This window comes from Crassostrea angulata, chromosome 7 (assembly GCF_025612915.1).
Source record: "Crassostrea angulata isolate pt1a10 chromosome 7, ASM2561291v2, whole genome shotgun sequence".
NCBI lineage: Eukaryota > Metazoa > Mollusca > Bivalvia > Ostreida > Ostreidae > Magallana > Magallana angulata.
In genome coordinates this window covers 37,937,960-38,059,855 of record NC_069117.1, presented here as the reverse complement: position 1 = coordinate 38,059,855, position 121,896 = coordinate 37,937,960, and the positions used below count along the sequence as shown (strand labels likewise).

General features: G+C 34.4%; 7 protein-coding genes and 1 pseudogene across 10 annotated transcripts; 6 read left to right on the top strand and 2 right to left on the bottom strand.

Annotated features, from left to right (window-relative positions):
* The first annotated feature begins 9,379 nt into the window (after window positions 1–9,379).
* On the top strand, window positions 9,380–11,625 carry LOC128155181 (uncharacterized). 2 transcript variants are annotated; one of them, XM_052816770.1, is made up of 2 exons: window positions 9,380–9,429; window positions 9,778–11,625. In XM_052816770.1, the coding sequence occupies exon 2, from the start codon at window positions 9,791–9,793 to the stop codon at window positions 11,453–11,455; it is 1,665 nt and encodes a 554-aa protein (XP_052672730.1). In that variant the 5' UTR covers window positions 9,380–9,429; window positions 9,778–9,790; the 3' UTR covers window positions 11,456–11,625. The 2 variants fall into 2 exon arrangements, with proteins under 2 accessions (XP_052672730.1, XP_052672729.1); XM_052816769.1 differs by having other exon boundaries at window positions 9,402–9,492.
* A 1,814-nt stretch (window positions 11,626–13,439) lies between these two features.
* On the bottom strand, window positions 13,440–16,389 carry LOC128155246 (ubiquitin-like modifier-activating enzyme 1). The gene is made up of 7 exons (XM_052816862.1): window positions 16,182–16,389; window positions 15,506–15,652; window positions 14,977–15,051; window positions 14,722–14,826; window positions 14,169–14,255; window positions 13,621–13,725; window positions 13,440–13,523 (listed from the first exon to the last, which is right to left on the bottom strand). Exons 1-7 carry the CDS (start codon window positions 16,368–16,370, stop codon window positions 13,458–13,460), a joined length of 774 nt encoding a protein of 257 aa, XP_052672822.1. The 5' UTR covers window positions 16,371–16,389; the 3' UTR covers window positions 13,440–13,457.
* A 304-nt stretch (window positions 16,390–16,693) lies between these two features.
* LOC128155244 (glutathione S-transferase C-terminal domain-containing protein-like) lies at window positions 16,694–29,425 on the bottom strand. Of its 3 annotated transcripts, XR_008239584.1 has the most exons (15): window positions 29,287–29,425; window positions 27,177–27,543; window positions 25,408–25,443; window positions 25,086–25,156; window positions 23,349–23,970; window positions 22,949–23,163; window positions 22,617–22,683; window positions 22,273–22,369; window positions 21,600–21,712; window positions 21,182–21,226; window positions 20,917–21,006; window positions 20,420–20,626; window positions 20,002–20,065; window positions 19,668–19,859; window positions 16,694–16,823 (listed from the first exon to the last, which is right to left on the bottom strand). XR_008239584.1 is itself a non-coding variant. In XM_052816860.1 (14 exons), the coding sequence occupies exons 2-14, from the start codon at window positions 27,534–27,536 to the stop codon at window positions 19,720–19,722; spliced, it is 2,127 nt and encodes a 708-aa protein (XP_052672820.1). In that variant the 5' UTR covers window positions 27,537–27,543; window positions 29,287–29,425; the 3' UTR covers window positions 19,588–19,719. The 3 variants fall into 3 exon arrangements, 2 of the variants coding, with proteins under 2 accessions (XP_052672820.1, XP_052672821.1); XM_052816860.1 differs by lacking the exon at window positions 16,694–16,823 and having other exon boundaries at window positions 19,588–19,859; XM_052816861.1 differs by lacking the exons at window positions 16,694–16,823; window positions 29,287–29,425 and adding an exon at window positions 29,114–29,263 and having other exon boundaries at window positions 19,588–19,859.
* A 202-nt stretch (window positions 29,426–29,627) lies between these two features.
* On the top strand, window positions 29,628–36,591 carry LOC128155261 (mothers against decapentaplegic homolog 5-like). The gene is made up of 6 exons (XM_052816883.1): window positions 29,628–29,792; window positions 30,186–30,618; window positions 30,760–30,957; window positions 32,065–32,199; window positions 33,561–33,782; window positions 33,928–36,591. Exons 2-6 carry the CDS (start codon window positions 30,204–30,206, stop codon window positions 34,326–34,328), a joined length of 1,371 nt encoding a protein of 456 aa, XP_052672843.1. The 5' UTR covers window positions 29,628–29,792; window positions 30,186–30,203; the 3' UTR covers window positions 34,329–36,591.
* A 2,211-nt stretch (window positions 36,592–38,802) lies between these two features.
* On the top strand, window positions 38,803–40,839 carry LOC128155260 (BTB/POZ domain-containing protein 6-B-like). The gene is made up of 2 exons (XM_052816882.1): window positions 38,803–39,125; window positions 39,380–40,839. The coding sequence occupies exons 1-2, from the start codon at window positions 38,803–38,805 to the stop codon at window positions 40,500–40,502; spliced, it is 1,446 nt and encodes a 481-aa protein (XP_052672842.1). The 3' UTR covers window positions 40,503–40,839.
* A 1,388-nt stretch (window positions 40,840–42,227) lies between these two features.
* LOC128191324 (uncharacterized) lies at window positions 42,228–43,735 on the top strand (annotated as a pseudogene).
* Window positions 43,736–56,391: 12,656 nt separating this feature from the next.
* LOC128191323 (heat shock 70 kDa protein 12A-like) lies at window positions 56,392–76,334 on the top strand. Its single transcript, XM_052863399.1, has 5 exons — window positions 56,392–56,455; window positions 64,451–64,739; window positions 66,686–66,907; window positions 67,002–67,146; window positions 75,709–76,334. Exons 2-5 carry the CDS (start codon window positions 64,458–64,460, stop codon window positions 76,332–76,334), a joined length of 1,275 nt encoding a protein of 424 aa, XP_052719359.1. The 5' UTR covers window positions 56,392–56,455; window positions 64,451–64,457.
* A 28,586-nt stretch (window positions 76,335–104,920) lies between these two features.
* LOC128156185 (heat shock 70 kDa protein 12A-like) lies at window positions 104,921–116,791 on the top strand. Its single transcript, XM_052818230.1, has 4 exons — window positions 104,921–105,217; window positions 115,136–115,354; window positions 115,484–115,634; window positions 115,719–116,791. The coding sequence occupies exons 1-4, from the start codon at window positions 105,197–105,199 to the stop codon at window positions 116,789–116,791; spliced, it is 1,464 nt and encodes a 487-aa protein (XP_052674190.1). The 5' UTR covers window positions 104,921–105,196.
* The last annotated feature ends 5,105 nt before the right edge of the window (window positions 116,792–121,896 follow it).

The following is a 121,896-nucleotide window of genomic DNA, read 5'->3' as shown; positions in this document are numbered from 1 at the left end:
CTGTGTATAAATGTTCAGATCCCAAACAGATGAACATTGCGCACAGTGTCTCCGCACGTCATGTACAAGAGGATCTTTGTTGTTTCAAGGAATGGAACAGACCGTAAAAAAAGTACAGAGCAAGATGTGGAGGGAACAGGTGTCAATCAAATTCAACTGATGTCCTTGTCAGCTGATTTAAGACTTCTATTCCAATCTAAATTAATCATCATTATTCGTAAAGAGAACTAGCTCTTTCAAAAAATATATGTGAATATGCTTGTATAGGGAATATTGTATGTGGAGATTCTACGGAATATAAGGCCAAAAAAAAAATATGTGTGTTTCCTATTTCATTAGATTTTAAAATAGGGTAGGTAGGTCGCCTTTTTTTTTTTTTTTTTTTTTTTTTTTTTTTATGAGCTTTTCAGTTTTCCCTTTTTCTAGCATATGCTTTTCCTATACATTAATACCGAGCGCAGCGAGAGGCGGGCGAAGCCCGCCTCGCGAAGCGAGGATTAATGGTAACACATATATATATAAGAAAATCAGTCAAAAATGAAAGTTGAATGAGGGGTACTAAGGCCAAAAAAAATTTCTTCTAGCCCTGGGCGCCGCCATCTTGGCAGCCATTTTGTTTTTCAAAAGTTAGTTCGATCATTGATTGATCGGTACTTATCGATGTCTGTTGCCCCTAAACTCGATTAAATAAGTTCCAGTGTTTCAATAGAAGGTAATTCGAATTAAAAGAAATTAAAAAGGAAACCAGATAATTTTCAATAGTGCTTCAATCAAGAAACACGACTTGTTCTATGTATGTCTTATCAAATTATCAGATGGAAAATAAAAACATTAACGTCAATGAACTGATCTTTTAGATACCGAATAAAGTATTTAATTTTATTTCAGCGGCATTCATAGGAATTAAATCAATGAACAATGAAAGAAGAAATAAAAAAAAGTTCGGAATAACGTAACTCTCTTCGGCTATTTCCGAAGACAAAACTTGAACGTTTTACGTCTAAAATATGACGTCATAATGTAGACTGAGCACGCGACGTTTAGTTAAACTTCGGCTAATGATTTGAATAGGCAACCAGGCGGATCCTACTGTTTGCGTTTCAAATAAATTTTATTCTACAAAAATCAAACTGCACTGTGTTAAATCTGCGCTCGGTCCAACGGTCACACCGTTTACATATTAAAATATATACAGGTGGAGCAATTGTGAATAGTGACAACTGTTACAGAATTAAAGCTTTCTTAAATCTAAGATTAATTTGGAATGTATACGAAGATTTTATTTTCATGTAAATATAGCAAATATAAATATGACAGCCACTATGTTCAACTGAGTATAATACTCATTACCACAAATATATTACATAGTAATTATTAGTTCTATTTTCCTGGTCAACTGACATAACAGTAGACATTAATATCGTAACTGTAGGTGTCGAATTCAGAAACAGAGGAAATTCTGGTTGATCAGACGAGAGCCTTAGAATTAAATCTTTTCAATAATTTAAATCAAAGGCCGGAACGGCCACAAAGGCGTCGAGCTGACATTTTCTTTTATATAGAATGATATCAATAATTTAAATTTCTGTACTAATATATATAGTCGTTTATCAAATAATATTAGAATAAAAAAGGAAATAAATAACGTTTTGTGCTGTTTCAAAAACAATGATCAGTATATTTCGTTATAAAATAGGTAGTGATGAGTTTATAATACAATAACTCATCATGGTTACAAAAATCGAAGAAATTTCAAAGTTGAAAAAAATTATTATTTTCTTTCTGCTTTAACAAGTCTTTGCACATTTCACAGGCTCATAATTTGAATACATTAACAGTGTGTCCCTAATTATAATAATAAAACATACTTTTATTTATTTCAATTCCCGTTTGAAACAAGATTACCTATGCTATGGTTGTTTACAAACAAATCCACAACACGTGCTATCTAAAATGCTCGACCAAACCAACTGCATTATCGTGTTTATTAATTGCAACAAAATCTATAGATAAGTTTATCGCTTACAATTATTTTGGAGACCATGCCCGATAACAAATACATTTACATATCAAATTTTATTTCTATCGGGCACAGTCTCCAATCAAAATGTAAGCGATAAACTTAAATAATATTTTAGTGAATGTTTACATTGCACCTTATTGTATTCATCCGCCATTTCTTGATTAAGCATATGTAATGAGTTGTCAATAATCAGGGAGGCAAAGTTGGTTTTTTTGTACACAATTTAGTTGAATAAAAGGAATACAAATCTTGTAATACGTTTAATACTTCAAGGAACTTATTTTTTATGCGCATTAAAAAGGCGGTGCAGTGCATGAATTTTTGGACGATTGCCAATCCAGACGGCCGAGCATTAGCTCGACGCCTTAAAAAAATGAATACATCATTAATGGTTTAAGACTAATTTTTAAAATTTCATTTGCATCTGAAATGCAGCATTTTAAAATCATATTCATATAATGTGAATGATTGTTAGGCCTATTCAAAGACTTACGATGTCTGCAGTCTCCACACCCAGAAATATAAAAAACAACTTTGCCTCTGCTTTTTTCATGTACATCTTATATTAATTTTTAACACATCACTGACCTAAAAAACTATTTATTGCATTGATAATTAAGCTAAAATAACCAAGGATAACTTTCATCCATGCTGTCAATCTGCACTTAGAAATCGATCTTTACTTGATAAGTGGTGTTTTCTATTGAATTATTACAAGCGTTTTTTAAACTCTGATTTGTAAAGACTCTATTGTTTAAACCAATTACGGTTGGTAATCTGGATTTGGAATAAAAAGTGTTAGGGTCGGCGCATAAAAAATAGGGTCGGTCGGGAAACCGGAAACACACATATTTATTTTTTTGGCCTAAAAGAACACATCATGGCACGTAACATTTTAAAAGTGGATAGAGGGGAAGGGGACATGATTATCCGGAATCTTTACAAGAAAAAAACCCACCCAAAAATCTTTTTTCCAAAATCTTAATCGGTGGAAGAGGAGGGGGTAGCGATGAGCGATAATTACCTTAAATTTCAATTTTAGAGATATAATTTTTTTAAGTTTACTATAACTTTCAATCGTGGAGGTGGAACATTCTTCCCCTGCCCCACCCCCCTTACCTCCGATACTATACGTGCCTGACATCTGACCATGCGCGGATCCAGAACATTTTTCGGAGAGGGGGTTGTCCAAGGTGTTGGATTGTTTTCCGATGAGCGTCTGAGGCTTTTCTTATATGTCCAGTGGCGGAGGAGAGCTTCTGGATCCGGGCATGTCCTCAATTGTTTCAATTATTTTTTAAAGTGTTGCTGTGAACCCTTTCTTACAGGTATTTATTAAAACAATAAGGATTATTTGAATATTTTAATTTTTTCGTCACTTCATGATTTCATGATTAAAAAAACATATATAGTGTAATGCTGTAGTAACTCCTGGAGTCAAAATTACGAAATGAATCCACTATTGATCATATATCAGTACATGTACAAATAAAATACACAATTTCAATTAGTTTAATTCACAGTTTGATGCAAAAAAAAAAAATGATTTTTGCTGCCAAGATTATTTTCCTTAATGTTAAATCCTGTTTCTTTTTTGCATCGAGTGTTTTATAGAGTAGCGGTCCTTTAAAAGGTATGTGAAACAATTAATTCTAGAATAGGTGGACGTCGCGTATAATTTTGAAACTGTCATTGAAATTTATTAGACTAACTGCTTTACACTGCGTGAATTATCTCTAAACGCTGTCGTATTCGAATAGATAAGAAAATAGACAAAATAGATTCGAGTTTAGTCAATATTATGATACAATTATATCATTTCAAATTAATTTGTAATATATATGAATGCAAAAAGTCAGTCTGCAAAATATAGTAATGGTGGTGGCAGTGGTGGTGCTTGTGTGCGGGGGGGGGGGGGGGGGGGGCTAAGGAATGGGAGAATGAAGGAGGGGGCGTTTTTCCTCAATTTTGACAGCAATGCATCGCCCTCTCGCTTATTTCACAACCATTATAAATAAAATGTGAATTGCCATAGGATCGATTTATACTCTGTCCCGGGTTTTTGCTTCCACCACTTTTTGCATGATATTTCAATAATAGAAAATACCTTTGTGCTCAAACTATGTTCATCCACTAATATAAAAAATGTCCAGATTATCTGTTTTGAAACGCCCCCTCTACCGCTTCAGGTTTCAATACACATCCCGAAATTGAAAGTCTACGGAGATTTTGCATTGCAACAGCCATTAATAAGCCCGGATGATAACGTTAAAAAATTGCGCGATGTATTCCGAGTGTATTCCGAATGGAGAAAAGATGAAAACATTCCCCATTATAAATCTCCGTAAGGAATCTGTTTTCGTTCCTGTGAATTTTTCTGAGTAGAAAGGGATAATTGTTGAATGAAGATTCAAGATATCTTGGATATATTCCCTTTTAACGATTTCAACTGTATTTCTTTCACAGGTATGTGTAATTTTATTAAAAATCATCAAAAAGCGATGGAAGCAATAACTTGGGACAAACTATAATTACTTTTTACACGTTAAAACCAAAATCATTTCAAAACTTTAAACCTCTCAAATCTTTTAAATTGAAACATGTGTCTATATTTAGAGACGTGTCTATTTTACTGGAACAGAAATTATACTTAAGAATAATGATCAACTGCTTTAAAATATTGCCATATAAACCAACCCAATGGTATCGATTCACGCTTAAAGGGCAAACATGGACTTATTTAGCGTTGAGTAGAGCTTATAGCGAGCGCCGCTCCCGTAGCGAGCTCCATAGACAACGTGTACGAACGGAGGAAATTCGAGTTGAAATCTGCACATTGTTCAAAGAAATTTTTATCAGGCCACGTGAAAAAGTTATACTATCCCAATGATCCTTTGCGGTGCATAGCAACATATGGTGGAACAGAAAGCGTTTCTAAGGAAAATTCTTACCTGCAAATCGCATACATCATTTTCATTTAACAATAAAAAATCCTTTTAAAAACATTAAAGTAAACAACACATATGCTTACGTAAAAAAAAACTGTACCTATCTGAACTTTTGCTGACACATGACGTCATTTCCTTCCCCGAATGTGTCCGACAATTTACGAAAAATGTCGAGCGCAAAAGTTAAGTATGGCGTCACAATGATCTTGGGCTATATAATTTCCAGAAATAAAAGAGGTGGATCAAGCATCTGTACTGGATGTAACGTGTAGAAAGTACTCAGTATCAATTTTAACGGTGACTCTTTGGCTGATTAGTTTTGATATTTTTTTGGCTCAGTAAATACACATGCAAGTTTCATGCTAAATTTACTGTCACATTGATCCAAACATATATGCATACGTTAGGTAGGTGACAAAAAATAATTAAAAAAGAAAAGTCCAATAATTATTAGATCTACGTGTAGCACGTCATTTTGTAATGAATAAATAAAAGAAAAAAAATTTAACTGTTAAAATATCTACATGTTTTTGTTATAGTTACATATGTGGTTAAACCTTTAAATAAAATTGGATAACACACACTAAAAAAAGGGTGAGGGCACAATGGGCACATGTCTACAACACTTATATAGCGTACAAAAATTAAAAAGATTAAAAACAAAATTGATGTCAGAGAGGAAAATAATTAAAACACAGATAACAACAAGGAACAAAATGAGGGATAACACAGACACACAAATTATTGTTTACTGATTTTAATGATCATTATTAATGCTCAGTGCATGGTAGCTTGTTTAAGTGTATAAGCCTAGGAAGGGACCATTGGAAAACAAGTTTGATAACTTTGGGTTCCTTGCGGCGGTAAAAGTTTTCAAACAAAGCCCACGTTTTTTGGTTAGGGCGAGCCCACGGGTTGCATTTAACAATGATGACAGATGTGTGGTTCCTTCTGCGCTCGCCCCAACGGTCACACCGTAAAACATATTAGCGAGCGCAGCGAGCTCCATAGACAACGTGTACGAACGGAGGAAATTCGAGTTGAAATCTGCACATTGTTCAAAGAAAATTTTGTGGACCCGCGTGAAAACGTTCTACAATCCCAGTGATCCTTTGCGGTGCATAGCAACATGGTGGAACAGGAAGCGTTTCTAAGGAAAATTCTTACCTCTAAATCGCATACATCATTTTCATTTAACAATAAAAATCCTTCTAAAAATATTAAAGTAAATAACACATAAGCCTACGTAAAAACCTGTACCTATCTACCTATCTGAACTTTTGCTGACATATGACGTCATTTCCTTCCCCGAATTTGTCCGACAATTTACGATAACTGTCGAGCGCAAAAGAAAGTTAACTATGACGTCACAAAGATCTCGCGTTTTAATTTCCCGCGATACATTTAGAGGCGGATCAAGCATCTGTCCTGGATGTAACACATAGGCGTCGGAACCGGGGGGGCTAGGGGGGCTTAGCCCCCCCCCCCCCCCCCCCCACACACTTTTTTTGCAAAGTTATGCCTAACCATTAGAAACATAGTATGATAGAGGGTTCAGCCCCCCCCCCCCCACTTTTTTTTTCGCAGGAAAGATTATCGTTCCTAATTTATCTTGAAAGATTGAGAAGTTAGATTCAGAAGCATACAAGCCCCCCCCCCCCCCCCCCCCCCCCCCCCCCGGATTAAGAAATTCATGATTTTGGAGGAAAAAAAATTGGGTAAGTAATTTTTTTTTTGGAAGTATAGGCATACTCCACCCCCACCCCCCCCCCACCCCCACGGATTAGGATTTCCATGATTTTGGGAATTACTTTTTTCTCAATACTTCTGAGGATTAGTCTAGCCCCCCCCCCCTTTCAATTTGCTTCCGACGCCTATGTAACATGTAGGAACTCCGAAGTACTCAGTATCAGTGTTAACGGTGACTCTTTGGCTGATTAGTTTTGTTTTGATGATTTATTTATTTTTTTGCTTAGTATAATTAATACACATGCAAGTTCCATGCTAAATTTATTGTCATATTTATCCAATTATATATATGCATACGTTAGGTAGGTGACAAAAAATTATTAAAAAAGAAAAGTCTTAATCATTATTAGATCTACGTGCAGCCACGTCATTTTGTAATGAATAAATCAAAAGAAAAGAAATAACTGTTAAAATATCTACATGTATTTGCATATGTGGTCAAACCTTTCAATAATATTGGATGTCACACACTAAAAAAGGGCACATGTCTACAACGCTTATATAGCGTACAAAAATTGAAAAGATTAAAAACAAAATTGATGTCACAGAGGAAAATAATTAAAACACAGATAACACAGACACACAATTCATTGATTTTAATGATCATTATTAAAAGGTAAAGGAATGATAAAACATAATTGTATTTACATAAAAAAAAACCAAACGGCTTTGTGTTTATCTAAATATTTAAATAATTCTGTTTAACATTTTATTAATGCTCAGTGGTAGTTTGTTTTTAACGAGGCCGGGTCTAATTTGTTCTGCCCTAGATTTTTGGACGAAATTTTTTACATGAATTTCTGCTGATATAATTATTATTTTAAGATTAAAAAATAAGACATTTACCATACCATTTGTTTAGGGGGTCATCTCAAAGTTTGTTAATCTTTAACATAGGACCCTATGGGATTTTGCTTGAAATGTATCAATTTTACATTTTTTTTAAACTTCTGCCCTAGGGATTCCTTTCCCTGCTCTACGTGTTTAAGTTATTGCTAAAAGACATCAAATGGTCAAATAAAAAAACCCGTTTACCTCCTGGTTTGTTCCAGGGGTCTTATCAAAGTTGATTTTTGTATGCCAAATTTCCCAGATTTGTCAAAGAATGGCTATTTTTTTTTTTGACAAAGGCGGAAAAGATGATCTATATAGTATAATTAAAACATTCAGACATATTTAAGTAATAAAAGAATATATAAGATCACATATTAAGGGTCGTTAATATAAAATACATGGTTACTGTTTTGAAATATATGAATTAAGCTATACTTAGGCGGGTTAAGAAAACGCAACAGAAGGCTAGGCTTGCTGAAACCACTTCAAACTTCGCTGAATATCTGCAGTTGAAACTATCACGCCATGGCGTCAACCAAGCAAAAAGATGACGTCACAATACAAATGAAACGCTGCGCGAAAGCGTGCGTACTCGTTCTGTACTCGGCCTCGTTAAGTGTATAAGTCTAGGAAGGGACCATTGGAATAAAAGTTTAATAACTTTAGGTTCCTTGCGGCGGTAAAAGTTTTCAAACAAAGCCCAAGTTTTTTGGTTAGGGCAAGTCCATAGGTTGCATTTAACAATGATGACAGATGTGTGGTTCCTTCTGCGCGCGCCCCAACGGTCACACCGTAAAACATGTACATACCATTCGTCAAAGTTAAACTAAACGTCGCGTGCTCAGTCAACATTATGACGTCATATTTCAGACGTAAAAGGTTCAAGTTTTGTCTTCGGAAATAGCCGAAGACAGTTACGCGATTCCGATTTTTTTTATTTCTTTTATTGTTCATCAATTTAATTCATATGAATGCCGCTGTAATAAAATTGCATACTTTGTTCAGTATCGAAAAGATCAGTTCCTTGACGTTAATGTTTTTATCATCCATCTGATAATTTGATAAGCCATACATAGAACAAGTCGTGTTTGTTGATTGAAGCACAATTAAAACTTTAATATATATATATATATATATATATATATATATATATATATATATATATATATATATATATATATATATATATATATATATATATATATATATATATATATATATATATATATATATATATATATATATACACACACACACACACACACCCACACACACTAAGATGGCGGGGGTCTCCCCCTTTTTTTTGCTTGTCAAGATTTTTTTGGATGAGTCTGTCCCACCCACTCCCTTTCAAAAACGATGCTAATATACGTGCCTGAAAATATAATATATGTATACATTGTATGCACATGTACTTTGATAAGATTGTCTTTTTATTTATAATTAAATAGTTTATGAACTAAAGAGAAGAAATCACCAACGGTTAATTCAATAAAAAAATTGGATAAAAATAACATAGCCCGCTTTAGAGGGGTACAGCTTGGTGTTTTTTTTTTATATACATATTACGTTACTTTAATATGATTGTCATAATATTTCGTGCATTATATATGACATATCGAACTAAATTATTAATTCACCTAAATAGTATTTCTACTTGTGTCTTATTCTTTACATGTTCTATATTTTTTAAAATTAAACTAAAGTTTAATTTTAGAAGAAGAAAAAAATAAATATATTTATACTCTCAAGGAAAAAAATATGCAGACTTCAGCCAGGCAGGCCAGGCAACGTCGAAAGCGAATGAACGGGGAGTAACTCTAGATTGTATTCTTTTTATAAAATTCTAATCAGGCTGGTCACGTTCAGAGCAAGGTAAGACATGTTTGGGGCACGCATACCAGACAGTTAAAGAAAATGTAATTTTTTGTAAACAAGGTTCGTATTCTTATCACTTGACTACAATTAAATTGCAAGCCATGGTGATTAAAACATATTATTCTAATTAGATCTGAAATTATGAATAGAAATATTAAAGTACTTTCGTTTTGAATCTAAATGTTCTGTATATTCAACTCCCTAAATTAGGTAATCTACATTCAAATAATGTTATATACAAAATCAGTTCTTCACTGTGACAGTGTCTAAGAATTTAGAAAACATAAAAATCCTTTTCTTTTATAACTGAACATAAAAAATATAAGTATTACATATTTTTTTTAGATATTGGACAACCATGGACACTCATTCCAGTGCCCAGGATGTACATCGATGTGACCTTTGTGAGACCGCCATCGTACACAGCTACTGTGACTTTTGTCATGTCAACCTCTGCACGCCATGTATAGGCAAACACATCTCAGATGGATACGACAAACATAAAATAGTCCTTTTTAAGGAACGAAGATCAACCCTCATTTATCCACCATGTGAAATACATCCACACAAGAATTGTGATCTTCAGTGTGAGGATTGCGGAAACATTTTTGTTTGTTCTTCTTGTACTGCATCTAAGCAGCACAAGGGACATAACTTTGTAGAAGTTACAGAAGTTTACAAGACAAAGAAAGGAGTTATTAAAAGAGACACAAAAGACTTGGAGAATCATATTTCCCCTAAGTATGAAGAAATTGCACTCGACTTGGAAAATCAGCTTGTCAGCCTGGATGGAGGATATGAGAAACTTACAACAACAATCTCTAAACAAGGAGAGCAGTGGCACAGAGAAATTGACATTGTCATCAACAAAATGAAAACTGAAATCAGCGAGATAAAAGAGAAACACAGAGACATTTTACAGAAACACTTGAACGAAATCAAACAGATACAGTTTCTCATAAAAGAAACATTACAGACCATAAGGAAAATCGAGAAATCCACTGAAGTATCTCCAACCATTGAATACAGCTCTAAGATCAGAGAATTCAGCAAGGTTCCACCCAAGGTTCAGGTATCACTGCCAACATTCATTCCAAAACCAATAGACCATGATAAGCTGTATAGTTTGTTTGGATATATCACCCCATTATCCACTGCTACAGAGGAAAATGTCTTGTCACTGAACCAACCAAACAATTTTGTCAGAGAACTACTGGATGAACCGGCACTTATTACCACAATACAGACTGGGTATGAAAAACTACGCTTTGTTATCTATATAAATGATGACAAGATTTGGACGAGTGGAGAGACCATTGATATCAAATGCTTCAACATTAAAGGTTCACTCCTCCAAACAATCAAAATAAAATCAGAAGAACGCCCTAATGCTATAGCTGTAAACAGTGATGGGGACATACTGTGCTGTGATGGGACAGAAGGGACAGTGAACTTAGTAAAGAATGGACAGACAGAAGAGTTGATCACATTAACAGAGTGGACGCCTAATCAGCTGTGTGCCACCTCTATTGGTGATCTCCTGGTTATCATGTACAGTGATGATGAAACTCAATCCAAAGTTGTCCGATACTCGGGATCTACAGAGAAACAAACCATTCAATTTGATGATGAAGGTAAACCTCTGTACTCAGGAAATGGTTATAGTAAATACATCACAGAGAACAGAAACCATGACATCTGTGTAGCTGACAGTATGGCTTGTGCAGTAGTAGTGGTTAATCAGGACGGGAAACTCAGATGGAGATACACCGGTCATCCCTCAGTTACCAAGAACGAAGTATTTAAACCTGTGGGTATAACTACAGACAGTCAGAGTCGTATTCTCACAGCAAACAGTCATAAACATTGTATCCACATTCTGGATCAGAATGGACAGTTTCTCCGTTACATTGATAACTGTGATCTGAAGAATCCTTGTGGTTTATGTATGGACAATAATGACAATCTCTTTGTGTGCGAGTTTTTCAAAGGCAATGTAAAGAAAATCAAATATCTAAAGTAGACATCATCAATTTAAAATCCTCAGTCCTTTTCAACTTTTCAAACAATATAGATAGGACTGTTAAAAAAATTCGAGATATCCGAGTATTCGAGATATCGAGGGTAATATAGTAAAAAAAAATAAGTGGTTTGGACTTACAAATAACAATAGAAATTGTCAAATTCAGATACGTAGCGTTTTTGAAAGTGGGGGGGGGGGCAGACTCGTCCCAAAAATCTAAACAAGCAAAAAAAAAAAAAAAAAGGGGGGGGGGGGAAATAAGTCTTTTGCAAATATAACTTCAATTTCACTCCTCATTTTCATATCAATTTTTTACATACTCCCAAAAAAGTGGGGGGGGGGGGGGGGCCCAACTCCATGATAATTCAATTTTTTATATGTAAATTTTAAAGAATTTGTTGGTGCGAGAAAAAGTGGGGGGGGGGGGGGGGGGGCCAGGCCCCCCTGATGCTACGTGCCTGAAATTTTCGGCACAATCAGTCCCTTCTTCAGGACCAAAATATAAATTACATGGGTACAAAACAAAGAAAACAAAATCTAAAGCTAGTACTAAACTACTTAAGAAACTATTAAAAAAGATGTTCTTTGAACACCTTCCTTATGTTTTTCCATATTCAATTTTGAACTCTCTTCAGGCTGCAATATTGGTCCAGAGTCATCGTTATTGAGCATTGAAGTTATTGAGAACAAATTTTAACATTTTTAAGACACACTCCTTATTTTCACTGTTTTGTACATATAATTATCTCCCTTTTAAAAATCCTTCCGTGCTTTATTTCAAAAATTTAGAATTCCCTTCCCGTGAAAATGCTTTGTACTATGTTTAGTAAAATTTGGCCCAGTGGTTCTAAAGAAGATGTCGAAAATGTGAAAAGTTTATAGATGGATGGACAGATAATAGGTGATCAGAAATTCTCATTTGAACTTTAAGTTTAATGTTGAAAACAAAGTCTTTCAAGAAAATGAACAACAACTTGTTAAACTTTTATGATTCTATTCATTTTTTTTTTTTTTTAAAGTTTCATTATGATAAAGACAGAATAAATTATTATGCACACTGCCAAACCTGTCTATGTATAGAGAATACAATTTAGTAAGACAATCAAATTATTGTTTGCTTTGTTTTCCTTTACACAAGTCCGCAAGTTAATATTACATCATTGAGAAATACAAATATACAACAGTCAAAAAGAAGAAAAATCTTTGTAATTATGTTCATTGCACTTCACTGACTGTGCATCAGTCATCCGTTTGTCCGACTGTTTGTTTGTTGATGAGTCTTCTTCTTGGAGACTCTTTTAACTACTTCTGATAATCTGCAATTCAATACATCATTTTGATAAAAATAAGAATGCATAAAAAATGTTCATATATGAGGTAAAAAGAAAGTAGATCTTTCTACCATTGCTTGAGATAATAATGCATGTCAATTGATTCTTCTGACACAAGCCGAGAACTGTAGTATAATGAATTGAATGTTTGTTAAAATAGTTCATTTTTCTAAACAAAATTTCTTAAAACTAGTGTTGATACAAGAACCCCCATCTACTCTGAGCTATAAACATCCAGTTTCACCGAAATCTCTACAATTTCATTATTTTTGTCTTAAGAATATTTGTGTCTAGTTGACATTCTGCCATGAATGTTTTTACTCTTCCAAGACCTGAATAATTCAGAACACAAAAACATGATTAACTTACGGTAGTCCCAGTCGCTCCTGTCGTTTGGCGGGGGGCATGAAGAATGAATACAACATGGACACACCCTATGATTACATGGTGATCTCCAGCTTGTATTCTTTCTACAAAGGTATACAGACATCATAATTATCAAGGTGACATCAAAGTGTCTCGCCCAGAGTCACAGAGTCCAATACTATCTATTGACAGCCAACAAAATGTTTAAAGAACACTTGTTTCTGGATATATGACAGACAATTATGGGTCCATACATTTATCTAATTAGTAATAACAGACTAGTTTACCTGGAAATAATCTAAAAATTACTGTAGCGTCATCTCTCCTTGAACTTCAAATCGGTCCCATAGTGTGAAGTAAGTGTCATAATACTAAAATAATAAAGTAAAAACATATACATACACATGTTTTGAGAAAGAGCACACAGAGGCGTATCACAGTTTTTAAAGTTCTGATTGAATTCATTACCTTGTTCTTGGGTGCTGCTATTGGTTCTGAGTAAGCAAAGAAGGGCAAAGCCAGATTTACAAATCCATTCTTGTAGCTTTCTAATGTATTATGTCCTTGTACAAGCTGTAAAAGAGAACTTTCATATTGTAAAAGTGGTAATAACCATACATCGAAAGACAAGTTTTACAACAAATGCATGCCGAAATATTTTTGATCAGGTGTGGATCCAGGATTTTTTCCAGGGGAGAGGGTGGATCTACTTTTTCCCCCAATAAAAGAAAATTTTACTGAATAAAATTTTTACATTTAACAAAATGCTCAAAAGTTTTTTAATACACAAGGGATGGGGGATCCAATGTTTATTTTTTTTATTTAGTCTCCCTCCAGATCTGAGCATGAATATCCTTGGATTGTATAGTGTTCCCTAGGAAAATGACACAAACCTTTCCCTTGCTAACGTAGCTCAAAAAAAATCATAATGAACATGCACATGAACAATTTATGCCATAAAACATAACCTGCACTCAAAGCACGAGTGGCTATTACCCCTCCATTACCAGACATACCTTGATGAGTTCTACAGCCACTAGGCCTGTGATGAGTGCTGTGGTGGTAGCAATGGCTGGGATGATCTTTCCAGCAATCAACTTGCTCTGAAACATTGAATGAAAAGAAAATTATTATAACGAAGCACCAGGGAAGGGCAATTTTGCTTCGCTATAAGCGTAAATCGTCATATCCGTCAAGTTAACAACATGTAATATAGTCGCGGGGCGTGAAAATCACTTCGCTGTAAGTGTCAATTCATTATAAGTGTGTTCGCTATAACTGTGTTTTTACTGTATTTGGGTTAAAATGACTGAAATAAATCTATTTCATAGAAACAATAGATCAAATCATTTTAAGCAATATCTTTTTTCTTTAAATTCCCAAAATACAGGCATGTTCATGTAAATGTGGGGAAAAAATAAAAATCCCTTACATGTATCTATCACAAGGAGTTTGCAACACACACAACAGATTTTGTCAACAAACCTAGGTTTCCTTGGTTTCTTTCCATTTCAGCATCAGTCACTTCAATATTATCCCTGACCTAGGTTTAAACTCGGGCACTTTTACCTTTGACACCATATCACAGATAGCCTTTGGATCCCGAACTTGTTTAAAGCCATACATTTGAGCCCTGAGATTAGCTACAGACATAACATAGTCCAAATGGGTGGTCTGCAATAAAGAGGACAAAATAAGACAAAGTAAGACTAAGATAACTTACACTTACTTACTTACTGCAGAGAATCGAATTGCAGGGTAAACATCACTGACAATTCAATTAAGATACAAAATAGTTAGAGGAAGATCACAGACTGAACTTACATTATTTACATCAGACTCCAGTGGATGCGGACATCTTTTTGAACCAGACCAAAATGGAGCTCCGGAACTTGTGACCTGATAAAAGAAAAATCAACCAAACACAAGTTATTCTACCTTTCTTTTATTTATGACAAAACTCTTAACACTATTCTATTATGTTTGTAGAGGATTTGATCATAAATAAAATAACCATACTAAACTTAATTTGATTATTTTAGCACCTAAAATTCACACAAAGCTTTCCTGTAATTAACAACAAGGTTAAACAAACGCTCTCTAATGCCATTTCCATATGACATATACATTATTTCCATTTTCTTAAGATGACAATTTCAGGAACTTTTCTGTCCCCTCCCATTCTTCAATTATACTAATTTTTCCTAAGTTTTATTATGAAGGATTGTTATGCAATTTGGTTTCCATCAGATTATAAGCTGACAATGGATTTTCATGAGTGTACATGTACATGCATAAAGACAATTCAATAAAAAGAAATAGCTGTGTATAAATCACTATCAACAACACGGACCTGATCAGGAGGGAAGTTGAACAGAAGCTGATGAATGTTGTTATTATCGTTCTCCTGGAACACATTCCTGGCAAAAGCCACGCAGTCCTGGAAACTGGTTGGTCTCTCATCAACGACAGCCTTCTTAGTTCCTTGTAGTGTCTCCACCTACATGTACACCAGGCAAACCAAACGTTAATCACACAAAAAATACTACTATATTTATTACAACATGGAGAAATTTCATTATGAATAGGGCGATTGATACCCTTTATGGAAGAGAAAAGGGCACACATTCTTCAATGTATCCCCATTTTCTGTTGAAAGAAAATGAGATTATTTGCATATTCATGCAACATTGGCTTGTGCACATGAAGATAATTTTAATGTTCAATGTACACTCACTCATTTAAAAAATAATAGTTTTATTACAAAGATAATGTAGTTCCAATGACATATAGGTGCTTCCTCAAGTTACAAAATAAAAAATAACCTTTTCAGTCTTATTTTTCCTAATTTTAGCACAACAAATGTTTTTTTTTCCTAAAAGAAAAAAATTAAAAATTAAAAATAAATCTGATTTTTGTTGGTTTTTCCTTTTATCAAGTTCTCTCAACCTTGAACTTAGCTCTCTACACACAATCCTTAGACTTCCAACAGAAACTTCACAGGTCTGGGGATCACAGGAATTCCCTACCTGTAGTGTGTGTTCGATGGCATTGGGGAAGTTCTTGAGGGTACAGATAGGAATGGATTTCCCGTGAGGGTCCTGTGAGGAGGAGTAAGACTCAGTCAGTTTGGGAATGACCACCTGTACGTTGCCCTTGGTGCCCAGGGTCCCCGATTCCAGCAGGGGCTTGTTGTAATACACACATCTCCTGTCCATGTACAATCATGGGCAACAAAACAAACCCATTGTTGATTATTATTCAAAACAACATACTATACTAAATTATGCAGTTTTTAGTACATGTTTATAAGCATTATGGTACTTTTTCATATATCACATGTACTGCTGATGCATGAATATTAAATCATCTGAATTTTTTTAAATTTTTATATCAAAAAACGGTGTTTGCTGAAATATTATAATACAAGGTGTTTGCTGAAATATTATAGTTCCATTTTACATACAATTTTGTTTAAAAGTATTTTAAAAACAAGTAACTCACTTGCATCCACATTGTCAAGGGCATTAAGCCACACCATCCAGCTTCTCAAAGAAATCGTCAGTGTAGACAATCTCTGTATCGGGTCCAACCCTGTTTTCCTGGGAGGTGATGTTTATGTAGGGATTCATATGTTTGGCAGCACAGGCTGCTGTTGAGGATTTAGGTTTCTAAAACAAAATTTAGTGGATATATAATGAGCAATCTAATAGTAATACATCTCCTATTGGTATGGGCCTCAGGGGATGACAAATCCGATAGCCGATGCCCGGGGCAAGTGGTTTTTCCGATCGGGCAAGTAAACAAGAGGCCCATGGGGCCACATTGCTCAACTGAGCAACAATGGCTTTATATGGGTGTTCAAAGGATATTGTGCCATATGCCCCCTGGGTAGAAAAACAAAAAAAGAATACCATAAAATAAACTGTATCCAAATTTTACACTTATTTTCCTACACTTAATCTACGACATTATACCCTTATGAAATACCATTTTTGCCAAAAAATAAGATCCTATGCAAGATTTAAAACTAAATTTTGGAAGGGCACACTCTTAACTTCCAGTTCCCTTTTAGTTCTGCCTCCTCATTTTATAAAACGATCAAATTATATTGGGAATATGCATATAGGTACATATTCATTTTCAACTACATTGTACTAGCTAGTTATTGTATTTTATTAAAAAAAATCCTATATGTGAAAGAGGAAAATTGTACCTTAAGGTGCTCCAATAAAAAAATTCAAAAATTTAATTGGTCTTCCACATTATAAACGATTGTTGTTTAGCAGGCGTGAACTTGTGCTACGTATTATAACCTTACTCACTTGATCGATAAATATAATCGAATAAAAAATGTTGTCATGTGATATGTTAAAGAGCTATTACAGTTGTACATGTATAATCAATGCATAGGCGTCGGAACTAGGTGTCTGAAAAATTGTGTCTGAAAAACCATCAAAGTTGGTGTAAATTCATCATATAAGGAAAGGGCCCCAAAGAGTTGTTATAGCATATCATCCTTTTAATTTTTCTGTACAAGTATTTAAAGTTTAGTGAGACATTTCTAGTAATAAATCAAAATTTCAGTGTCAATCGTAGGATTATAAGCAAGATACAGAACTTAAGAAGTTAATTACATTCAACTTCAGATTTTTAAACTTGGTATTTCCTATTCAGAATGAACAAAAGCATGGCCTCAGTTCTGTGAGCAAAGCTCTGTATCTTGCTTATAATTCGAAACTTGACACAGCTGAAAATGATTAGTAAAGAGAAAAAAATGTAAATAAACAATTAAAACAGAAGAAACATGCACTAAAACAAAGAAAGAGCATAATTTATTTTTCATAATATACATATACCTATATATTTCTAGCAGCCAAAACAATCTCTGTTTAGACTGAAAATGCAGAGCATCTTAACAAAACATGTTGCATTATAATCAACCATAACGTAGAAATCGTACCGAATTACCAATAAAAATTAATGTATAGTATTTATAATATAATATGTTAATTGTTGGTGCATCAGATTATACTAATTTTGCGCAGGTAAAATATTAACTTTCTGATTTACCGAAGTCTGTATTTGATTCGATACGTAAAAATTTGAAAATACAGGCAATATTTCTTCTCAAGTTAAAAAGCATAAACGAAATTCAAAACAACGTAAAACCACAGTCATGAGTGAAAAGGTCAACGCATCGAAAGATTGAATCTCAATTGACTTCACGAAATTGGCACAAATATATTTAGCATGTTTCAAGTATCCCTTCGCATGTAAACTGTTGCACAACAACCAAAATCATCTTTGTCAGTTTGACCCGTTTGCCATGCATCAACATTCTAACTTGGCTGCCTTTACACAATAAACTTTCGTTTTCGATATGGAATACCGAACCCAAAGTTATAAACTGATTGACAGCGATTATCTCTTTATTTTTATTTTCGTTAATTACTCAAAATTGAAACAGAGTTCGCCAATCATTTTTGGAATTTATCTTTTCCTTTCCATAAGGATTATTTATGCAAAATAACGTTGAATTTGACTCAATAGTTCTTGAGAAGAAGATTTTTTAAAATGCACCCCCTTTTTCTACAGTTTCGAGGTTTTCTCCGTTTTAAATAAAGATCAGTCTTTCATTTCTGCAATTTATAATCAACTTATTATAGGGATGCTTTGTGCCAAATTTGGTTGAAATTGGAGAAGTGGTTTTAGAGAAGAAGTTTAAAATGTGAAAAGTTTACAGACGGACGGACTGACAGACGGACAAAAGGTGATCAGAAAAGCTCACTTGAGCTTTCAGCTCAGGTGAGCTAAAAAAAAAAAACCAAAATGCCAACACTTTTGACAAAACTTGGCTCTTTGTGTAACTATTTGGTATAGCGGAAGCTTTTACTTTGACGCTGTTTGGTTTTTTGTTTACTTTTGAAGTTGTGCTATTTATAGTAACATTGGCGATTTGCCTGCCTATAGCCAGAACCCTGCTTTCAGCAGAGCCCGGCTAAAAACAGTGCATGAGCCTTGTTAACATGACAAAGAATTCTAAGCTCTGTATCTTGCTTATAACTCCACTGACTGACTGCCATTTTATTGATCATTTGAGATGCATTCCTAAAGTATTGTAAATAATAAAAACAGAAAAATAGAACTGGATCAAAATTGTGACCATGTTTTTTTCATAGAACTTTAAATAGTAAAATAAAGAAAAAAATATTGTTATTGTAAATGTTGCAAAACAACCCCAAGCTCCACAAACTCTCATCAATTCTCAACCTCAAAGGATATCCAGCAACATTCACAAAATGATAAACAGTTATTATATTGAATCTTTAACTATATATATATATATATATATATATATATATATATATATAGAAGGACTGAGATTTTATCCCAATTTGTTCTTGACCAAAGTCCCCTGAATTACAAAAACAATTTTTTTTATCAATGTCTTAACCTTAATTTTATTTGTTAAAAAATAATGTACACATAAACAATTTAAAAAAAAGTATAACTTGATGAGTGCTGAGTCTTAATCAACATCGTCCTCTCCTTTTTAATTGAATATCAGGAGTCTCTCTGGCCTATAATGAGGTTGTTTTTAGGTGTACACGACAGAGGTTTTAATGAGCATAGGGATGTTCTGTAACCATGCTCCCTGGCATACAGGCTTCTGTCCGTATCCACTAGATTCATGCAGTATTTCCCTGAAAGGAACAAAAGGTGCATGTGAATTATATGTAATTCATGTAAATAGAGTGTGCACACAGAATGAAAAGGTTGTCAATGAAACAAGCTGAATGTACACCAAAGTGTACTAGTATTTGTACATGTATGTTACATACAGACCTTGTTCTTCAAGGGCCATGTTAAATTCAGTTTGATCAGCAACATGTCCCAAAGTAAGAAATTCCTAGAAATACAAATATTTATACATAAAAAAATAAAAGGGCAAATTGTTTGATTCTGAGTACATCAGAGACAAATTGTCATTTTGCCTTGCAGGAGTCTGGTAGAGATACAAAATGTTACAAATGCTCACTATCAAACAGCGTAACCCTAAACTGGTGGTAGGCTAAGAATATATTTTTTTGAATAAACTTGAACTAATGCATCTACATCAAAACATTCCAATTATTACAGAACCAGTATTTAAATTCTAAACCTAAATTTGAGTTGACTTAAAAATCACTCCAATCTCTCATTCCTGTAAAATTACTAGTACATGAATAAAATTTTGCAATTGGATTTAAAATGCTGTTCCAACCTTGTACTCAATTCCAACATTTTTGAAATGTTGACTCCTGGGATATGTGATAAAATGGGTGTCCTGGATGCCTCCATAGCAACAGGGACAGATGACAAACTGAGCCTCATTTTCAATACATTGTTTGAGCACCATGTCTGTAGCCACCCCACAAGCATGGAGACACACTCCCAGGGTAAATTTCTCATGGAAATAGTCTTGATTGCACTAAAACAGAAAAACCAAAATAAAATGTCAAGTACATGTATTAAAATGATGATCAGCACTGCACAGACGATATACAGATGGTAGATACCAATGTCTTTATACCCTCACAAGGCAAGGCATAATACAATTTTTAGTAATATTCAAAAAATTTTATGAGCAATTTGGGCCATGAATTGAGAAAACCCACAAGATATGACAAAAAAGTAAAGAACTTAGGGGTAGATATTCATTATCATAAGAACATTAATCATTCACTCCATTAAACGGATAAACAAGTTGAATTACTTTACCTGGAATATTGTCACATTTTGAAGATTTAGATCCTCAATGCGACTTCTGGCTCGAAGAAGAGAATCTTCATTGTTCTCAACTAAATAGACCTGCACAAATAAGGACAAAAATTGACATCCTGCAATTTTTAATGTCCAGTGCAATTCATGTACAATGTGAGTAAAATACCATCTAATAATTAGATTTGATAACAATACATATATTCATTCATAACCCAACTATTCTAATTATACATGTATTCACATATTCGTTTGCATATCCGACCTTGCAATCTGGAAGTAGATAAGCAATCACAATTCCCAGGTGTCCCTAAAATTCAAAATATATTCTGCTTTATAATTGTTTTAATCTTGAATGAATCATGATAGTATTAATTTATCATTTTACATTAGCTATACATATAAAATGTATTGAACAAATTGTCTGCATATACAGTGTAAACTTGGTAAAACTTGTCAGTGTACAGTGAGATTCACTATAAAGCAGGATGGCATAATTATTATAACAAAAAGAGGGATCACCCTACCTATCCCTCGATTACAGAAGTCCACAATGACGTACAGGGCAGTTTATTTAAAACTTGGTACATGTGAAATATCAAATGTATTGAATATCAAATGTACTGAATATATTTTCTGCACAAATTATATAGTGTACAAGTGGAGCTTGTAGTCCTGCCTACCCCTCCACTACAGAAGTCAACGATGATGTCACCGGGCCGGTGGATTGCCAGCACTGCTGTGGCCAGATTCTCCAGCTGCTGACATTTTCTCTGATGGCGTTTCTTTGGGAGATCTACAAATGTATACAACTGTCCAAAAAAATGTTGTTCTTCAGAAGGTAAATATGTAAGAATGAAGAATATTTTTCTATTTATTTTGCCTGAATGTTTGTTGCTTTACAACATTTAAAGAGTCCATAAATTGAAGAATTTTTACTCCACAATTTGTTACATACAGGTCTTCGATTTTCATGCAGCTTTGAACTTTATTTAAACCAAAATGAGTTGTATTTTAGAATTTTATTATGCTGCAAAAACCTGTTATTATGCTAATTCTTTATGAAACTTAAACCACTATAATAAAAATAAGATTAAAATTTAACCTTAGATTTGTCAAAAGAAAGATTTCTCTTCTTAAGGATCATATAGTAAAGTAATTTTTGATCAGGACAGCAATAATGTAATTTTGCTTCAATCAGGGCCTATAAATACCTTTTCCCACAAAAATTGACTTTTGTGTCCTTTTAGTAGTTAAATTACAATTTCATTATATTATAAGAATTTCTGGCACTAAAATTGTAGCTCATATTTCTTTAAGAGTATATGTTAACAGTAATATCTAACTCCATCTCACCTCGTCCTGGATCTACCCGGGCGGGGAAACTCTCCCAGTCCAGCTGTACCTGGTCCTTCCGTGGATGACAGCCTAACTCCACTTCAATGTTTCCACTCTGTAAGACATAACATCCTCATATTTTCTGCTTCACATAAAACAATTGTACATCATAAAGCAATACAGTTGTTTGAATAACAAAATATTTGAAACAAGGTACATTTGGTACTGTAAACTTTGCTTCTGAATTTTACACTAGTTTCTTAAATAAAACTGAAATTGTGAAATGCATTAAGAAAAAAATTAAATTAAGTTCCTGAAGGGTAGAAAGTACAATATGAAAGATGTCATTGTCCCATAAATACCTTGATTTTGTCAAGTGCCTTTGTAATATCAGGTTTAATGGCTCTGTATTTTCCTCTCAATCTTCGACTACAATTAGACACAGACTGAGCATGAGTATTATTCTATAGCCCTAGTATCAAACTTGTGTGTGATCAAGTGCAATACCCAGTATTCAAAGCAAAATCCTTCATTTAAATAAAATGGATCTCCCAGATACTGATCGGATAGAATATATGGTCTACAAATGTCCAGCCAACATCATTTAATTAATCATAAAACATCAATTTACAATCATAGTCAAATCTGTCTGTATAAGTTCACTTTGTAATTCTTTGGAACACGATTATCTTACCTCAGTTCCATTTCATCATGATCGGGAGGCTTTATCCATTCAGGAACATGAAACAAGACTGCCGAGTCTTTTCTGGATTCTGAGAATCTGTTGAGATCAAATTGTGTGCTCACTGCAGCTCGTCTCACCTCCGGTAGAGTGATCATGTGACTAAACCACTGAGATATCCGCGGCAGGTGCTCTCTGATCAACACCATGTCAAAGTTTATTGATTGCTGACAAAATGAAGCAGAGGAAGGAAACTTTAAATGTAAATAAAAAAGAATTCCCTGTTTTACATAATTTTTGCACTTTAACTTTGAAGTTTAATTTGTACAGTAGTTTGAAACTTTTTAAAATTGTAACTGTTTTAATAGAATGAAGAAGAAAAGCATGGCATGGATTGGAATCTCCGTCTTACCAACAGAAAATAAAGATATGTGAACAGAATCAGATCAGCCACAGTGATGTCTGTTCCTTCCGAGTAAAGATGGACAAAATTTATTTCATGGATGGTGAGACTAGACACAAAGTTCGTCAGATCCTCCATCGAAAGATCACACCCACCATCCCGTGTAGTAGCGTCTCTCTGGAGAAAGTTCTCTCCAGCAGATACAACTCCAGAACTGACTCTCACTTCATTGTTATTAGAACTATCTGCATTCTGTAAAATCTCAGGGTTTTGAACGTCTAACTTCACTTCATTTGACTGTTGGGGTTTTCTAATTCTGAACCTGCTCAAGCAATGCGAACGAGGAATGTCTCTGGTGAACCTGAACTCCTTTGGATCAGTGATTGACTCCACTTCCTGTTTGATCTGGCACAGCAGTGCCCTCTTTATTTTGTCATCGTTGTGAACTGAGGGTGGTTTATTGAAATGCCATTCCAACTTCATTAGGTCCTCTGGCAAGGCCACTTCATTTTGCATTTCTTTTTCAGTCTCTTCATTTTGATCAGTTTTACTTTTTCCAGAATCTTGGAGTTGTTTTTCTTTCGTTGCTATATCCTCAATTGTTGCTTCTTTGGTTTTTATTTCTTTAGATCTGTTGATGAAATATACAACAATGATGCAACATACAACTTGATTTTTAAACATTGTTAAACTGATCATTATGGTAAATTTTTACATCGACATGTATATAGCGTAGCTAAAAATGTTCAAAGATTAGGCAAAGAAAAAAAATTGTTATTCTCTAAAGCCAAAAAAATCAAAATATCAAAATGCAGGAGATAGGTATTGAATTTTAATTTTTATTGCAGATTTGCAAAGGGAAATATAAAATTTTAACTAAAATTTTAAAACTAAAATTTTAACAAGAGGCACAAGGGTTACATCACTTACCTAAACAATAATAGAATGAAATTTTTTAAACTTTGATCAAAACACATAATAAATTTATGAACAATTTAGTGGAATAGATCTTGTTTAAAAAGATTTTTATATTTCTCTCCATATTTTCATATGTTATACATAGAGCCCCTTTTGTTTTAGTTTTTCAGAAAAAGAATTTTAAAAATTTTTCTCTAATCAATCCTATTAAAATATATATTCTAAAAACCCCCCTCCCAAAGGTGCCAGGTGGCCTCATCTGACCCTCAAGATCATGATTTGAATTGAACAAACTTAAATCTACACATACAAGATAGTTTTTTTGGTTTATTTTGGTAAAATAGTTTTGTGAAGGTTTGCTTTTAAAAACGCCTACAAATTTTCAACAATTCTAAAATATCTCCTCTTAAAAGAGGGAGTAACCCATTATTTTCACAAAAAGAAAAGAAGTAAAAAATGTTAACAGTTTACAGACAGCCAGATAAACGCTGGACAAAAAGTGATCAGAAAAGCGCATTCAAGCTTTCAGATCAGGTGAGCTAAAAATTAAGGCATTTTTCCTTTTCAACTTTGCAATAAAATGAATCAATGTGGCAGCATTTGACCTAGTTCCGGAGCAAAAAAACAGCAATCTCTTTTGGCCTAATTTACTGTTGAAGGTAAAGGTTGAAATACAATATGAAAATCAAACCATACAGTAATGAACAACTGTACACTATACTTATAAAATTGTATTGTACATGTTCTTTAAAAAGCATTTTCTTTTACATCACTATTTTTGATGTATTTAGTGTAAGTCTTTTTATTTTTCAAAACAGCAATTCTTGCCTGATTGTAGAGATCAAGCTGGTGATTGAAGAAGGAAGTTCTATTTCACATAGTTTTGTCCATCCAGATACCTGTGTACATATAATAAAGATACATAAATATACATCCAGGTAGATCAATCTTTAGCAGAAAGTTTTCTCTGTTACCAGTGCTCTTACTGTATAATTGATGCATAATATCATCTACTGATCTTTTGTTTCCAAGTACTATGTCTTTTTTCTTGATGTAAATATTCATTTTACATATGAAAATTTTGTGTACTTTACAATTTCAACACATTAATAACGGTTTTCTACTTCAAGGTCATTGATTCATTACTTGCCTCTGCACAAGCTTTTAGGCTGCCTCCTCTAAATCCCTGAAGAAAAAAAAAACCCCAAATTATATACTCAGTTCTTCAAAATATCAATATCAATCATTTAATAAATGGATTATACAACTTTTCAACTGGAAGAAAGTTGTAAACTGCTGATTTGTAACATTACAATTTGCTTATTGATATTAAAAACTGTGACTGCATAATTTTTTTTTCACTCACTACAGAGTTCTAATTTCTTATTACCACATGTAGAACACGTGTTTTAAACATGTCACAGTTAGAAAAAGAAATCTGATCCTGCTGCTTGTTATTAAATGGGTTGGTTTGCCAAGGTGACCACTCAAATAGCAACAATTATAACAAATAACAATCACCATAATTCACTCCAGCTCAAGAACCTGCCACAAGTACTAACACTTAACAGACCAATCTGTTCCAGAGGTTAGCGGTTACTAATAGACTATTAAAATTTAATGAACTGTTGCACTAAAAGAGCTTTAAAAAAAAGAGAGATCTTATTTCTGACCATTATAAATCTTTGTTTTACTGTTCTCATATATGCTCTTGCCTTTCAACCACAAAACATTTACTCATTTTGCAAAGTCCATCATTGAAGAGTTTTGAAACCATTTCATTCTATCTGAGCACACAAAGATAAGGGTTCTTTGCAATAAATGCTAAAGATATTGGTAACTACTAGGGTTGTTAGAAAAGTTTGAAGTACAAGTTCGATTGTGAGCGGACTATTTGCATGATGCCAGCGAAACTTTTCAGATTTAAACTTGACATATTTTTAAAGAAATATGTAACGATTTGGTTTTGTTAAATGAGCAATAAAAATTATACAGCTTAAATATTATGATTAGTTATGCTTCATGGAGCATGTAAATGTTTTTATTTTTTTTATATTTTGTACGCATTTTTCCTTATTATACAATAAACTGTTTGAGCAAAAATGTACGATATTTCATATGAGGTCATGATTACTTATGAAGGTCAGTTTGTGAAAGTTTCAATTAAATTTAATTTTTTTTACCGTTTTAACATCGAACATAGACGAGCAACGCTGAAAATTGAGTTATAAACGTTAACGTTGGTGGATACTGGGCCGTCACTAAATTCTGTGTGCAAGCAGGTACATCTTCAATGGAGACCAAAAGGTTGTTAGATGCTAATGGAGATGGCCCACATGTGTCTTCATTTATAGATCACAGGTTTAGAACTGGAATCAGAGGTTCAAAGATCTAAGAACTGATATTCTAAGCACCGGTACCCATCCCCATACAGCCTAGATCTTGCACCTATGGATTTTGCTTTATTTCCTTATCTACGATATGCCACAAAAGACATTAATAATTTCTTTTGTTGCATATCATAGATAATGTCACATTATTAAAAATCTTGACAAATAATGGTATGAAAGTGCATTTTTTAAGTGGGTTAAATGACATGAAAAGTGTGTGGAACTGAAAGGTATTTACTATTAAAAAGAGTTGCCTTTCAGTTTTTTGAAGTCACCTGACATCGTGGATATATGAAATGGTGCTCTGAAAATCTAATTCATGCAAAGTGAAAATTGCTGTAAATTTTAAAAATATTATCAAAATTATATGATTTTTTCGCATATTTATTTTCATTTAATAGTCATTTAATTAAACATACGTCATCCTAAAAAGTACACAGTAATTTTTCAGTAAATTACTTTGTTTGCGAACTTTTCTAACAACCCTCGTACATAAAACATAATAGGATGTACATAAGTATTTGCTTACCAAAAGGTCATGAAGATTTGTTTTAGGATTGTTGGCGTGACATTTCTTGATGAGACAACGCAGAGAGGAGCAAAGTCCCGATCGAATCACTGGGTCATCGCAAACCACGGGAAGGTCGCAGCGGTAAGGACACGAATGTTTATCTGTAAAGGTGTGCTTAGTGGCCAACAGGGCAGCAAAGCTTACACTGACACATTCTGATGCAGGTGTTTCCTCGTCCACAAATACCAACTCAAACAGGTTACAATCACAGTAGTGGATCAGGAACAGAACTGTTGCTGAGGGGAGGGGGAGCAAGATCTGGGTGCCAGCATTGTTACGGCGACCAGATATGTAAACCAAAGTCCTGGTCAAACTCATCTCTCATCTAAAATTAAAAAAGCAATCCTAGATGATCTCAACTACAATTAACATGATTATAAATACAAATCAGAAATCTCATTTTAACTGACACATAAGGGTTTTAAGTTACTGCAAGTCACCATGTTTACTAGAAAGCTTAGCCAATGTGCTTTGCACTTAGCTGCAGGTCTGTAGCTCCTAGTCTGAAAATAATTTGGAGGGACGACCTGGGAGCTACAGTACCACCCATTGAAATAATTGTAAATTACTACTGCTATCGTCACTTTACTTGCCTCAGACTATCTCGGAGCACGCTACCAACCTCGGAAAATCAAGAATGTTAAATCTATATCAAGATTGAGTCGCCATTTTTACATGTAAACAAACTGCACCACTTCACTTTGCGGGCTGGTGATGGTGTTTAAAAGATTATCAGAGGCAAGTAAAGACTGATTATATCAGTACTAAATTGCATGGAGAATTTAAAGGCAATTATTGTTTTCACAGAATTTGTGTATAAATAAGATTAATTAGTCAAAAACTAGTGCACGTTTGTGTGCACAATAAATATACAATTTTTTTTCAAAGGGTGGCACTGTAGCTCCCAGGTCGTCCGTCTGATTTTTTCAGACCGGGAGCTACAGACCTGCAGTTAATCTGGGATATGCTATCAAATAGAATTGAAACAAAATATAGGCTACAAAGTTTTACAATGAAATTTGAAAGACAAAACAAGCAGCTATATTTAAACAGATTAGTACTTGTCACTCAAGTACATGTAGCTACAGAACTACAAACCAAAGAAAAAAATTACAAGAATACAAGTTACTTACTCCATTAGAATTATGAAAAATTTATCTATAGCTGAGAAAGAATGCATGCTCAACACATTTTAAAATATATGACATAAATAAACATGGATTTCAAGTCTCAAAATATATCATGTCTTTAATTAATGGCCAATTAATACAATGTATTCAGCATTTTAATTTCAGTATAGATCAAGGGTATGCTCTTGTTTAAATGAAATGAAACAGGGAGATAAAATGGGAGGTTCTTGTGAAATATAGTTTAATTTTTAATCCTTTTGTGGGAGAGTCTTCCAGATGGGGCTGAAAAAAGCGGCTTAGATCACATTCATTGGTGGATTAGTATTCTCATCTTCATGACGAACTCCAATTTCTTCTGTGAACAAGTTACAAGACCTATAGCTAGGTTCACGAGTAATGTAAATCAGCCCAAATATTGAATACATGTACATACATATAGTATATATACATTTTTTATTTTTTTATCAAAGCATATAACCCTATAATTTTAAGTTGAAAATGTGTCTTGGTATTTTAACTGATAATTTTATCACATCTAGGATTTAGTGATTTTATTCTATTTTTTGACAGTATAAAACACAGAAAAATAAATAAATTCAAAAATCATTTATAACACCTAATATTTAAACATTTTATAATAGTTAACATTATTTCTCTGAATGCAAACTATTGTTATAATGTTATTGTGCGTTCACTAGACATTGATACATAGTTTAAACATCATGAAAAATTTAAAGATATTTAGAGTAACACCTCAATACATACTGTATGATAAAGTGAAAGTAGACTATTGTTAAGCAAAGCTAGAATTTCCTCCCAGACCTAATAATATAGCACGGCGTGTTTCGCTGTACACTTCAATAATCACCGAAATTCATTTTTGTAACAGATTTGTAATGACTTCAAAGATCGGCTACTTTTCTAAAATCGATACTAACATGCCGATCCAAGAATCTGATATGTGCGCCATGTGTTCTTCAGTACATTTTCCCGGTTAATAGGTCAGTTCGCGTGTGCCGTCACTCCGTCGCCAGTGCCCTGACGTCACAGCATCAGAGCGCAGGCGCTTTTCATTCATAAATAACCTGCCGATTCAACAAAATAGTTCATAAGAGTAAGTTAAATTTTGTACTGTTGTAAATTGATGTTTTAGTTATTTTTAATTGTGCAATCTTACTAACGTTTTTCAATACCCTAATATCATCTATGATATAAAATACGATTCATTTATTCTTTTACTACTAAAAAGGAAGTCAATTTTCTTCCGGAAAGCGTATTAATTTTAGAATGATAAGTTGGTAAATCGGTTTCTCGTCGTTCTGTCGCCTATTCATAATACCGTTAATTTTCATCGCCTAATCGGATAGTAGATTGATGGAAAGTAACAATTATCAGTTAATTATTTACAAGGATCTTTAAGAAGATTTTGATATTGATCCAAGAGGTAAAGGCCAAGATCTTTTTGTTTCAGATTAGTGTGCCCCAGAGCATCCAAGTCGTGTCCATGTTTTTGTTTTTGTTACACATGCCCAAAATGTATGATGACCATGCAGAAATTTTGACCGAAAAAAATCTTACTTATCTTATTCGTTATGCAACTTCCTAATGATTTTTTAAAGTCATGCATAATGTATATAAATTTCATAAATTACTTGGGTTTTTGAAATTACGAGGTTTGACCTAATTATCAGCATGTAAATAAAGAAACTATGAGATTCAGGGGAGTGCCATATCTTAAGAATGATTCATCAACAATTTTATGATTTTGGGCTTGACTTTAAATGTTGCATATACTTCAGAAATGTACAGTAAAAACTTTAATTTATTTATTTTATAGGTGATTGTGCACTTTGGGATGAGTTCCCCCATGTCCAGTTTAAACAGTTTATTTTCATTCACGAGTCCTGCTGTCAAAAGGCTTCTTGGTTGGAAGCAAGGAGACGAGGAGGAAAAATGGGCTGAAAAGGCTGTGGACTCTTTGGTTAAGAAACTGAAGAAAAAGAAAGGAGCCTTGGAGGAACTTGAAAAGGCATTAAGTTGTCCTGGACAACCTAGCAAGTGTGTTACAATCCCACGCTCACTGGATGGTCGATTACAGGTGTCGCATAGGAAAGGACTGCCACATGTCATATACTGCAGGGTGTGGCGGTGGCCAGATTTACAAAGTCATCACGAGTTGAAACCTTTAGATATATGTGAATACCCATTTAGTGCTAAACAGAAAGAAGTTTGCATCAATCCCTACCATTATAAAAGGGTTGAAAGTCCAGGTACAATAAAACATTTCACTGTTATATTATTTAATTACTTTGCATCACACAGTTTATGATTACGTTATGAAGGTTTTTAGCTTGTACTTACTCATGTTAATCTCACATATATATAAACTGACCTTTTTGTATTTATTGCAGTGCTACCACCAGTTCTTGTTCCACGCTACAGTGAGTTTCCTGCCGGTCATGGATCACCACCATCATTGCCTCCATTCCAACAGGCCCCAGAACCAGCAATGCCACAAAACATCAGCTTCGACCCTAATGGCTTTCACCCATCCCAGGGACCAAATTCTCCGGCTAGCTCAGGGCCAGGCAGCCCATACGGTTTACCAGGTAATCAAGACTTCTTACATTTATAGATGTAAGACAAGACTTCTTACATCTAGGATCATATGAAACTGGATTTATTGAATTCATTTGTGTTTAACGATACCTTGGTTTAATTTCTTGTTTGCTTCAAGATTGTGCAAACAAATTCAAAGCTAAGAATTATATTAGAGGGGAAAATTCCATTGGATTCCAGAGTTTTATGCAAGCATCATTGCTTAAATGTTGAATTGCACCATAATCAATCCTTTTGCGGTGCTGGAAGAATTCATATAGTTTGGTGAATTTCTAGTTGGTAGTTACATCATTATAATGACAATTGCTGATTCATCACATCTTATAAAACTAATTCAATATGCGTAGCAAAAGAGAAGTACCCCAATTTTTGTGAAGGGATCATATGTCATTGACTTGCATGTCTTACTATCTTTATTAAACCTATTTTGTCTTTTTGGTCTTCTCAATGCACAAAGTACCATGTTCATGTATCGATATGTTAAGAATTAATGCATAAAACATGCCTTTCTATATACATTGAAAAAATAAAATTGATAAAAAAAATTTCTCTCAAGTGAATTTAAACGAAGGCTAATGTCAGTGTTGGTATCCGGTACATTTCAAACATGGTTTTTTGCTTTAGGAAAATGTGTCAGACTGTTATCATGAAGGAATGGTGATTATAGGGAAAATTGATAATAAGATTAGCGAAAAGCATGCAAATCCTTTCTCTGTGTAATATAATATCTCCTTTTTTTTTATCAGAACATAATTTTTATATAAAAAAGTATAGGGAAAACAAACGACATTGTTTGAGAATTGTCTTTATATTCATAGATTTGCAATTGTCAAGTTTACACACACCTCGTTGTGTGATTATAAATGTGTCAGACTTTCTTTTTTATGTTAGTGTAAAAGTAAAAAGTAACTTGATGAAGTGTGAAAGTATTTTCATTTCATTAGACAACTTTTTATTCTGATAATGGAAAGCATTTTTTGTGGCATTCTGCTGTTCATTGTTTGTTTGTTTTTGTATTTTGAATCTTTTTTGTTTAAACTTTCTCTATTCTAACATATATCTTGTTATATATATATCTTGTTTCTGTGTATTGACAGCGGGCACACCACCACCAGCGTACCAACCGCACGACGACAATGCCAACATGAATAATCAAAACAGGAACAACCACCCGCGACCCCACCATACACCGATGGACACCCTGCCAACACCTTCTCATGGAAACAGAGTTGGTAAGCTTAACTATATTCAGTTTCACTAAAATGTTTCAACATATATCATATTTTAGCTGCAGGTATGAGGTCCCTGTCTGAAAAAATTCGGATGGATGAACTGAGAGCCACAGATCCCTATATATAAAAGTTGCAATTTACTGCACTGTCAAAAACTTGTGCCAGCTATGGACTGATTGATCTTATTTTCTCTTAAATTCTGTGGAATGATTTGTACAATTAAATTCTCCAGACAATTTATTATTGATATTGTTGCTTTACTTGCCTCAGACTCTCTCTTAAACACACTAACCAACCTCGGAAAATGAAGTATGTTCACTTTATGTGCAGATCTAGAGCCACCATTTTTACATGTTAACAAACAACACTGCTTCACTACTCCCATGCTCCATCCAAATTTTTTAGCCGGGCTCTGCTGAAAGCAGAGTCCTGGCTGTAGGCAGGCAAACCGCCAATGTTACTATAAATAGCACAAGTAAACAAAAAACCTAACAGCGTCAAAGTAAAAGCTTCCGCTATACCAAATAGTTACACAAAGAGCCAAGTTTTGTCAAAAGTGTTGGCATTTTGTTTCTTTTATTCTAATTTCGAGAGAATTGTCTATCTTTTTAGTTTTCTTATTAATAACTTGTTTTAAAAACAAGACTATGCATTTTTGATACATGCAATGCGCATAAATTTGTTTGAACTACTTTGCTGCGCGTTGAAGAAATGGGGATTGATATAACGCTTGTTGCAAAATTCAAGGCAGTAACTGTTGAACTTTGTTCTACTAGACAGACATATTTTTGTTTGTAGCTGCTTACAAAATTTGGTCGCTCTCTGACGCTTTGCCGACATTAAAAGCATAATTATGAGAGAGAGAGAGAGAGAGAGAGAGAGAGAGAGAGAGAGAGAGAGATATTTTCAGTCTTTACCACACAATATGCATAAAGACACACCAAAAGAGCCCGGCTTTCAGTACTTCAGTACTTTGATTTCAGACCAGGAGCTACAGACCTGCAGCTAATCATATTTATGGTGCTTACACCTGGCAATCAAATCATTTCATAAATTCATTTGCATTGATATGACACTTTTACGTTTTTTTGCAACTAAAATTCCATGTAACTGTTGTTTTGAACCCTATACAGTCCAGTTTTAGATAAATAATATCATTCAGGAAATGTATAATACATATATGTACCCTTATTTTTTAGTCAAGCCATTTTGAGATATGTTGATAAATTGTACTTTGCTATTCAGATTTGTTTCATATCCTTAAAATACATGTTGCACTAATAATGTTAAACTGCTGGATATCTGACTATTTGCATGTAAAACTGACATGTTTGATTTGCATTAATGTCAATAATTTGCAGATCTGCAGCCAGTGACATACCAAGAGCCCCAGTTCTGGTGCTCTATCGTGTACTATGAGCTGAATAACCGGGTCGGGGAGGCCTTCCACGCCTCACAGACCAGCATCGTGGTGGACGGCTTCACCGATCCTTCCAACAACGCCGACAGATTCTGTCTGGGTCTACTGTCAAACGTCAACCGCAACTCTACTATAGAAAACACCAGGCGACACATCAGTAAAGGTATCATTCCACCGTTTAAAAAAAAAACAATAACCAAAAGAATTTGGAATGGTAAAAAACAGTAAAATTTTCAAATGACCAAAAAATTATTGTTGGCTAAACTATACCTTCAAGTAGTTACAAGTATTTGTGTTGTTTATTATAGGTGTGCATTTGTATTATGTGGGAGGAGAGGTGTTTGCAGAGTGCCTGAGTGACTCCAGTATATTTGTCCAGAGCCGTAACTGCAACTACCACCATGGATTTCACCCCACCACGGTCTGCAAGATTCCTCCAGGCTGTAGCCTTAAGATCTTCAACAACCAGGAATTTGCAGCCCTCCTCAGTCAGTCCGTCAACCATGGCTTTGAGGCTGTCTATGAACTCACTAAAATGTGCACTATACGGATGAGCTTTGTCAAGGGCTGGGGGGCGGAGTACCACCGTCAGGATGTGACTAGCACCCCCTGCTGGATAGAGATTCATTTGAACGGCCCCCTGCAGTGGCTGGACAAAGTTTTGACTCAAATGGGATCGCCTCATAATCCTATCTCATCCGTTTCTTGATCGTCAACCCTCCATCCCTTTCAAAAACAAATCGATCTCGAGGCCAAAATTTATCACCGGTCACTCAGTGTTGTCATGTACATCGAATTGTCGAGCTAAAAAAACAAAATGAACATTTTGCCCAGCCAGAATTATAAATGAAATAGTATTTGATATGTATGTGTAATGTACTTAATTGTATACAAAAGAGCAGTTGTCTTTGCATTCCAAATGAGTTAGTGCTTTGTTTATCTAAATTGCCGACATTGTCAGCTGTATTAGTTTATCGAGTATGAGGCTGTATTGCTTTTAAGGGTAAAACGGAGTAGGTCAAACATACACTATTTCCCTGAAAGAGGCTGAACTGTGTTTGTTGTGGTGAAACTAAGCTTGCTTCACCAGTGGCAAAATAGGGAACTGCAAAATAAATTATTTGAAATGTACGACAATATACCACTGTGTAGATATTATATATATTCAGCAGATTTTGTGCATGTCTTCATGTTGTTCACTCAGTGGATGTAAATATTGTGCTACTTTAATATTCTTATAGTAATTACTAACACAATTTTTTTTGACACAAAAATTTGTTATGTGCTTAGAGAATAGTTATGGATAGTGAGAGAAATTATTATGATAATTTTTGAGTTGAGCATGCAAAAATTTTTTGGGGGTATATTTCATGCTTGCATGTGAGAACTGTAAGCTATGTTTTAAAAAGTTGTATTGTTTACTGTACTAATCAAAGCTTACTGAAAGCCTTTGTTGTTGGGCAATTCATTGTATTTATGAAAGTAAATTGCAAAAAAGACTAAATACTAATTAGCAAGTTGTGGTACCCTATTTTGTAACCATGTACCTGGTAGTCTGGGTTTTGGAATGAGAGCTAAGAAATGAAAGCAGAAACAGTGTTTATTCTATATTTTGTTGCATATTGTGCGTGTCTTTTATAAATATAATGTTGAAATTAAGCTAAAAGCATTTACATGTATTTATGAACTAACTTGATTAATTGACATTTGTTGAACAATTACCATAAAAAGTGCTTGATTTAAATTTAACAACAGAAAGAAAAGCTACTGATGTGATAGAAGAATTAATTTTGTTTAACATTTATTGTCACAAAATATATAATATCTTGTTATGTTTGTAAATATAAAAGATATAGATTAAATCATATTATTCGCTAGTCTTTAATTCTCTAACTGTATATACAGACCATTTGGATTTGCAGGATGATATGAAATGCTCCAAATTTAATGTTATAGCCAAAAAAAGCTGAGTTTGTATGACAAAGTTGCAGTCATTAAAAAATTGTGCTCAAATCATTTTGAAGTGAGGTTTCTAAGAAATATATATAAAATTTGTAATAAGTTATCTCACATATAATGTACTTGAATGAAATGTGTTGACTTTTTGTTAGTTCATTTTTTTTTTTTAAATTTTTCTTTAATGATTTTGGCGAATAACGTTTGCGATCATTTATTATCAGTTGATTTCTGTTTGTTGAGACCTCAGGTCTTCTTTACAAAGAGTTGGAAACAACAAGAACGTTTTATACCATTGTTGAATTTTTATGAACTTATTTTATATACTTTATATATATACTATATGTGAAAAAAAAATTGAAATAAAGGTTGTATTTTTTATTTTTTTTAAATTTTCAAGAATGCTTTGCTGGAAAATGAAATATTTAGCTGAAGGATAATGATGAACATTATGCCGTTTATTACTGATCTGTTAAAGAAAATGGGATATTTTTTTTAAAACCTTGTTCCTTGTGAATGTACATTACTTTCATTATTACATTGTGATCAAAAGGAGAAATATTCTAACAATTCGAAGTACATATTCTTGTATTTTTTGTGTTACAAGAAAGCAGCCAGACAAAGGCTAGATCTGAAGTGACTGTACTGTTACAACCAGAAATAAAAAAGATGATACGTTATTATACAAGTAAACGTGGTTTTATTAAACATCCCAGAATCTCTCTCCCATTCTTTGTATTGGCATATCTTGATATCTTTTTTTAAAACGTTGTATTCCATTACACAAATATGTCTTTGTTATCATTACATGTGCAATGCATTTATGATTGAATCAAAAGGGCTTTTGTTTTCTTTCTAGCCTTGCCATGAACAAAAAACTATTTGATTACAGCATGTAGGTGTCGCTGTGCCTGATGTGACAACTGCCTTTTCTTTGTCCTGCTTGTAGCTATCACTGCATGTACTGATTTACTGCTTCAGGTGTCATCAGCTGCATAATAAAAGAGAACTTTATAGTATGTGTTGTTCTTCATTTGTCGCCAGTATGGGTATACTTGACATACAAATTTCAAGAAGTTAATTAAAAAATCGTGGGCATGCGCGGATCTAGAGGGGGGGGGGGGGGCTAGGGTGGTCCGGACACCCCCCCCCCCCCCTCCAAAATTTTTTTAAATTACATTATAAAATTATCAAAAATATGCCTTGGAACCCCCCCCCCCTCCCCGGCAAACTCAAATTACCGTCGGACCACTTGGAAAAAAAAAGTTCTGGATCCGCGCATGGTGGATATGCTTATGGAAGACAAAGGATTACTCTCCTTTGAAGAAGTCCTTTTTATTTTGGTCGTTCATTTCCCGAATATAATTTTTTTTACATCTACCGAACATGATTCCTTCTATTCTTTACGGAAACTTTAAAGTCAATTCATTTAAACAATAAAATGCTTTCTTAGGCGAATCATTCGGGATATGAAGGTAGCAACATTGAAGAAAAAATGCAATGATCGCTACCTTCATAACCCGAATGAATCATCAAAGAAAACATTTTACTGTTTATATTAACATCTTTCTTTTAACTAATTAATAAATTGATTATGAAAAGTAAGTAAAATTTACTTAATTACTGTTAACGTACATAAGTACGTTAGCTAAAAGGTCTCCTGTGAGACTCTGCGTCTGAAATCATCATGATAATTTCGTGCGGTCCGTGATTTTTCTTAGGTCGCTGTAGGTTTCGACCAATCAATAAACAGGGCGTGTCAATTTTAGTCCTGTCAGTTTAAATTTCAGCCGCTGTATTTCGACCAGTCAATAAGTGGGGCGTGTAGATTTCAGTGTGGCTGTTTCTATAGAGCTATGAATCAACAGTAAGTTTCCGTAAGAAATAGAGGAAATAATACTTGGTAAATGTAAACAGAAAATATAGCTATATTAAACAGCCAGACTGAAATCTACACGCCCCGTTTATCGATTGGTCAAAACCAACATTGACCTAAGAAAAAACACGGATTGCACGAACAAATCATGATGATGTCAGACTCAAATCCCAATAGGAGAGGATGTGGCTGTTTCTATTAGCTAACGAACTGATGTATATAAACAATAATTTGGTACATTTTTCTTACTAAACAATGAAATGCTTTCTTTGATGACTCTTGCGGGCTATGAAGATAGCGACCATTGCAGAAAAAGGCGCCGGTTATGTATTTTTTCTGCAATGTCGCCCCTTTTTCATATTCCGCATGAATCACCAAATAAAGCATTTTATTGCTTAAACATATTTTTTTTTGGCAGTAGGATAATTTCCTATATATTAAGTCATTATTATTTACAGATCGATATACAAAGATATCAACTATTTTTAACGTCATGTTTCCATCTGGGGCCCCACCATTGAACTGGATCAATATATAATATAGGAATTTTCTTGTAAATATTTATATTTTGCAATTGTTCTTGAGGCGAACAATTTTAAATAGATCACTATTATTTTCCACTTTGTTGTTGTTCCTTTTCTTTTTTTTAAATTTTTATTGTACAATTATTCCATACAAAGAGGTCTTGACCCTTTATTACAAGAAACTGGAAGGCTTTTATAATTAATTCAAGGATGCTTTGTTATAAGCTTGGTTGAAATTGGCGCAGTGGTTTTGTGCTGGGATTCACAAAACTATCATATAAGATTTATCATAAGACATATCTTAAGAATTAGATCTACATGGAATCTGACTTATGACAATCTTAATAAGGTTTATCAGTTCCGTTTCACAAAACTATCTTAAGTGTAAGAAATCTTAAGAGAAGTGCCAAGCAAATCTCATTTGAGTCCTCAGCTAGGTAAATGAAAACTTAAGTATTTTAAATGTTCATGAAAGTCTTTGAGGGAACAAATACAAACAGTACAATAAAACACAGGAATAATGAAATGCAAAGTACTAGCGATTTTGATTCATTTTAACGCATTGTACTTAATACTTCGCTAAGCGTGAATTCTTTATAATCATTTCCCTGTAAACATGTTTGTACTGTACTTCACAACTGCATTACCTTTGTAAAAATGGTACATGCACGTGGCCAAGTTATACCCCCCCCCCCCCCCCCCCCGTTCACACAGTAAGTGAACATGACACACAATCAATATTTAAACATGTCGACATTACCAATGCAGACGAGCTCGCGCCATTGCGGAAATTGCTGATAAGGTCTGCGTTACGCAAAGAAATAAAAATGGAGACCGCAGAGGATACCAGTAATGTGACTAGTGCTACTTCTACTTCTACTGCCGATAGTATGGAGCAAACGGCGGGAAGAGAACCGGAAACCATTGCGGAATCCCTCTCCGTCATGTTCAACAATAACGAACTCTCAGACGTCTGCTTCAAATTCCCCAACGAGACAGTGGAAGAAAAGTGTGTATTGAAGGCACACAAGCTGATCCTTGCTATCCGAAGCCCGGTATTCAAAGCCATGTTTTACGGAACCTTGCAAGAAACTGGTCAAGATGTCAACATTGAAGATATCTCTTACGAGATTTTCCAGTCTTTACTAAGGTATTTACATTGTTAAGGTCAATTAAGATTTCTAGGAATTTTCATATACATGAAAACATTTACAGTAAGTCGAATGTTTGTACATGTATATAGTCCTACATGTACTTATTTCTATGTATTGGATTACATAATCAATTAATAATTTATATGGATTTTGGTTTTTGGCAATATATGTTGAGTAATATTATGAAAGACTGAGTATTGAAGAAATCGATTAGTCAGAAATGCCTCAGAATCACTGACTTTTTTTTCAGATTTATCTACACAGACAGAATAAAACTGGAGGGTGACACTGTCATCCCGACTCTACACGCTGCCCAAAAATACCAGATACCCTCCCTGGTCAACCAATGCCAGTCGTTCCTTGAGGCAGCAGTTGACAGCGACAACGCCTGTGTTATATTTAGTCAAGCCAGTTTATTCGGTCTCAGGGAACTGGAAACCAATGTGCTCAGATTTATCGAGTTTAACACTACAGAGTGCTTGCAGTCCGACGGATTCCTATCACTGAGCAAGGATAATTTGCGGGAAGTTCTCAAGAACGGAAAATTCTGCACCTCGGAGGAAAATCTCGTGAAAGCAGCTCTTCGATGGGCGGAAGAGGAATGCAATAGAAGAGAGTTAGAGATTACTGGCGAAAACATCAGAAAGTCTCTCGGAGAGAATTTGTATTTGTTACGAGTTCCGTTACTCTCCCTGGATACCTTTTCGCACCTGCTTGTTGCAACGCAAATCTTGGATGACGTCGAGCAGTTAGATTTATACAAGTATTTTACCCTGGACAAATTTGAGGGAGGAGCCCAAAAATTTCAGAGAGACGCTAGATTTGAGAACGCCCCAACGGAAGTTAAAGTACAGACACTGTACGGGTCTTTGGGCCAAAGAACGGCGGGACTAGTGTGCAAGCAGAAGATTTCGGTTCGTTCAAGGTTTCCAGTCAAACTGTGTCAAATCAAATTGTTGCCATTTCCAAGCAAGTCCCTCGATGCTAACTTCTATCAATATCACATGCACAATTCTCATAAACATGAGCAGGGGCCAGATATCAAAATTATCGTTTTGGAGCAAGTGGAAGGCGAGGAGAAAACTCAAACAATATACGAAGGACTGAGAACATCCACCAACCTCGCGCCCGTGCCTCTGGACTTTATCTTCACATCTGAAGGCGACCCTTCCCATAAGGTCCAGCTCGTGGTGTGCGTCAGTTCTAAATGCAGAACGTGCGGTGTAGCCACAGCGCCATTCTATCAAACCATCTGTAAAGAGGCTGGCCTCACCAAATTCATCCCTAAGCGAGTGGTAGTGTCCAATGAAGCTGTAGACATGATTCTCCAAGGTCACAACCTAATCGAAACAATGACCTTCATGAAAGTATGACGCGTCTGCGTTTTGGTGTCAAATTCTGCATAAAATTTTTATCGTAGTATATAAAATTTAACATCATACACTATACTAACAGTTAAAATGATACTAACAAGTATGATTTATCAAACACAAATTCTAATTTTAGCCATTGTGACTCTACTGTGCGCGTTGCTAATACTAACCAGTACAACATGGTTGTTTCAGCAATTCAATGAAGTTTTCTTCGCATAATTCAAATTTATTTTTTATTTACATAGCTATATATTTCTTAAATATCGAACGCTTCAAATGTGATACATTTTCGTTGAATTTGTCTCGAAACCGGTTATTCTTGGTATTGTAAGTATTGTTCATTTTATTTTTGTAGCCAGAAGGCAATGAACTGTTTACTAATAACTAAAATAAAAGCAATTTACTCATATAAATAATGACGTTTTCTTATTATATCAAATTCATAGGGCAATGAATTGAAACTAGGTCTGGAGTTAGATGTCTTCAATTCTAGATTTTATAATTGATTTGATAATGTAAACATTTAAGTTGAAGTTGAAATCATAGCAATTGATTTTAATTTTTCCAATTAGCAAACTAGGCTTGTGTCTTCTGCTTCGAGAAAATGGTGGGTAACCGTATGATTTATATTTTCCCCCTAATATAATGAATTCAACGGAATTGAAATCATTTTTTTAATACGGCGGATTTTATTTCGATACCATAGAATATATATTGAATGACCATTTATGTAAATTTTTTTTATTCGGGAATAAATTGTTATAAATTTCAGTGTCTGACAACCAAGCCCCTGTGTATAAATTGACCTAAAAGAATGATTTAATTATTAATAAAGGAAATTTCAAAGATTTAATTTCAGCTGATCAGAGATCAATACGTTACCGAGAGATGAGAAAAGAAAGTAGAAAATAGAAATTAGATACAAATTTGACTATTTCCCGCAGTAACCTTGCTAATGTAAATGAAAAAATCCATGGTTAATCAAAATGACATGCATACTATTAATTTTTCATACTTTCACAATAGACTTAAGCTCTAAAGGTTTATTCCCACGTAGCTAAAATTCTGAAATTCTTATTCCCACCTAGCTAAAAATTGTGATTTTCACACCTGAGTGAGCATTGAGATAGTCTGTTTTAGGTGTGAACTACCTGTATAGACAACACCTAGTAATATGTAATGAAATACAGTTATATATTCATGACAACATTGATTTACAGTGTTATAAAAATTTCGTAAGAATTATCATTTATTGAAAGGTTTTATATTTATAAATTAAAAATAAAATTTGAAGAAAAAAAATCACAAAATTAGATTTAAAATAAAACAAACTTGATAGGCATGGCAAGCAATTGCTTAAATAAACAACACACAGCAGAGGTTGACGGCTTAATAAGATCATAATTATTTTGTTTCACTTATAATTGAGATAATTTATTAATTAATAGTTATAAATATGAATCTTCAATCAAACTGATGCTTGATGTAATTACAATATTAAATTTCATTAAATGCTCATTCCTTGGTTCAAAGTGTTCTGTCCGATGTTTTAAAGAAAATTGACATAATGTTTGTATCTTCAAAACATAATGGTATAAAAATTTCTTTGATATTTTATAAAAAATAATTAATAGTCATTAAATCCTCATTTTCAGCAAATACTATAATATGTATACATGTGCTGGTAGTACACGTAAGTACTTTTTTATGATCATTTCACTAAGTATGGCAAACGCGCTAGTACGGTTGGATTTTCTAGACAATATAAGAGGAGGCTTTTTCCTTCTACATGCTGGCTACAAGTATTCCATTCGGAACAAGTACAACGACAGAACCTACTGGAGATGTGTCAACAGGCAGTGTCCAGCCACACTGACAACATGCAACAACATCGTGGTGGCCTTTGGAAGACCGCATAACCATGAAGAGGACTTCATTGGACTGGCGGCAGAGTCCTTCATCAGTGGCGTGAAGAAGAGGTGCAGAGAGGAAGCAGCACCCATCCCTACCATCTACGATGAAGAAATAGGAGGACTGCGTGATTATGAGTGTGACGATTCGGTGGAGGACATGATAAGGAAAATTCCTACTTTCCAGGCCTGCAAGTCCTCACTCTACAGGAACCGGTCCACCACAACCCCCAAAGTTACCCACATCCCAGGAAGACATCAACCTCGAGGGACCGTGGACCTGTACTTCGGCTGGTGATCGTTTTCTTTTGTGTGACGATACAGATGAGAATGGGCATCGCATCATCATTTTTGCTTCAGATGCCAACTTGAACCACCTTTGTGCCGCAGACACAGTGTTTAGTGATGGGACATTTTATTCCTGCACCAAACATTTCACCCAGCTGTACACGTTGCATGCCAGTGTGAATGGAACTGTGTTTCCCATTGTGTTTGGTCTTCTACCTAACAAGAGTGAGGCCACTTACAACCGGTTCTTCCGACTTTTGAAGGATGCCATTCAGGACCTACAGTCTGTGTTAAATCCCGAGCATTGGCTCTTGGACTTTGAAGTGGCGGCAAGGAATGCAGTTCAGAGGAACTTCCCTGGAACCTCCTTGAAAGGTTGCTTCTTCCACTTTACCCAGTGCATCTGGAGGAAAGTTCAGGGTTGCGGATTAGCGGTCAGATTCCGGGAGGAGGACAGTGTTCGCATGCTAGTCAGAAGAGCCGCGATTCTTCCCCTCATCCCAGAACATCGTGTGGAGGATGTGTGGCTAGAAGCGCTTGATGACAATGGAGACGATGACAATGATGTTCTACGCTTCAAAGACTACGTGACAGAAACATGGGTAGAAGGGCATCTCACCCACTGGAACCATTACGAAAACGATGGATCCCGCACAACAAATGTAAGGCTGGCACCACAAATTCAATAGGATGTGTCGGCGACCCCACCCCAACATCTTCATGTTCATCCAGCTTATACAGAAGGAGCAAGCTGCGAATGAAGCCAAGATGATTCAGCTAGCTGCTGGTGGTGTTGTGCGTCCAAAGAAGAAGAAGTACAGGCAACTTGACAGCCGTATCCGACATCTGAAGGACCGACTACGACAGGGCACCATCCAGCTGATGGAGTATGCGGATGCAGCTTCTCGTCTCCTTCATCTGGAGTGATGTGTCGAGTGAAATGTGTGTAATGTTATGTTAAACATTTTCATCTGGAGTGATGTTAACAGATGTTCAAGTGATATATAAGATCAGTGGCATATGTAATGATTGCATTTATCTGCTATGTATTCAAGTGTATGATTGATGTACATGATAAAAGCATACTTTAAAGTGAATGTATTTATTAAAGTACTTTAATTATTATGTAAAACTTGCAAAAATATATCAAAATATGTTAAAAATGCTATACACAGCTTGTTGTTGACTACGACTGTACTTAAAATAAACTTTATTGCAACTATGTCTGTTTTCCTTCTCATCACTCAAAAGAATGAATATTGGGTAATTTTGAATAAAATTCATCTATGTTAGATCAATCAATAGAACAAACCCTTTTTAATTATTAAAATTAACTTCTATTACAGGTATCTAATTTTTTTTTTAAACATAATCTTTAAAAAAATTGCCTGATATTTTTTTGTTAAGATTTACCGAAGGTCAAAACTAGAACAGACTATAATTCACCTGTAAATAATTTCCTTTCTTCTTCACCCCTGCGAATGTGTTCGGAATGTTTTCTTTATCGTTGCTAAGTATGTAATAAATCCAGAGGTGCTCGAATGAAAGTTCACGAGACTTCACCGAGATATGTTTAGTTCCTGTGTAATTTCGAGCGGAAGTATAAGTGCTCGAATAATATTTTCAAAATACGTAAGTACTGGTCGTATTTCATATCATATCCTACTTTGACTTATGTTAAAACATGAACATCTTTTAAGATGTATGTCTTATTTCACCATCTAGCGGTTATTTATACTAAACGATAATATTTAGAACAGAGTTATCGTTCGTGTTCAACCACGTGTAAAGTGGTTGAAAACATAACCATTGGGTTGATTAATAAAATCATAGCCATGTTTGATGCTTGTGGTGTGCAATACCATGTTTTTAAATAAACAATGGGTGTCTGTTTTTCATAAAAACTTTGTATATCGAGCCATTTTCAAGGGACATTCTGCATAAAATAGTATAGTCTGTTTCACTATTGATGCTATTAATAGGTCATGCGCAGATCGAAAATTAATCCTGGGGGGGGGGGGGGGGGGGTCTCTACTTAGCATGTTAATTGTTACAACAGCTGACAAAAACTATTTACATTTAAATTATTTATAGAACAAATTTTTCCACCAATTAATAAAGATAAAATTTAAATTCACTAAACCTCAAGATTCTATTTTTGACCACAATTACCTAGATTCCATGAAATAGACTATTAACACGAGGTATGATTTTTACTGCGAAACTTAAAGGGTCAAACAAAACCACGTGGTCTAAAATTTAAATGACAATAACATTCGCAGGGGTGTTCTTTGACACCCTTACCTGTGCCACCATTCCCACTTAGCTAAAATCAGTCACCCATAGAAAACTCAGAATTTTAGCTAAGTGGGAAGACACTGCTCTAAATATAGACACTTCCGATCTAGCTGGTCTTTTTACTAACAGGTTTCAAAAAGAAACTAGCATATCATCAAAGGTAATGATTGTTATACTTAAATTCCTATATATGTAAAAATATATCTGATAATTCCTAGAATACAGTATGTAAATCCGAATGTTGAATTTATTTTACTTTAAAGGAGACTGGATGGTCAAATTAACCTTCAGATCTTACCAAAAAATTAAAGGTATATATGGCGTATTTGGAATAAAATTTTTGACATGAGTTTGAGTAAAAATATACATCGTGCTTTTTATAATTAGACGTTCCACAAACTCTAGGCCCGTAAAACATGTTCTTTCTTTAGTTATTTGTCTTTAAACTTTGCTACATGTCTGATCAATATTAATGAATTACCATATTAATGTGATCCGCCATTTGTAACGCCACTGCGCATGAGTGCGGGAAAACACGATGGAAGAACAGTTTGTTTACAAATTAGAATCACGTTTTTCATGTCTTAAATTAGATAATTCTTATATCAGATGATACCCGAAGCATTATTATTCCGTTATTAATTAATGTAGAATGATATAAATTGCTAATTATGTGTAATAAAGATGAAACACTATTTTAGCATCAACGACACGGTAAAATGAGTGAATACTCCCTCTCCTGAGGGATGCATGTACTGAGAGTGTTTATTTATTCTTTATTCAAAAATTTCTCTAAACGAAAATCCACTTGTGGTTCATAACTTATAAAGTAAAGACATGGAACACATGGAGCACGTACGAACCTGACTAGCAAAACCCCTACAACTATGTATACGCATGTCGATGCAACAGGCACTATTTGAATAATTTATACATATATCAAGAGCAAATCAAAGTATGTTGAACAATTTATTAAACCTACACATGAAAATACTTAACAATTATTCAACACCAACAAAAGCACAACAAATAAATCTACTGACAAAGCATAGATTAAAAAATCACACAAAATACAACATATTTGGCCTTCTCGGGGGCTACTCACATATGAAACTGAAAAACTCCTGGGTTGACATCATCAGGAAATTATTAGCTGTAACTTAAGAAACCCGGGTTGACACCGTCGGGTTAATAATGGTTCCCGGGTTGACACCATTGGGATTTAAAGAGTATTTCCCGGGTTGACACCATTGGGATTTAAGGAATGGTTCCCGGGTTGACACCATCGAGATTTAAGGAATGGAACCTGGGTTGACACCATCAGGTTTAAATGCAGGGACCCGGGTTGACACCAGCGGGTAGATATAACTAATTACATAATGCATAGAAATTTACCTGAATTCGGGGTAACCAGGCCCAGGCCAGTTTAAAAAAAAAGAAAAAAAAAGTTATTACAATTGATTGTGAGAGCCTCAACGACTGCATTGAGAACAAATTAAAATACAAATGTCTTATCTAAAGCATACAAAAGGTGAAGCATGGGGATGGTGGGTGGGTGGGATAATTAAAAACACAATGCGGCTGCTTAGCTAGGGTACGGACAAAGGAATGATGCTACAAGTAGTTACTGAAACTTAATACTGCTAAGATAAGAGAATCACGTGGTGGCTGACCACCAGAGATGTAGCTGCCCATTACGCAATGCATTACCTAATTTGGACATTGAATTTAGGTATCTGCAAAAATTAGGGACCCACTGTCTGGTCTAAAAATAACTACTTACAGAGTGACCATGCTTGTTTGCATATAAAGTATAAAACAAAATCCTACATTGTTGACTATAAAATAATATCCAGCAAATGATTGTTTAAACCTAAATACATGTAGACTACACATTACATAAAGAATGAATATATATACATGAAAATTATTGTTTTATATGTATAAACAAAATTTTTTATACATAAAAAATAACATTTAAAGTTTTACCCCAATATTGTTATTTTTATATAACTTTTTTCATAAAACAAGTGAGTGTTGTAGATATCACTTGATTGTATGAATTCCAGTAAGCAGCGTTATAAAACATCTCCCACTTACACCAGCAGCCATAATTAATGACAACTTACGCACTTTATTGTGCTTAATTCATAAAACCAATCATTATACTGTACCAGTTATCGTCTAAAATGAGAGTTCGTATTCACCCCTGCGAATGTGTTCGGAATGTTTTCTTTATCGTTGCTAAGTATGTAATAAATCCAGAGGTGCTCGAATGAAAGTTTACGAGACTTCCCCGAGATTTGTTCAGTTCCTGTGAAATTTCGAGCGGAAGTATAAGTGTTTGGATAATATTCTCAAAATACGTAAGTACTGGTCGTTGTTCATATCATATTCTACTTTGATTTATGTTATAACATCAACATCTCTTAAGATGTATGTCTTATTTCACCATCTATCGGTTTTTTTTAAAAATTAAACAATGATATTCAGAACACAGTTATCGTTCGTGTTCAACCACGTGTAGAGTAGTTGATAATGTAAACATTGGGTTGCTTAATAAAATCATAGCCATGTTTGATGCTTTTGGTGTGCACTACCATTTTAAAAAAATAATAATGGATGAATGTTTTGCATAAAAACTTAGTATATAGAGCCATTTTCAAGGAACATTCTGCATAAAATAGTATAGTCTGTTTCACTATTGATGTTATTACTAGGTCAGGCGCGGATCGAAAATTAATTCTTAGAGGGGATCTCTACTACGCATGTTAATTGTCGCAACAGCAGAAAAAAACTATTTTTTGTATTGTCACATTTATTTCTAGAACACATTTTATCCACCAATTAATGAAGATAAAGTTTAAAATCAATAAACCTCTAGAATTTATATTTGACTACAAGTACTTAGATTTTCTAAAATAGACTATAAACACGAGGCACGATTTTACTGCGAAACTGAAAGGGTCAAATAAAACCACGTGGTCTAAAATTTAAATGACAATAACATTCGCAGGGGTGATATAGCTCCCAGCAGGTCTACCATCAAAACCACGCGTTTTCCATTTGTATGTAAACAGACTGCACACTCCCCAGGAAACTGCTGTATGTGCCTTGAAAGAAGTAGTCCCTCTGAAAATGACCATCATCTAACAAAATACATGAAATTTCTCAGTGTTACAATTTTTTTAAACTGATTAAAGGAAAATGTAAAAATTCAGTCAAGGAAAAAACAATTCTGGGCTGTGTTTTACAAAAGCACTTATGACTTAAGACCAAATTAAAGAATGGTCATCTGTAAGTAGGCTGGCCTTACCAAATTCATCCTCTAGCGAATGGTAGTGTCGAATGAAGCTGTTGATATGATCCTTCAAGGTTACAATCTAATCGAAAAAAATGACTTTCATGAAAGTATGAAAGGTCTGCATTTTTGTGTATATCTATGAATCGGTCTCCAACCCACACTCAATGTTGCATATATATTTATCATTATGAAATATATAATCTATGAAAATGATACCAACAAGCAAGATTTTTCAATCATTGTGACCTCATTTGGCGCGTTGTAAATTTATGTTTTACAAAACAGTATAGTATGGTTAGCACCTTGTTTTATTAATTCAAGCTTTACTTCATATGATTTAAATTGAGACATTTTACTTTTACCGATATATTTTTTTAAAAATATACATTGTATGATGCTAAACAATGTGATATATTTTTCGTTGAATTTGTCTTTATATCGGTTATTCTTGATATTACTAGCAGCGTTCAATTAATTTATCTTTGTAGCCAGAAATCAGTGATTACGCTAAATCAATGTTCACTAATAACTTGTCTAAATAAATGATAAAAACTTTTCTTATTATATTGTTTTTTTTTTGTTGGGTATTGAATTTATTCAAAGGGTTAAATTTCTGCGATTCAGGATTTATAACAATATTTTTAAAATTAAGGTTGAAGTTGAAATCAGAGAATTACACGTTTCATTTATCCAATAAAATTCATACCAATTCATTTTCAAATTCAATATTCAAATATTTGTAAATCAACTCTAAGCACATATACTAGTACATGTTCTAGTTTAAAATATTGTCTGGGTTTGAGGGAAACATTGGTTAAATTAACCCTCGAGAGAAGAAATATTGCCTGACGCCGAATCGAAGCTCATCGAGGCGAAGACATGGGGAGATTGCTATACCCCCGGCCTCGGCGTCTCGGGTCTGGCTGAAGTTTTTTGAGCAGGTCTTATATCTAATTCATTACTTGTCCTACTTTACCAAACTTGCATGGATATTGCATCTGGCCTCAGGATCATAAATCAATTTCAGACTGAAGTCAAAATTTCAGTCTGTCATAAAATGATTGAAATTTGTACAATTAACAACGTTATACCAAGACACTTTTTATAGCATTACAATTTGGTCACGTCTTTCAATCAAGAGTGTACAATTTTTGCCTTAAATCTAAGATTATGTCCTTATCCTGGGGACTGGGCGCACTTATGGACTTTAAAAAAGCTGAATTTGGGCCATGAATTTCAAATGCTGGAGGAGGTTAAGATTTTTGGAGCAGGTTAAAGTGTTTTGAAGTAGGTGCCCATTGATAGCCATATATAAGTTGCTACTGATTCTATTTTCATAAAACTTGCATAGATGGCGCGTCTTATGATACGTATGCACAAGACAGGCTTAAATAAATGCTGAATCTGAGGCATAGGTTTTGATTGCTGGAGGAGGTTAAAGCTTTTGGAGCGGGTTAAAATTTTTGGAGTAGATACCCTTTGATGGCCATATCTAAGTTATTAGTGGTCTTATCTTCACTAAACTTTCATAGTAAGTGCATCTTACGATAACTTATACAACTGACAGGCTTAAATGCTGAATCGGAGCCATAGGCTTTGGATGCTGGAAGAGGTGAAGGTTTTTGGAACAGGATAAAGTGGAGCAGGTGCCCTTTGGTTACCATAGCTAAATCATTACTTTTCCGATCTTCAAACTTTTATGTCTGTTGCATCTATTGATTCTGATGCACTTGACAGGCTTGAATGCTGAACCTGAGCCATAGGGTTAGGATGCTGAATGAGGTTAAGGTTTTTTGAGCGGGTCACATGTTTATATAGATAATAGTTATAACTTTATCAAACTCTCAGGGTTGATTAAACAACTAATATGTAAATAAATCACAGAACAACTCAAATTGTGTTAGGGTTTTAGAGGTGGTTCCAAAATGAAGTAAATTCTGTTCATACCAAACTTAAACAGTTAATAAAACTATGAATGTGTAAATAAAGGTCGCTTCAGATACAGAATTGTCACATTTATTTCTAGAACATATTTTATTCACCAATTAATGAAGATAAAGTTTAAAATCAATAAACCTCTAGATTTTATATTTGATTACAAATACCTAGATTCAATGAAATAGACTAAAAACACGAGGCATGAGTTTTACTGCGAAACTGAAAGGGTCAAATAAAACCATGTGGTCTAAAATTTGAATGACAAATAACATTCACAGGGGTGGGATAGTCTGTCCTTTACCACTGTAATCAAACTCTGGCGTAGGAATACATTGGACTACAAAAATATCTAAACTGTTCCTTCCATTTAATCTGACAATATTTAAGGTATTTATAAGTAAATTTCCTTGAAAATAATGCTTCTAAATACATTACATCGAATTTATCGAATACTTCAAGTACTACGTTTTGTCAGCGGTGATGGTTTTGACTTAGGTCCAAACACTGTTTTAATTCCGGTTTGCCAGAGTAACTGCATCCGAGGGTTGATTAAAATGAACTCCCAAAATTCGGTGTTGTACCCCCCCCCCCCCCCCCCACACACTCTTCCGTTAAATTTTTCTACTGGATAAACGGACCCGGTGTAGATCCTCCGCTCCCAGGGGATGAATTTCCCACTAAATTCACAATCAGTAAAAATACCCAAGCAGAAATAGAGCTTAGATTGCATCGAAATGTGACATGTTTTTTACTGCCATTGTATTCAAGAATAACTAAAATCTGGGGTAATAAATATTTTAAAAAGTTAGCAACCTTGTTGTATCATGTAATGTGATTTTTTTGCAATGTTTGTATACATTAGATTATAAATATGTCAAAAAAAGATAATTTAAAGAAAAAAATAGTAAAGTTCAGGGGGTAGGTACTAAGGGGTTGGGGATGGGGGGGGGTCGGTCCTGTCCTCAAGCACCTGTGTCCAAAATCAGTTTAGAATGTGTTTTATTCTTGCGCCGCGGCCATGCCATTTCAGTGAATGCGTATTTCTGTCTTGTCATACATGTATGAATTACACTCGGAAATACACTTCAACTAAAGTTCTAATTTAAGATTTAGTGTTGACACTTAAACAATAAAAGGATTTCTTTGGTGATTCATTCGGGATATGAAGCTAACGACATTGCAGAAAAATACATAGTCAGCGGGTTATGTAATTTTTTTCTGCAATTATCGCTACCTTCACAACCCGCATGAATCATCAAAGAAAGCATTTTATTATTTATATTAACATTTTTCTCATAACTAATTAATAAATAGATTATGAACTGTTAGTAAAATTCACTAAATTACTGTTAATGTACGTAAGTACTTTAAATTAGCTAAAAGAAACATGTGAGACTTTGAGTCTGACATCATCATGATTATTTCTTGCAGTCCGTGATTTTCCTTAGGTCGCTGTAGGCTTCAACCAATCGATAAATAGGGCGTGTCAATTTCAGTCCTGGCAATTTCTTGTCAGTTTCAGCCGCTGTAGATTTCGACCAGTCAATAAACGGGGCGTGTAGATTTCAGTCTGGCTATTTCTATAGAGCTATGAAGTTTCCGTAAGAAATAGAGGAAATGATACTTGGTAGATGTAAATATAATATAATATGTTGATCATTTGAAATAAACACATTCAATCGTTTGTCTTGCCGTTGGCAAGATGGGGTGGCTGATTTTCATTTAACTCTCATGAATGATGTAGCGATCTTGACCTCTGATTGCGACCCGATACCTGAACTTTAATTTGCTGGATATCATGAATTCTTTCGGTTTGGTTGAATTTCATCCAGTGTTTTTGGATTGTTACTGGTTGTTCCAATGACATACTTATGTTACAGTAACCTTTTATACGGATTGCCAAATATTTAAGTCAAATTTAATATTTAAGGCAAAATGAACAGTAAATTTAGTACAACCTTTCATAAGAACAATTCAGACACCAACAATCCAACGAAAAATGTTGCCATTATTAAGAAGCACGTTCTGAAAAACACGAATTTCTTGTTTTAAGTTTTCGTCACCGGTAATTGATTTCATTTCATTCAGTATACATGTATATAATTGTTCAATTATTTATATGTTCTGTTGTTGAGAAAATATAGAGGTTACGAAATGTTAAAAATTTATATCCGACTTTCTCCGGAACACACTACCGACCTCAAAAAATCAAGTATTTATGTCATTTTTACATCGAGATCGAGAGTCGACATTTTTACAAATAAACAAACTGCACCACTTCAATTTAGGGGGCTGGTGAAAGGTGTTTAAAAGACTATCAGAGGCAAGTAAAGAGACGATATCAGTAGTAAATTGCATGAATAAATAAATGGTACTAATTGTTTTCACAGAATTTGCAGACAAGTAAGATTAATAGGTCAAAAACTAGCGCGCATATTTTTGTGCGAAATAAATTTACAATTTTTAGACGGGGTCACGTTCACGTGACTCCGTCTATTAGTTTACTGTTAGCCGAAGTCTCAAACCGGAAGGCACGCGTAGAACACATGAATTGAGTCTACGCGTAAGAAAATAGTGCAGAAAGTTTTCATGCATATCAGTAAATATATATTAAAAAAACGTGCATTAAATCTTTTTAAGTCCTCTGTGTATAAACTAAATTCTATTTATAATAGTTTTATTGATCAAAATATTTCTGCTCGGGTTCAAATGTGGAATGGTTACGTAACTCATTAATCAATAGAAGAGGTTGAAGGTTGAATCGAATGTAATGTTCCCAAACGCAATGTGCCATTTTTGAAAAGTTGTGATTTTATTTTGACAATCTTTAACCTGAATACTACCGAACTTCATGCGCAAGCCGGAGTTAAACTTAGGACGGATTATACACAGATGTCTTACATATTAAATAGGTGTTTCATTGGCTTCCAGTCTACCTGCGGTATGACTGCTGTTTGTCTCTAAAGGAATTTTGTACATAGAAAATAAAAACAAATCTGAATTTACCTTCTCGTTTATTGACTCTTTAATTAATTAAACTGAATTTTGAACAATGCATTGTAAGCAAAATCTATATAGATTATACATTTTGGGTGACCAATACATCAAATAATATATACAATCTTATCGATTGAAGAACCAAGTTAAATGTTAATGTTAATGTTGTCCTGCTTAGTTAGAATCAGGCTTGGAGTGAATTACATTGTAAAGTAATGCATTAAATTACCATTTCTTCATGAATTAGGGCATTAAATTACCATTACCATTACTAAATTTTCTTGAATTAAGGCATTATATTACCATTACATGAGTAAAGTAATGCATTACCATCACCATTACCAAAAGTCAATAGGTTTTTAAAAGGTAATTTTAAAGCTAAATAAAGAGTTAAACTTTTTGTATATGTTTCATAAATAAAACATGCTTAAACATATTTACAGGTTCGTGTTCACTACATTGTATCAGGTTCAAACTTAATGACTTATACAAGATTGCTGTTGCACTTGTAGTTCTCAAAGTAAGGTTGGTCCCGTAACATTTACACGCTAATGGCGAAGTTGCCAATCTCTGTTATTTATGTCTCGGACTTTCGAAGTATGATTTTTAATGAACGGAACGGTTGTATCGTAATTCGTGTACTAGGTGATGCAGGAGTTTACACAATAAATTAGTAAATGGCGAACGGATTTATTTTTACCTATTAATTTTGCATGAATCGCTGCAAGAAAATCGTGTGAGATAAGTCGGTCTAACAAATCAAAATGGCGACCGTGACAAACCTTTTTATTGTTAGAGTACTTGAACTCTTATTGTGAAAAGGAACATTCTAACGTCAGGTGCCTGTGTTTGTTATCGGTATATAAATGTTCTCTTTGTTAATTCAGTAGTTTGAGAGTTTTCGGGGTTTTCATAAACCTTGTATAACGGATACCGTCCGACTTGTGAATTTTCTCTTGGATCACAAAATTGAATAAATCTAATGATTTAAATTATCTACCTTGATACAGTATAGTTGTTTTGATTTTCCCGGTTAGTAGTAATTTTCTAAAATTATGAAGGCTGGGATTGAGTAAAATATAGACAAAGTATCAGACAATTGCAAAAAGCCAATTTAACGTAGATTGAAACAACGAATTAAAATTCATAATTTTTGGAATTATATTCGAGAAAATCAAGGACAATTACAAATTCAAACTGTCAAGACCCTGTCTTTCAGTACTCTCAGTACTTTGATTTCAATAGGTGGCACTGTAGCTCCTAGGTCGTATATCCGGGAGCTACAGACCTGCTGTTATTCAAATGTATAATTAGAAATTATCAAAATATGACGGGAAAAGATCAAATTTATGATGTCAAATTTCAAATGAACTACCAAAACAATTTAAGATCAAACTATGTATAGGGATTCCGGCACGCATATTCACCAATTTTTCTTTTTATTGCATGCATTGATACACATCAATGTAAAAAGATGTCATAAATTTGATGCTAAGGACAACGGTTGCCATGGCAGCCAAGACTTATGATAGAAGAATGGTAAATTTTAGCAGTTTTAAAGTAACATAGAAAGTAATTACAGCTTATTAAAGTTATGAAATATAAAGTTTTAAATAAACATTTTTTTCAAATATAGAAAAACCATTGGTGGGCAAATCAAAATCTAAAGAATACATGTATTACCTTGAAAAACGGTGATTTTTTTTTAAACCATAGAAATTATCATTAAACCAAATTAATGAATTGATAAATAACTGTTTTTCAAAATTACATGTTAGAATTAAAAAGTAACACCTGTTGCGAAGTAACATGGTTAAAAAAATAATTTTAAAAAATGATTTTTTTTTAGTGATTCTTAAGAACAACTTATAAATATTCTTTATTGCTCTTTGAGGAAAAGAGGCTCAACTTTTACTTTAGATTATTTAGGCTTTGTTCAGCAACATAAAACTGCCGTCACTAAGGACATATGTAGACATAAAAAAAAAATTCTTCAGAAATTCTTATTTCTTGAACACGTCAAAGCAACGGTCATTCCTTTTGTTACAACGGTGCAGCTTCTATTAATATTGTTACATGAAAGATGAGGATAAGTTTGGTCATTCACTCAATTTACTTTGAGTATTATGTCCCAGTTATGGATAAAAATTCTTTAAAATATCTCAAATTTGTAGAATTTCGTAAATTTCTACCTTGTTGCCATAGCAAAGAATAATGATAGATATTGTCTTTGTTGCCAATCCACAATAAAAGAATAAAAAATTTCCAATTTAAACTATTTTTGTTTAAATGAGCTAAACATTATTTTTGAAATGTTGTTTTAAATTATTCATTTGCCCATAAAATTTTTGTTATATGAATATTGACAATATTTTGTTGGATTTTTTTCCTGAGTAGCTGAAATAACTGCAATCACTAACAATATATGCGTGGCCAACCAAAAAACATTTACATATCATATTATATTATTATATCATATTATTATTCATATTGATTAACAAGCATATCAGTACAAATAAAGCATATATGTAAAAATATAATTTTCATTTTAGAGGGCCATTTTATGAACTTTTAATAGATCTTATTAATCCGCAAATAACCTTTCCTGTCTGGAATACTTCGTCATGTAAATTTTTTTGAAGGTATCACTTTAGCAGATGGATAATCAAATGATAATGTAATCCCCTGGTGAGATTGATCCTTGTTTTTCTTTTAACACCCCCCCCCCCCCCCGAACGCATTCCTTTTTGAACAAAAATCTTTGACAAAAACTTTAATTTTATAAAAATGACCAACTACAGAATATAAAGCTGTAGTGATATTGAATGCTTGTTTTTCATTCTTAGCGGCAGGGGTTTGAAATTATATGTCCCATACGTGGATAATTTAAAACTTTAGTTTATAAAAAAAAAATCAAAGGATCAGGTTACCTCATCGTCAGAAGGGGGTTACTTCCGTCCTAGTTTTGCACCTGTGCAAAAAAGAAAAATTGCAAAATAAATTTAAAAAAGAAAATGAAAAGAAATAAAACACAACTGTTATTTACAGTAATATATACTTGTTTATATGTATATATTTAAAAATCCAAGGTACGAGAAATTTATTCAAATTAAATGTATATTAAATTACAATCATTTTGTACTTTTCAATTCCTAGAGATAGACGACGCTTCCAAACTGGTCTTTTCTTCGTTGGACGCTAAACTTATATCATCAAAGGTAATCATTTTATGACATACTCATGTACTAGTAATTGACTGTTTATAATCAAAATGTTTAAAAAGTTACAGGATATTCTACCTAAATATATAAATTGGAGGATGAAGGGGGAGGTGATTAAGGTCTGTGATTTAATGAAATCTAAATATTTATTTAAAAAAAAGTTACCATGTTATTATCAGTTTTATCCAAATTATCCTTTGATATTTTGATTTTTCAACGTTCCTCACACTTTACTGATGAGTTTTGCAACTCTAAGATAGCCTGACCTCTTTGCTTTAGAAGGGGATACAATTTGAGCAAAATTTTCTTTTTAACAATCCATAAGATTTTCGCATTGAATTTTTACAAATAAATATATATGATGTAACTTTGTTATTTAGAAAAAAAAATTGAAAGACATTATTTAGTCACTCCTATATTGAGTCTATCCTTGGGACCCATCTTTGGTCAAATGACATGGTTTGAACAAATTTAAAAAACAAAACAAATAATTTAGTGTTGTAGTTTAAAAGAAGATTTTAGAGCAATTGTATAAATTTGTACCCTCATTGAGCCCCATTATTGTTGACTGGATAACAGTTTAAACAAATCTGAATCGTCCCGATATCAAACGTCTTTGAAACCCTTTTAATCTTTTCTGGTCTATTGTTTCGTTTAAAAAGAAATTTCAAACGACCCTGTCTCATATTTGCTTTTTATATTTAGATTGCAATCAATAACGCATGTCAGAACTGGAGACTTTAATTATTCTTGGTGCTTGAGATAGACCAGGGGTCCGTTTCTCAAAAAGGCGTAAATCTGGGCCTAAGTTAGTCCGACTAACAAAGTTACGCCAATATTTAGTCGGGTCTAAGTTGCGTTTCTGAAAGAGGCGTAAGTTAGGGTTTAAATGTCGAAAAACTTTGACATCTCCGCTGAGTACTAACTATGCGCATATCGTATTTTGTTTTGCATTGAGGCTATGATTATATGTGGTGGATCAATTTTCCAATTCATAGTACATGTAGTACCCGAACGTACGCATGTTATACTTTACCACTGAATGTGCATAGTTCAAGCTGTTCATGACATTTTATATTAATAAAAGTAGAACAAATGCCTATACACTTCTAAACATAAAGAAATTTTAGAGAAAAACGGTTGATATGAAAGCGACATATACATGTACATGTATAAGAGGTTTCAGAAAAACCAAATATGGGACAATTAGATGATATTGAGGCACAATCTTACATATTAATTGAACGAAACAATACATAGAAATTAACTTCAATGTTCGTGTAAACTTCAAATATTTATAGAATACAGGGACAAGGTACAGTGGATATGCCCCAATACGTCTGCAGAATGAAAAGTATGCTTCATAGACACTGTAGACCCTAATACATTTTCAGATGCTTTGATAAGGCTTGATTCTTTTTTATCAATTCACTATATTATTTATAGAAAATAATATGACCATGATTATAACAGCAACCAACCGAAATCGAAAATATCTACTGTATAAATAATATTACATGAATCTTGTCCATCCTCTGTTCCAATATTGAAAGAATGTAGACAATGACATGGAAACGATTCTTGATTTTCTGCGATTCAAATGATAATAGTTTTGAAAGATATTAATAGTCAACAATTAACAAGACAGGAATTATCAACATTTGAGGCCGGGGTCTCCCCAACTCCCTTTCCTGTTTTTGGTTTAATCGATCGATTGTTTTGGTTTGGTTTTTTTCGGAGGGGGGGGGGGGTGAAAGTAATATACACCATAAACAGGGAATAATTCGCCCTATTTAATTTTCAATCATTTCACCCTCGTTGTCAGCGGGCGAATTTATGTTGATTTTCAAAATCTCAATATCTAATATTAAGTAACTTAAGTATCAGCTTTGGCTGGGCTGGGCTTTGGTATTGCAAGTCGACAACTTAGAAAGAAGAAAAAAATCCCTTGATATACATACATCTTAAATATGATGAAACAAAACTATCATGAATTTAAGTAATTAAAGATCAATTCAGTTAAATGAGTACAAATAAACAATGCATATGAATATGCAGGAAGATCATTGATAGTACATCTGCCCCATACCTATTTTAAAAGAATAACGATTGATGTTTAAAATGAACGCAATTGATCACTTCATCCTAGAATTAATAAGATGAATGAATTTGATTTCCACAAATTCAAGGTGTGCATGTGAAATTTTAGAATCTTCGAGAACCTTGACAGACGCTTGTCAATAGATCTAAAATTGATGCACACTCTGCCCGCTTCTAAAACAAATTTTTAAGTAATATTTTAACAAGCAAAAAATTGATTGTATCTAAATGCGAGTTCATAAACATTCCAAAATACATGTAGCTTTCATACGGTTTTGTAAAGATACTAGGAGTAAAAAAATGAAAATGAGAATTCATACATATTGTAGTTTTCAGTAATATAGGTAAAGAACAAAAAACCACACACAAGGACAAAGTACAACTGTAAACGTTTTGAGTTGCTCCTACATGTATTTATAATTTTTAAATCAGTTTCGTTTTACAGGTTCAAACTTGATTAGAAACATTAAATTCTAGTTTATGCTTACTGAGTATTGATTTAAAAATCAATAATCTATTCGTACTTACATACATATATCTTGTTGGGGAATACATGTTTAATTTAGAATTATAGCATCTTTTTAATTATTGTGTTTATATCATTTATCGGGGTATACCCATTCTTCACACTTTAGGTAAATTTCATTAACGAGTAGTAATGTATTTTACATACAATTATTAATAGTCTAGTCAAGGTGAGCCTATTATTTATCAAATTGAATCAATCTTAATTTATTTAGAAATAGAAACAGTTATCAAACAATATGTATTTTTAAAGTTATACGTACATGTACAAATATTTAAATAAATGTGAATGTTTTCCTTAATAACAAATATAACAAACCAAAAAATAAAATTCTCTGTTTATTTTGCCTTGAAAACAAAACACTCGCAATTTTTGTGCACAGACTAAGGACTTACGCCTACCCATTAGCAGGCGTAGATTTAAACCCAAAATTAGTCCCGACTAAGTCTCCGCCTTTTTTTGAAACGCAACTTAGTCTGGTTTTGAGGTTTAGTCCCTGATTTAGTCCGGACTAAGCTTACGCCTGGACGTAGGCCTTTTTGAGAAACGGGCCCCAGATAACTTCGATTAACTGTAGCTTGTATGGAATCCGGATAAGGACATGTAGTTCACTATCGCATCATCGACGTTTGAGTCGATATTGCGACGGTGCGATAGTGCGATGACGATGATGCGATGGTTCAATAGCGCGTTGACAATGATACAATGGTGCAACAATGCGATGACGATAGTGCGATGTCACGATAAAGCGATAGCGCGATGAAACGATAGCGATAACGCGATGGTGCGATAGCGATGAAACGATGGTGCGATAGCGATGATGCAATGCTCTATCGTATGGAATCCGGATAGGGCCATGTTGTTCACTATTGTATCATCGCACCATCGACGTTTGAGTCGATAGTGAGATGGTGCGATAATGCGATGACGATGATGCGATAGTGCGATGACGATGATGCGATTGTGCGATAACGCGAAGACGATGAGGCGATGGCGCGACAATGCCATGACGATGGTGCGATAGCAAGATAAAGCGATAGCGCGATGATGCGATGATACGATAGCGATAACGCGATGGTGCGATAGCGATGACACGATGGTGCGATAGCGATGATGCGATGCTCTATCGCGTTATTATTAGGTCTTTATCGCGTCATCATCATCGTATTATCGTAGCATCGCTCTATCGACTTTCCATAAAAAGGACTAGATTCACAGCAGTCATTGCACAACATGGCGTTTGATGACGAAGAGATGCTAGAAAATATTATCAATGGGTAGGACTTAAGATGGAATCAATTTATTACGGACGAAGTAACATGCAGATGGTTGTATTTGTTGATGTAGAAATATAAATCCTGCAAATATATCATCAGAAAAATAACTATTAAGTAATTAACTTGTACATAATTCCCATCTAAATCTAAATGAAAGTATAATACTTTTGCAATATTATAATTCATATTATGTTCACAAGTCATTAAATATTTAAAGGGAGGTAGTTATTAAAATTACAATGAATATAGAGTACGCACTTTTCCCTTGATAGTCATACCAACAAGTACTGGTTAAAAATATTAAAGACACACTCTTTATCAATTTATCAAATCTAACAGCTCACTAGTATACTGAAATTATTTAAATCTTATTTCGCTCAATACATAGAGCGTATGTGTTTGTTAATTAATTTGAATGAGAATTATCATCCCCCGTTTGAATCCATGCCTTGATCATGTGGTTTTCATCAATTGCAATGTTTTCTTTGTTTATTTACCTATGATTTAAATTATTCATATCGTTAGGAAAAGGGTAAAGCTAATTTGTTATACCTAATTATTATTAGAGAGTCAAGTTTATCAACCTCTCATATGAAATTCGTTCATATATTAACTGCCTGCCGCGTTTTCTCCTTTCAATGGCGCATGCGCAAAAAGTCGATGACGCGATGGTGCGATGACGATGACGCGATAGAGCTTCGCATTATCGCTATCGCACCATCGTGTCATCGCTATCGCACCATCGCTATCGTACCATCGCGTCATTGCGCTATCGCTTTATCGCACCATCGTCATCGCATTGTCGTGCCATCGCATAATCGTCATCGCGCTATCTCACCATCGCATCATCGTCATCGCACTATTGCATCATCGTCATCGCACTATCGCACCATCGCACTATCTACTCAAATGGCGATGGTGCCATGATGCGATAGTGAACTACATGGCCCTATCCGGATTCCATACTATCGCGTCATCGTTAGTTCTTTATCGCGCAATCGTCATCATGTCATCGCACCATCACGCTATCGACTGTTTTGTATGGAATCCGGATAGGGCCATGTAATTCATTATCGCATCATCGCACCATCGCCTTTTGAGTATATATTGCGATGTTGCGATGACGATGATGCGATAGTGCGATGACGATGATGCGATGGTGCGATAGCGCGATGACGATGATGCGATGGCACGACAATGCCATGACGATGGTGCGATGGCACGATAAAGCAATAGCGCGATGATGCGATGATACGATAGCAATATCGCGATGGTGCGATAGCGATGACACGATGGTACGATAGCGATGATGCGATGCTCTATCGCGTTATTATTAGTTATTTATCGTGTCATCGTCATCGTATTATCGTAGCATCGCTCTATCGACTTTCCATAAAAAGGATTACATTCCCAGCAGCCATTGCACAACATGGCGTTTGATGACGAAGAGATGCTAGAAAATATTATCAATGGGTAGGACCTAAGATGAAATAAATTTATTACGGACGAAGTAACATGCAGATGTTTGTATTTGTTAATGTATAAATATAAATCCTGCAAATATATCATCAGAAAAATAACTATTAAGTAATTAACTTGTATATAATTCCCATCTTAATCTAAATGAAAGTATAATACTTTTGCAATATTATAATTCATATTATGTTCACAAGTCATTAAATATTTAAAGGGAGGTAACCCTTACAATTACCATGAATATAGAGTACTCACTTTTCCCTTGATAGTCATACCAAAAAGTACTGGTTAAAACTTTTAAAGACACACTCTTTATCAATTTATCAAATCTAACAGCTCACTAGTATACTGAAATTAAATCTTATTTCGCTCAATATATAAAGCATATGTGTTTGTTAATAAATTTGAATGAGAATTATCATCCGCCCGTTTGAATCCATGCCTTGATCCTGTGGTTTTCATTAATTGCATTGTTTTCTTTGTTTATTTACCTATGATTTAAATATTTATATCGTAAGCAAAAGGGTAAAGCTTATTTGTAATACCTAATTATTATTAGAGAGTCAAGTTTATTAACCCCTCATATAAAATCCGTTCATATATTCACTGTCTGCTGCGTTTTTTCCTTTCAATGGTGCATGCGCAAAAAGTCGATGGCGCGATGGTGCGATGACGATGACGCGATAAAGAACTAACGAAAACGCGATAGAACATCGCATCATCGCTATCGCACCATCGTGTCATCGCTATCGCACCATCGCGTTATCGCTATCGTATCATCGCGTCATTGCGCTATCGCTTTATCGTGCCATCGCACCATCGTCATCGCATTGTCGTGCCTTCGCACCATTGTCATCGCGCTGTCGCATCATCGTCATCGCACTATCGCATCATCGTCATCGCACCATCTACTCAAACGGCGATGGTGCAATGATGCGATTGTGAACTACATGGCCCTATCCGGATTCCATATTAAAGACACACTCCTTATCAATTTATCAAATCTAACAGCTCACTAGTATACTGAAATTAAATCTTATTTCGCTCAATATATAAAGCATATGTGTTTGTTAATTAATTTGAATGAGAATTATCATCCCCCCGTTTGAATCCATGCCTTGACCATGTGGTTTTCATTAATTGCATTGTTTTCTTTGTTTATTTACCTATGATTTAAATATTTATATCGTTAGCATGAGGGTAACGCTAATTTGTAATACCTAATTACATGTATTATTAGAGAGTCAAGTTTATCAACATCTCATATAAAATCCGTTCATATATTCACTGCCTTTCAATGGCGCATGCGCAAAAACTCGATGACGCGATGGTACGATGACGATGACGCCATAAAGAACTAACGATGACGCGATAGAGCATCGCATCATTGCTTTCGCACCATCGTGTCATCGCTATCGCACCATCGCGTTCTCGCTATCGTATCATCGCGTCATTGCGCTATCGCTTTATCGTGCCATCGCACCATCGTCATCGCATTGTCGCGCCATCGCATCATCGTCATCGCGCTATCGCACCATCATATCATCGCACTATCGCATCAGCGTCATTGCACTATCGCAATATCTACTCAAACGTCGATGATGCGATAGTGAACTACATTGCCCTATCCGGACTCCATAGTTTTGCGCATGTGCTATTGAAAAGAGAAAACAAGGCAGTGAATATATAAACAGATTTCATATGAGAAATTGACCTTACTAGGTTGATAAACTTGACTCTCTAATAATAATTAGGTATTACAAATAAGCATTGTCCTTCTAGCTAACAACATAAATATTAAAATAATAGGTAAATTAACAAAGAATACAATGCAATTAAAGAAGACCACATGATCAAGGCATGGATTCAAACGGGGAGGGTGATAATTCACATTCAAATTAATTAAAAACAAACATACGTTCTATATATTGAGCGAAATAAGATTCAATTCCAGTATACTAGTGGGCTGTTAGATTTGATAAAAAATGTGTCTTTAATGTTTTAAAAAGTACCTATGATATATTTGCAGGGTTTATATTTATACATCAACAAACACAAACATCTGCACGTTACTGTGTCCGTAATAAATTTATTTTATCTTTAATCCTAATTTTCTAACATCTCTTCGTCATCAAACGCCATTTTGTGCAATGGCTGCTGGGAATGTTATCCTTTTTAAAGAAAGTCAATAGAGCGATGATGTGATGATACGAAGACGATGACGTGTTAAAGAACTAACGATGACCCGATAGAGCATTGCATAATCGCTATCGCACCATCGTGACATTACTATCGCACCATCGCGTTATCGCTATCGTCTCATCGGTTCATCGCTTTATCGTGCCATCGCACAATCGTTATTGTAGTGTCGCGCCATCGCATCATCGTCATCGCGCATTCGCACCATCGTCATCGCGCATTCGCGCCATCGTCATCGCACTATCGACTTAAACGTCGATGGTGCGATGGTGGCCCTATCCGAATTCCATAGATTAGAAAATAATTATTGATTCTATATCAAAGCAATTCCAAACGCTTTTTTATAAATTTCAAACCAGTATATCGGTTAAGAATTCAGAAAGTAAGATATCATGTTTATTTTTTTTTCTTCAGAAAACTCATGTCGACTTTGAAGGTAGTAGCGATTGATTTTGGTACAACATTTTCTGGCTATGCGTATTTTTCTGAACACGAATACAAGAGAGACCCGTTGAAGACATCCACAAATGCAGATACTGGAAGGTTGGCGTCATATAAGACCTCGAGTTGCGTTCTTTTTGATCCGACAAGAAACTTTCATTCATTCGGTTATGAAGCTGAGGAAAACTACTCCGCTCTTAAGGGCAAGAACCATGATTGGTATTACTTCAGAAATTTCAAAATGATGGTGTATGATAAGATGGTATGTATATCATCATTCTAACATCTGTATTATATACGTTGAACACTACTAGTAAATTTGCATTCGTCATTTTTGATATATTCATAAATGTTTAGACACAGCATTCGCTACATCTAATGACACTCTTATCTGGTCAATACTATTGGGGTATCAATGGGCAGCGGAAACAGCAAAAATACATTTTTACAAAATCAATGGTAATTTAAATTCAACAATGCAAAATAATATTATCAATGACCATAAATGCAAAACCAATTATTTGCAATATAAATATACATAAAAACAACCAAAGGTGTCTTTATACAAATCAAACAAACAAAAAGTAAAACCAACATACATAAATGCAATACGAACAGACATCAACATAAAACAAGCGGACGCACAAAAACAAACGCCCGGTGGCGTGTTGGAGAAGCAACACGCGCGATGTCCAGTGAAGTTAACCAACTGTTAATTCAGGGTTTTTGCAAATATGGAACCGTAGCTAAATAGTAGAAAAAATTCTAGTAAAGCTTTAGTTCTGCAGTCTGATATTAAACAGTTAATTATATTTATTAAATTTTATAATTTAAAATAGTATTTTACAATTTTTAAAATCTTTTCATAATCAAGATGCTTGCACAGTAAAATTAATTGTTTTTGCATGCTACAGTGTATGTTGCAATGTTGATCTATTGTTGGTCAGCCAGGGGTTCACAGTTTGGACAAACTTACATTATATAAATATGCGCATTTCTGATGCGGTGGCTCCTGAGAATTCGTGCCATTAGACAACCAACATATTATCAGGTTTTGTTTTTAAAATGTATCGACATTTATACAAGAAAACACGACCATTGATTTAAACCAATATTAATTCTTAAGCCCGCGCCCCGATTTAGTGGCACAGTTGTTCTTGATACTGAAGCGGGCAGTTATTAATGCATTTTTTAGCAAGAGTTATAATTCCCCTTTGTTTTTTTTGATTTTTGATAATTTGATTAATGTTCTCAATAATGACCAATTAGTTTGCTAACTACTTTTATGCAATATTAATCATTCAATGTAAATAAGTTGTTATGTATAAGTATTTTTGGGGTTAGGTCTAGATAGTTTGTTTATTTTTGGTTTTCTATTTTGAAATACTACGATTTATTCTAGATCGGCACATATATAGGAACAGTGTGAATTGAGTAGAGTGAGACGACGTTTTGAGGTGGAACGTAGACAGGTATGCCTACATTGACTGTGTGGACATTCCTACTATCTCTTAATTTTGTGATCTACACTTTGATACAGAGTGTGTGGAGATCCCTGCTCTGTATCGCATCAATTTAAGTGTGTGATCATCCCTGCTCGTATAGGTGGTGGATGCGGTCATCCCTGCTGGTGTTCTGGCCTTTCTAGCGCAAGTGTGCGGCACTCACTGCTTTTGTTAGGTTGCGTTGTTGGCGCAAGTATGCGGTCATTCCTGCCTGCGTAACGTTGAGTCCCTATATATGTGCAAGCGCGGTGATTGAAGTCTGCACTTTTAAATATTGGCAGCAATTAGGGCTATCCGATTCTATCTCGAGTGCGGGCCCTTGGGGGGAACACAGGCAGTGACCCCCTTGCACGTTACAATACTTTTGAAGAAATAAGTTTACAACCAAGCACCAGGCAAAATGTAATCGGAATCGCAATTAAATGAGCTCAAATCGATTGTTAACAATAAACGAATACTGTATTCAGCAAAATATTCGCCCCGTTTTATTTTCGCCCCTTCGTCCTCGTTGACTCAGCGGGCGAATTTAAGACCGGACGAATTCCGATGTTTTCAATTATTTCTCTTTTAAAACAACTGTGTTTGGGCGAATTCAACACGAGGCGAAACTGTTTGCAAGTATAGAAGGGCGAAAATTACACGGGGTGAAAATAACCCTGTATACAGTAGCAATAAGTAAATAAAAAAATGTTTTTTGTTACAGGGTTTGACTAGAGAAACTCTTATTAAAGATGGCAAAGGAAAGACAATGGAAGCAATAACAGTATTTTCTTCTGCTATTGGATATTTAAAAAGTCATCTGTTTACCAACTTCAAGAAACAGTCGACCAGCATACTAGACGAGTCTGGTATAACGTGGGTTTTAACAGTGCCAGCCATTTGGGACGACAAATCGATACAATTTATGAGAGAAGCTGCAGAAAAGGTTAAATTTTCTTCATCAAGTTCCATTCTGAGTAATGTTTTGTTAGTTTAGTTTGTACAATCCATCTAAAACGCACACAGGAACTTCGTTTTAGGTTGGTATATGCAGAGAGAGGTTAATACTTGTCCTCGAGCCGGTAGCAACTACTTTGTACTGCAAAAAACGTTTTCCTTTACAAAAAGGCACTTCACATAACGTGTTCAAATCCGGAGAAAAGTACATGGTCATTGATGCTGGAGGTAAATCACACTTAAACTTCACATCACTTCACATAGCGTTCACAGTAAGTACATGTATATGTACTTCAAAGTGAATAAGCTACTAAAGAAGTGTAAGAATCCAAAGCCCAATGGTCCGACAAAGTCTGATGGTCTGCGCCAAAATGCGATGGTATGTTGCCGATACAGACGCCAAAGTCTGATGGTTACGCTGAACTATACTCTGCCCCAAGTTTCTGCTTCCACCTATTTTTGCTTGATATTTCGATAATCATAAATATCTTTGTGACCAAACTACGTTCATCGCCTAGCTGATATTTTTTTCTTCTTGCTGCCACGTAGGAAAAAATATTTTTTCGTGCGGCTGCCAGATAAAACCTGGCTTCCTGGTGCGCTTGCATGTTTTAATGGGAAGTTTTAAGGAGAGATGGATACACAAACACGTTTGTACTACGCTGTCGTTTCACAGCAAAACCGACCAACTACCGATTTGTCTTAAGAATCAACGTGCCATAAATAATTTGAAGCTTTGGCAAAATATTCTCTCTACTTCTCAAACACCCCTTATTCATAATTTTAATGCTTTTGGGATCCAGAATTTGCATTAAACTATAAACCACATTCCTCGGAACTGTCATATTTTCTATAAGGATTTTGTTTACTAAGGGTTTGAGTTCTCAAATTCGGATGTTTAATGTCATGAGGAAAATTTATTCTAAACACAAAAGGCATTATTGAAATGAATTATTATTGACAAGGCATTCAATATTTTTCTATACTATGTAATTAGGCTTTTTAATCAAATCAGAAGAAAATCGAACTAAATTTTTCAAGTTTTGTTTTTTCACTGAATTATTTTTGGCAGTATCATAATTCAAAAAAATGCTTAAAAACGATAAAAGACACCATACCTCAAAATTTTGATCATTGACCTCATATAAACGTTATGCTAGCAGAATAAGGTTAATATTATTAGTTTAATACTATAAGTGTGTTAGTATTATCATCATTCAATTTTTTGTTTAACTGAATCAAAAATAGTAAGGGATTTGTAAACAGATAGAGAAAATTCGAACGGGAATTTTTTGAAAATTGTCAATGAAAACTTATTGCTTTGTATCTATTTAGTGTCTCTGCCATTTATATACTGTATTTCATTTTTAAAAGAGTTCAGCCATTTGTATTATTTTCACAATTTAAACTAGATGCTGTCATTAGACAGTAATACCCGCTCCAAGTGTTTGCCCCTAAATAAAAATGAAGGCCACATGCAAGTTCCGGTAATACATTTAAAAAATATAATTTGCATAACTGAAGGATGAGATCCCTTCCCATATGATAATACACACGAGCAGCACTTCATGTGCAATTTGGGGTTGACCTGTTTGCATGTGAATTTTAAGTTAGTCCCAATAATCTTAACATTTCATGTCATAGAAAGTATAATGGTCTATATAATTATTACAAACAAAATTAAATTATGCCCTCTCCGCGGCGGTTGCCGGTTTTAGATTTGCTTCTGTGTGCCTACATGTACATAATCTTGTGCACGGATTTAGAAAAGGGGTGGGAATGAGGGGTCCAGACCCTCTCCCCCCTTCTCCTATGAAAATTCATTTATATCAATAGTTAATTTACCAAAAAATACACCTCGGACTCCAATGCCCTTTCAGACATGTAATTGCTCTAACCCATTGCGCTTCAATGTATGGTAACATTATTTTCGGGGAAAATATTATATTTATACTTTAATTATTGTTTATTTCAATAGAAAGTATACATAACAATATGCAGGTGTCCTGCACCACAACACAACACAGGTCTACAGGTCTCAATAGCGGGTACTAGTTTTACCCAGCTCTTCGATTTGATGTGTTTCATTTCACGTGGTGTATACATACATGTATGTGTTTTTCATATGTAGAAAAGGATAAGTTAACATGCATAAACATTACTTTTGTGATGATCAGCTAAAGGGATTTATATTGTGCTCTAATTGGATTATCATTATGATGTTGACCAATATAGGTAAGCATAATACATGTATAGTAGCACAATATTATGAGACACCGGTATGTACATAAGTATTAATATATATTACTTTCACTTTCTAAATAAGTGATTCCCTTTGCTAGCATACCGTATCATTTACATAAGCTTATCATCGTTACCTATCCTATCGCATTTGTAAAGTTTCTGTCATCTTAATTGCAAAAGTTATTTTTTCATTTATCAGACATACACTATTGAGTTGACCCCATATTGACCCTGTAACAATTTCGTATTAAATTTGTGTATTACATACACATGTATGAGTAAGTGTAGAGACTTATCATTTTCATATGAGTTATAATAGGAAGGAAGGGGTCTTTCTTTCCTAATGTATTATAATGCATCAAATACAATGTAGGCCAATACTCTGTTCTTGAATTTCCAAAAAATATTCAATGGCCATTTAATCAGAAAGTAAGTCGTTGATCTACTTTTTGAAAGTGAAATATAAGACTACAATAAAAGGTCTATAACACACAATAGATGGTTTTTAGCTTACCTGAACCGAAGGTTCAAGTGAGCTTTTCTGGTCACCTGTTGTCCGTCCGTCTTTTTGTCCATCTGTCCGTCTGTAAACTTTTCACATTTTTTATTTCTTCTCTAAAACCATTGGGTCAAATTTAATCAAACTTGGTACAAAGCATCCTTATAAGAGGGGGATTTTTGATTGATAAAATAAATTTAATTGTTAAAAAAGGGTTAAAACCTTTTTTTAAAGAGGAGATAATTGCGAAACAGTGGGGCCTCAGACGGGGTTCAAAGTTTAAAATAGAAATACCTAGGGAAAATGTTTAAAAAAAATTTTCTTCTCAAGAACCACTGCACCAGAAATGCCAATATTTATATGAATATTTAGGGGAGATTCTAAATTGTAAAATCCATGACTCCCGGACAAAAACTTGGGCCCCAGGGGGGGTTCAAACTTTGACATAGAACTACGTAGGAAAAATGTTTGAAAATCTTTTTCTTAAGAACCACTGCACCATAAATGCCAATATTTACTCAGAAGCTTGTTTATATTGTGCTACGAGTCTATTTTAAAAAAAAAAACCCCAAAAACATCGGACTTTGGCGTGTCAAAAAATCGGGGTTTCGTGCAGACCATCGGACTTTGGCTTGACCATCGGACTTAAGAGCCCCATCACACTTTGGAGTCATATATATCTATCTATTCCATCACATGTACACTATATATATATAATTTCCCAATACAACAAAAAATAAATCGGCACAGTTTTAAATAATTTAAAAATAATAAATATCCAGAATAAAATCACAAATTGATCCTATTAACCGCAAACGTTTTTGCCATTGCGAAAACGTTTGCGGTTAATAGGATCAATTTGTGATTTTATTCTGAATATATATATATATATATATATATATATATATATATATATATATATATATATATATATATATATATATGCAGTAAACTGCATATATATATACGTTTTGTTTTGATGTGACAATGTATTGTTTCGTTTTTATTAGCTCACCTGAACCGAAGGTTCAAGTGAGCTTTTCTGATCACCCGTTGTCCGTCGTCCGTCCGTCCGTCCGTCCGTCCGTCTGTCTGTCCGTCCGTCTGTAAACTTTTCACATTTTCAACTTCTTCTCAAAAACCACTGGGCCAAATTTAACCAAATTTGGTACAAAGCATCCTTATGGAAAGGGGGTTATAAATTGTTAAAATAAAGGGCACAGCCCTTTTCAAAAGGGAGATAATTGCGAAACAATAAGTTAAGGGTGTATGTCTTTAAAAATCTTCTTCTCAAGAACCACGGCACCAGAAATGCCAATATTTACACAAAAGCTTGTATATATAGTGAAGATTCTAAATTGTAAAAATCGTGACCCTCGGACCAAAACTGGGGCCCCAGGTGGGGTTCAAAGTTTAACATAGAAATACATAGGAAAATGTTTAAAAAATCTTCTTCTCAAGAACCACTGCACCAGAAATGCCAATATTTACACAAAAGCTTTTATATATAGTGAAGATTCTAAATTGTAAAAATGGTGACCCTCGGACCAAAACTGGGGCCCCAGGCGGGGTTCAAAGTTTAACATAGAACAACATATGGAAAATGTTTAAAAAATGTTCTTCTCAAGAACCACGGCACCAGAAATGCCAATATTTACACAAAAACTTGTATATATAGTGAAGATTCTAAATTGTAAAAATGGTGACCCTCGGACCAAAACTGGGGCCCCAGGCGGGGTTCAAAGTTTAACATAGAAATACATAGGAAATTTTTTTTAAAATCTTCTTCTCAAGAACCACTGCACCAGAAATGCCAATATTTACACAAAAGCTTGTATACATAGTGAAGATTCTAAATTGTAAAAATGGTGACCCTCGGACCAAAACTGGGGCCCCAGGCGGGGTTCAAAGTTTAACATAGAAATACATAGGAAAATGTTTAAAAATCTTCTTCTCAAGAACCACTGCACCAGAAATGCCAATATTTACACAAAAGCTTGTATATTTAGTGAAGATTCTAAATTGTAAAAATCGTGACCCTCGGACCAAGACTGGGGCCCCAGGCGGGGTTCAAAGTTTAACATAGAAATACCTTAGGAAAATGTTTAAAAAATCTTCTTCTCAAGAACCACTGCACCAGAAATGCCAATATTTACACAAAAGCTTGTATGTATAATGAAGATTCTAAATTGTAGAAATCGTGACCCTCGGACCAAGACTGGGGCCCCAGGCGGGGTTCAAAGTTTAACATAGAACTACATATGAAAAATGTTTAAAAATTTTCTTCTCAAGAACCACTTCACCAAAAATGCCAATACATACACAAAAGGTTGTATACATAGTGAAGATTGTAAAAATCGTGACCCCCGAACAAAAAGTGGGGCCCCAGTAGGGGTTTAGATTTTAACATATGTAGGAAAATGTTTAAAAATCTTCTTCTCAAGAACTATAGTGCAACTGTTTGGGATATTACTATGCATACATGTACATCCTTAAATAATGTAGATTCAAAAAATTGTAACTCCCGGACAATTGATGGGCACCAAGAGGGGTTCAAAATTTAAACATTTTAAAAAACATAAAGGAAAAGTTTAAAAATTTTCTTCTCAAGAACTACAATGTTTTAGTTTGTGGAATTTCTATGCATGCATCCTTCGATTATGTAGATTCCTAATTGGTAAAATCGTGACCCCGGACCAATACTGGGGCCCCAAGATGGGGTCAAAATTTATTAAAGAAATATAAAGGTAACATGTTAAAAAATCTTCTTCTCGAGAACTACAATGCTTCAATTTGTGAGATTACTATCATGCATACAACCTTGGATAATGAAAGTTCGACAGTTTTAAAATAGTGACCCCTGGACTAATACTAGAGACCCAAGATGGGTTTAAAGTTAAATGTAGAAGTACCGGTATATATGGAAAATGTTTAAAAATCTGCTTTTCGAGAACTACAATGCATCAATTTGTCAGATAACTACGTCAGCACCCTCAAATAGTGTAGTTTCGAAATTATAAAAGCCGTGATCTCAATCTAATACTGGGGCCCCAAGAGTTGTTCAAAGTTTAGCATAGAAATATAGAGGGAAAATGTTGAAAAATCTTTTTCTAGGGAACTATAATGCTTCAGCTTGTGAGATAACTAGGCAAGCATCCTTAAATAATGTAGATTCCAAATAATTAAAACTTTAGCACTGGACTAATACTGTGGCCCCAAGAGGAGTTCAAAGTTTAACATAGAAAGATATATTGAAAATGTTTTTTAAAAGTTTTTCTCGAGAACTATAATGCTACAGTTTGTGAGATTACTATGAAAGGATCCTCAAATTGTGTAAACTCTAATGTAGTGGAACCAAGAGTTATCTTTCTTGTGTTCTGTACAGTCTGAGAGTTATTCCTCTTGAAGTGGAACTCTGCTATGTTCAGTTTTTCAGGTTGTGTACGTGCGGTCCCACCGCAGTGCTTCACATTTTCATTCCTATGTTACTATTTATGTTGTTCAAGCCAACCATAAACCTCGGACCATAACTGGGTCCCGAGAAAGGGGTTCAATGTTTAAAATAGAAAAAGCATATGCTACGAAATGTAATGTTACAAGGAACTGCTGTTCAGGTGAGCGATGTGGCCCATGGGCCTCTTGTTTCGTTTCACATTTTACAGGTACTCGAGAGAATTTTATATGAAACACATATAAATTTAAAAATATGCTGCGAAATGACATTAATATTACTACATAAATTTACATATACACATTGTAGCTTTGTTCGACAACTAGCTCTTACTAACGTAACGAAAAAAGGAGATATGCCGCGATGGTCGAAGTATTTTTTCTAATTGAGTTTTTGGTCGACTGTGCTGCCGCTTTTTTGTATAAAATATCATCAAGAAAAAATTACGGTAGTGTAAAAAAAACACCGCGTACGGCCGCGAACCATTTGTTTTTCTGCTCATATATTAAAAATATGATTTATTTTAATTTTCATGTTTAATAACAATAATTTTAGTTTTAGGATCCATTAATAATTTATACACATATAAAATGATATTCATATGTAATTGTATACAACTTTGTCCATATGTCTGTTAGAGGATTTTTCATGTAATGAAAAATTCGGTCTTAAAGCAGCTTTAAAACTTTTGTTTATTAATGAAAAACTTTGTTTTTAATCAGATGATTCCAAATTGCTAACATGAATACGTACTCGATACGTTACGCAAAAAAATAAAATAAATAAAATTCCCTTTTAGTTTAATTTCTTTTTGTTTTATGAAAATGATTAGAATTCTGAGAAACAAAATACCTTTTAATTTACTGAAACAATTTTCTTTTTAATACCTTTTAATGGTTCAACCACAGGCTAGCTCTGAAAAAATTTGCGGAGACAAACACGTCTTGTTGAAATAGAATAATAATAGCTTATAATAGTTTATAATAGCTCCGCAAGTACGCACACTACTTTTTACTTTCATGTCGTATATACTTGTAACCGACCGCCTATTCGCAACCCGCAAAAATAATACCAGTCTTATCAAATAAGCTATTATGAATTCACCCCGTACAGAACTTAATCTGCGTAGGATATCGTGTCACATAACCTTAAACAAGAAATCATGTTGACGCAAGCGTCAAATGGGCCGCAAAAAATATAATTGTTGTATGAGTCATTGGTTGTTTACATTAAAACACACCACAAAATAGAAAATAAAATTTGGTTGTACTAATTTTTATGGTAAATTTTAATATAATTTCAGCAACTTGTTTTGAAGTTTAACTTTTTACTATTATCACAAAGAATCGAGTTCGTTACTGTAAGCATTTCTAACGGTAATTGTTTGATTATTGCCATAGTATGGAGTAATGGAAAACACATTGATTTGTACAATTCAAAGTTCAACTCATCATTTTTCTCTTGGAGATTATGTATTTCAAACCAATTTGGTTTTTTTTGTTGCATCGTATTGAATGAAAACTTAATGCATTAGTTTATATGAATTTAAGAGACCACATGATAAAATAGAAATTGATTAGTTTAAATTTTCCAGTCAATTCAAATTTTCATTTCTGTCATATTTTTGCGTAAATAATTGAAATTGATGTCATTTCATGATATTTTCTACCACATTTTACATGGAAATATAATAAATACACACACAAAGTCATTTTATTTGACACGGCACACAGAAATTCAAATATATCATTTATAAAAAATTTAATGACATTCAGGTCTTTAGTATTTTAGGTCTTTAGTATGTACCGCATACCGATCCCGATGCATTGTTTTGAAAAGAATGTAAAAACTCCGAAGTTTTCCGAATAGATTATAGTCTCGATAAAAACGCGCCAAACACGACAATCTATTAAGTATGACCTACTAGTATTTTTCAATTACGAGTAAAACAAAAAATATGTGATATTTTTTAAAAGGTACATCACATATTTCTATATGCAAATTTACTTTTAATTCATAAAAAATATGCATAGTATTAATTCTATTAAAAAGAACTATCCCGCAGAAACGCAGTAACAATATTTAAATGTGTATCAAATAACGGACCGCCTTCCGGCGGCCCGTAATTAACTAACGTTATCCATATACTGTGTTTTTTTCAAATGATGATCTCTCGCCAGCAAGCATTTATTATAGATGACGTTGTTAACCGTTAACGGCGACAATGCTTAAAATTAAGTTCCTGCATTTACATAGAACTGGAGTTCCAACTACTGTGAACAAACTTTAAGACGTAATCATATTGCCCTATTGTAAAAATAGATTCCAATTACTGGCAGTTTTAGTGATCAAAAATTGATTTCGTTGCGTTTGTATTTCGAATATGCCACGGAACTGCTTTGATAGACAAATAATAGATAATAGATCGTATGCATGTACTATCCGTCAGGAAAAACTCGAGACACCTTTGGACAAGTCGACAAATCTATCGTGTATGGAGTAAATCAAATAACTGTTTGACGCTCGAAGGCCCCTACTTCACTTAATAAAACGTTATGCATAGTCTCGTGTCATAATTTAACTATATAACTTATAGGAGGAACAACAGATATCACTGTCAATGAGATGAGGACCGATGGATCTATAAGGGAACTCCACAAAGCTAGCGGATGTGATTGGGGTGGAAAAAATGTAGATTCATCATTTATAAGTGTCTTGGCTGATATTGTCGGAAAAGACGTTATGGAGAACTTCAGTGTGATTAACGATTACGATTTTCTTGCCCTTCTGAACGATTTTGAAATGAAAAAGAGGACAATCAGCCCTGATCTAAATGAAAGTGTTACTATTAAAGTCCCCAAAAGCTTGCCTGAAACTTTTTCCGAAAGAAACCCGAGAAGCAAAATTACAGATGTCATATTAAACTCCAAATACAAAGACCAATTGACTTGGATAGAACATGAAATTCGAATGGATGCTAATCTTGTCAAGACTTTATTTGATGAAATCTGCATGCAGATAGTAGACTACTTGAATGATCTTTTCACGGTTCCTGCATTCACAGATGTATCATGCATCCTACTGGTAGGAGGCTTTGCAGAGTCTCTCATGTTACAAACGGCTATAAAAGAGGCATTCGAAAACAAAAAAATTGTTATACCGAAGAAGGCTGGTTTGGCTATGTTGAAAGGAGCGGTATATTTTGGACAACAATTCAGGTAGAGTTTGGTTTAAATAGTAATACTAGAAAACTAGATGCTGTCAAAAGGCAGTTATAAGTGTTTGACTTGTCCCTAAATTACACTCCTCTAAACCCTTTTTAGCTCACCTGAACCGAAGGTTCAAGTGAGCTTTTATGATCACCTGTTGTCCGTCGTCCGTCCGTCTGTCTGTAAACTTTTCACATTTTTGACTCCTTCTCTAGAACCACTGAGCCAAATTTAACCAAACTTTGTACAAAGCATCCTTATGGGAAGGGGATTTTAAATTGTTAAAATAAAGGATACAACCCTTTTTAAACTTTTTAAAAGGGAGATAATTGCGAACATTGGGTGGGTGTCTTAAAATATCTTCTTCTTAAGAACCACTGCACCAGATATGCCAATATTTACACCAAAGCTTGTATATAAATTATAAATTGTAAAAATCGCGATCCCCGGGTCAATACTGGGGTCACAAGACAGGCACGTAGCATCGTTTTTGAAAGTGGGGGGGGGGGGCAGACTCATCCAAAAAATCTTGACAAGCAAAAAAAAAAAAAAAAAGGGAACTTTAAACTTTCCCAAAATTTTCAAAATCCTAATCCGGGGGGGGGGGGGGGGGGGGTCTGGCGTAGTATTTAACTTCAATTTCACTCCTCATTTCCTTATTTTCATATCAATTTTTTACATACTCCCAAAAAAGTGGAGGGGCCAACTCCGTGATAATTCAATTTTTTATATGTAGATTTTAAAAAATTTGTAGCTGCGAAAAAAAGTGGGGGGGGGGGGGGGGCAGGCCCCCCTGGGCCCCCCCCCTGATGCTACGTGCCTGCAAGAGGGGTTCAAAGTTGATTAAAAAAGACAAATTAAACATAGAAATATATGGGGAAAATGAATTTAAAAATGTATTCTCTAGGACTACAGTGCTAAAATTAGTGAGATTACTATATAAGTACCCTAAGATAGTGTAGATTCTAAATCGTGAAAACCGTGATCCCCGGACTAATACTACGTACGACTCCAAAATATGTTCAAAGTTTAACATAGACTTATATAATGGGAAAATGTTTTTAAACTCTTTTTTTTAAGAATTACAATGCTACAGTTTGTGAGATTACTATGCAATCATTCTAAGATAGTGCAGATTCTAAATTGTTTAAATCATTTTTTATTAAAAGAAGCAAAAAAAAAAGAAAAAAAAAAGAAATTTCCATGATAAGTTTATCATAGTTAAATTATCTGGAAATACATGTGTATGTTTATTGACTAGTTTTTTGGTTTTTTTGTTTTGGAATTTCGATCCCGACATCAATTACTCACTTATCGGGATCCAAGTGATCGGGATCAAAGATCATAAATTCAAACAACTTCAAAAAGGTGTGGATCTTAGTTTTTACGAAGTTTTGATTCACAAACACACAGTTAGGAAAGATAAAGGAACAAAAGATAAAAAATGGTTATGGAAAAAAAAGTAGGAATCATTGATAGACTTTATCAACTATATAAAGACTTTCCATGTTTTTTTTAGTTTAATCTATAAGACAGATGATCGATGAGAATCAAAATCTAACATGCTTAATGTTTCATCACACCTGCAATATTTTTATTTGATAAATCGATAAAGAAGCTTTTAATGATTGAAATACAAAACAGATGCCAATATCATCTTTTAATTATTTAAGGAATATTTTTCAATTTTTTCAGTGAAATGGGATTTTTTTTACTGGGGTATTTTAGAGCTTAAAATTCAATCTCATTTGATGTGTAAAATACCTATGAATAAAAACATGCCAAAGATAAAATTGTTTCTTTTTATGTATTGTTTAATATATGGCAAAATCTTGAAATATATAAGTTTTACAATATTTATTCAGAGTTCACTTCATTATAAACCCTTTCGAAATAAAATGATACAAGGACTATTGTTCAGGTGAGCGATTTGTGGCCCATGGGCCTCTTGTTTTTTTTACCAAAGAGAAGGTCGCATGCAATTACTATTATATATTTACATCCACCTAGTATTTTCTCCCCTAGTTCTTCAGCAAACCGATTTTAATCATACTGACAGGGCTGAAATCTATACGTTCCAGCCTATTCTTATCAGTTTATCGATCGATCGAAATCTACAGTCACCTCAAAAAAATCATGACTCCACGAAATAACATATTTGCAGGTCTGTAGCTCCCGGTCCGAAAAAATTCGAATGGACGACCTGGGACCTACAGTGCCTCCCATAGTAAAACACTGCAATTTACGGCACACAACAATTGCGCTAGTTTTGGACTGATTAATCTCATTTCCGAACATATTCTGATTCAAAAAAATTCCTCGGAAAATTTACTACAGATGTCGTCACTTCACTTGCATCTGATATTCTTCTAAACACGATCACCAGCCCTGTAAAGTGAAGTGGTGCAATTTGTTTACCTGTAAAAATGGCAACTCTCGATCTCGACGTGAATTAACATACTTTATTTTCCAAGGTCGGTTAGCATGTTTGAAAGTCTGAGGCAAGTAAAGTAACAATATCAGTAGTAATTTGTCTGAAGAATTTAATGGTACTAATTGTTTTCACAGAATTTGTGTGAAAATAAGGTTAATCAGTCCAAAACTAACGCATTTTTTGTGCGCTGTAAATTGCAGTTTTTTACTATGGGAGGCACTGTAGCTCCCAGGTCGTCCATCCGAATTTTTTCAGACTGGGAGCTACAGACCTGCAGCTAGAAATAACCATGATGATGGCACACTCAGATTCCCATATTAGAAGTTTTGGCCATTTCTTTGATCAAAGGAACTAATGTACATTAACAATAATTACTTTGTTACCTTTTTTCTCTTTCTGGTAAAAAGATGTAAATACAATGTATACACAATAAAATGTTTTCTTTGAAGATTTATGCGGATATGAAGGAAGCGATCGTTTTTTATTTTTAGAAAATATATAATTAACGTGTAATTAATTGCAAGGCTTCATACCCACATGAATCATCAAAGGAAGCATTTTATTGTTTAAATAATTTGCATAATTTACATAAAGGATGAGATAATATTCCAATATAAAACAATATGCAAGCGTCAGTTTTTGTATGAGTTAGGGATGCAACTGTTTTCATATAAATAAATTTAAAAATTATCAGTTGTCCCAGTATTCCTTGTAGAATAAATAGAAAATATACTGCCTATAATTATTACACACAGAATTTTTAATATGCAAAACCACTAAAAACTAACAAAAACAAAAACAATTCAAAATCAAACAGTTGGGTGAGGGGTACCGGCGCTGGATCCGCCCATGTGTGTCGCTACTGTCTGTGAGTTAAGTATAAACATCAGAATTAACTCCTTAGTTGCAACGAAGATATCAATACAGTATGTAAACAGTGCAATATAGATGTCCTAATGCGCAATTATTGCCAGGACAGAAGATAAAATGATATACATGTATAACTGAGATTTATTTATGCAAGGGTTTTTTTAAGGAATGATTTTGTGATACATGAAGTTGCCTATACAACACCTACATTATTAGTTTCACCCAACTCTTTGGTTTGATGGATTTCACGTGGTGTGTATTTTTGTTTTCAATAAGCAGAATAGGATTGATAAACATGCACAAACTTTTCCTTTTCATCAGATCAGATATTCGTAATTCAGATTTTGCTTTAATTGGAATTTCATTATGATTTTGACAATATGTACTGTAAGTTTGTATAATATGGAACAGGAATAAATAAAACAATATCATGAGACACTGGTGTTCTCAAACAATCAGTAGCGTAGCTAGGGACAAAACAATTGTAAGCAGGGGGTCTCGGGCGGTGCCCCCCCCCCCTTGAAGCTAAGAACTTTTTTGACAATATTTCAATTTAGTGTTAGTTTTAATACCTCAGCCCATCTTCGCTAGCAAAGGGTTTTCGGTCCACTTTTCTCCCCATAAACCCTTGGCGGATTTCATTACGAAAACTCGGTGATGTACAATGTAGTGGCGCTATCTAGCGAGCAACTTAGTTGCGCCTTTGCATATTTTCATTTTAATCGAATTTAACAACGGGTTATATACACACTACGGCATTAAATACAACTTGAAAACATGTTGACTACCGAATATCGGAACATAATTAACGATGCTATGAAATACAAATTAAGTTATATCCTAGGGAAAGCACGGAATACTTTATTCATAGTGTTTTGTAAGGACCTGTACCGGGAGTGAAAAAGTCGCCGTTTTATATGAAAGCTTTCATGCCATAAAACGAGGTATCGTTGTCGTGAAAATTGCAAACCAAAAAATTTAAAAAACCCAGCTCATTGAACCTTTAAAAGCAATAATCATAAGAAGGAAGGTATATACTAACTTTATATATATATATATATATATAGAGAGAGAGAGAGAGAGAGAGAGAGAGAGAGAGAGAGAGAGAGAGAGAGAGGGGCAACTTCTACATTCGCCATGTTTACTTCCCATGCTATCACGCGAGACTTGACAAGTTTGTAGAACGATGCTCAATCCTAGTAAAATATATAGGTTTTTAAATCGATTTGGTTAGACCATCGTTGGGGAGTTATTTAAAATCACCGAATGTTTTACCAAAGATCACACATGTGGTTTTTTTTAAAGTTTATATTTACAAGCACTGCGATTGGATCGGCTACTCACAGCTGCAGCCAATCATAAAACGGACTTGTCGCCGAGTTTTCGTAATGAAATCCGCCAAGGGTTTATGGGGAGCAAAGTGGACCGAAAACCCTTGGCTAGCGAAGATCAGCCATGATAATTCAGAACAAGCTCTATTAGATTACTGTGGTTTCATTGATATTCAAGGTATCAATTTTCGTGGATAAAGTGAAAATCACAGTTTCAAGGATACGTAAATTCGTGGCCAATGACCCTATCAATACAAAATGGTAATAGATATTACACTTCTTCAATGAACAATTAACTTCGTGGATCAACTTAATAACGAAATCCAAGAAAATTGGTATTCAACGAATATTGATGAAACCACAGTATAGCCAGTGTTGATTTCTTTCTTTTTTTCTTTTTTCTTTTTTTTTCTTTCCTTTTTTTTAATTTTAGGTTTTTTTTTTCTTTTGTCTACATAAAATAAATGTCTTTGAAAAATCAAAGAAACCGACAAAAAAAAAACCCATAGTACACATCAACAGATAAAAAGGCAACCACGACTGACAAAACGGTGAAAGTTGGATTTTTGTCTAGACGATTTTGATGACTACAGTTTGTACCTAATTGCAGCATTTCTCAAGCAATTTTTATAAATGGTAATTTACGGTAACCATACTGTGCTAACTTTTCTACATCTGTACTATACTGTACTGTGGCAATATGCTTTCCCCTTTATTACAACTGAAAAAAAGCTCTGTAGATTCTTTTCATTTTGACACGGATCAAACCGTTGAGTCGATTTTATTATAGCATTGAATGATTTATTTTTGACGTCGTCGTGTCAATAAATGCCGTCAAGTGAGCAGACAAATAGAAGAACGCGCGTTAGCGCGTTTTGATAATTTTTCTGCTCAACTGACGGCAGTTATTGACACGACGACGTCAAAAATAAATCATCTAATGCTTATATTTACATTCCCCTACTGATGAAATCAATGATTTACTTAAATAAATGTATATAAATTGCAGATCACGGAGGGAGTAAATTAGTAACAGCAAGAGCAGCTGTTTTATAAATCCGGTTAAAACTGGTTATCACATAGATTGTTTAGTTGAGGTCGATAAGCTTGAAATATAATCCATTAAAAATAACTCTTGAAATTTTGCTTTTAACAATATTGTCAACTTTTTTGGTGTTTTCACAACATATATGAAATATATTTTTTAACCAATAACAATGAAATTACTATTTGAGAACTACTTATGTAAATTACATGAAAATTCATACGCAGTGATTAGTTTTTTTTTTGTTTTAATAATTTTATTCAATTTCGTACATGTAGTTTATATATATATATATCTAAATCATACAAAATAAATTGAAAAAAAAACACACACAAAAAAACATGTGTCTCACAATCTTATAACAATTGTGTTAGATTTTCAATCACATCAATTCTTAAGTCACATTTACTAAATTTCAATACATTTATCCAAAAAATAGTACACTTTTTAACATGATTTCTTAGATTATTTTCTGTTTCATCGAGACTTTCTAGTCTGCAAAACATCTTGTATTTGTAGATTTTTAAAGCAACAAAAGAAATGAGGTTATTTAATAAGCGTGTCTTTTTGTTACATTCAAAATAAAAGCCAAAAATAACATCTTTCCATTGAATTTTCACATTGATTACAAAAGATAATATGTTCCAAATGCTTCGTACATTCTCGCACGTGAATACAAGATGTTGAATATCTTCAATTTCAGAGCATAAAGTGCATTTGTTACATGTGTCTTTTTTCCACTTAAACATGATTTTCTTACAGCACAACATGTTATGTAACAAATTATAATTGAATTCAGCAATATTTCTATCTAAAGCGAATTTGATTTTTTGAAGATATATAGATCTCCAATTTTCAGGGAGTATATTATACACTTCTTTGTAAATACGATTATACTTTGGAGGTTCAAATTTTCTATATAATAATATATCATAGAAAAAATTACATTTCTTGTTTTCAATTGTACAATACTGTTTAAAAAACAAAAACATTCTCTTGTTTTTTATATTAATAAATTTTGCCTGAACTCCGTCAATATTTCTAATATTCTTAAAGGCAGAACTTATAATCTTATATTCACAAAGTAGATTTGCTTTACTGCAAACTTCATCACCAATTTCATACAATGATTTAAACCCATTGTCAGTGAATAGGTCTTTAACATACAGAATGTTACTTTTAATCCAATTCTTAAAGAACATAGGTTTTCCATCAAATACAAAATGCCTATTATTCCATATAGGCTTTTGTAAAACATCGTTTATATTCATACTTGATATTTCTGTAATTTTTTTACATTGATTAAAATACATAAAAATTTCTTTATAGAACAAAGGTAGGTTTTTAAACATTTCAAAGTTAGCCAACTTAACACAGTTTAATTTCAACATATATTCAAAATCTATATTATTACTTTTTAATAGATGATCCAGGTGTTCACCCAGAATACTTCTACCTTTATTTCTCAAAAATCTTGGAATCCAAGCTGCTTTTAATGCTGGGAATTTTAAAAGTACATCAACAATACCTGTCCCTCCTTCTTCTATTTTTCCAATTATTGTTTTTCGTTTAATTCTATCTTTATTATTCCATATGAAGTTAAAAATATGGCTATACAATTTTTTAATTACATCTTCATTTGGTAATGGTAAGATTGATGCTACGTATATAAATTTACATATACCTAGTGTGTTGACAATTTCAGTTTTACCAAAAATTGTGAGTTTTCTCCTTTTCCAAGATTCATATAGCTTTTTCATGTTTTCACATTTGTCTATCCAATTTTTCTTATAGCACTCATCTTTATTATGTCCAATATATATACCTAAACATTTAATGGATGACGTGTTTATTTTTATTCCAAAAATATCATTTTTACAACTTTTTAAACGACCTGTCAATATACATTCTGTTTTGTCAATGTTTAGTTTAGACCCTGCATGTTTAGAAAATTCTTTTATAGTCTTTATGGCCTCTTTTAGGGATTCCCTATTTCTTAAAAACAATGTCAGATCATCTGCATGTTGTATATGTTTAAACTCTTTACTATAAATACTTGGTTTTATTTCTAGAATTTGATCATTGTTTTTCACTTTTAAAGCTAGAATATCGGCTACAAATAAATATAATATTGCCGAAATTGGACATCCTTGTCGTATTCCTCTGGACATATAGCATGTTTTAGAAATCCATCCATTATTTTTTATTCGAAACATCGGGCTATTGTACAGAATCTTCATCCACTTTATAAAATTATTTTTGAATTTGTATTTCTCTAGTGTTTTTAATAAGAAGTTCCATTCTATCGAATCAAAAGCCTTTTCAAAATCTAGGAAAAGAAAAATTCCCTTATTATTTGTTTCCTCGCAATTATCGAATAAATCTAAAATTATTCTTGCTTTTTCTCCAATATACCTCCCTTTAATGTACGCCTATTGATTTTCGTTTATTACGTTATCAATCACTTTTTGAAGTCTTCTTGCAAATACAAAAGCTATAATTTTATAATCTGTATTAGTCAAACTAATTGGTCTGTAATTTTTAATGTTGGTTTGATCGCCTTTTTTTAAAATAAGGGAAATAACTGCCAGTCTCTGTGAATAACTCATTTGATCATTTTCAAAAATGCATTTTAGTGTATCTTGAAATAGTTGCTTTAAATCTTTCCAAAAGCATTGATAAAATTCATTAGTTAGACCATCTAAACCTGGAGATTTGTTAAGTTTTAAACTCATGACAGCCTCAGTACATTCTTCACAAGACGGGAATTGCTCGCAAAAATTAGCATCATGCTCGCTAAGTTTATTATCAATTTCTACAGATGATAAATATTCATCAATGCAATTGTCGGAAACTTTGTTCGAGGAGTATAATTTTTCATAGAAATCGCACATTACGCCCATAATGTCATTTGTTTTATTAAATGTACCGTTGTCAGTTTTTAGTTCTTTAATTATACTTTGTTTTTGTCTACTTTTTTCTAAGTCAAAAAAATATTTTGAAGATTTTTCTCCCTCTAACATCCATTTAGACCTTGACCTTACAAATGCCCCTTTACATTTTATATCGTAAATTTTATCCAATTCAGCCTCAAGATTGCGTTTTTTAGTCATATCAATATGATGAAATTCCAATTTTTCAATGTCGTCTATTTCTTTTTCCAATGATAATATTCTTTGTTTAATACTTTCTTTTGAGTTTTTTGCAAAGTTAATAGAAAATTCACGAGCTCTTGCTTTGAAAGATTCCCACTTTACCATAGGATTGGTGTTTTCTTCATATTTTATTTCGTTAATCAAAGTTTGAATACCTTTTTGATAATTTTCGTCAGATAAGTATGAATTGTTAAGCTTCCAATAACCGTTTCCTCTTTTGTTAATATTTGTTTTAAAAGAAGTTTTCAGAAGTCTATGATCAGACATTCTCTTCCTATTAATTGTTCCGGGAATTTTCCGTAATGTAATTTTTTCAAAATCATAAATAAAATTTCTGCTCACAAATGTATAGTCAATTCTGCTACTAGGAACATTATCTGCGTTACACCAAGTATAACCATCCAAATCGGGATATTCTGTATGCCAAATATCATACATTTCTAGTGAAGAAACAATTTTATTTAGTTTATTTGAACTTTGATCTTGTGGATTATTAGTTTTACAGTTAAAATCACCACACATTATTATATTATCAAGATCAACTACGCATCTTTTGTGTAAAAAACTGTTTAACTTAATAAAAAAATCATTTCTATATTTAGCAGAGTTTGGTGCATATACATTTACAAGAGTTAGTTCAATGCCGTTAATTTTTACTTTCAAAAACAGTCGTCTACCATCTATAGACCCATGTTTTTCTATTAATTCTACATCTAATTCTTTTTTTAAAAGAATTGATACACCCCTACTAAATTTTGAATCGCTAAAACAATGATACGATTTTCCTACCCATCTAGCATCATATTTTAATGCATCTTTTTCTATATAGTGGGTTTCTTGCACAAAAATTATATCTGTTTGAATATCATGTAACCATGCATATAATTTAGTTCTTTTTTCGTCCGAGTTCAGGCCTCGGGCATTAACTGTTAAAATTTCAAACTTATCCATTTAAAAATTTTACATGTATGAAATAAGCTATCGTTCTAAATGAAAAAACAGTACAGATTGAAGTATGTTTAACAATATACAGTCTACAATACGCAGTCCTTAAAATCATGTCCGGGTCGATCATCAGACTACAGTGTTTAAGAGCGCGCACTAACCACTATCGTAGTCCGTACCCAGTGGTTTTTCTCCGAGAGAGTTGACATCGGTGTTTTTGTAGCCCGCATTTTTGCGCCTGTTGGTCCGCATAGATTTACGCGGAGACCGAGAGTGGTCTTGCATAATAGACGGCTGCTTATCAGCTCTTTTGTCGGATTTCCGAATCGAACTCAACATGTCTGAGATATGACGCTGTGAGACTGCCTGTAGATTCCTAGGAACAGACTCAGATCTCCGTGGTGTCGCCGGCCTTCGCGTACTGACGATCTTACGAAAGATCTGCCCCAGCAGATTCTGTCCAGGCCATTTTCTGTGATCGGTATGTTCTGTTCCGGCTTTTTTTTTTAGACCTGTTCCCCAGAAATCGTCATAAACACTCTCAGCAAAGAGTGTTGATTGTTCTTGTTTGTCCAGAATTTCCCGAAAAGCTTCAACCTGATCATACTTTGCATTCACAATTTCTTCCATTAGTTTTTCCTGTTTATCAATGAATTCATCATTAATCTGGATTGTTTTACTACTCATTTTTGCGTCTAGAGCCGTTTCTGCTGCCTGTATAGCTGTAGCCTTTGAGATATCTCCGCAGCGAATGGCTTTAACATATTGAAAAGCGTGTTCTGCGGAGCGGTGATGGATTCCAAAAACATGTATGGTACACGGAAAGAAATTCGATAATGGGTTATCGGCACCGGCAAAGGATATGACGTTCTTCTGGTTTTCGACAAAAGCCTCACACTTCTCTGATCCTGGTTCATGATTTGTTTTAAGGCAAATGCGACAACGCTTTTTGTCGCTGCATTGGGTACGCCAGTGTTCTCCCCAACAGTTTGTACATTTGGGTACTCGTTTTTTAGATGGCTGGCCTTTATGGTAAATGAGACATTTAATGCCTGCACAAAAAGCTGATCGTGGGAGTGATTGGCCATTTTGTAGAGGTTTGGCATACACAAAACGGTTCCCATTTAGGATGCTTGTCATTTAATGAGTAGTGGGATGTCTAATATTTTCATATTTAATTGGACTTGTAAGGCTAACTTTGTAGCTATCCAACATTTTGATAATTTCACCATCGTCTACGGACAATGGTACTCCCTTGATTGTGATTCGCAGAACTTCCTCTAAGGGCGAGTTTGTTCCCGCAGAGAAAGGATTTGTTTCAAAAACATTGATATGTGTATTTCGAAAGTCAAAACATTCGGTTAGTAGTTTATCCCTACTTTGGGTAGTGTTCACATAAATTCTCCAGAGACCTCGGTCTCTTTGAATACACTTGATTTCACTAGAATTCAAAAAGTTCATAGTCTGTAACAGGATTTGAACCTTGAACAATATCAGAGTTTCTCAAATAGACTGGTTTTAGCATACCAGTGGCCATTTTGTACAGTTATTTACAGAGTATCTATATACACGCAGTGATTAGTTGTTGCATTTAGAGTCATTTAAAGGTCACAGAATATAATGGAAAACATATAAACTGATGATTTGTTAACTCGTACTATTAATATTTATCTATATATTGAACTACCGACTAGGTCAATAAATCGAAAAGTGTAATACTATAAGAAAATCTATTTCAGAATTGAGATTCAGAAGAAAAAAATGTAAGCACGTACTGCTTAAATGTATTTACGCCACTAAGCGCGTTATGTCTTTTTGTTTGCAATGATCGTTCGATTACTTCAATTAACTGACACGCCGTTTATGTAATCATATCACTAGAAGAATATTATTAGTACGTAACAAATTAAACAGTGTTTACTAAACTCTGTCCCAAGTTTTTGCTTCCAGATTTTTGCTTACAACACTTTTTGCTTCATATATCAATAACCATAAAAACCTTTGTGCTGAAACTACGTTCATCCACTAAAATGAAAAAAAAGTTTACGGGGAGTTTACATTGTAATCGACATAAAAAGTACCCAGCTTATTTGAGGTGACCCGAGTACTTCCGAATGGAGAAAAGATGTCAACATTTCCCATTATAAATTTCCCTGGAAATTTATTTTCATTCATGTTAATTTTTCTAGAAATAGAAGTGTCAATGATGAAATCTTGGATTTTCCCTCTTGTATCGATTTCAAATGTACTTCTTTGACAGGTATGTGTATTCTCCTTGAAATTCATAAGAAAGTGACGGAAACAGTAACTCGGTACAGATTATATAAAGGGGGTTTCGAGATCGTTTAAAATATTATATGCAATTAAATTGCAAAACATCCATTTGCATATCATTGATTTTACATTCAAAAGAAAAAATTGTTATTAGTTTCGTGGTTTATTTTTATTGTACGTGTGTGGCAACGCGCTTAGTAAAATAAAAGCACTTTGGAAAAAAAATTCAAAGTGCGCTAAATAAAAGACCAAATCAACCCACTTTGAAGGTTTTTAAAAGTACGTTATATCTGGGACCAAGTCAATGCAATTTAAAAAAAAATTTCAATGTGCATTACTACGGAAGCCCATTTAGGACCTATCAAAAAATATTTTTGAATTTGATATAACGAATTCTTGAATTTGTTAAAACGAATTTAAATCGTTATAACGAATTGTTGAATCCGTTATAACGAATTAAATTTGTTATAACAAATTTTAGGAATTCGTTATAACGAATTTAATCTGTTATAACAAATTCGCTGAATTCGTTATTTCAAATTTTGAAATCTGTTTTAACAAATTAAATTTGAAATAACAAATTCTTGAATTCGTTATTTCAATGTTTTAATTCGTTATTTCGGTTTTTAAAATCGGTTATAACATATTTTCATCCAATTTGTGGTAACAAATTTCATGTTTTGGGGAACAAATTAAACGGGGGCGGACTTCATTTGTCCCATATCGGCGTACGACGAAATGTGCCGATCAATTGATCGGCGATAAACGGCGAAATGGTAAATGAAGTGAACTGGCGTAAAAACAAAAGTGGAGGGACATATTGTCACAGCTGTTGCTGTAACCATGGTAACAGATGTAACAAACCCAAAAGACACCTTACTTTATCGGCTTTGCTAGAATTCCTACATTGATAGAAACACAATATTTAAGAACTGCTATGTATTTTCACAAAAAATACCATGCAGGATATACAGATTTGTTTCGACGGGTTTCTGCTAAAAATTCCCCAAAATTGTTTAGTTAACGCGTTTAATCAATGAGTATGTTGATTTATTAAAGGGTACCTGCAGCCCAGCCAATGTTGAACTTATATGTCATAGAATTTATTTACCAGATTTAAATACAAAAAACGCATCGAAATCGATGCAAAAATAATGGAGTTACGCCGCTTCAAAGTGCCTATTTTTACCTGCTTTTAGAAATAAAAACAAGAGAAAATGAAATTAGGCGATAACGAGGCTTCAGTGACGTCACGAGGTCAGCACGAGGGAAATTTCCGTATAAAGCTATGCAAAATAAATTCGATTTTACAGCAAAAATGATTGATAGAGGTCTGATGTTTTGACGTATCTAGTTATTTAATTTCTTTTTAAACGATTTTAAATTTGCTATTCTAATCGCCTTTTACCGATGAATACAATATCTTTAAACGCTTGCATGGGCAGATTTATGTTTGTTATTCATATTCATTTTGGTCAGTGCGTGTTCAAATCCAATAAAGCTTAAAGGGCTTTATGATAGATTTGATATGCACGCTCCGACCAAAATTATCATCTCATAATATTCAAAGAATTATGTCTTTTTGCTTATTAGCTCACCTGAGCTGAAAGCTCAAGTGAGCTATTCTGATCACATTTTGTCCGTCGTCAGTCTGTCCGTCTGTCTGTCTGTCCGTCTGTCCGTCTGTCCGTCCGTCCGTCTGTCCGTCTGTAAACTTTTTACATTTTGAACTTCTTCTCTAAAACTGCTTATCCAATTTCAACCAAATTTGGCACAAAGCATCCTTATGGGAGGGCGAATATAAATTGCAAAAATTAAAGTCCGATCTGTATTCAAAGCGGAGAAAACCTTGAAACTGTAGAAAAAGGGGGGTGCATTTTTAAAAATCTTCTTCTCAAGAACTACCGAGGCAAATTCAACGTAGTTTAGCATAAATTATCCTTATGGGAAGGAAAATATAAATTGCAAAAATTAAGGTGTAATTTTGTTTCAAATCGAAGTTATTACGAAAATAATAATAAAGGAAAGGCGTATTTCAATCGGGCTCGGCATCCGGTAAAATGGGTAGGCAAGACTTGGCCTGGGCAAAACAAAAGATTGGCAGTTATTAATCTGCCAATCTAATTAAAATTTCAGGATATTTGATGGACTAGAATATTTGTATTCGCTGTAGATATTGCTGCAAAATAATGCGTATTTGGAATTGACGATTGCCGATCTGCCCTGGCATTTATTTTGCCACGGCCCGGGTTTGCATACCCATTTTACCAAGACTCGTATTCCATACTTCTAAAACGAGGTTCTTTGTTTAAAGCAGCCATGACATTATACGAAAAAGGGTCGATCTGACTATGATGAATTTGCTTGTTGTGCAACAGTTCGCGTATGAAGGGAAGTTTTGAAACATGAAAAATATATTGGTGCCGATTTTGTGAAGTAAATTGAGGCTAAATATTTCAATGCGTTGACAGTTTTCACACATGACGTTGGTGTTAGCTTGTTCTGATTTTCGTTTCGTTTTCATTATTTATGCTTTGTAACCTGGAAACTATCGTCTGTATTTCGTGATTTTTCGTATCAAATCAATCAGAAACTTCGGTAAATCAAACAGTTACGTTAACTGTTTACCTGCGCATATTAAGCAAAGTCTGATGTAGGGGTACTGAAATACAATTCATTCTATCGGTAATTCGGCATTATCTTTTGCGTAATGGTACATTAATGCAATAGGTTTTGTTGAGATGCTCGGCATTTTCTCTTGTTTATTCAGTTTAAATAGAGTTTGATATCGCTTACGGAAATATGTAGGTATATCCATGTATATATATATGATTTATTTCGAAAAAATAAATTGTTTTCTTTATTTGTTATACATGTAGTGCATGTTGTTTACAATTTCTATTTACTAACCATATTTGAGTGTTAAGCTTCGAATTGTAAGCAAGATACAGAGATTTGCTCACAATTCTATATTTGTACACAGATCTTAAAAGCTAAAGATTAAAAAAGTATAAAAAAATTGTCAATATTTATTACGAAAATTTTCAAAATCTGTTCTTCCAGAAACCCACTTATTGAATTGTAAACTTAACCTTTTTAGCTCACCTGAGGATGGGACCACAATGGGGGGGTCGAAGTTTAACATGAATATTTAGAGTAACTCTTAAGAAATCTTCTTCTCAGAAACTAATCGGCCAGGAAAGCTGACACTTGTGTGGAAGCATCTTCAGGTAGTGTAGATTCAAAGATGTGAAAATCATGACCCCTGGGGGTAGGGTGGGGCCACAATGGAGGGTCGAAGTTTAACATATGAATATAAAAAGTAAATCTTTAAAAATCTTCTTCTCAGAAACTAAATGGCCAGGAAAGCTGACACTTGTGTGGATGCATCCTTAGGTAGTGAAGATTCAAATTTGTGAAAAACATGACCCCCGAGGGTAGGGAGGGGCCACAATAGGGGATCGACGTTTTACATAGGAATATATACAGTAAATCTTTAAAAATCTTCTTCTCAGAAAATAATCAGACAGGAAAGCTGACACTTGTGTGGATGCATCCTCAGGTAGTGTAAATTTTAAAGTTGTGAAAATCATGACCCCCGGGGGTAGGGTGGGGCCACAATGGGGGATCGAAGTTTAACATAGGAATTTATACAGTAAATCTTTAAAAATCTTCTTCTCAGAAACTAATTCGCCGGCAAAGCTGGGACTTGTGTGGAAGCATCCTCAGGTAGTGTAAATTCAAAGTTGTGAAAATCATGACACCTTGGGGTAGGTTGGGGCCACAATGGGGGATCGAAGTTTAACATATGATTATATACAGTAAATCTTCTTCTCAGAAACTAATTAGCCAGGAAAGCTAAAACTTGTGTGGAAGCATACTCAGGTAGTGTAGATTCAAATTTGTGAAAATCATGACCCCTGGGGGTAGGTTTGGGCCACAATGGGAGGTCGATGTTTTACATAGGAATAAACAGAGTTATTCTTTAAAAATCTTCTTCTCAGAAACTAATCAGCCAGGAAAGCTGAAACTTGTGTGAAAGCATCCTCAGGTAGTGTAGATTCAAAGTTGTGAAAATAATGATCCCCAGGGGTAGGGTGGGGCCACAATGGGGGGGGGGTGGGTCAAAGTTTAACAAAGGAATATATAGGGTAAATCTTTAAAAATCTTCTCAGAAACTAATCAGCCAGATGATTCTTTATAATTGTTAAGACTTTGGCCCCAGGACAATTTTTTGGCCTCACGAGAAGGTTCAGAGTTTGATGTACGTTTATATCCCATATATAAACTTTTGTTAGGGATCTTTTTTAGATCTGCAATACTCAACATATGATATGACTATATAATCATCCTGTTAGAAAAGGGACTAATGATTATAAACATAAGAATATCCAGGGGAAAATGGATTTTATTTATACAGGATTTACATGAATTATTGTACATTGTCCAGATAGTTTGTATTATGACTCCATTGAGCTGATTTTATCATACCTCTTGTTCCTCAGGTGAGCGATGTGGCCCATGGGCCTCTTGTAAATCTTCATATTATTTTCAATTTTTACACTTCAAAACAACATTTTAAAACCAGGTTTTTTTTTCATGCATAGCACATGTTATGTATTATTGCAGCAAATACTGTTTCACAGTTATGATGTAGGACACGCCCATTTTGTGTCGCTCATATTTTATGAAATTATTGGGCTATAGTTATCAAAATTGATTTGTAATGTTATCGCAGTAAAGGACACTTGAAAAATATAAATATGATATTTCATATGACAAAGCCAGGTATTATAACCAGGATGTGCGCATGGGAGAACCAACTTTCCATCGGGATTGGTAAACGTTTGGGAGGAAATCCGATAGCTTCCTGGAGGAACTTCGAACTGATGATAGGTGCCCCCCCCCCCAAAAAAAAAATAACAACAAAACAAAAAAACCAACAAAACAAACCAAAAAACAAACAACAAATCGCGTTTTTTATATCATATAGTCATTAAAAGTGATAAGAATCTTATGTACCTTTGGTTTACACTAAAAAAAAGTTAGTTAAATATTTGCGAGGACAATAAAGGCAATGTTACAGGAACACAATAGACACGTAGCTTCAAACGGGTTGGAGGGTGGGGGTGGCAGGGAGGGGCCTGTCCCTATGCAGTTGCCTCCCTCCTTTCATAGCATTTTCGGAGCATGTAAAAAATTGAAAGTGACTGGGAGGAAATAAACAGTGAAAATTAAGTTAAAGGTAAACTTAGCAGTTCTATAGTTACCCCCACGGTGTTCAATTTTTACGGTTTCAAAATATCACGGTTTCCTTAATATACCAGTAAGAAAGAATTGGGTTTATAGAAAAACCAATATTACTGTATCTCATACAAACACCTACGCTTAGATTCAATATGAAAAAATCCAAGGTTAGGAGGAGAGGGATAATTTATTTTGTTTTTCTTTTCTTTTCAGGGGTTATTGGGGAGGGGTAAGGGTGGTCAAACACCGACCCCATGTAGCTCTATCCATAACCCCTCTCCAAGGTCGATCTGTGTGCCCATCACCAGGGTCTGTATACCCATCACAAGGGTAAGAATACATAATACCAGAGTCGGTGTACGTATCACCCGGTTCTGTATACACATAACCAGATTCAGAATACCCATCATCAGGACACCAGGGTCTAAATACCTAACCCGAGGGTCAATGTGTCTTTGTGCTCATCACCAGGGTCTGTTTACCCATAGCCAGAATTCAACGTAACCATCACCAGGGTCCCAATGCCTATCAACAGGGTCAGTGTACGTTTCACCAGGGTCTTTATGCCTTACATCAGGGTCTGTATACCAGTATTTATTATTAGGGTCAGAGTGCACATTAGTAGCGTCTGTATACCCATATCCAGAATCAGTATACCCATCACCAGGGTCAGTTTACCTATAACCAAGGTTAGTGTACCCAATTACAAGTGTCTGTACATGTATACGCGTAACCAGAGTCAGCATACCCATCACCTGGGTCTCAAAACCTATAACAATATAAGTTTTTAGACCCTGGTAATGAGGACGAAGCCCCTGGTGATATGTATACTGACCTTGGTGATATGCATTAAGACCCTGGTGATGGGTCTACTACCTTGGTGATGGGCACACAGACCCTTGTGATACGTTCACTGACCCTGGTAATAGATATAGACATCCTGATAATCGTAATACTGACCCAGGTTATGGGTATACAAGCCCTGGTGATACGAACACTGACCCTGGTGATACGTACACTGACCCTGATGATACGTACACTGACCAAGGTTATTTGTATGCAGACCCAGGTAATGGGCACCCAGACACTGGTAATACGAACACTGACCCTGGTAAAAGATACAGACATTCTGATAATCGTAATACTGGCCCAGGTTATGGGTAAACAGACCCTAGTGATAGGAACACTGACCCTGGTGATATGTACACTATGCTATTAACACATTTAAAAATCCTGATCCGTGGGGGTAGGGGGTTTGGTGAACCTTTCACTTCAATTTTATAGTTTATATCTTCCCTTTCATTTCAGTTTTTACCTGGTCCCAAAAACATTTTGGGGGGAGGCAACTCTTTGTTAATTCACATTTTATATGTAAATTTAAGAAAAATGTTTGCTGCGAGAAAACGTGCGCTGAATGGGGTAGTCTCCCCTTGCCCCTGCTCCACTCCACACCCCCTCCCCCACTTTGATGCTAAGTGCCTGTTGTTTTCCTGTGACATTGCTCTTTATTGTTATCTCAAATACTAATATTTATTCAACATTTTGGTGTAAATCTAACGTACACAACATTCCTATCACTTTTAATGAACATTTATAATGTAAAAATCGAATTTTCCTATAGTTTTTTAAAATGTGCAAATATCACTTCCAAGTTCTTCCAAACAGCTTTCGAATTTTCTCCCAAACGTTTACCGAAAAGTTGGTACACGCATGCACACATCCTGGTTATATTGCCTGGTTATGTGTATCAATCAAAGTACTAAAGTACTGCCAGGAGTTGATTTTATCGATTATTATTTATTCTAATATCAACGATATGTTATTTTGCATGGCACGTAAATTCCTATAAGTATTTGAATTACGCACATTTTTTTAAAATATGAATTCTCCTACAGGAATTTCGTGAAACCCCAATATCAATCAAGTTGTGTAATATTCAAAGAATTTTTCCATCAAATTACGTATCAGTAATCGAAATAGTTATGAGAAATTGTATGGATCCAAGCAAAATTGAACTCTAGCCTCGTTCAACCCGACTCTCAACTGTATCCGTTAATCTCCGACAAGCAAGAGAGATTCTCCGCATTCCGGAGATTTACGGAGACAGCCGAGCGTCTGGTTGGACGAAACTATATTGAACTCTGACGTAGGAATACATAAAATGGACGACTTCAAAAAATATCTAAATTGTTAGTACCATTTAAAATCTTACTATCTACAAGGTATCTACAAGGTATCTCTAAATGACTTCCTTTAAAAACAGTGCTTATAAACTCATTACATCGAATTTATTGATTAGAACTAAACGTTGTAAGCGGTGTTGATTTGTGCTTAGGTCCAAACACTGTTTCACTTTCGGTTTGCCTGAATATCCTTTACTTTGATAACCCTGCACAATAATTTCATAAAAAAAGCGACAAAAAATGGGCGTACTAGTAACCGAAAAACAGTATTAGCTGCGCTGCGTAATAATACATAGCATGTGTTTTGCATTAAAAAACATTGGTTTTAGAATGCTGTTTTAAAGTCTAGAAATTGGAAATAATATAAATATAAGTATTAAAGTAAAAAGGAATCATTCTTTAAACATTAGGAGTTGATAATTTCGGTCAGAGCGTGGTCAAATCTATCATAAAGCCCTTCGAGCTTTATTTGATTTGAACACGTCCCGGCCAAAATCACCTTAGACTAGTAATACTCAAAGACTGATTCTCTATTCTTCAATTAATTCTATTCCAAACCGGTATTTCTTTTAAGTATGGCGTTATCTCACGGTTTGGTGATGAAATGAGATGAAAAATGCAGATATATGTTAATAAATCAGCATGCTCATTGATTGATAGCATTAGTAAAACAAATTTTGGGAATTTTGCGCAGAAACCCGTCGAAACAAATCTGTATATCCTGCATGATATTTTTTGTGAAAATACAAAGTACAAAAATACAAAGTATTCATAAAATATTATGGTACACTGTGATTGAATCCATCATGCAATTTCAAATTTGAGTCCACGTGCTGCATCTGTCAATCAAATTAGCCCGCTAGCTCTACCACATGTTTCCTCCATGATAAAGTTTCGTTCTATTAGTTTTATTTTCAATAAAGAAAATAAGAGGTATGTTTAACAGTTTAGTTTTTTTACAATGTTCGTGATGCATGATATACTGTGTTTGCAAAGTTTAATTCGTTGTTGTTTTTCCCTATCTCTCGTTTAGTTTATTATGGAGGTTTTTTGCGGGAAGGAACATCTTCAACACGTTTAGCGGTTAAAGTACGCAGTAAAATGAATTAATTATTTGATGTAACTATTAGTAAAATTGTTTGATATGCATGTAGAATTCTTCTTGGTCAATCGTTACATAGATTATCTACCTGCCTCATTCCTGTGTATTCTGTGCGTTCAAGCGTAGAGTGATTTCCTGTCAGTGCGGCCACAGGTTTCACACCTTTGTGTAAAACAATTGGGACTAAAGTCAAATAAAGTTAACTCCGACAGTCATAAAGCGGTGGGGGGGGGGGGGTAAGGTTACGATAACAGGAAACGGGTTTATATATTTGTAGTCAAGCTTTCAATAAGATTACATGTACATGCACACATAAAATAATATCAATACATTTACTGAAATGTTTTTTTTATCGGCATGAAATATCAACAGCAACACTTTCAAAACATGTTCTTAATTTCTTTGAAATGTGAAAGAACAAAAGAACGGTTTAACAACATTTCCTTCTCAAAATTTTTTATCTAGTTATTCTGTTAAGAGAGAGAGAGAGAGAGAGAGAGGCTCGGTCGCGAGCGAACGCTAACCTCCGTCACGGCAGGTAGCTGGTACACCACATGGGATACCCACAATATCTTTCGATTACATAATTTTATGCAACTCTGGGTATCTCTAAGGCTCCTTACTCTCTATTTGTTATAAATCAGTTCAGAGAGATATACGTTAATTTGACTTTTCGCATTACAATGGGGCGTATTCGAAGGTGGCAAAGCTTTTGATGAGAAAGGAGAGGCTGGTAGACACTCGGTATCTTCCATCTCTCGCAGCTTGGCCCTCATGTCCTGCTCACTTCCAGTATGCAAGACCACAGCTCGATCGACTTCCTCAGGCCGGCCCCACTGAACGTCATTCTCATTTCCACACTGAATATTCAAGTCAGACTGAGTCTTGAAGAACACACGGCTTTGCACTTAAAGATTGTCGTCGCAAACGTAACGCACTAGAAAGTGGGAATCCTCGCGCAATGACAAATGACGAGCCATACATGTACCTAAAGTAACGCAACACAAATTCACTAAAACGTGAATTCACAAAAAATGTTCTTTACACAAAGAAGACCTTGTAAGAAATGAACGGAACGTGCTAAAAATACTGGGTTGGTAATTTTATAGGAAGCCCTAATTTTTAATCACTTGCTCATGATTAGTTGACACGCATGGACTTCAACAACAAACAATACAAATGTAGGCGGACCAATTAATTGTTAAGAAAACACAACCACACTGCGTACACATTTATAATTTTATTGGCAATTAAAATCATTTCATGATAATTTTTAATTTAACGACCTTTTTAAAATATGATAATGGATTCCAAAATATTTTATTTGCAATTGCTGCACAAGTATTAAATTAAATACTTTTATAATTTAATTAATAGCTATGAAATAAAAAAAATTTTTAAAAAAGACTCCAAGTATTTCGATTATAATCTCTGTCAAAATCTGGTTAAATATCGTCATTAAATATAAAGAAACATGCAATTTATTTGTCATTCGGGGAGATAACTCCCGCTTGTATACGATACTCTTCCATCGATAATTTTACCGTGGCGGGGACAGGTAGATGATGAGTTTACCGTGATGGGAACGCGGTATATCTGTCTCACCTGGCCGATCACCTCGATGTGTTTATACCGTGACGGGTCGCGGGAAACACGGGATCCGCGTTGCCTGTACTGTAGTTCTTAAATATTGTGTTTCTATCAATGTAGGAATTCTAGCAAAGCCGATAAAGTAAGGTGTCTTTTGGATTTGTTACATCTGTGACCATGGTTACAGCAACAGCTGTGACAATATGTCCCTCCACTTTTGTTTTTACGCCAGTTCACTTCATTTACCATTTCGCCGTTTATCGCCGATCAATTGATCGGCACATTTCGTCGTACGCCGATATGGGAAAAATGAAGTCCGCCCCGTTTAATTTGTTTCCCAAAACATGAAATTTGTTACCACAAATTGGATGAAAATATGTTATAACCGATTTTAAAAACCGAAATAACGAATTAAAACATTGAAATAACGAATTCAAGAATTTGTTATTTCAAATTTAATTTGTTAAAACAGATTTCAAAATTTGAAATAACGAATTCAGCGAATTTGTTATAACAGATTAAATTCGTTATAACGAATTCCTGAAATTTGTTATAACAAATTTTATTCGTTATAACGGATTCAACAATTCGTTATAACGATTTAAATTCGTTTTAACAAATTCAAGAATTCGTTATATCAAATTCAAAAATATTTTTTAATAGTCCTAAATGGGCTTCCGTACATTACACTAAAGTCACTTAAAAAGACTTATACACGAGTTGAGCTCAAAGTTTTCAAATTTTATTTTTGCATTTGCAAGGTTTATAATGGTTAATATGGGTATTTTAAATGCTTCCTCTAAATTTGAAAGTCAAATAGCAAGTTACAAGCAGAGTTTGAATTAAAGCTCAAGTCTTGTAATAGTTTACATATATGCTATGATATAATTTTAAATAAAATGGTGCTTTCTTTTATTTATAATATTTTTATGAACACATTAAATCAGTTTTTTCTTGTTTGCCACGAGTCATTTTGTAAAAAAAAAAATATGGTAATTTCCTTACTCAACATTATTTGTAAACAAATATGACTTGAGGTTTGTTTACACAATAATGAATTCTTTCATCTTGACTTCTAACATTTAAATTTTGGTCAATCATTCACAATGCACAAGTAAACCATTTTATATACATGTACACAAAATTAAATTTTATTCTTAAATCTAACTCCCTTTAACGCACTTTTAAAAAAATATGTATAATTCAGAAGTTCTGGGATTTTCATTTTGATAAATTGATAGTTTGGTGAATTGTAAACACAAGTGAATATGATTTTCCGTGTTCGTGAACAGGGAAGAAAAAAAAACAGTATACAGTTCAATTACCATCACATAATTCAAATTGATTACAGGATCGCCTACCCCTCATCTTTTCTTCCCAAACATATGATATACAGGAAACTAAAGTAAACATAAAAGAACGAAAAATATGGATAAACTTTGCTGTGAATTATACGTATTGATATTGAAAAAATGAGCTGCTAAAGAATAGTTTTTCTTCGGGTAAATTAAAGTGTATTTTGTTCTGTTATGGTAGTCCTTTTCGTGCTGGTTAGCACAAAAGGCCGTATCCAGACATCTCCATGTTGGTCTGTCATGTGTCCATCTCTGATCCTGTCCCCATGTCCAGTTGTTCTCCTTCTTTTTTCAACTGATCTTCTCCAGTTATCTTTTAGTGTTCCTCTTTTTTTCTTACAAGTTGGTATCCACATCATTAAAACCTTTGAGACAGAAGTTAGATGCATTCTAAGTACATGTCCAATCCATTGCCCCATTTTCTTTTATATATAACCTGGGATAGAGGGGTGGTGTTGGTTCTGATATATAGCTCTTCTTTGGAGATAGTGTTTGCCCAGAACATGCGCAGTAATCTGCGAAGACATCGGGTTTGGAAGGTTTCTCTCTTGTTCGAGATGGTTTTCGTTACTTTCCAAGATTCAGCACCATTTAGGACGACCCCAAGCATATTGCTCTTAAAGATCCTGATTTTAGTGTTTGTGCTGATCTTTGCTGATCTCCAGATGTTTCGCAGTGCGGCATATGCTCCTGTGGCTTAGAAATTCAAGCTAGGACACTAGCCATTGAGTCCACATCTATAATGATCTTGCTTCCTAGATACACAAACTCTGCTAGAATATACCTCTTCAATATTTATACCACCTAACGTAATGAGTTCTTTTGATTTTGTGTTGATCTTCATTACCTCAGTTTTTCCTACTGTGTTTGCAAGCTGGTTGGGTTTTTTCTTGCATGTCACTGTGTCTGTGTGATAATAATTCTGTATTATCGGCAAAATCTAGACTTCCAGCATTTCTGACATGGTCCATGTGATTCCCGTTCGTTTGGGTTTTTTTGGTTTCTTTTACGATCCAGTCAGTGCAGAATGTGAAGAGAAGGGGGGAGAGGTGACTGTTTCACTAGTGTCTTCAATTTAAACTCATCTGTTAGGTTTGTTTCACGGAAAACTCTGGAATTTACGTCTGTGTATACCATCTTGATGGTAATGATATGTTTATCTGGGATTCCATAATGACTGACGATTCTTTCTAAGGCTGGTCTATAAACACTGTCAAAAGCTTTTGTAAAGTCGATGAAATTGATGTTAAGTGGTGAATTCCATTCATTACTCTGCTCTAGTATCTGTCTGAGAATGAAAAACTGATCAGCACAGATCTTCCCTCCCTAAAACCGGCTTGTTCTTTACGCCGTAATGAGTATTTTGTCTCTGTAATTCTATTCAGTTTTACTCTGCTTAAGACTTTCATTGTGACTGAAAGTAGCATAATACCTCTATAGTTGTTACAGTTTGAGAGGTATCCTTTTTGGTATTTTAACTTAAGGCCTGATTTCCAGAAAGTTGGTGCCTCTTTTCATCCCAATATCTTCTGTAAAATATTTGTCAAGATGATAGGTATCCAGACTTCCTCGGTCTTAAGAAGCTGTGCATTAATCTGATCGATGCTTGCTGCCTTTCCCTTTTTAGCTTTGCCATAGCAATTTTAATCTTGTCTATTCTTGGTGAATCAGAGTTAATATCCAGTATTCTCAGCTGGTGTTAGTACTATTTACTGAATCTTCCATATTATAAACCTTTTTGAAGAGATCTTTCCAGCGTTTAAGGATGTCTTCCTTTTTTGATAATAACATTTTCTATTTTATCTTTTTCTGGTAAATCTGGTGATTGGAATTAACCTGCTCGTGCTGTTGTTAATCTGAAGAGGGTCGGGTCGGCATATCTGCTATCTTGCACAGAAGCGGCTTGTTTTGCCCCATAAGCTATTTGTGTCTTTGTATGCCTTTTGGCTGCTCTTGAACTCTTCTTTACTTCCTTGCCTGATATTCTACTTGGAGCTGTGTTTTCTTTCCGCTGCTTCACCTTCTTCCATGTGTTGTCTGAGATCCATTCTTGTTTTTGGTTTTCCTTTGACTAAGTATTTGTTGTCTATTATCTAACAGTACTTCATAAATGTTTCTATATCAATTTCATTCGAATTTGCCATAAGGAGCGAGATCCTGGTTTGGACTTTTAGTTGAACCGTTCTCCTGACTTTACAGTCTTTCAGCTTTTGGATGTTTATAGGAGGTGGTCTTTGGATTTTCCTTCTTGATTTCCTGAGCTTCAACTTAATTTTTTCCAAAACTGGTCACTTCCTATACCAGTTCCTTGTTTTTCACCCACATTAAGCAGGCTACTTCTCCAGCTCATCTCTTGTTTACGATGACGGGGTCGATCTGGTTTTTGTTGTGGCCATCAGAAGAGTTCCGTGTTGTTTAATGAATAGCTTTGTGCATAAATATTGTACCGCCGATTATCAGGTTGTTTTCTTGACATAAGGTGCACAGTATTACTCCATTATTGTTGCCTTCGTCTAGTCCTTGCTCACTAATGATATTCTCCTTGCTCTGGTTTTTTCCCGACTTTTCCATTTACGTCTTAGTAGTATATCGAGTGATGGTGTGTTGTCTATGATCTTTTGTAGCTAGGCTTACATAGAAGACGACTTTCTCATCACCTTCTACACCCTTTTTTTGGCGCATAGCAGACCGCTGCAATCAGTTATTATTAAAGACTTCTATGGACCTCTTTTGTTGTAAGTATGGCTTCTCCTCTACTATGATGGCCATCAGTTCTTAGAGTATTTGATGTCCTGACACAAGTTGTTTTGACCCATTTCCTGTTCATGTTGTTTCACTGATTCCAAGGAGCTCGATCTTGTACCGCTCCATTTCTCCCTTTACTTTTGCCAGTTTTCCTGTTAAGTAGAGGGTCCGCACGTTCCAGCAGCCCACTCTACAAAGAACATTCCCTATCGGGGTGGGGAATTCACTCGTCATACCTTCAGTATCCTGTATGGTGTCAGTCCTTCTTCCATCATTTTGTTGTCTGGTAAAGGTTTCTGTTGCAGCTTTGTTTGACATGTTAGGGTTACTGGTCCTCAGGATAATCCCTTGAACTCGTAGGACAAGTGGTTTCCTGTTGGGGTTATCCATCCCTTAGATGACTCTTTTCCATTGCTTATTGCTCATCGGCACGGATTTTCTGTCTGGATTTTCTTCCATAGTCTTTGACTTTCCCGATCCCTCCACAAGACAGTAAAGCTATTTGACCCATAATTGGGAACTAGGAATGCAAGCACCAGGGCATATCCGCATGCCGGTGGGCCATGCATGTCTTGTATTAGGGGTTTAGTCTCCTGCAAGACTGTGGTGGTTCTACTTGAGACCGACAGGTATCCAATTTCCATCTGATATAAACATTAAACATTAGCAACGAAGAAATAAGCGTTATGTTACCTTAATGTTTTGAAATGATATTCAAAAAGATCATATTGTGAATGTGTTACTACACAACTAACATATATTTTTTCTCTTTATTTTTGTCAATAAGCACATGAAATTAAAGCTATTTGAAATAAGGTTTACATTGATCACCATAATATAAATCATTTCTTTTTCTGGAATTACCCACTATTTTCTACTAAAATAGAAATTCATTTTAGATGAGAAAATTTGCTACATACGAATTCGCAAAGTAAAATAATAAAAAAAAGGAAATGCACTTGATAAGCAATGCTAGTTATGTAATACAAATATTGGATATTATACAAAATTTTACAAATCTCTCGAGCTGTTCTTAATATGTGAATTGTTGAAATACGAGAACATAAAAAAGAAAATCGTTTTAATCGAGAAACTGTTCAACAAGTCAGCTGAAAATCTATTTGTTGTTTTTTTTAATAAATCATTAAGATTTTTAAATAATCAATTTAATCAATTACTGTATTTACATGCAAATGTGTCAAGTATTTCAACCAAATCCAATATATTTTCATCAATTTGCGTTAATATCCACGATATCATCGCACTTTGAAATAAAATTATTTTTTCAAAGAGCCATGACTTTGTCCCAAAGTTAACGCCATTTGAAACGTTTTCACAGTGGTGCATTTTACCATACCATGTACGTAAAACTAAGTGCTTTTACTCAAATTTTAAGCAAGTTGCATGCAAATAAACAATATGCTTTTATTTCAAACGTTGGAATTTTATAACTACTTTTCCCCCTCCCAGTTACTTCATTTTTTAAAGAGAAAATCAATAACATCTCAATCAATATAAACTTGATACTTAAATATCCTAAAATTATCCATCTCTAGTCATTGGAGTAATGCACGTTTGAATGAATTTAACATTTTTTAAACCAGTAAAATCGTTTGATGAAAATTCAATAAAAGTACTCAAAGTACAAATATCAGGGTTATTTTTATGTGTATTGAAAGCATTTATATGATATGGAATTATTACAGACTAAATAGACACATTGATTCTTTATTAATGAATTAACTGAATTAAAAAGGATGTTTATGATATTTATATTGATATTGTAAATGTAATAAATAGTAGGAGAATAATATATTGAACACCCTTAATAAGACTAACTGTTGCATAGTCACTCTCTTAAAACAACTCCCGCTACAATTTGGCTATGCACTCTCAGCTTGGTAACGGGATGATCTGGGCTACAAGTGTTTTTCGCCGCAAAGTATTTAGAATATTACGGAAGAACGAACGCCATGTGATGTTTAAATATAACAGATGTAAACTTAGAATGGCTGAATTCAAAGATATACATTCTAAACCTCTTTTAAGTTAAGTAGGTACTACATGTATGTAAACGTATGAGAACGATTTTAACGGTTGCTCAGTCAACATCCGGTATCATGCACTGTAACTATAGCCTGGCTTTTGCTTACGCAATGAGTCAGCTTTTAAATGGAGATAAAAAAAGAAAAGTAAAGTGAAAGACAGACAAGTGACTGACGGCATGCCAAGACAATCACAAATACCAATTGTTAGCTGCCTTTATGTCTTTGGAGAAGTCCTAGATTTATCACTGAATTTTTCTTTTTTTTTCAGGAAAAACAAACCAAGCCTCTTAGTTGCAGCGATTGACTTTGGCACAACCTTTTCTGGTTATGCGTTTTCTTTTCTGCACGAATACAATACAGATCCTTTAAAGATCTCAGCAGCTACGTGGAATGCAGGCGAAGGAGGTTTTGTATCTTTAAAAACCTCGACATGCGTTCTTTTTGATCCGACAAAAACATTTCATTCTTTTGGTTATGAGGCTGAAGAAAAGTATTTAGACTTGGCCGATGAAGACGAGCATCATGATTGGTTCTACTTCAGAAGATTCAAAATGATGTTGTACAACAATATGGTAAACATATACTACTTTTTATTTTTTATCATAAAAGAAGTAAGACGTTTGATGAAGTCAAATGTCTTCCATCATATATATATATATATATATATATATATATATATATATATATATATATATATATATATATATATATATATATAACAAGCACAAACATTGCAATAACTCTCATATATATATACCTGCCCATAGTGAATGATATAGATATATATAAAGCACAGAGAAATTCACTTTTGCTGGAGCTCCACCTTCCGCCCCGACCGAGGCTTGAACTCACGACCTCTGGAACCCATTCTCCCAGCAGTAAGCGGCCACCGCGCTCCGAGTGGCGCTCCCAGTGGCGTAGCACCCTTTACGCAAAAACGCAAATGAATACACAAAATTTTGCAAAGCATAGGTCTTATGATTTGAGTTTCCTATTGTTTGCACGTAAACAAATCGTATTGAGACTCCACTGCATTATAATCTGCATATTTAGTATTCAGTTCTCATCGTATACCATGCAATTACTACGATTCCGGAAAATACTGTCATTCCATACTTTACATTAAAATTAATTGGAAGTTCGTTTGAATCATAAATTAATATGGACGAGCTATACCTTTGACTTTCATGTTATTGGCTTAAAGAATGATCTACAATAAACTTATTAAAATGAGATGAACAACTTTTAACTCCTTTCAAGTTTAAATATTCATACTAAAATCTGAAAACACATCAAGTTTTGAGTGTTTGTCCGTAATTGTATTCTGTCAGTCTATACTTACATGTAATTTAAAGTCGGCCGTCGGGTGATTAAAATTTTGACAAAGTCACAATACATTGTGATAAACTTGATCAAAAATTTGTCATTTAGGTAAGCAAGTTACGGATTGAATAATAAATCTGTTTCAAAACGCCTATTATTTTTAGTCATATGCAGTTGGTTTCCGCTGGGGTATCAGTGTTTCATATATAATTACACATTTTTTTTAAAATTCAACATTTCCCTTACACATACAGTATGTAAAATTGTAACATTTTTTGAATACAGTAAATTAAAAGGTAGCTACGCCACTGGCTCCCCACTCGGCCATCTAGGCAAGACAAAAATCTTGTTTTCGATGACGAACGGAACCTAGCGCGCTGGCCGCGCACTACACAGTCGCTTGAGATACAGGTGGAATACAGTTAAACGACAATCTGAGAGGATCGGAACGATACACATTGCATAGATACACACACATATATGTATAGGTGGGTGGGTGGGTGTGTGCGTGCGTACAACAGATCATGAAATAAAGAATATACATTGTATAGAATTTGTATGTGACGATATATATTATATCAACTTACTAAAATTATCACTAACGTATATTTTCTCAATAAAATTTAAAAACTGGATTAACATGTATTAATGACACTGTTTATATAAGTTTCCAAAGCATTCGCTAGTCCAGAATTTTTTTTCAATCGTTTGTGGTAAAAGTTTAACCCATGGCAGTTACCGGAATACGGGACATTTTTACGACGTAAAAATCACAAATCATAATTTTCTTCTGCATTCGGCATTTCGGCGTTTTACCCTGACACAAAAAAGTAAAATTTTCTAATCCAGCACATTTATCGAGATGCTATTACTACTTTGAACCTTTCAGCAAACATACTATGAGCACGGAATTCACGGTCAGATATTCATTTTTTAACGATCTTATTACGAGACTGATAAGTTGGTTAAACCCCTGTCACACCGGAGCTGCGTCCTCACGGCGATCCCGCTTTGTCCTTAAATAATGTAAAACGCCATGGTAAACGCAGTAGAATCTCCTACAGCGCCGTAAAAACGCAACGGCATCTTCGTCCGTCGCGGTGGAATCGCATTGAATTTTAGAACGCCATGCGACGGCGCGAACTTTGAACATGCACAAAGTACGCGCCGTGGCTCTGTGTTCTGATAAACGCGCCGTAGAAGCGTAGTGAGGTCGCCGTGACAGCGCCGTAAGATCTCCAACAGCGCCACGAGAGCTCCGCCGGCGCGCTCAAGGAACGTAGCTAATCGCAGTGTAGACGCAGTGATAAGTCAATTGCGCTTGCACGGAGACCTCACGGAGTCCTTTGGGATCTCACTGCGTCTCTATCGCGCTCTCACTGCGTTCTCACTGCGCATCCACAGCGTTTGAACAAATTGTTTTTCATTTGGCTGCGTTTACACAGCGACCCCTAAGAGCTGTAGCTGCGTTCATCGCGCTCTCGTGACGTTTCTTCTGCGTTTATACCGCGCTCTCACGGCGTTTCTAGTGCGTTGTCATCAAGACCACGAAAACTCGAATAATGGCTGTTGTACAATAGCAAGCGATGTAATAATTATCAAACTAGATGTAGATGACTTTGTAAAAAGTAGCATTGCTATTATTCCAAGGCCTATCAATGAACGTAGATGGAATTCATGCCATTTGGTTTATGGCAACTAATATAAACGGATCTTTTTTGTAGACCTGACTACTAAGAGTTTTCACAAATTGTTTAGAAGTAGTTATGTTTCAGTTACAATATACCTTTTCATAAAAACAATTTTTTAATCATTTATTTACTAGTTGTAAATTCTTGTTTGTTTCCCATACAATTATGCAAATCAATATTAACCTACCAAGAAGTCAAGAACGTCTTGTGCACGCAGTCAGCGCGCAGAGCACGCCGTGGACGCGCGGTAAATACTCCTAGCACGCCATGAGCGCTCGGCGGAGACTCAGCGAGAGCGCAGTTAATCGCCATGTAGAACTCCATGGAAGCGCAGTTACACGCCGTGGGAGCTCCGAAATAACGCCTCGGTCGCCGTCATGACGCCGTGACATCTCCACTTGTAAAACTTTCAAATAAAACTGTACATTTTTTCTGAATTTTCCTTGCGATTCTACGGCGATCCCATGAATTTTACAACGCCATGAACACTCCGTGGGGACGCAGCTTTGTGTGACAGGGCCTTTACTTCATGCTACAATAAATTTTTTCTATAAAAAAAAAAGAAAGTATGTTGTCCCAAGATATTTTTGCCGCAAATTTCCTTAAATTATTCGATATTTATAAATACTTCTTTGTTAAGACGATGTTCATTCAACAGTATGAAAAAATCCAAAGATTTCCCCTTTGAAACGCCCCCTCTAGCTTGTCATGTATCAATACACAGCTAAAAATAAAAAGTCTACAGGGTTTTTACATAGCCAAGGAGATGAAGACGCCTGGATCAGATGATAACGTTGAAAAATTGCGCGAGGTGTCCCGAGTACTTCCAAATGGGGAAAAGATGTCAACATTCCCCATTATAAATCTCAGTAGGTTCCTGTGAATTTTTACGAGGGAAACGTGATAATGTGTGAATGAAGTTATCTTGGGAATTTTCCCTTTCATCGATTTTTATTGCACTTCTGTCACACGTATGTGTATTTTTATTAAAAATCATTCAAATATGCAGCATAAATATCTTGGGACAGACTTTAATAATAACAAGCATTCTGAGAGTATTGCATAAGCAATACACGTCCCCTACCGGTTTGTATTATTCTATGAAAGCTTCGAAGCATACATCTATTTCAAAACTGTTATAAACGAGATGTTATGCTTTAATCAGAGATAAAAGAACAGAGCCATGAAATTCAAACTACATCGTTGATATGGAAATGAAATAAAAAATGGTAAAATACGCTTTATTTTATCTCCTGTAATTTCGCTTAGTCAATTAAGTTGAAATTTGTGAAAACAATGCACTGTTATGCAGAATATCCTTTTTTACCGTCTTTTGTACCCCGAGTAAACAGACCAACCCGATAACGAACCCGATTGTAATAATACAGAAAACACACAGGGGCCAAGCCCATTTTAACATTAATTTCAATGTAACCATAAATAAAGAAAGGGGTCGAACTCTGACCCAGATAAAAAACTACCAGCTCGCTTCAAAAGCCTAATAAATCAATTATTTTTTACAACACTTGCAATATGCGTGTATTTTTCAGAAAAATAATGTCTAAGATACACTCATGCCGAATTTCAAGTTGATGGGTCTTAAAATAGCGAAGATATACGTCATTATTCTCTCGAATTCGCCAGTTTATTTTTACTAGGACATTTACCGGTCCAGGGCTCACGATGGGATTTTGCCTCTGACAACAGCAGTATTGCAACAAGTCGAGAAACATTCGCACTAATCTTTTAAAATCTCACATCAAATGCACTCTACTTACATCCTTAAATTCCGATAAAATTCCGTAAATACTCTCCAAACTGAACTTTTATTCTGCAGCCACATTGACTTCTGACAGGGCCAGCCATTTTGACGTCTTCGAGAAATACTGATTCTGATTGGACCATCAGGAATATTAACCAATGAAATTGAGTTTAACATTTTCTATCACAATGGCCGGTCTTTAATTTAATTTCTAGCAAATTTCTCTTTCGTTACATTTATTAAACATATGTGATCATATACATTCAGTGCTGCCATAACCCACAAAAAGTAACTTCACATTTAATTGATATTAAGACAAAAAAATAGTTATATGCGAATTTGGCAACAAAATGATATAGAAATCGGATGTTCAAATTATATTTTTTCATAGAGTGGGTCATCGTACCAATTTTTAAAGAACGAATATTGTTAACACATATTAACGTCTATCTTTTTTCAATTTTCCAAAAAATAATACGAATACCCACTCTATGGTAAAAAGTACGTTTTCTTCTTTAAATTTTTAAGCTTGATCTTTAAATGACTAAGTCCAGTCGTTTGCGTAAAACTGATAACAATAGAATCAGCTATATTATAGCATTTAAACAAGCGAATCGGTGGTGTAGCATCTTCGCTAGCCAAGGGTTTACGATCCACTCTGCTCCTATCTTCGCTAGCCAAGGGTTTACGATCCACTCTGCTCCTCTACAAGGAGCAGAGTGGATCGTAAAACCTTGGCTAGCGAAGATGGTGGTGTAGTGGTAAGCGAGGAGTTCTTTAAAGCTGCTTGGTCCGATTTTATATCAAATTTTATGCACGCTTTTAAACGATGGCTATGATTAGTATATGTATAATAATAGACATTGCAGTAGTTTTACCCGTCAATTATGCCAAATTTCAATGAAGAAAAATACGTACAAAATTTGCTAACAAAACAAACGACATTAAAAGGTACCGCGTTATTTCGCCTCATGTTATATTTCACCCCTGACGACGAGACGGGTATGGTTGTATTACGACTTTGACATCGCTTTAAATAAAGGTCGAAATGATCAGACAATTACAAATAAATATGTGTACGTTTTGTTCGCTAATATTTCCAAAGTCTGCTTTCTTTACAATCGATGCATAGCATGCGGGTTGAATAACCCCAATCATTCGGGGGTCGAAACCAAGCGGTTTCCTTTTCTAAACATTCCCGTGATGCATTTTGGTTTGTTTTTTCGTTTGCCCAAAGAGAAATTATTTTTATTTACTTTGAATATTTCTAACTTAGAAAGGAGACTGATTCTGCTGGTGTAAATAGGAGAAAGTCCATAACTTTCTAAGATGAATGATTTGTATGGAAAAAATTTTGATACTGTAATTACAAAAAAATCGGACCAAGCAGCTTTAAACAAATGTAACTGTAAAAGTGGGTGTTCGAATCGTACACGTTATGGGGTTTTTTTGTTTACATTGTTAGAATGTAATTTTCTTTTTTTACTTAATGATATACATTGTTAGAATATAATTTTCCTTTTTTTCTTAATAATAAAAATTTGTTTATAATAACTTGAAATTATTTTAAATGCGTTTTCTACTATTTTTATATAATATGAAATGTATGTTATTCTCTTTGAGATTGCACGATTTTATATTGTAAACAAATGGTTGTTTACAAGAATGGTTGTTTAATTGCAAGAAACAATTAAATGGCAAGATAAAACGTACCATCTTTTAATCCTTGAGAGTCTTGTTAACACAACAAGGACATATGCTGGACAAAAGCATGTAATTATGCATAAAATGCAGAATACAAGCTTAGTCAAATGTACAGTATGCGCCTTAAGAAAATTCAACGATTAACTAGGCATGTATTTCACTTCCAATTGTATCGGCAGAAAAATCACATTACAAATGCGTGTTTTGTTGTGAAAGAAAAAGCATAGTAGTTGTACCAGAAGACACATAGACCACTAGGACCAATGACCAATACAAAGTTTGACCAGTGACCTATAACAAGCCCCCTTGTTATACGTTACTGGTTTGACTATCGCTGTCTTCCTTAGCCCCTCCCCCCACGTTTTTGCAAATTTATACATAGCAAAGACCTTTTTTTGCTTGTCAAGATTTTTTATAAGTCTGGACCCCCCCCCCCCCCCCCTCCCACACTTTCAATTTGCTTCCGACGCCACTGTATATGTTTTTTGAAAATACCTGTTTTGAATACCTACAAAAGGAGTTAACTAAATTCTTGTTTCCGAAGCGGAAAAATCGACTCCCCCATACTCTTTGTCGACTCCCCTGCGTTAGGGGTTGTATAAGATGACTGAGGTAAATTAGTAAATTAAATATTGTCAGAGAGTAATCAACATTTTTGTATGTTAACTCTTTAAATGAGTATGTGATTGTCATTCTAAATTTGCCAGTTTAAAGTATATGTAAATACTTCAAAATTTAAGCGCATTTGCGCCTTTCAAATGTCGATCGCCACTTTCTTGCATTTTTGGACATTTTCATTTGGACAATACTGTCCATCGTTTAAATGCCCAGTTAATTTGTACATTTATTACTTCTTATATGACGTATGAGAGGGTCGTGGGCATTTGCAACGGCTTATTCCCCCAGATTCGTTCATATTATTCCTCAAACGCATAAAGAAAAAAGTGTGGAAAACTGAAGTGGGACAGACAGACGGACAGACAGACAGACGGACGGACTGACGGACGCAGAGGAAAGCTATAGTCCCCTCCGGTGAAATCGATAGGGGGCTAATAACAACTAAATGAGAGTTGCGTTATCTTGATACAGAATCTATACATGTATGTCGTCAAACGCAAGATTGAGTACAATATTGCTCTGTTTTTTCCATAGTGCCATCAAATAAGTGACACCATTATGTTATTTATGTTAAATAGAAGACTTCTGTACATATCATAAAATATCTAAATTTCAAACCCCCAACCCCTATCGTTCAAATTTGCCGCCCTAATATGAAATACTTCCCGACGCCCCTGTTATGCATTTCTCTATATAGCCTCCCAAATAAACTGGTTCTAAAGAACCACGTGACACAAACAGGTATTCGGATGAAAACCTTATATTTCCGGACAAATATTTCATTATTTTACCAAATAGGAATTCAATTCTGTCTGATTCGTACAGTAAACGAAAGAAATCATATTTCTTTGGAGCTACATGAATAAATCTGATTTGGCTCTTTAAAAACATCTGAATTTGCTCCAGGTGTAATAGTAATCATCGTGTATTTCTAAAGTTTCTAGATTATTGTTTAGTATAAATAAACACGTTGAACAACGTTATACATGTATATCCATATTTATATCTACCTATTGTTTCATCGTCGATTAATACAATTTGTATTAATTTTTGCTTTAACTATCTGTATATGTATCTTTGAAAACGGCTTAGTTGATTATTTTTTCTGGATTTACCACATCAAGCCATAATTCTTTGGAATGAAAATCATTAAGACATGCGTTTGTGGAACTGAACATTGCTCAATACCAAACTATGGTCCCCAGCAGTATATTATTTAATAAAACAAAGCTATAACGACAATAAATACCCTTTCAATCAATGACAATGACAATGGAAATGATAAAACCTGGGCTAGGTTTCACAAAAGTATCCTTAGATTTGTCATAAGACAGATCTTAAGATTCTCATAAGATCTAACTTATGACAATCATTAGATATATCGCTTGCGTTTCACAAAACAATCTAAAGTGTTATGAATCTTCAGATATGTTTATACTTGTATATACTTTTTAAACATATACAATCTTTAATTAATGCTATACCTTAAAAATCTGCGATCACACGGAAATTATTTTCATTCCATTATTAATCTATTATTTATTTTGATTTCTAAAACATATTTAACTTATTTAAGCGACTTTCATGTGTTTTTTTTTCTTTCAAAAATATACTTAGTTGCATTAAATTATATCTGTATTCAAAAGGGTTTTTTCCGGAAGGATAGTTTCAAAGCTTATCCCATGCACATCCCCGTTAATAGTTTGGAAGTTCCCACTGACATAAAATCTGAGTGCCACAATGAGTTGCAGGGATGGGGGTATATGGAATGGGACCTACTGGTGGGGTGTTTTCATATAAATCTAGTATCAGCAAACGCGGTAGACTAGTTGAAACTTATTTATTATATCTACGTCGACCATATATATTGTCCAAGGGATTATTTCTATTTCTAAATACCCGTTCTTTTCTTAATTGTCTTTTCTTTTCAATCAAAACAATGGCCGCCGCAATGTCAAGCTTGGACTTATGACATGTAACAGCAATGGTAAAAACTTATCACAAAATTGGATCTTAAAATAGATCTTAGTCATAAGATTGTTTTGTGAAACTGGCCCATATTTATCTTTAAAAATCTGAACTTCCATGACAACAAATAGAATTGCTGACAGGCTGGCACTGGCCATGGGTCGTCTATTGCGTCTCTTCGTACGCATCTGATCAAAAATGCGTACAGAAAGATCGCGACCTCTCGAGGCCATATGTAATCTCCCCGAAAAGTCTCGAAAAACTCCCGATGAAGGCTTGAAAATTAAAAATGCCAATATTAGAATTTATGATACAAATAAAAAGTATCTCATGACTAAGATCTATCTTATAACCAAACTTTGTCATGAGATCTCTCCATAAATGTTTCACAAAACTGTTATATCTTATGATTATCTGAAGATCTTGCATAATCTTAAGACAACCAAATACATTTCCGAAGTCGAACTTTAACATGGCGAGAGCATATACTTGTATTTTGTTTCACAACCAAAGGCCGATTAAATGTGTGGCGATTTTGCACAGTCTTTTATTTTCATGCTGCTGTTGATGCAACGTCAACATTTCTCTAGTATTTCTAAGGATAGGGAGTTGTAAAAATTAACTACATAATCAAGGTTATATAAAGTTAATTCTCTCTCTTTGTGTGTGTGTGTCTCTCTCTCTCTCTCTCTCTCTCTCTCTCTCTCTCTCTCTCCAGAATAACAATTCGATCAGACTGCAAACGTTTTTGCCATTTCTGGTTCTTCAAGCAGTTTTGTACAAATGACTATGTTACGTAGTAACGTCAATAAGCAAAAGTTCATTGGGACGTCACAATAACGTAAAAGAAACGAAAAGATAAAGTAACACACACACACACACACACACACACACACACACACACACACACACACACACATATATATATATATATATATATATATATATATATATATATATATATATATATATATATATATATTCAGTTAGATAATGGATGTTTGCAAAATATGATATTGTTTTGCGAGTTTAACCAAGTTAACAAGCTCATAAAAAAATTCATAGTGAAATCACTTTTCTTAAATATAGAGATGCATTATACCATAGAAAATAGTGGAAAAAAATTGAAGGGAAACTGACCCTCATTTCGTTTAAGCAAACGTGAAAGCCCTAACCCCAAGGATGTATTGTGCTAAGTTTGGTTGTAATTTGGCCTAGTGGTTTTAGAGAAAAAAGATGAAAATATGAACAGTTTACGACGTCGAAAACAACAACGACAACGAACAAATTTTGATCAGAAAAGCTCACTTTTAGAGGTCACAAGTGTTTAAAGTTTCAAACGGACTGGCAGACGAACACCAGAAAAACACCAAATCTAATGTGCATTAGTTTTTTGAACGCTTGTTTCTTTTTTTTTTTTACAGGATTTAACCAGAGAAACTATTATTGAAGATGAAAAAGGAAAGAAAATGGAAGCACTGAAAGTATTTACTTCTTCTATTGGCTATCTGAAAAATAAATTATTGACCAAGTGTAAAAATCAGACGACTGACATAAATGAGTCTGAAATAACGTGGGTTTTAACAGTGCCAGCGATTTGGGACGACAAATCGAGACAATTTATGAGAGAAGCTGCGGAAAAGGTCTTATTTTTCTATTTTACGTTCTAAATACATGTAATCATTTTTAAGATCAATTAAGAAAATATTCATCGTATAATACATTTGTTTATACTTATACACAAACAACTTCATTTTAATGAATACTTATAGGTCCCTATATATGGAGAGAAGCTAATTCTAGCTCTAGAGCCGGAGGCAGCCTCGTTTTACTGCAGGCATCTTCCTGTACAAAAAGACAGCGATAATTCTACATACGGTGTCTTCAAATCCGGAGAAAAATACATGGTTGTTGATGCTGGGGGTAAATTATACTCTATCAACTTAAATTTGTCTATCAGTTAAAACTTTTATTGGAATAATCGTATGTTTGATCATTTACATCTAGGTGGAACAATAGATATCATTGTCCATGAAGTTAAGGGTGATGGTTACGTAAGGGAACTCTACAAGGCAAATGGAGGCGATTGGGGCGGCACCAAGGTAGATTCATCATTTATAAGTCTCTTAGCCGATGTTGTCGGCAAAGACGTTATGGAGACCTTCAAATCTGACAAAAAGTATGATTTCCTTTATCTTATGAGGAATTTTGAAATAAAAAAGAGGACAATCTGCCCCGAACGAAGTGAAAAAATAATCATTAATATCCCAATTAGTTTGTCAGAGACTTTTTCCAAAATGAACCCGGGAAGTAACATCAATGAGGTTACATTAAATTCCAAATACGGTTACCAGCTGACTTGGACAGGCAATAAAGTTCGAATTCGAATGGAGGCAAAACTCGCCAGGACGCTATTTGATGCAAATTGCAAGCAGATAGTAGATCACCTAAAGGACCTTTTCATGCAACCTGTTGTAAAAGATGTCTCATCCATCTTACTGGTAGGAGGCTTTGCAGAGTCACTCATGTTACAATCGGCTATAAGAGATGCATTCAAAAATAAAAAGGTTATTATACCAGCGGAAGCTGATTTGGCTGTGTTGAAGGGAGCAGTAATATGTGGGCATGAACCCGAAAAAATTTCAGGTAGAATTTGCAGATATACGTACGGTGTAGATATTGTTACGGAATTCGATAGCACCATTCATCCCAATTCTAAGAAATTCCTACGTAATAATAAAGAATACTGTGACGACATCTTTGATATTCATGTCCGCGTTGGACAAATCGTTGAGGTTGGGGAACCCCAAGTGAGACAAACATACGTAGTGACAAAACCAGATCAAGAGAGTATCGAATTTAAAATTTACACTTCAAATAACAAAGAGCCAACTTATACGACAGATGAAGGATGTACATATCTGGGCACGCTTACTATTGACATGCCAGACACGTCCAAAGGAATAGATCGTGGAGCCACTGTCCACATGACGTTCAGTGGCACTGAAATCACTGTCACAGCGGTTGATAAAGATGATCCAGAAAGAGCTGTGACGACCAAAGTTGACTTCCTTGGCTGATTCGAGGAGCCAATCTCCAGGTTACGTTCAGTAAAACGGAAATTATTATTACTGTCCTACCAGAACAAGATTATAATGAGGGGTACTCGATGATTTAATAAAAATCCAAACATAACAAGTTAACTTCTAACAAAAGTCAAAACAACTTGGTGTTTACCATTGAATTGACCGGTTCATATTTCTATTGTTTTTTTTAGATCGGTTGTTACATCATTTTATGCTCCATGTACATATTTTGTAAATATTTTACTGTACTACTAGACTTTGACCCGTGCGTGCACGGGTTGACATTGCATATGCTATACGAAATAGACACATCGACACACCGTATTGTTGATATTTACATCATCAAGCTTTAAGACTACAATAATGCTATTAATTTGACTACAATCTGCTCAATAAGAATAATCTAACTGTGTTTCGGGCCAGGCCTTCGCCGCAGCTAAAATGCCTCCCATATACCCGTAATGTAGCAAAAAAAATGCAGAATCACTCCGAAACGATTTTGGAGGAAATTAATGAGGCTGCATTGAAAATAACAGTCAAATTTTCATCTAAAAATTTAAATCATATTTACTTTTGGGGAGTTGATTTTAATCAACTATCCTATGCAGTTACTCTGGCAAACCGAAATTGAAACAGTGTTTGGACCTAAGCACAAATCATCACCGCTGACAAGACTTAGTTATTGAAAATAATAGAAACATTCGATGTAATGTATGCTGAAGCATTGTTTTTCAAGGAAACTTATTTATAAACACTTTGATAATAGTCAGATTTTATATAATACGAACAATTAGATATTTTTGTAGTCTGATGTGTTCCTACGCCACAGTTTAATAAAGTCTCGTTCAACCAGACGCTCGGCTGTCTCCGTAAATCTCGGAATATCTCGAATCTCGAAGATTAACGGAGACAGCCGAGCGTCTGGTTGAACGAGACTAGAGTTCGATATCAATAGTGCCTCGATCCATACGATTCTTAGAATTGTTTCGATTACCAATACATAGTTTGAAATCTATTCTTAAATATTACACAACATGATTCATATGGGGTTTCTCGAAATTCTTGTCGGAAAAGTCTAAAAAAAATTCATATAATAAAAAAAAGCGTAATTCAAATGCAGACTAGAAACTAATTGCCATGCAAGAGATAAAATCAACTCTCGTCAGTACTTCAGTACTTTGATTCACCAACGTTTTTTACTCGCTTCGAATTTACACACCTAATGACATTTGGAACTCTCGGAATATTTCATATTAAATGCACTAAGTTGGAGTTATCTCCCGTATTCCTTGATGAACAGAATATAAGACAAATTTTCAATGAAAATTTCCACGTATTTGTAATATCGTTTCTGAGTTTATCCATGCAAATGTGATATTGTGGAAACACAAACTAAAAAGCCTCCCGTGATTTACCGTGAATGTAATGCGCATGTACAAGATTGTAAAATCCAAAAAATCCAGATGATTTCCGGATTTTTTAAAGGAGTTTTCGTTGTTTATGAAATGGCGAAGCTTGATTGAGAAAAAATAAAAAGAAATTGGTAATCTTCAAGTACCAATGGTGTTTAAAATATCTAAAACAAAAGACAGTACTCTTCCGATTTCTCGATATTAAAGCGCAAAAATTCGAGTCTATTATTTTAATATAGTAGTATAGATGTAACATTTATTCTGCTCATTTTGTACTTGTAATCACATATTATGATGCCAGGAGACATCAATTTGTTCGAGCAGGGGAGGGGGGGCATTGTTACAGCATTTTATGCTCCATATACATATTTTGTAAATATTTTACTGTACTATGTAACATTTATAAATTTTGTATATATTCCTTTTATATTAGGCATTATTGTATATATGTTTAAGAAAATAGAGAAAAAAAACTGAAAAAAAAGGAAAACGAAAAACAAAAAGAAATATGGCCATAAATGATGCAATAATTATTTTACTTAACAGTTAGTAAATATTACTTTTTATGTCGAAATCTTTAAATACTTATTTCTTTAATTTTCAAATTAATGTCAATTGTTAATAAGCGTGACAGGACCGCTAAGTATTTTGATTACATAATTCAACCCGTTTTGACATCTTACCTGGCACCTGTGAGCGTTTTAATTATATAATTTTAACAATGGTCATTAACGCTAATTATACTAATTGTAATTTGTTCATTTCATTTTATCTACGCCCCTAAGTTATTAATAACCAATTATATTTTGTATTCAGAGATTATCTTTATAGGTGTGACTTTTTAATTATCGACGAAATTAAACCAAAAGTCAAACGCAAATTGTCACCTTTTGACATTTGCAATCTAAATTAATAAACTTTATATGTTGGCTTTATTTCAATATTTGGTTTTATTTCGAAGTCCCCGAACAGATCCTTTATTCCCCGGTACCTCAGCAAAGCGAGTACAGAGAGAAACCCGTTATAACAAGTGGTGGAGAACCGATTTGAACACAGATCCATGGAATTCAAAGACTAGGATGTGAATTCAAACCTGATGTTTCTTAAGGACTATGTGACAATTCTATAAAAGATAAGTCATTCAGGATAAAGTCAGGAAATGAAAGCTTCACTATGACGAGGTCCTATGGACATACTATAGTCTGTCCCAAGTTATTGCTTCCATCAATTTTTGATGATTTTTAATAAAAATGCACATACCTGTGAAAGAAATACAATTGAAATCGATGAAAGGGAATATATCCAAGATATTGTCATGGAACAATTATCCTTTTTCACTCATAAAATTTCACGTGAACGAAAACAATTTTCTTACGGAGATTTGTAATGGGAAATGTTTACATCTTTTCTCCATTCGGAATACATCGCGCAATTTTTTAACATTATCATCCGGGCTTATTAATGGCTGATGCAATGCAAAATCTCCGTAGACTTTCAATTTTTAGATGTGTATTGAAACCTGAAGCGGTAGAGGGGGCGTTTAAAAACAGATAATCTGGACATTTTTCATATTAGTGGATGAACGTAGTTTGAGCACAAAGGTATTTACTATTATTGAAATATCAAGCAAAAAGTGGTGGAAGCAAAAACTCGGGACAGAGTATAGTACTCATTTGGATGCAGCTAAGGTTATGAGGAATCGAGTTTTTGACCATGGATAGTTACCGTTTTAAACCTATGACATTTTGTATCTTTTTCCATACGGTCATGTAGTTTTCAAATAAGTTTTTTTTTATTATAATGAAATTTAGTTTTGATTAATTTCTAGGTTACCTTCCTTGGCAAACGTCAGGAAACAAAATATTTTCAAATCAATCTACGTTCTTTGCATTAGTTTACGATCCGATATGACCTGATTACTATGATAATTTCTGTGGTAATAGATCGCCCCGTAAACTTCTCTGATACATGTGCCTACCATCTAAATTTATTCTTTCCTACTGTGAAATGTCTTTAATTATACGTCAAACATTAAGTAGATCTTCTACTTTTCATAAGTGCAAGGGTTCTGATCAAACCCATTTTTTTGTTTTTCGTATATAATTCATTCATTCATACTTTGGCATCATTTCTCAAACATACCTATTTTCTTTATAGGCAACATGTTCACCTTAGTGTTGTTTTGTCTATGTCTAATATTAATTTACAGTTACAGAAATCGGTCGGGGTATCGAATATTTGTTATATCCTACATTCATATGTTTGAATTGAATTGAATTGAACATATTTTATTAAATAAATCAAAAGGATAAGACACAAGTTCGAAAACTTAGATAGTCTTCTTCTAGTAATGAAATTTTATAAATATTGCCATACATTGAATATATTGAAATAGTGAATATATTGAATACACATAAATATACATGAATAAACAATCTACTGCATATATAATATCACCTTATAAATTCAAACATTTTTTGAAAAACGACCACATTCACTCAAAAAAATTTGTACCGTCTTGAAAATTTCAGTGTTTTGTATATTTGTCAACGAATCATCCCCCAATAATAATAAATGTGCATCTATAATGTGTACATAACGTAATGTCAATAGCTTATTCATTAGAGAATTCCGAGCTCTTGTATACTTTTTACAGACAAAAAACAAATGGTATGCATCCTCTGATAAGCCACACGAACAGTTCATATGTTTCATTCAAGATTCCCAGTGCGTGAATCGCAGTTCTTGTTATTCTAGTTTCCCAGTGTGTGATTCATAGTTTTCATTCAAGATTCCCAGTGCGTGAATCAAAAGTTTATTTTACAGATTCCCAGTGCGTGAATCATAATTTTCATTCAAGATTCTGTAAACAGATAGCCATGCTATGACCTTGAATTGCTAGTATTACATAATGGTCACTATGATACTTATGTGTACCTAGGTGCTGCGCACTGAATAGTGTTAATGATAATTGACAGAATAAACTCTGTGAATCTTGTAGCACTGCGTAGTATTCCTAAATGATGTTATTAAACCAGGTGAATAATACGGGCATAATAATATCCAAATTGAGAGTTTTAAAAACAAGTGTCATATTTGGCGATTCTGTGTATGCAACGATAGCTCTAGTACTCTATATTGACTCATGTATTGTGTGTTCTATATATTAACCTTTGTAACCTTTTATGCCATGTATGAATGAACGTATTATGAGTAGGTGATGCCTCATACTAGGTGGGGGACTCCGAGACCCAGGACTTGGAGACTCAAATCCTGCATCCAGACTCTTTGATTGGCAGTTTTGACGGTTTTGTTACTTTAATTAGGAATAAACTATAAATCTTAATTTTGAACACTAAATGTTCACTCATGATCGTCGTAAATGGGCCAAACTAGTCAGAACTGTCCATCATAAGTAAAACCATATATATACCTATGTAAAATGATGTTGAACAGATTTAGATAGATTCCGCTTATAGAAATTCTGAGACTCTTGATTTGGGCTGCTTTTAATTATTGTAACTATACGATCACGCTTTAATAAAACCGCTTGAGAAAGAAGTACTGTACTTGTCATCACTAAGTTTGAGCTGACCCTCAATTGGATCCGTAAGACAGAAGGCTTACAATTCCCAGTGCGTGAATTATAGTTTTCATTCAAGATTCCCAATGCGTGAATCAAAAGTT

Excerpts from the sequence above, each read along its gene's own strand:
- LOC128155181 (XM_052816770.1), top strand. The coding sequence starts at position 9,791 with ATGGACACTCATTCCAGTGCCCAGGATGTACATCGATGTGACCTTTGT.
- LOC128155246 (XM_052816862.1), bottom strand. The coding sequence starts at position 16,370 with ATGGACAGGAGATGTGTGTATTACAACAAGCCCCTGCTGGAATCGGGG. Across the intron at positions 14,827-14,976 it reads TGGAGTCTGATGTAAATAAT|ACCACCCATTTGGACTATGT; the intron begins GTAAGTTCAGTC and ends TCTTTATTGCAG. Across the intron at positions 13,524-13,620 it reads TAGCAGCACCCAAGAACAAG|TATTATGACACTTACTTCAC; the intron begins GTAATGAATTCA and ends TTATTATTTTAG.
- LOC128155244 (XM_052816860.1), bottom strand. The coding sequence starts at position 27,536 with ATGAGTTTGACCAGGACTTTGGTTTACATATCTGGTCGCCGTAACAAT. Across the intron at positions 23,971-25,085 it reads AGCTTGATCTCTACAATCAG|ATCTAAAGAAATAAAAACCA; the intron begins GCAAGAATTGCT and ends TTTCATCAACAG. Across the intron at positions 19,860-20,001 it reads CATGGCCCTTGAAGAACAAG|GGAAATACTGCATGAATCTA; the intron begins GTCTGTATGTAA and ends TGTTCCTTTCAG.
- LOC128155261 (XM_052816883.1), top strand. The coding sequence starts at position 30,204 with ATGAGTTCCCCCATGTCCAGTTTAAACAGTTTATTTTCATTCACGAGT. Across the intron at positions 30,619-30,759 it reads TAAAAGGGTTGAAAGTCCAG|TGCTACCACCAGTTCTTGTT; the intron begins GTACAATAAAAC and ends TATTTATTGCAG. Across the intron at positions 33,783-33,927 it reads CAGGCGACACATCAGTAAAG|GTGTGCATTTGTATTATGTG; the intron begins GTATCATTCCAC and ends TGTTTATTATAG.
- LOC128155260 (XM_052816882.1), top strand. The coding sequence starts at position 38,803 with ATGGAGACCGCAGAGGATACCAGTAATGTGACTAGTGCTACTTCTACT. Across the intron at positions 39,126-39,379 it reads ATTTTCCAGTCTTTACTAAG|ATTTATCTACACAGACAGAA; the intron begins GTATTTACATTG and ends CTTTTTTTTCAG.
- LOC128191323 (XM_052863399.1), top strand. The coding sequence starts at position 64,458 with ATGTCGACTTTGAAGGTAGTAGCGATTGATTTTGGTACAACATTTTCT. Across the intron at positions 64,740-66,685 it reads TGATGGTGTATGATAAGATG|GGTTTGACTAGAGAAACTCT; the intron begins GTATGTATATCA and ends TTTTTGTTACAG. Across the intron at positions 66,908-67,001 it reads TGAGAGAAGCTGCAGAAAAG|GTTGGTATATGCAGAGAGAG; the intron begins GTTAAATTTTCT and ends ACTTCGTTTTAG.
- LOC128156185 (XM_052818230.1), top strand. The coding sequence starts at position 105,197 with ATGATGTTGTACAACAATATG. Across the intron at positions 105,218-115,135 it reads TGATGTTGTACAACAATATG|GATTTAACCAGAGAAACTAT; the intron begins GTAAACATATAC and ends TTTTTTTTACAG. Across the intron at positions 115,355-115,483 it reads TGAGAGAAGCTGCGGAAAAG|GTCCCTATATATGGAGAGAA; the intron begins GTCTTATTTTTC and ends GAATACTTATAG.